This window comes from Rhinolophus ferrumequinum, chromosome 13 (assembly GCF_004115265.2).
Source record: "Rhinolophus ferrumequinum isolate MPI-CBG mRhiFer1 chromosome 13, mRhiFer1_v1.p, whole genome shotgun sequence".
NCBI classification, from domain to species: domain Eukaryota; kingdom Metazoa; phylum Chordata; class Mammalia; order Chiroptera; family Rhinolophidae; genus Rhinolophus; species Rhinolophus ferrumequinum.
In genome coordinates this window covers 20,773,627-20,917,805 of record NC_046296.1, presented here as the reverse complement: position 1 = coordinate 20,917,805, position 144,179 = coordinate 20,773,627, and the positions used below count along the sequence as shown (strand labels likewise).

The following is a 144,179-nucleotide window of genomic DNA, read 5'->3' as shown; positions in this document are numbered from 1 at the left end:
CCCAATAAAATCTTTTTTAAAAAAATAAATAAATAAATCATGGAAAGATGTTTATAACACACAACCAAATGAAAAAAGATTCTCACCACACACACACAAAAATAAGCAACTGTGTGGTGATGGATGTGTTAACCATATTGTGGTAATCACTTAACAATATATATGTATATTAAATTATCACATTGCATACCTTGAACCTATACAATGTCATTACATCAATTATATCTCAATAAATCTGAGGAAAAAGTGATAAAAGATTACAAAACAGTATTAAGGTATGATTCCATGAATATGAAATTACATGTGTATACATACTTATGCTTTAAATGGGAAAAGGGAACAACACAGAAAGATATTGATAATACCAAGCAAGGGTTCAGGCTGATGCCAGACAAGTGGTACAGGCGGCATTTGTTTGTTCTTCCCCGCCCTTACTCATCCTCCTCCCCACACCTACACTTTTGTTCCAGAAAACATTTAAGGACAGCAAATCTACATACCCCCGCCAGTTCTTTTAACTCTCCCTATTTTCCCTCACCCTTTTCCCTCCTCTTCCCAGAAGCCAGGCCAGTGATAGGATGAAAGGGTAAAGGCTTAAGATCAAGGTAAGCTGAGGGGGCATAAGAAGGATGGAGGGAAGCTCCCACAGATCTGGATGGGATTCCTCTCATTTTGGCACATGGGAAGCAGAACCTGGGAGGCACACTTCCTCCCTGTAGATCTGTAAGACATAAAGCAAGGCTATCTGATTCAGAGTCCCTATTTCATCTCCTACTTAACCCCAAATGCTTTGCAGGGCAGCCAGGAAGTGCCATTCACAGGGAGGTGACAAAGCACAGCAGGCCAGAGGTCTGCACCCAGCACAAGTGCCTGTATCTCCCTATGAACAGAAAATGACACAGAGCTGAGCCCTTTTTGTCCCTCCCTTATCCATTCCCCGAAGCTATCCTGGCTAAGTTAAACTCATGCCCAACCCCACACCCCCACTTCCTTACCACACTCCCCTAGAGATTCACACATTTCTCCACTAAGATTCTCAAAAATAGGTCCCTACCAAGAAAGCTGCCCAAAGTGACCAGATATACTAGTTTGATTGGAACATTTTTAGTCTAGGGTGAGGTTTTAAGTAACCTGGTGGACATGGCCCAGATATATTTGCTCTCAGATATGTGGAAGCAGATTACACTTCTCACCTGAGCATAAAGCCACAATCAAGGCTTTGGCAGCTTCCCAAAGGTGGAATCCATATTGCTACCCCCTACTTCTTTAGCCTGTGGGTAGGAGTGGAGGCACATGAGTAGAGGTAGGGGATCTAGAGAAAGACTTGACAGTTTGAAAATATTTCTCACATACTCTCCGTCACCTCTTGGACACCTACTATATGCCAGGTCCTGTGCTAAGTGCTTTCATATACTATCACCAAAAATGACAAATCACTTTTATCAAACATTCCTACTATATCCTACTGAATTTACGAAGCCTAAGGTCCAGCCATCCTGCTGACAGCTGAATTTAAGATGAGGCTTGAAATTGGGAAGAGGGTAGAAATCAGAGCTTCTCCTCGGGGCTGCACACAGAAGTCTCGGTACACACCATCAAGGCCCCAGCTTCTACTCTCTTTCCTGGGCTGTCAGCAGAGAACATCACACACACACATCCTCCAACATACTTAGTCTGCAAGTGGGAGAAATTCTTCACTAGTGGAGAGTATAAGATGAGTCAGAGAAAACCAAAAGCAATCATCTCTTCAGCAGAGGAACCTCTTTCTCTCCACCTTTCTCTTGTCTTCCTTGAATATGTATTTTTTAAGGAACTTCTATTACGCTCATCACTACAGGATATAATCATAACACGTCTCCTGCCTTCAAGAATTTACTCCATTTGTGAAGACAAAATCAACACATAGGAAATATGTTATAAAAAAGGGGACCCCCAGATTTCTTGCATGAAACAGGAAGAACAGAGATGCTAGTAGGACAAACAGAGGGATAGGTGAAGTAAGACAAATGGTGGAGTGTCCTGACATACACAAATATCTTCAATTTCAAACATAATCTCCCTTTTTTTTGTTCCATTCTTAGTAAGAGATGTGTTTCCCTTCAAAAGAAAATCTTAAATACAAAAATCCAAGACATAAAGTTGGGGATCATTTACTAGACAAAAGGGATCTTTCTTTTTGCAATAAAGTTTATGGAGATACAATTTAATAATCCTCCAACCTCTGTCCCTATTGCCACACCACACACACACACACACACACACGCGCACACACAATGTTCAAATTCAACTTTTTGAGATCACATTTATAGGGTGAAGCAAAATAATTTTTAAAAGTTAATAAAAGGCAATATATTGACAGATAAATAGATAAGATGTGGTATGTACCTAAAATGGAACATTCTTCAGCCTTAAAAAGGAAGAAAATCCTGTGACACGGTACAACATGGATGAACTAAGTGAAATAAGCTAGTCACAAGAAGGCAAATACTGTATGATTCCACTTTTATGAGGTATCTAAAGTAGTCAAATTCATAAAAGTAGAATGGTAGTTACCAGGAGCTAGACAGACGGGAAAATGAACAATTGTTTAGTGGGTATAAGAGGTCCAGTTTTGCAAGATGACAAAGTTCTGGCAATCTGTTGCATAACAATGTAAATATACTGAACAATACTGAACTGTACACTTAAAAATGGTTAAGATAGTAACTTTTGTTAGTTTTTTACTACAATTTAAAAAAAGGCAATGCACACATGAATAAAAAAATAAAAAATTTCAACAACACAAAAAAATATTAATAAAACAAACTTCCAGAGGTAGTATGGATTTAACAAGTATATAGAGTTCTCCCCTTTTTTCATACAAATACTAGAACTAGCATGCCACAAACACCATTCTGCACCTGGCTTTAGTTTTCTTTTAATTACAGATCTTGGAGATTGGTCCATATTAGAGTGTGTGTGTGTGTGTTTCTGTTTCACCCTTTTTAATAGCTGCATAGTATGATAATATCTACCATAATTTACTCAATTAGTATCTTATTTATATATAGTAAGATATATATTTTAAGCAAAATGTGTTAAAAGCTTTGTACACAAATTTTGCATATTTTTTTGCTCAACAAAATAGTTCAGATTTCACTCTTTATCCTCCAAGCAACTATAAATGATGAATATTTGCTTTGGTTTGAATTTAATAATGTTTCACCTTGGCTCATTTCTACTAGGTTATATGTTGACTCTGTCACTGTCACAAACAGTCCCCAAAAGATATGCTCAAAGAAACACATGAAACATGCATCATCCTCTGAATATTATGGTCACCCTTTACTCCATCATCCTTATAAATGGGTCATCAATAGTATACCTTTTACTGTGTTTAACTCTGAGGAAATTTTAAAAATGTATTTATATATACTTTTATTACCTAAGTAATTTTTTTAAAAGCACCTCTTTCACTTCAGTGTCTCTGAGTGTGCTGTTTGGATTCTCTCAGAGAGAACATGCTGAGGTAGATGAGTTGAGGACTCTACAGACATATCGTGGTTCACATCTCAGTTCTGCTATTTCCAAGTTAATCCATGTTTCACAGCCTCTGGCTTGCCATGTGGTAAACCCAGGGCAATACCATCTCTCTCTTACCCTGGGGAATCACCATGCAGGGTGAAAGTCCTTCGGAGAGGACCAAAGTGTTGCCTCTGTGGAACTACCACTGCCTCTGAAAGTCAAGGAATTGCTTAGAGAAGTGGTAAAGGACAAGAAGGACCCTGACCGTTGGTGAGAGGAAGGGAGATTCCGGCAGAGGCAAGATCCCATCAAAGGGTGAGAGTTGTGCAGAGCCCCCAAAGCACCAACTAAGGTACCAACAAGAGCATGAAAGACAATTTAGTCAACAGGTACTTGAGTGCCCGTTGCGTTAGGCACTAAAGATACAACCATAAGCAAGAAGGTCCCTGCCCTCATGGAGCTTATAATCTCGTAGGAGGGAAAGACAAAACAGTAAAAAGTGATAAAATGACCTAGTGGAAGCAAACAGGGTGCTAAAGTAACATGTGTGTAACATGGACTTGCTTTGTATGGAGTGGCCAGAAAGGAGTACATAATGCTTAAGTGAAATTTAAAGGCAAGGAATAGGCAATGAGGTGAAGAGCAGGGTAAGGGTGTTCTAGGCAGAGACTACAGCAGAGCAAAGGCCCTGAGGCCAGGGAACAAAAGAAGAGGTCAAGGAGCTGCGAGCAGGGGCGGGGCGCCTGCAGGAGAGGAGGAGGAGAGGCCTTGGGATAAGACCTGAGAAACAGGCAGGGGCCAGTTCCTGCTGGGCCGTGTAGGCCACAGTTTAGGCCAAATTGTGCAAGACTGTTTATTCCAACCTGATACATTTGGACTTGATTGTGTAGGTAATATGAATGCAACAGAGGATTTGAAAAGGAGACCGTTTGGGTTGTTTTATAGGAGAGAAATGGCCTCGATGAGAGTGAGGAGAGCTCGGAGACCAAATGAAGATGGCCTACACCAGGGCAGTCCATGTGCACAGGAAAAAGAGGCACCTCAGAAACAAAGCTGAGGTGCAATTAGCAGCCGTCAAGGTCTATATTCTCCCCTGCCTTCTAAGTCCAAAGTCAAAGCCCCCTGTAAATCCCAGAGGTACTGACCTGCTATGGGGGAGTCATTAAGGCCCTCGACTTCATCGGGGCTCTGCGCCTACGATGGTAATGAGGAGATGAGGCACCAGCACAGAGACAGCTATCCATTCTCCCCACTGGCTGACCAGTGACAGATTAAGTTTCCTAGGACTTTAGGATCCAAGTAAAGGTTCAAATCCCTTTTTCCCCTTTAGGAATGGGGAGGTCAGCAGAGTCCTTTCAAAGTCAGAGTTTCTCTGAATATGGTCTGAACATGACGACTGGTGTAAGAGTCACCAGAAAGCCATTCAAAATGCAGATTCCCCATTCCTACTGAATCAGAATAGCTAGGACTAGAGACCAAGAATCTGCATTTTAGACAAGTCTCAATCCCTCCTGCCCTTGCCCCCCTGGGTAATTCTGATATATTAAAGCTTCAAAATCATAACTCTAGGAAGAGGGCTAATGGAGGAAGACCCTCACTTGAAGCTGGCTGGCAATGTCAAAATTAGGGGACTACGTAGAGCCAAGAGTCAAGCTGGGTAGGGAGTAATCTAGACAGAGGAGTCAGAATAGATTATGAAATTTGAAGGCTACAAAGCAGAAAACAGAAGGCAGGACATCAGAGCATGGCGCCTAGAGAGCAGAGGAGTAAGTCGGGGAGCACTCTTGGAGCAATCACTAACAACAGCCATGACCTTCAGCTCTCTCAGGTTGGTTTTCCCAGCGAAGCCCTATGGAGGGAGTGCAGACGCCTTGCCTCACACAGGCCAGGTAACTGGGCCTTAGACTGCCCAGTATATGCACACAATTACTCCATCCAACTTTCAAAATAGAACACACCCTTCCTTAGTAAGCACTGTTTCTATCCCCATGATTCCCCCTCTGTACCTACCATTCTGCCAGCTACCAGGCAATCTGCAGAAGAGTTCCAGGCCACATAGAATACATACAGGATACCTCTAAGGGCTAATGACTGGCACTACTCACCAAGATTCTCTACTTGACACATCAGAACCTCCTAACGCTGCCACAAACTCCAGGACCATTCCAGGTCAAAAACTTTGAAGTCCATTGCATACACAACCCAAATCCTACTATTTATCATACCCAGCCAGTCTTTCACTACGCTTTACTATGCCTCACCGATAAGAGTCCCACCTATATTCTACACTGCCATGTCCCTCCCCAAAATTCAGAGAGAAATTCCACAGATTCGGGCTGGGCAGAGCATCCTGAACTCCTAAGGCTGCCGAGGTAACTCCTATGCCTGGTTTGGTGAGATGAGGGGGCCAGCAGGAGTGCTCCCCTGACCTGAAGTGAGCACCAGGATGGCTGCAGTCTTCTGTACAGGAAACTTTTTGCAAAGACGAGCTAGTTGAACCTACTACCGTGTTTCCCCAAAAATAAGACCGGGTCTTATATTAATTTTTGCTCCAAAAGACACATTAGGGCTTATGTTCAGGGGATGTCATCCTGAAAAATCATGCTAGGGCTTATTTTCCGGTTAGGTCTTATTTTCGGGGAAACGCAGTATATTTAAAAGGAGTGAAGGCAGCAGAAACTAAAGTATGTGTGTGTGGGGGGGTAAGGTAGGATTTCTGAGGATTTGACTTTAAATAGCACATAAACACAAAAAAGCAACAGGCAATCTAGTTCAAACCCTGATGTGTCCTATAATCCAAAAGCTGGTTCCACACTAAAGAGGTAAGAATGCTAAAAGATGATTTAAGTACTCCCCAAGATTACTTATGGCCCTCATCCTGACTGCTTACTCCACGCCTTCTCACACTCCACCCACTATCCTGATTCTCTGCGTTTCTGACCTAATGATTCAACTTCCTGTTTCATCTTTGCCTCTCCTTTTCCCTAAGGCCTTTTTGCTTCCTTCCTTGCTTAGGATTCTACTCCACTCCCAGTTATTCTGCCATCAGCCATTCAGAGTAAATAATCAACCCACCCAGATCCTCAGCCTTTATCCTCAGCACTCATGCCCCCTTCATGGACAAGTCGCCTGCCAAGCTTACCCTGATTTTATGAATATGTCTCAGAGAGACACAAATATATTCAGCCAGGCAAACACTGGCATCACTAAAGATGATGGAATAAGGAGAACGACAATAAGTCAGGGCCGAATGCCTAGACCTCACCCTTACATTCTAAGACACACTTCGTTAGCACTCAAGTGATACCCCTGGTACTCCATCCCTCTTACCCACCAGCCCCACCTCAAGGGACCCTTTCAGTCCACGGCAGTTAGAACTAAGAATACATGGTGGGCAAGACATAGGCCTTTGTCCGACAGAACTTACAGTCTAGTGAGGGAGACAGACAACTGAATAATTACAATGTATATAATTAAAGGCAATACACACAGAACCAGCCTGTAAAATTAAGAAGGCTAGTAAGGTGAAGTTATACCTAAGCTGAAACTTCAAGGATAAATAGGAGATATCCAGGCAGTAGCAGGGCATTTGAAGAAGGGTGTTCTAGGGAGAGGGAACAGCATATGCAAAGTTTCTGCAGCAAGAAAGCACACCTGAACAGATGGGAAGAGCTGGAAAGTGGGTGAGCCAAGGCAGAGAGTATACTAAAAGGCAGATGATGCTGGAGAGACCAAGAAGGGCCTCATAACACATGTGAAGCTGTTTTATTCACTTAACAAGTATTCATTCAGTGCCAACAATGTGCCAGTAATACAACATGAATACAACAAACAATATCCCTATTTTCAGAGAATTTACATTCTAAAAGGAGGAGACTATAAACAAATAGGTATATAAATCAGAAAAATAGCACATATTGGTAAGTGCTATACACAGTAGGTGATGTGATAAAAAGCATATGGGTGGCTACTTCAGACCTAGTGATTCGGGGGAAGGCCTGAGAAGAAGATATTTAAAAGCAGGTACCTCAATAAAAAGGAACTAGCCATTCAAAGATCAAGGGAAAAAGCATTCTAGGTGGAGGTAATAGTACATGCACAAGCCCAACAAAAAGATCACTGAAGTTTTTTTAAGCAGGAAAGTAAGACCATGATCCTTCTTACATTTTATAAAGATCACTCTGGCTGCAGTGTAGAGAATGGAATGGAAGTAGGAGAGGATAAAATCAAGACTGGAGGCAAAGACTGGGGAAGGAGGATGAGGAGGAGAAGACAACAATAATGGCAACACCTAACATTCACATAGCACTTACTGGGTGCCAATCCATTGTTCTAAGCATTTTATACATATTATTTCATTTAATCTTCACAAATACTCTATAAATTAGGAAATGAAGGTACAGGGTTGTGGCTATGAAGAAGTAAAATGTCCGAAGAAGTATTTCTTCGGATCCAAAAAATACTGGGGAGGACAACTCCTAGTGACAGGCTGGTTGTTGGCTGTAGAAAGGGAAGGGAGGACTTACAATGGCTAGTAGGCTTTGGGGACTAGCAACTGCATGGGGCAGTGATGCTATTTATCACATGACAGGACACTGGATGAGGAGCAAGTGGGGAAGAGCAGGAAGCTGCATTTTCCTGAGTCTGCAAAACATCCCAGTAGAGTTGTCCATATGAGCAGTTGGATATTCTGGTCTAGAGAGAGAGTTGGGCATCATCCATGTGGAGATGGTAACTGAAGCCATCACAGAGGTAGAGATCACCTAGGGAGAGTGTAAGGAAAAGGAAAAAAAAGCCTAGGAACAGAAAGTTGACATTTAAAACAACAAGAATCATTCGTAACAACAAAAAACTGGAAATACCTGAATGTCCTTCAATAGGAAAATAGCTAAATAAAATACAGTATATCTTGTCTATGAATTATACAGTAGCCCAAAAGAATGAGAAATATCTTTACGTACCGATATGGAATACTGTCAAGGCACATTACTGAATCAAAGAAAGAAATACCAGAACAATACCTAAAATGTAACCCCATTTGTGTAAATAAACAAACAAAAATAACACTTCGAATTTTTTCTGGGCTCATACATACGTATGCAAACATACAGAAAAAAAGAAGTCTAGAAGGTATTTTCCAAACCACTAAGAGGTTACCTCTGGGGAATACAGAAATAATTGAAATGGGGGAGGGGGCAACAGGAGTATTCAAAATATCTACAATGTTTTGATTTTTTGATTTTTTACTATATTCTCTGTAAAATTAAAAACCGATTTTTCAAAAACTAATGGCAATCTGTACCTTCTCAACTTTGCTGTGAACCAAAAGTGTTCTGAAAAAAAAAAAAAACTCTTAGTTAAAAAAACAAAAATGGGCAGAAGAGGGAGCCTTATAAAGGATATCCTTTGCTTCAGATACTAACTTTTCTCTGTCCCTTCCACCCGACCATCTGCCCACATCTGTGATGCTAATACCAAGCCCCCTAATTTCATGCTGGATCCTGAATCCTTGGCGCCAGGCCAAGCCTGGCCACCAATCCCCAAGCCTGGCCAGAACCCCAGGAGGGGAGGTCAGACAGCAAAGTCCTAAGCAAACATGGGAAAATGAGTATAGATGCCAGCTTTGAGAACAGAGATCAGGTGGCCTTGCTGGCCAGCAGAAGTCTCAAAGGAGAAAAGGTATTTGAAGGTCTGGAAGCAGCTCTGCAGGGCTGGGATGGGGCTAGGAGACACTCAGGCACAATCAGGGGGAAGTGCTATGGGATGCTTTGAAGAAAGAGCCAATTACACTTATAAAAATCCCAAGTGAAATGCTGTAATATGGTAGAAACCAGGTTTACAGCAAAGGGAAGAGGGGAAGCTGCATTCTGTGAAAAGATCAGGAGTAGGGTATGGAGTAGGGTGTGTAGGCGTATCTAGAGGAGTCACCTCATATCAAAGCAGCAGTTCCAAGAGGCACAGTATAAAAGTTTAGAAGCATAATATACATGTAGTCACAGGATGAGGAGTACAGCATAGGGAATAGTCAGTGGAATTGTAACAGCTATATATGATGTCAGAGGGGTAGTACCTTGGGGGAGGGAGGTTATCACTTTGTGAGGGCTGTACACGTCTAACTATTACATTGTTTTGTACACCTGAAACTAATAAAAAAAATTTTTTTTAAATGTTTAGAAGCTGGAGCAGCAGAAAGCTGCCAGGGACATGGGTCTTTCTTGAAAAGAAAAGAGGTTCTACAAATGAGGAGAAAACACACTAAAATAAAGCCTTTCCTTCTTCAGTAAACCAAAAGGTGGAGAGAACATGGCCGGTCTCTAGTGATTGTGCTCTTTCAACTTTCTGGGGATGAAGGACAACATATTTGGTTTACATGTTTTCCTGGTTACCCAAAGAAATGATACTGCCTAGGCCTTACCCAACAGCTGATTCACCATCAATTAGTCCATATCACAGCCTACTGAGCCTTATATCTCATGCAGTCACATGCCAGATGGCTCTAAAAGAAAACAACCTGGTGTGAGCTGTCAAAGTACTGTCGAGTACCTGACCTCACCCTCTGGGGTAGGTTTCATTTCAAAACTGAAAGGGACTCAAGGGCTGGGGAAATCCAAAGAGCAACAGAGCCAAGAATGAGTGATTCCCAGCAGAATAGGATCCCAAGCTGAAACTCAAAACAGAAACCAGACCACTGATAAGGCAGTTTATGATGTCTGTCTCCAACCATCTCCAGATGCCATTTATGTTTTCCAATATTTGCAACAGGGCATGACCTTGCTTATCCAACTCCTGACAACTAAATATCTAATTCTCCAAGTGTTCAATCAACTTCCTGGCTTTAACTTTTAAAGCTTTGGGGTACTCCAATAACTGGGATACTCAGGGACTGGTGAATTTTACAGTCCTTCAAATGGGCCACATTTTAATCATAATGAATTTAATCATCTCTTCTTCCTTCATCTCCCCATAAACTCTTGGCAAAATTCCAGTCTCACTAAAAAATTTCCATGTTGTTCATGATGGCCCTCTCATTAGAGCAACAGTCAATAAATACAATGACAGTCTAGCTCCTAAAAGGAGTCAAATCATTTGCTAAAGATCATTTTTAACTAGCTGAGTGACCTTGGGCAAGTCACTTAACATTTCTGGCTCAATTTCCTCATCTATAAAGTAAGGAGGTTGGAAACACGTGGAAGGAAAGCAATAAAATTTCCTCGAACTAAAAAAAGACTTAAGTTTTTAAGTCTAAAAGGTTCAAGTGGCAAGCAGAGGTATTTCAAAAAGAAACACACCTAAGTATATCATGATGAAACACTAAGCATGAAGAAAGAATTTACAAACTTCAGAAAGAGAGAATAGGTTACTCACAAAGAACAAAGAATCCTGTTGGCATTGGACTTTCCATCTGTATCACTAGAAACTGAACACAGTAGAAAGCTGCATACAGTCTTTGTAGAGACTAAGATTACTATTCAAGAATCCTAAATCCAAACAAGATATCATTTATACATGAAGGTTAAAGAAAAAAAAAATTGGACATACAATAACCTTGAAAGTACCAACCATGCTTCTTTTTTAAGAAAATTACTCAAAGAAGCATCCTAGTCAAATTAATATTTAAAACAGAACAAAGCTGGGAAAGGCAAAGTAAGTGTACACAGATGTGTTCCCCCTCCCTACAGAAAACTTTTAGAGGTTGTACCAGATGACTTCTGATGGCCTTTCCGGGTACAAGTAGAAACCGTCACGTACACAACTGGCCCTGGCAGTTCGGGTTTGAGAGTCGTTCATCACCTAGTGGTCTGATGAAGTAAATGCAGTTTCGTCAAGTGCCCGGATAAACTTCCAGCCATTTTGTGAGTTCTGTGTATAGGGCAGCTCCTTACAAGAATAGAAAACTACCTCCAGACTAATATATAATTGTATAGATTCAGCTCACTATCCATTCATTCTCCAAAAATGTGAGAAGGGCCCACATGTTGTGCCTAACTAATCACAAAAAGTGAAGCATAGATCTGTTGCAAGGCTGTACTTACCAAGTAGTAAGAGACAGAGATTGCTTATAAACCAATCTGAATTAAATACAAGTTTAGATGCCACAAGAAAACTGCAAATATGCGTCATAAGTAGGAAGATTATCTTCAAACATTCACAAGATTGGCATGTATAAGATGGATTATATTTCTCCTGTATGGTTCCAGGGGAACCATATGGGACAGGTCTAGATTAGATTACAATTTAATACAAGAAATATTTCCTACCAACGAGAGCTATTCAACAATATAATGGGAGCCTCAAGAAGTGATGAGCTCCCCAGCAATGGAAGTATTCAAAAGGAACTTGAATGATCATCTGTCAGGGGGATGACAGAAAGCATTCCTGTAACTAATTGGATGGCAGACTGGAGACAAGGAGACAGACTGTATAACCTCAAAGGCCCTTTCCAAGTCCAAGGGTCTATCATTCTAAATAAAACAAAACAAATAAACAAAAACTACTAATAAATAACTAAAGGGTCCTCTCTCTACTTTTTAAATGTTTTTAAAGATTTTATTGGGGAAGGGGAACAGGACTTTATTGGGGAACAGTGTGTTTCCAGGATTTTTTTTTGGGGGGGGGAACAGTAGTGTGTTTTTCCCAGGACTCATCAGCTCCATCCAAGTCAAGTTGTTGTCCTTTCAGTCTTAGTTGTGGAGGACACAGCTCAGCTCCAGGTCCAGTTGCCGTTGCTAGTTGCAGGGGGCACAGCCCACCATCCCTTACCGGAGTCCAACTGGCAACCTTGTGGTTGAGAGGACGTGTTCCAACCAACTGAGCCATCTGGGAGCTCAGCAGTAGCTCAGCTCAAGGTGCCATGTTCAATCTTAGTTGCAGGGGACACAGCCCACCATCCCTTGCAGGAGTTGAACCGGCAACCTTGTGGTTGAGAGCACGCGCCCCAATCAACTGAGCCATCTCGCCATCTGGGAGCTCAGCGGCAGCTCACTGACTTCATTCTAGTTGCGGAGGGCGCAGCTCAATGGCCTATGTGGGAATCGAACCGGCAGCCCCATTGCCCAGAACTCGCGCTCTAACCAACTGAGCCACCTGTCTGCCCCCTCCTTCTACATTTTAAGCTCCCTTTTTTTAAGCTCCAACCAGGCATTATAACTTAGTGGATTTTATACCACTTTCTACTTAAGTAAATGTGGACAAAGTATTTAACTTTATTTGCCTCACTTTCATTATCTGCAAATGTAGAACAAGTACCTATCTCATAAGATTACTATGAAGATTAAATAATACTTTGTAAAGTATTTAAAACAGTGCCTAACATATAGAAAGTATATAAAATTAACAGCTTGAAAAGGAAAAGTAACTGTGGGGGGAGGGAGGCGGGGGCAGTTTGGAAAGTGAAACCTAACTGTGCTGCTTGTTTTAGTTATCTGTACCCCTCTCAACCAAAGCATTCCTGACTGTTGCTGGCCAGAGGCTAGGTTCCCTTGGCAACCAACCTCAAAAAAAGAGCCCAGACCTACCTTCTTCAGGAAGGCGGCTCATTCTCAGCCCTGAAATCTGGCGTTTTCCCTGCACAAAACAGGCTCCCTAAAACCTCACAAATACCACTGCTTCAAAATCAAGAAGCTGAGCTGGTGTTATTCTCCTCACTTCACATGATCAATCACAGAGCATCAGAGTTAGAAGGCATCTCAGAAACATCTACAGCAACACATTTGCTTAATGACTGAGGACAATAGGCTGAGAAAAGTGAAGTCCTGGGAATGGCAAGTTAGTGACAGGGTCACAAGATCACAGGCCTCCTTTTTCTTAGCCCAGTAGTCAAAATCTTCCCATTTTTTCCTATGAAAATACAGGAGTGGCCCTACTAAACCACCTGGCACATACTCTGTACTTTACACAGGTAAGACAAGAATAGAAGCAGTATAGAAGTTATGTGCATGGGTTCTGGAGCCAGATTGCTTATTCAAATCCCAGCTGTAACACTTACTGAGTGACTTTAGTCAAGTCTCTTACCCTTTCTTTGATTCTATAAAATAGAGATAAAAGCAACTACTTCACAGTGTTATTTTAAGGATTAGATGAGATAATCCATGTAAAACGCATGGAACAAAGAAAGTGCTCAATGTATACACTGCCCTGCTTCTCATCATTACCAGTTGTATTAAGAAGAGAAACAATCATAATAACAAGAGAGACCAGACAAGCTTCTACTGCTTGTCCAAAGAGCACTGGCAAGGACACAGGTGTTTATTTAGCTCCATTTCTTGGCCCCAGCCAGGGAACACCCAATCCCTCAGGAGGAAAAGACCATAACTAACCCATCACTCATTCATTTCTTTGGATCTAGGGAAGAATTAACTAAGAGAATAACCAAGCACATGCTATGGTGATTAGATGCTTAAGACCACAAATAAAGGTTAGGTAGGTCCAAACCCAAACCTGACCTTTATATCTATGTTCATCTCAAGTTAGACAAAATTCAGTGCTTATCCAGTCTCTTCCCCTCAACCCACGAAGGTGGCATAGTGTAATGGTTAAGAGCTCTGGAGTCTGACTGCCTGGGTGCAAATTCCTGTTCCATCATTTATTTGCTGTGTCACTTAGGCAAATAACCTTACCTCTCTCTAAGCTTTTGTTTCTCCATCTGCTAAATGTGGATAACAACTATTTTAATTATAATAACAGCTGACATTTGGTGAGTACTTTCTATGTGCCAAGTACTCTGGTAAGCATCATACATGGCTTACATCATTTAATCGTCACAACAACCTTATGAGGCAGGTACTATTATTACCCTCATTTTACAGATACAGATGTGGAAAATGAGGCACAGTTGTCTTATTCAAGCCCACATGGCTAGTTACTGGCAAAGTTGAGATGCCAGTGCAGGAGGTCTGACCTCAGAATCTATGCTCCTTACTTTTAACACTGCTCTGCTTTTCACAGCACCAACCTCATATGGTTATGATGTTGTTAAAATAAGACAATCCAGGGGCCATCCCAGTGGCTTAAGTGGTTGGAGCATCGTGCTCCTAACGTCCCCGGTTCGATTCCCACATGGGCCAGTGAGCTGCGCCCTCTACAGCTAAGATTGTGAACAACAGCTCTCCCTAGAGCAGGGCTACTATGTAAATAATCCATGTAAAACGCATGGAACAAAGAAAGTGGGGTGGGGGGAGGTCATGGTGGGGGAGACCATTGGGGGGGAGGCAGAAGAAAACGGGGAAAAAGACAATCCACAAAAAGTGCTTAGCACACTGCCTGGTGCATCAAGTTATCATCATCATTGACTTCTTTGAGCCTCTCTCAAATGCTATTACCTCCTGAGTTCCAATTTCACCTAAAGGGAAATGGTTGTTTTCCTACCCAGATACCAGCTCACTGGGCAGCCTGGGGTGGGCTTATCTAGCATTTCATTTCCCTCATGCAATATAAGGGGAGATATGTGGACAATATAGGGGTAAGTATGTGGGTGGAGAGACAAGAAAATATTTTCTATAAACCTGCTACTCTATAAAAAGCAATCTATTAAAGTTTTGTTTGTTTTTAAAACTTTTTTTTTAAGTTTTATTGGGGAATATTGGGGAACAGTGTGTTTCTCCAGGGCCCATCAGCTCTAAGTCACTGTCCTTAAATCTAGTTGTGGAAGGTGCAGCTCAGCTCCAAGTCCAGTTCCCATTTTCAACCTTTAGTTGCAGGGGCGCAGCCCACCATCCCATGCGGGGAATTTAACCAGCAACCTAGTTGTTGAGAGCTCGCGCTCTAACCAACTGAGCCATCCGGCCGCCCCGCGATATATTAGTTTTCGTTTTCAAAAATAAAAGCTTCATTGCTCTCATTAGAAAAGAAACATATGCTTATTAAATTTTTTTCAAAGTAAAGCAGAAATATACAGTATCTGCTATTAAAAAAAAAAAGGAATTCTGTCCTCTACTCTTCCCCTTTCCATTCTCCTGTTCTCAAAACCATTATATTACTTAGTCATTTAATCCACATAAGAAGATTGGTGTCATTTATCATATCTCCATTTGACAGGTGCAGAAACTGAGGTTCAAGACCAAATAGCTAGTAAGTGGATGGCCAGGGATTCTGGAAAACAATTTTCAGATATAGAGGAGGTAAAAATATTAAACTCTTTCACTTATCCTGAGAGGAAGTGGCTATGCTAGGACGTTCCTAGGAGGTACCTGATAATGGGACTGATAATGGGATTTTTAACAAACTCTTGCTGTTAACAAGGCAAGAGCAAACTGGAACTGTAACCCAAAAGCCAGTAATGCAGTTTGCTATCATCAATCCTGCCCTCCCAAAGACAGCACAAAGTATTGATAAGCCTGACAAAGTAGTGTTTTGTCTCTGAAGATATTCATACCCTTGCACACCAGTCCTACCTCCCCAATTTACCCTGCTAGAGATCACGGCATGGTTCAGGTCAATATAAGCATTTTTTTAGACTAAGACACTTGAGGGCAGGAACAACGTCTTTCCCTCATTTTCTGGCACACATATATTCAATATGTTTTTGTTTAACATTTGAATATATTTATTCATTCAACTCCTATGTGCTAGGCATTGTTCTAGGAGGGACACAGCAATGAGCAAAACAAAGTCCTAGCCATCATACAATTTACATTCCAGTGCTGGGTGACAAATAATAAACAAACTATAGTAGAGATAGTCCCTAGAACTGGCACATAGTAGGCAGCACTCTATAAATATCTGAAGAATGAATGAATGAATAAATGAATAGTATGTCAAATAGCAATAAGTTCTGTGGAGAAAATGCAGGATAGGCAGAGGACAGAAGATGGCTTTTACTTTCAATAAAATGGTTAAGGTAAGCTTCACAGATTAGGTGACAGCTGAGCAGAAACCTGAAGGAGATAAGGGAGACCATCTTGATATCTGGAAGAAGTGCTCCAGGCAGAGAAAACAATTACAAAGGTCCCAAAGTTGTTTGGCATATTGGAGCAACTACAAAGAGACCAAGTGAGCACAGGGGGAAAGTGGTAGAAAATGAGGTCAGAGCTACTGAGGAGGGCAGTGCTGAAGATTCTATGCGCTCTTGAAGAACACTGAGAGGACTTTAGTTTTTAATCTGAGAAGGACCCAGTGGACAATTTTCAGCAGAGGCGTGGCATGATTTTATAAATACTTAACAGGATTACTCTGGTCATTGTTTAGACCCAGGCGACTGAGAGCAAAAGGAGGAAGACCATTTAAAAGCTATTCTAATAGCAGAGGAAGTGGTGAGAAGTGTTCAAATTCTGAGTGTATTTTAAGGTACAGCTGAGAGAACCTGCTGGTGGATTGGATGAGGAAAGTAAGAGAAAGAAGCGAGCCTAGGGAGAGTCCTCCGTATATTCAATACAACTGAAACTGAGATGGGGAAGAATTGTCAGAGATGAGGGTTTGAGAGAAATTCCAGAGTTAATTTTTTAAAATATATTATGTTCAAGAAGTTAATAGATACCCAAGTGGAAGTATCCAGTAGGCAGTTGGCTATAAGAGTCTTGAGTTCAGGGGAAGACATTCGAGCTAGTAATACACACTTGAGAACTGTCACGGTATAGATGGAATTTAAAGTCTTGAAAGAGAGCACTGAGAAAAAAGTGTAGACAGAGAAGGGATCCAAGTACTGATCTGAGTACTCCATCATTGGAGGTTGAGGAGAGGAGGAATCAGCCCCAAAAAAAGTGGGGGGAGGGGGAAAGGGGTTGAGAAGAAGGGGCTGGTAAGGTACAAGGAGACCCAAGGGAGTGGCATCCTGGAAACCGAGTAAAACTAGTTCGTAAAGAGGGAGTGTCAAGTGCTACTGAAAGGTCAAGAAAGAAGAAAACTGAGAACTGACCACTGAATCTATGTGTTATTTTCTAAGCATGTTCTTCCCTACACCACACATACCACTTTTTATCTTTTAATCCCCAGGTAAAAATCCCAGTATTGGCCAATGAATACACGTAAGGTTTCTGTTTAATGTAGCTATATCCATGTCTCAAAGGAAACAAACAAACAAAAAAACACAAAAAAAGTCAATGCTACTAATCTAGACACAACAGATTTTATACAGTGAATAATGATAAACACACACTTTGTCTGGTTGAAGTAAGTGTCTCTCTGAAACAAAATCCCCAACTACATCTTGCCTGTGCTCAGGAAGTGGGATCAGAGAAATGAGCTATTTAAATAAATTTCTTTTGTTATGCCATAAAAGAAACAATTATTCTTTCACTCCTCCCTAACTGACACATCCTAACCAAAGACCTCAAATTTCCACACACACACACACACCCCTTTAAAAACAAAGCAGAACATAATCAAATCCAAAAGAATGAGAAAGATATGCCATGTATTGCACCTTCTTTCTTTTACTGCACAAAGGGTTAACAATCATTTACTAATTCAAAGGCTGTGCTTTATTTATATTTTGTCCTTAGACTCTCTAAGACAGGAAGCACAATTTCTGGTGTCTTCATCTTAGAAGAGAATTACTGCTACGAAATAAAGATTTTAACTTTCTGTGCTCTAGCAAGAATAGTAAAGTCTCAATAATCTAAACTTCTGAAGCAGAACAATAATCACCAAAAACTGTATCATGCGAACATATTTCATTCCTTCCTGAAATGGCTTATAACTTCTGTATGAACTGTGCTCTCTCTGCCTTTGCGCCTTTGTTTCCTATGCCTGGAATACCCTTCCCTGCCCTCCACCTTACAATCTGCCAACCTGGGACTCAGCCTGAATGTCAAATTCTCTAGGCAGCATTCCTAGGTCCCCTTCAAGACTGAATCAAGGGCCTTCCTTTGAGCCCACAGTACCCTCTGCTGACTCATACCCTAGTATTTTAACACACTATACTATAAACTGTTTGTCTCTCTCTCCAGACCATAAACACCTTGAGGGCAAAGACAGGATCTTAATTCATTTTTATAGCCTCAGTGTCTGGGACATATAAAGCAATCAGTATTTGTTGAATGATTAAGATGAAATTTGACCTAGAATACTTTATAACTTTTATAGCACATTTTCTTTGATAAACCATTTGAACTGAGGCTGATATTAAAATTATTTGGGATCTGGGCCGGCCCAGTGGCTCAGGTGGTTGGAGCACCTCTCCTAACGCGGAGGTCGCCAACTGGATTCCCACATGGGCCAGTGAGCTGCGCCCTCTACAGCTAAGAGTGTGAACGGCTCTCCCTGGAGCTGGGCAGCAGTGCACTGCCATGGGCTGCTGTGCTGCCAGGAGCGGCCGGCAGCCAGCGTGAGCGGCCGGCAGCCGGCAAGAGCTGCTGTGAGCTACTGTGAGCAGCCAACCGACAACCAGCGACCAACTGCCTCAGCCGGGGGGGAGCGCAAGGCTCATAACACCAGCATGGGCCAGGGAGCTGTGTCCTAGATAACTAGACTGAGAAAAAACAGCTTGAACCGAATTGGGGGTGGGGGAAGAGGCAGAAGAGGAGGAAAAAAAAATTATTTGGGATCTAATCACATTCCCAACTGATAGCAGAAACAAAAAAATTTCCCCTACCTGATATTGGAAATACAGGATTAAAAAAAAAGAGACCTGCAGCTCAGGATCAGCTCGGGAGGAGTTATCACACCAGCTGCTCTTCCTGGGTACAAGACAGCAGCCTATGCTTCCCACACCACAGGAGGGGCTTGTGGACTCTGTACTGCTCTCTCCACCTTCTTTCCACTAATCCTGTATTCTCCTCTTCTCTGCCCTACACTTTCCTCTCTGTCCTTTTCTTATCTTTTTTTCCTTTCTCACTTTGGATACTTTGCACTTGCATTCCGTTCTCATTTTCCCCTTAGCTTTTCTCTGCACTCCCTTCTTGAGCCTTATTTCAGAGTGACCATGGGGAATCCATGGGCAGTGCTTTGCCCAGTTGGGAGAACTTAGGCCAAGGATGTTGCTGTATCTCCCCCTCACTTCTGTAAGGCACACCAACACATTTCTTCTGTTTCGAAGGAAACCTTGTAGTGACCCCACAACAGCAGTGTAGGGTTACCAACACATGAGGTCAAATTGTTACTATTCACAAAGTGGCAAAGACATGTTTCTAGGCTGCACTATGTAGTATCCTGGAAAGTAATGGAGGAAAGGCCCTTTTAATTTACTATAATTTTAAATAAAAAAGAATGGGAAGTTAAATGTGAAGGGGGAAGAGAAAAATAAACCATGTTTTTCTAAAAAAATGTTGCTTGTTGGTAGGGCAAATTTTAAAAACTATGGTATACTTGCTGGGCCAGGAAGGTTAGGAAAAAAAAAATGTGATCCCTGCCCGATGGGAAGTCAAGAATCTTACTCAGGAATCATGCCCAACACTTCACAGATACATAAACATTAAAGAATAAGAGGGAAGAGATTCTCTTAAACCAGAAGAGTCAGAACCTAACAAGTGGATTGGATGTTCTGAAACAGCAAAATGAAGACTGGGTAGAAAGCTTTTTGAGTTTAAGATAAAGCTATTCCATGTGTCCAAGTCAGTGCCACAAGCAGCAGAAGCAAGGAAAGGAACATGCACAACTAAAAGTCAAAAGGTTCAGATCCTAGGGGGCAGACAGTTGGTTCAGTTGGTTAGAGAGTGGTGCTCTTAACGAAGTTGCTGGTTCAATCCCCACGTGGGCCACTGTGAGCTGCGCCCTCCACAACTAGATAGAAACAACTACTTGACTTGGAGTTGATGGGTCCTAGAAAAACACATTTAAAATAAATAAAAAGTTTAAAGAAAACAGAAAGAGGCTCAGATCCTAATAAGCTGTGTAAACCTGAGCAAGTCACTTCGCTACTCTGATCCAAAAATGGCTCTTCCATAAAATGGGCAGAATAAATACCTTCCTGGCCACACTGTTTGTGATGATTAAATAAATAATGTGAAATCACTTTGAAAGGTTTTATATAACAAGCCAATGTGAGGTAAGAGGAAGCAAAAAAATCCTTCTTCTGAATGGAGTGTAAATCCTGTGGTTCAGTTTTCTAAGTCTAAGCCTGACTCACCTTCCCAACCTCATTAAACCCCTTAACCAACCTGTAGTCACTGGAGTGGGAGGAGAAGAGTCATGTGTAAGGCTCCAGGGGTGGGGCGGTAACTATTTAGTCAGTTGCTCCATATCTCAGTGGCTTCATCTGTAAAATGGGTGGTGTGGAATTCAGTCACGTACCCACATGATAGTGCAGGTCTGAGGAAGGGAGTGAAGAATTTACCATAAGTGAGTAAAATATGTATTTTCACAACCCTCCCTTCCAGGGATAAATAACCAACATTAGCAAGTATCATCACGTCCTGGACAGAATTAGAAGGGGCCTTAGAGACCATTTAATCTCTTTTTTTACAGATGGAAACCCTGAGGTCCAGATAAATGAACTAGGTTATGGACGTCTCAAAGCTAATGAGTGGTAGAGCTGGAGCCCAATGGATAAAATCTTCTTCAGGGAAAATAAACAGGTGGCAGATTTAGAGGACCAGAACTCTTTGCATCAGCATAATTCTTCATTATACGTAATTCAGTCCTTTTGCTGCCTCCTTAGTTTTTAACATTTACTAATATTTTTAATTCCCTAATCAACTCTGTCTCCCTGTAAGGGCCTCTGCAGAGACAACATCTAGCTTAATGGTTAAGTATATAGGCTCTGGACTCAGATCGCCTAGATTAAAATCCTTGCTTTACCACTTATTAGCGATGTGACCTTAGACAAAATCCTCTACCTTTCTGTAAATAACATCACCCCCATCTCAGGTTTGATGAGAATTAAATGTGAACATTAAGCATATTGGTCACAACCTACTAATGGATTTTTCATCGCTTTAGTTTTCATGTGGCCCTTTTTTTAATGTGAAGAAGAGAATAAAAATTACCAGAGTACATAATACGTAGTAAGAGTAAAAGAGCAAAAATTGTTTGTTATACACATGGTATACACACACACACACACACACACACACGTTATTATGTAAAATTTATTTCTTAAAAGTGGTTTGCTTCTAAAAATGTGAGAACTGAATTAACACATAGAACTCCGAACAGTGCTCGGCACACAGTAAGCACTTAGTGCTATTATCGTCATTGTTGCTGTTATGCTCCTACCCATTCAAGTTGTTTGTAGGACTAAATAAGGTAATGTGAAAGAACTTCGGAAAGTCTGGTATGTGAGATTAATGGAAGTTAAAGGAAGCAAAAAGCCCTTCTTCTCCATCTCTAACACCCACACAAGCAGAGCCCTGTTTAGGCACATATTTGTTGCTTGGCCCACGTTATTTGTTACAGTGAAGTGAAGAGTCCACAGACTACGATTTATCTAGTACTCTGTCATGCTCTGTCAATATTTGCAGAGAAATGGACACTTGGTGCCAGGGTAAAATTATTTCTTTTTACCTGGTTGGGGTGGGGAAGGCGGAAGTCAAGTCCATGGGTAGATGAAGGAAGCCAGTGAGTCATACAGAGAAATTGCTTGCTCCACAGAGCCAGGTGGACTCAAGAGTGCCACAGACAGGGCTGGACTGACAATATACTCAGCCTTTAGACAGGGTTGAATCACTACCCCCTCCCTATCCTCACCCTGACACCTCATTCAAAAAAAAACAGCATTTGAGGCCAGTACAGGTATAGCTCACACTAGGAAAAACTGGGAATCCCCAAACAGATACAAATAGAGGGTAACCACCCACCAAAAGGTTACCTGAGGGATTCCCTTAAATGACAAGCTCACCTAAACATTAAAATAGCACTTAAATTCTAAAATCCTGATTTACAGAAAAATTTGGAAATGCGCTCACCAATAAGGAAATAAGGTCTGGTTCCATCCTTGACACTGTGTGACCTTGAATGAATCATTCCATCTCCCTGGGACTAAGTGAATTCATCTGTTAAAAAAAAGAGAGAGAGCAACAATACCACCTACCTCAGAGAATCGTTGTAAAAATTAAAGATAGTATGCAGTAAAATGCCTAGCACGGGATCTGGCACTGTTAAATCCACAATAAATGTCCCTTCTAAACTGAAAAGGAATACCAAATGTGTTCAATAGCGTTCGCTGTCCAGCTGGCCTGTGAAAAAAACAGGCATCCTGTTGTTTCATGGAAATCGTCTTTTTTAAAGAAGATTTGTAAGATTATTTCTTGGTCTTTCTAGCACAACAAGCTGTGCTAGAAGTCTAGGAAAGTCATTTCCCATCTCATGCCTTAAGGAAGTGATTCCTAAACGCTTTGGTACTTGGTGCCCAAGTTACCCATGGGTATCTACCCCCACTATGCATTAAATTTAAAATGAGCAAGAGACTCGGTATTATGCCTACATTTTATTCACATTCCCATTTCAAATTAATGGGAGAAATGCATTAAAATTAACCCCACGAGGTTTGGACCACCCTGTGGATGGTTTTATCAAAGTGGTTAAAGGACTCGCTAGGCGGGAAGGCCCCCAACCACGGCACGAGGGTTGCGGGTAACGGCTGGGCGCATTCTAGAGCTTTCGTGCTGACCCCAATTTCTCTGCGACAAATACAGGCCACGTGTCGCCATTTTGTGTTCAGAAAACATGGCGGCCACCCCCGTGGGGAAGGAAGAGGGGGCGGAGTGCCACGTTAGCCGCTTTCCCTGAGGGAACAGGAAGCACGTTGCGCACACGGCCTTTTCTGTGGGGCTTAGACAAAGGGGAAGGGGCAGAAATAACAACTGGTAACACCAGCTTTCCCAGCGACCTTTCTTTAGCGAGAATATGTGGTAGCGGCACTGACAGGAAAAGGCCTTCCAAGATGGCGGGTCGGGGACCGCCCTCGGAGTGCGGGGCGCAGCGACTGCACCAAGCAAGGAAAGGGCCGCTAGGCCGCAGCGGGAGGGGAAACTGCGCGGGGCAAACTGCAGGCGCTCCCCAGAGCAGTTGTTGGAACAGGAACCCCAAGAAGCACACCATTGTCTTAAATGTCTGAGGAGACTGCGGAGGCTAAAACGACACCAGGGCAGGAGGCGGAGTTTCTACGGGTTTAACGAAAGAAACTTGCAAAGTGCAAACAAAGCATTATGTAAATGGACGCCATTCTTTTTTAAGGCCACGTTTCTAGCACTTCCCAGAAACCACGAGCGGACCCGCAGCTCTTGCGGCGGCGGGAAGTGGGCTTCGGTATTTTTCCTCACCAGCCACCACCGCCACGGGGCCGAAACCGTGGGGGTGGCTAGCGCGGGCCTCCCGAATGCCGAAGACCAAAAGGCCCCACGTGCCCGCCCGCGCGCGCGCCCGCTCAGCAAGCCTCGCCGCCCCTCCCCCCCGGAAGACTGCGGCTACCCCTCCCGTCCACCCACACCCTCGCGCATGCGCTCTGGCCGCCTCACGCGCACGTTTTAAACCCGCGGCGTCCCAGCTGCCGCCTGCAGTTACTGCCAGGGTTGTCCGTGTTCTTTCGTGACCAAACCGGTTTTGCAGGACCCGAAAATAATGTGTCGTCCCCATTCACAACACTTAACATTTCCAACCATCTGCCAGTGCCTCTAGGGTTAATAAAATACATGTTCGTTTTAAAACTTTGCCGGACTCACAGCTTCTGCCCATCGGGGCTCTACTTTCAATACTAGACTGTTAAGAGGTTTTGTTTTTTTTAAGTACCATGTGGAGGTTGGCGCAATCTTGTGACCTAAAAAAGACGGGTCCTCATTTTTTTTTCAAGGGGTCCTGCGCAGCAAGCACTTCCGGGTCAGAGGGTACGCGGGGTTGAAAGCGGGCTTCCCGCCCCGCCCAGACCGCCGAGGCTGCCGCCGGAGTCGCTACCGCCGCGCCCTCGCCCACCCGCCCGCCCGCCGCTCCCGGCCCCGCTCGCCCCCTCCGCCGCCGCCGTCCGCCCCTGCGACGACGCTGCGGCCTCCCACCCGCGCCCGCTCGCTCCCGCGGCCCTCGCTCGCCTCGCGCCGGCAGTTTTGGGCCTACACCTCCCCTCCCCCCGCCAGCCACCAAAGACTTGACCACGTAACGAGCCCAACTCCCCCGAACGCCGCCCGCCGCTCGCCATGGATGCCGGTGTGACTGAAAGTGGACTAAATGTGACTCTCACCATTCGGCTGCTTATGCACGGAAAGGAAGTAGGAAGCATCATTGGGAAGAAAGGGGAGTCGGTTAAGAGGATCCGCGAGGAGAGTGGCGCGCGGATCAACATCTCGGAGGGGAATTGTCCGGAGAGAATCATCACTCTGACCGGGCCCACCAATGCCATCTTTAAGGCCTTCGCTATGATCATCGACAAGCTGGAAGAAGATATCAACAGCTCCATGACCAACAGCACGGCGGCCAGCAGGCCCCCGGTCACCCTGAGGCTGGTGGTGCCGGCCACCCAGTGCGGCTCCCTGATTGGGAAAGGCGGGTGTAAGATCAAAGAGATCCGCGAGAGTACGGGGGCCCAGGTCCAGGTGGCGGGGGATATGCTGCCCAACTCCACCGAGCGGGCCATCACCATTGCTGGCGTGCCGCAGTCTGTCACCGAGTGTGTCAAGCAGATCTGCCTGGTCATGCTGGAGACGCTCTCCCAGTCTCCGCAAGGGAGAGTCATGACCATTCCGTACCAGCCCATGCCGGCCAGCTCTCCAGTTATCTGCGCGGGCGGCCAAGATCGGTGCAGCGACGCTGCGGGCTACCCCCACGCCACCCATGACCTGGAGGGACCACCTCTAGATGCCTACTCGATCCAAGGACAACACACCATTTCTCCGCTCGATCTGGCCAAGCTGAACCAGGTGGCAAGACAACAGTCTCACTTTGCCATGATGCACGGCGGGACCGGATTCGCCGGAATTGACTCCAGCTCTCCAGAGGTGAAAGGCTATTGGGCAAGTTTGGATGCATCTACTCAAACCACCCATGAACTCACCATTCCAAATAACTTAATTGGCTGTATAATCGGGCGCCAAGGCGCCAACATTAATGAGATCCGCCAGATGTCCGGGGCCCAGATCAAAATTGCCAATCCAGTGGAAGGCTCCTCTGGTAGGCAGGTTACTATCACTGGTTCTGCTGCCAGTATTAGTCTGGCCCAATATCTAATCAATGCCAGGCTTTCCTCTGAGAAGGGCATGGGGTGCAGCTAGAACAGTGTAGGTCCACTCGTAACCCCTTTCTGCTATTTTCCCATGATCCAACTGTGTAATTTCTGGTCAGTGATTCCAGGTTTTAAATAATTTGTAAGGGTTCAGTTTCTACACGACTTTCATCCGCTAAGAATTTAAAAATCACATTCTGTGTTCAGCTGTTAATGCTGGGATCCATATTTAGTTTTATAAGCTTTTCCCTGTTTTTAGTTTTGTTTTCGGTTTTTGGCTCATGAATTTTATTTCTGTTTGTCAATAAGAAATGTAAGAGTGGAATGTTATTAAATTTCAGTTTAGTTCTGTAATGTCAAGAATTTAAAAATTAAAAAGTGGATTGGTTAAAAAATGCTTCATATTTGAAAAAGCTGGGAACTACTATCTTAAACTCTTTGTTGGTGGTTTTTTTTTCCTTCCCTTTTAGTGCTAGGCGGGTCCTTGGTATTCTCTCAAGCCGTTTTCACCTTATTGGTAAGATTCCATTTCCTCTCTGTCCCAACAAAGGAACTCAGCAGGCTGAGCCTGCTTTGGGATGTTTGTACACTGAGGGTCTCGCTGGTGGAATAACATCCCTCCACCCAAATTGCGGAGAGAGGCCTTTGCCCATCTTGGGTAGAAAACGTGTTTTCTCAGATGGGAAAAGTACACCCATTCGGTCGGACCTGAGTGGCAGTGTATCCTCCGGTCTAACCAGCCCACCACCACCCCCAGTCACACTTGAAAACTCTTAGCCAGAAACAACAAAAAAAATGTTCTCGGGTGGGAGGAGCCTGGGGGACCCAGAAAAGGGGGAGAGAATGGCTCGCCGGGAGGGGGGAGGGGTCCGGGGTTGGGGGAAGGGAAATGCTAGGGTGGGTTTGAGGGCTTGGAAGAGGGGCGACTGCTACAGCGTGGTAGGGATAGGGGTCTGGGTTGGGCTGAAGGACCTAATGGGGGATGGTACCAGCGGGGTGCACGTGTCAAACATGCACCTGTGGCAAGCAGCCTGTCAGGATGTTATTAACACCTGCCAAGTGGCCTATGCAGAAACAAAAGAGGCCCAGCTTCTAATTCTTCAGCTGTGTGCAATATTTAGAGAAATCATTATACCAGGAAATAATCCTGCCTAAATGGGGCAGTCCTCACAAGCAAGAATGTAGACTGAACCATTGGCTGTGGCCTAAGAAAGACCTGTTAAAAAGGCAGATTTTGGGGTCCAACCCCAAATTTAATCAGAAGATTCTATTTTTAACACTCCAAAAGGGTCTTAGATTTTGAGTGCCTTTGAGTCTCTTCGCCAGTGGACTAGGAAGTTCCTGCAGTGAAGGAAGACCTAACAAGCCTCATGTCCACATCTGCCAGTGGAACTAGGCTGGACCTGAGAGAAGAAAAATTCTCTACCATTAGGCAACGATACACCAGAAACAACAGTACAAGACAATAGGTGATTAGGTGCCAAAGTGTTCAAACCACAGGCACTGTGGGAGATCACTAACAGCAAAGAAAAATTTCAGTGGGAGAATATTATCTGCGATAAATACATGTTGAGACTTACTCTCTACAGGGCATCTGCTTTTTTCAGAGGTATAGACCTACTTCTGAGAGTCCCCGGAGGTAAGATTGGGGTCTGTTACGCACTTTACACCACCCAATGTGGGGTCAGGCATGCAGTCACTGAAAGGAGCCCAGATTCTGGAGTTAAACCTGAGTTCAAATTTGAGTTCTTCCACTTGTAGCCTTGGGCAAATGGCTGTGCCTCAGTATAAAATGGTGGTAAAAGTACACATCATCTGGGCTTATTAAAAAAAAAAAAAAACGTAAAGCAGAACAGTGCTTACAACACAATAAACTTTAATTTAGATTGCAAAAGGCCAAAGGCCCATTGCTGTCCACAATATTTTGGGGCACTGAAGATAGATATTAAAAGATGGGGAACAAGGCAATGTGCACTAAATAAACTGAGAGAAGACAATTGGACTGAGGGGCCAGGACAGGTGAGACTAGTGAAGACTGAAATGGTTCACTGTCTCCTGGAAATTAGCACAAATCAAGTTTGTGTCTGGTAAGGAAAGAATGGATCATTAGATTGGCCCCTCACACGCCAAGCCAAATGGTTTGTAAGGAGGAATCCCTGAAACGCTGGGTGATGTGGTTCAAATGCTCTATAAAACATAGGCCTCAAATTCTCAAACTTCCCTTAGGAGACAAAGCTGGCAATAATTTGTAATCATTTAGGCAGCAAGGCATAGGATGAATGGCAACTTAATATAATGGCATACACGGATAGAGCAGGGGCTCAGTAAGTATTTGTGGAGTGAAGATAGAAGCAGCAGCCAATGAGGAAGGAATGGTCAAAGCAGCAGGGGCAAAAAACAGGATAGTGCCCTTGAGAAGAGTCAAGGAGGAAAGTTTCAAGGCTGATGGAATGACAATAATGCTACAGAGAGGTTTAACAGATTTGATTGAACATCTACGTGCAAAATACTTTGAACTAAAACTTGATGTTCTGGTACTATTAGAATGTGTAGTAGCTCCAACTATGTTAGAGCATTGTGTGTGGTAAAGGGAAGTGGAGGAAGCCACAAAATCATTTGAGGCTAAAATGTAAACAGCCTTGAATGCCATAATAAAGGGTTTAAGCTTGATCTTAAAAAACCAGTGATCTCCAAACATTTTCTTAATGTGTACCCCTTCAGTAAAAAGTCTTTGTCATATACCCTTTTCACATGTTTATTTATAAATTACATACATGTACACTATGCTTATTTATAAACCATATACAAGCATAATCTAAATATACTAGAAAACAAAAACTTAAATGTTAACAGTTAAGATTAAAAACATTGAAATCTAATTTCTAACAGATTTTTTTTACACCCCTTCTCCCAGTCATTTTAGAGACCAAGGGGATACTGGGGGTGACAATTTCAATGTCATAGGAATCTTTGGGAAGCAGAATTTTAGAAGAGTGATGGGGAGAAGGCAAATTGCACCAGGAGAGGAGGGCCTGGGGGTGAGGGGGTGAGGAAGTGGAGACAGGCGTGCAGATGGCTCAAACACTTGATGGTGCAAAGGAGAAAAAGAAATAGGACAATAACTTGGGGGGAAAGTTTTTGTTGTTTTTGAAAAGCACCTCGCCAAAGGCAGATAATAAGGAATCGATAGAAGGCTGAAAATAAAAGCTACAGGTTAGAAGGGACTGTGGCTAGAAGAGGGTCTTAGAACAGTGAATATCAAGTGCCAGGCCAGCTTGACAATTAGAATTTAATTCACTAGTCCCCACTCCTATGGGGACTTGCATTTCAGGACTTCTCTCCTTTCTCTTTGGGGCAGTTTGAGTATGTCCTGTCCTCGTTAGGCCTGAGGACTGGAGATGGATGAGTCGCCTCTACCATTGCTGTGTTTCTTGTCATAGCCCATTTTCTACCACCAGTATTAGGCCACAGCTACTGCCACAGTCAGGAGTGTATAATGATTTATCTAACCACTGACAAGCACGTGTTGTGTCGTAGCCATAGGAGTTGTGCCACGTGTTTAGAAGGCTATTCTCCCCCAATCCCCAGGCTCCTTCCTTGCCCTACTCAACATGCGCACGTGGTCACTAACACCACATGCCCCACCCCAGCCAGCAATTTGGGCAATGAAACGCTAAGGTTCACCCCTAGAATAGCTACTTACTCTCTGTCAGCTGGAGAGTAAGGAGTGTTTGCCAAGAGCTTGAGGTTTGTGCGTTGAACCCAACTCAACCCCTGCTACTCTTGGCTACACCGAGTAGAGAGCCACATACTGTTCAGCATCTTTGGGCCTGTCACCCCCTGCCAATGAGACAGCACCCAGCCGACATATAAATAGGCAGTCATCACCAGAGAAGTCTTCCACTGCCAAGTCTTCTGGCCACCTTGCCTGCCTGGCCACCTGAAGGCGCCTTCCTAGAATTCTGATCTGGCCACATCAGTCCCCTACATAAAGGCCATCACGTCCTACCTCCACCCATGGCATACAGAAGAAAATTCAAACACCCCAGGACAGCTTCCACACCCTTCAGGATCTGCTCCCACCAGCCTCAGCAGTGCAAGCCTGCCGGTGTCTTCTCTGCCTTCAGCTTCCCATACAGAATGACTTACATACAGTTCCCCAAAGTCATTCTGTTAGGCATCCTTGGGAAATAGCTGTTTCTTCGTCATTCTGACCCTGGCTCTTAATGCTTTATTACCTGCCTGGGGTTCTGGGGTTCCTGTTCTTGAGCATCAACATTCGGGAAGGAAAATTACACTCCGCTGAGGATCAGGAGACCTGAGTCTAGTCCTACCTCTGGCATCAACTCCCTGGGTGATCGTGGACAAGCTGCTCCCTCTTTCTGGGTCTTAATTCTCCTTCTGAGAAGAGGGCATAATACCCACAATTCTCTGGCTGCCTGGGGAAATAATACTGCCTTTGTGGGCACCCATCTCTGCTTCTGCCTCCTGCCACAGGGCTGACTTCTGACATATAGGCCTTCCATAAGCACTCTAAGAAAGAAAAGCGGAAGTTAACAAAAAACCAGCAGCTACAAGCCCCAGCTTGGCATTTTGGGTAACTATTCACTTGATTGAGAGGAAGCAGAAAGAAAGGAAGTGCCGGAGAAATTTGCTCTGAACATTTTTGAAGGTGCTGTCACCTTTAGACTTTATGGGGGAGAGGAGGGAGCAGTAGAGGGGAAGGCAGAGGGGGCATGCCAGAGAAGGTTACACGGAGGTGGAGTTAGTCCCCTAGCAGAACTGAGCCCCCTACCTCTTCTTCCCCTGCTCTCTTGCCCTAATGGTCAGGGCTCTATGAGAGGCCTCTGAGTCCCCTGAATGGCCTCTGGCCCCGTGTCCACTAAAGTAGGGAGAGGGTGACTATAGCTGCCCCCTTTCTCCTCCCAGGACTCCAGACATCTGCCACCAGGCCAAGGACACCTTGGTAGGGAGCTAAAGCAACTGTACTTCAGTGACAGCAAACACTACTCAGTTCATCACTGGAGTGATGGAAAACACAAACTTAGTTATTCCCTGAGCAGTTCACCCACCGTGAGGAGTAACAGATGCGCTTTCATATACCTGCCTCCATGTGAATGAAAACCTGTGCTTTCATTTGTTGGTGCACCTCTGCTCCAGAAAACATTTTCTGGGCTTGCTCAAGTGGGCCCTTAAGAGAACCTTCTCCCACTGGCTCCTGACAGGACCTTAGGTCAAATGTGGTCATTTCCCAGCCTGGAACCTATGCGGCTCCAAACAACATCTCCAGGACTGCCAAGGATTTATCAAATTCTTGCTACTGTATGTGCAAACCCTGTTCCAAACACTTTAAAATGAATTAACTCACTGAATCCGTAGAGCCCTATGAAGCAGGTATTATTTTGATGCCTTTACAGGTGAGAAAACTGGGCACACAGCAACAATGAGTGACTTGTCCAAGATTACAGAGCGAGTCGGCAACAGAGCCAGTATTTGAACCCCAGTGAGGTGGCCCCCACACTGCTCTCTTAACCACGATTCTGGACCGTCCCTCTAGGCCAGAAAAACTGTCTTGGGGAGATTCTAAATGGACAGATAGTCTGCACTTTGTTTTAGTTTGTCTTTAATAGCTTTTATTGCCCGATTTTTCAAGTAAGACAGCGATACATATTTTTATAAAACATATGTGAATATGTAATACCATGTTTCCTTGAATGTAAGACCTAATCAGACAATCAGCTCTAATGTGTCCTTGTGAGCAAAAATTAATATAAGACCAGGTCTAATATAATATAAGACCGGGTATAATATAGTATAATATAATACCCGGTCTTATATTAATTTTTGCTCCCAAGGACGCATTAGAGCTGATTGTGCCGCTAGGTCTTATTTTCGGGGAAACAGGGTACATAGAAACATCCATATTGCTACTGTTAATATCTTCTATTCTTTGATTTATATATTACTCTTTTAAAGTAACATATACTATTCTTTAAAAAATGAGATCATACTCTACACACTAATTTGTATGCTATTTTCCTTTTTATTAAATTCAGATATATACCATAAAATTCATTTTAAAGTGTACAATTTAGTGGGTTTTAGCATATTCCCAACATTGTGCAATCATCACCACTATCTTATGCCAGACATTTTCATCATCTCAAAAAGAAACCCATACCCATTACCAGTCATTCCTCAGTGCTCACCCACCCCCTTTACCCCAGTTTCTGACAATCAATAATCTACTTTCTGAATCTACAGGTTTACTTATTCTGGATGTTTCAAATAAATAGAATTATACAAGATGTGACCTTTTGTGTCTCGCTTCTTTCACTAAGTAAGTATGTTTTCAAGGTTCCTCCATGTTGCAGCATATATCAATACTTCATTCCTTTTTATGGCTGAATATATTCCATTGTGTTTATCCATTCACCAGTTGATGGACATTTGGGTTGTTTCCCCTTTTTGGCTATTATAAATAATGCTGTTATGAATATTCGTGTATAAGTTTTTGTGTGGACATGTTTTCATTTCTCTTGGGTATATACCTAGGAGTGGAATTGCTGGGTCATATGGTAACTCTATGCAGAATTTTTTGAGGAACTGCCAAATTGTTTTCCACAGCGGCAGCATCCCTTTACATTCCCACCAGCAGTATATAAGGTTTCCAATTTTCCCACCTTCCTGCCAATGCTTGTTAATTTCTTTTTCTTTATTTTATTTTATTTTTTTTGCAGTCACCCTACTGGGCATGAAGCGGTAGGTACCTCATTGTGATTTTGATGTGCATTTCCCTAAGGGTTCCCATTGCCTTCACTGAGCTTCTTTTCTTGTGTTTATCAGTCATTTCAATATTTTCTTTGGAGAAATGTCTATTCCAATACTTTGCCCATTTTAAAAATTGAGTTATTTGTCTTTTTATTGTTGAGTGTAAGAGTTCTTTATATATTCTGTATACTAGAATCTTATCTGATAAATGATTGCAAACATATTCTCCCATTTTGTGGGTGTCTCTCAACTTTCTTTTTTTTGTTGTTTTTTTGAGACGTAGAGGAGCAAAGATTTTTATTAAAGCGAAAGTACAGCTCTCTTACGAGAGGGGATACCCGAAAGGGGGGTGCCCTGTCTCTTAACTTTCTTCTTAGTGTGCTTTGAAGCACAGGTTTTTAATTTTGATGAAGTCAAGTTTACCTATTTTTTTTCTTTGATTGTTGTGCTTTTGGTATTATACCTAATCCAATTCTAATGTTTTCTTTTAGAGTTTTATAATTCTACCTCTTACACTATAAAACTCTTAAAAGAAAACATAAGTATAAATTTTCATGACCTTGGATTTAGGTCTTTCATCCATTTTGAGGTAATTCTTTTTTTTTTTTTAAGGAGGGCACAGCTCACAGTGGCCCATGAAGGGACTGAACTGGCAACCTTGGTGTTATTAGCACCACACTCTAACCAACTGAGCTAATTAGCCACCCCTTGAGTTAATTCTTATATATATGGTCTGAGCATGGGTCCAAATTTATTCTTTTACATGTAGCTATCCAGTTGTCCCATCACCATCTGTTGAAAAAAATCTATTCTTTCATTATATCCTGTTTCTGAACTTAATAAATTGTGAACATTTTCACCATAATAAATATTTTGTAGTATTTTTTATTAGCCGTATGTACTCCATTACACTGATGTAATTTACTTAATCGATCTCCTATTTACAGACATTTAAGTTTTCACGTTTGTAAGTATATTCACCACTGTGGTGAATATACTTACAAAAATATCTTGGGATACATCCCTGATTATTTTCTTAGGACAGATTATTCAAAAAAGGAAAGTCTGGATTAAAGGGTAGCTCCATTTTCAAGGCTTTAGATGCATATTAGCACTTATCTTGAAAGCCAGCAGTTTTCAAACAGTTCCCTTTACACTCTTAAAAATTATTGAGGTTTTATAGGGCTTTTGTTTGTGTGGGTAATTTCTATCAATATTAACTGTCTTAGAATTAAAGTGTAGAAAAATGTTAAACATTTATATATTAATTCATTTAAAAAATAACCATAATGAAACCATTAAATGCTAATATAAGTGATATAGTTTTATTAAAAATAACAATGTTCCAAAACAAAAAATATTTAGTGAGAAAATTGGCAGTTTTCTTTTTGTGTTAAAGACGTTTTATCTTTAATGGCTTAATAGTATATGCTCTGGCTTAATAGTATATGCTCTGAGTCTCATGTCTGTTTTTTCATCAATCTGCTGTGATATTCCACATCATGCAGCCTCTGGAACACTGTGCTCTATGCCAGTGAGAGAATGAGAATGAAAGGGGCAAATAACGTCTTGGTATTATCATGAAAATAGTTTTAACCTCTCAGACTCCTGAAAGGGTCTCAAGGAGCCATAGGGGTCCCTGACCACTCTTTTGAGAAATGCTGCTCTGTAGAAAGATTTTTACCATAGAGCTCTCCTTCACTGTGCCCCTTTCCCTGCACCTACACTAGCCCTGGGCATGATCCTTTTTTTTTTTTTATGTTTGCTAATTTGTTAGGCAAAAAGCAGGCTTTGTGATTTTAATTTGCATTCTGTATTTCTAATAATACGGAATCTTTTTTCATGAGTTTTCTAATTTCTATTTTTCTTTTATAAATTGCCTTTTTGTATCATTTTCACTTTTTTTTGCTGGGATGGGCATCTTTTATCTTAATGATTGTAAGAGCACTCTTTTATTCAGGGTATTAGCCCAGAGTTGAAAAAATTGTCCTTTAATTTAATTTCCTACCAGCAGTGTGTGAAGGTGCTTGTTTGGCCTTAGGAAGGCATCAGGAGGGAACTGATTAGCACTTTCATCATATTTATAAAATCTTCCCAGTTTTGTTCTATTGATTATTTGGGTATATAACACAATAAAAATGAAATCACATCTGAGCCGCAATGAAGATGATCTTTGATGTCACCATCTCAGGACACCTGCCAACTAAATATTCTTGGGGAGAAAACTCCTCCTCACCCAAAACAGGGTGATAAATGTGGAGTTGATTGTTTGTGTGGCAGGTCTCAACCGGCTCAGAAGGCTGGAGACTTGTAAGTCTCCTGTTCCTCACAGGGCAGGAGATGACCCACCTGGGTGGGCCTCCTGGCCTCATGCCAACACTGTGGTGCCCAGCAGGGGGCTGTCTCATCGTACCCTGAGGTGGGGCCAGTTTATACCCAAAATTTTAGCAAGGGATTTGGGTTATCCAAGAAGTTAAAGCTTTATTAGGGGACGATAGCCTAAGCACTCATGACCCATTTCTTTGGAAGACACATTTTAAAATAAGAAAAGGAAACTAGAATTTAACAGTCTGACAGGATATTCTAGCTAACCACAAATTTACAGAATTATAGCTTAGCTACAGAGATCTCCTTTCACAACTTTTTGCAGATCTCGCCAGTAAATGCTAACTTCTATAGTTTGACTGCTCTCTGAAAAAGGTAACCAGAAACCATTACAAAGTGGATTTTGTGTCCAAGGTGACTAGGCCCCACTAGCTGGGATTTTCTCAATATTGTTTCCCACATTCTTAACCACACTAGAGATCTTTCTTTGACAGTCTGGCAGATGAAAAAAACGGCATAGGATTGTGTCAATTTTTATTCTTTAGATTACTGATGAGGAGAAAAAACTATGTTTCTCAGCTGTTTACATTTCTCCTTTGGAGAATTACCTATTAACATCTTTTTCACTTTTTTCCATTGCCGTGTTTTTATTTTTTCTTATTGATTGAGGAGCTCATTATATAGCAAAATATTAACGCTTCAGTATATATATACTGCATTTTTTCCCTTAGTTTATCAGTTTTCTATTAACTTCTGCTCTGTAGACATTTCTAATGATTAAGTAGCTAAATCTATCAATCTTTAACTCTGGTTTCTGTCTTAAGTGACATGCTTGTGAAGTTCTTCCCTCACCACAACAATTACACACACACACACACACACACACACACGCAAAAATCCTCTTTTTTCTTCTAGTATTTTATGTTTTCATTTTTCATATTTAAATCTAATCCACCTGAAATTTATTTTGGTATCTATGATGGGAAAAGCTACTTTCCCCCCCAGAATTGCTGTCTAGTTGTCCCAATGATATTTATTGAATAATCCAGGAATGACAAATATGTGGCCTGAGTGTAGTCTTCCAGTCCCGGGCCCCTAGAAGACATTTCTAATCAAATGCAGAACTCCTGGCTAAGACTATATTAGGCCTCACAGCCCTCCCAGAACTTCAGGCAGCCACCGCCTACCTGTGAGTTTTGGCATGAAGATGAAACTTTTTGTCATTCCCTAGACTAATCCATCCTTTTCCCCATCGTCGTGAGAGGCCTTTATTAGAAAATACATTCTTTTTTATTCTAGACTTTTTGTTTTATTGATAAGCCTGTCTTCTCTTATGCCAGCTCCACCCTGTTCGGTTATTGCGTCTATGTACTAAGTGGTAATAACTGATAGCACCCTTTTCTACCCTTTCTTGAATATTTTCTCTCATTTAAATTTCTAACTAAATTTACTGCATCGAAGTACCTTCAAAATAAATTAATTAAAATTTAAAATTCATATTAGATTTTCCAGTTTAGGTATATAGTATTTCTTTCCATTTTTAAAGATCCCCTTTACGCCTCTGAATAGTTTTGTTCTAAGTCATATACATTAGTGGTTAAGTTTATTCCGAGATATTTTATATTTGTGGTGGCTATTATAAGTGGAATCTTTTTTTTTTAAATATAGTATTAACTTATAGAATGTAAGCTTCATGAGAGCAGAGATCATATATCTTTTGTTCAGAACTGTAGCCCTACAGCTTAAGAAACAATGCCTCCATATTGTAGGCTCTCAATAAAAGTTTTTAAATGAGTGAAGGAATAAAGGTATAAAGCAATGCTATTGTTTTAATAGCATTAAATTCATAATGCTATTAATGCCTGTCATTAATTCATAACAGGCAACCTTGCTAAATTATTTGAGTAGCTTTGTTTTTCAAGTGATTCTCTGGAATTTTCCACATCTGTAAATATTGATGATTACCTCCTTTCCAACATGTATTGTTCTTATTTATTTTTCTTATAAGACTTACTGAATTGAATAGATCTTTGTATTCAGATTTCTATTGTCCTTTCAGCACAATTCTAATAGTGATGGCAGCAGACACATTTTCTTGTTCCTAACTTTTATAGTAATACTTCTAGTGTTTCACCATTAAGTATGATGACTACAGGAAGAGCAAATTTGATGGGAAAAATAAAATGGATTCCATTTTGGACATGTTCAGAGGGGTATTCATGTGGAGATATCCAGTAGACAGCTGGATATACAAGATATCTGGGTTAGACAACGATTTGGGAGTTAACATCATATAAGTAGTAACTGAAACCTTGGGGTAGATAAACTCACATGGAAAGATGTCCAAGGATAGCACTGGGGAGGACCACACCCAGGCTGAGTACAGGAAAAGGAAACTATCAAAGAGATGAGTGGAAATCAGTAAAGAGAGGAGTCACAGGATGAGTTTCAAGGGAAAGGAAGTGATCAACACAGCCCATGAGCGAAGAGAGAAAGATGGAAAATAGACGAAGGATTTAGTACCTAGGAGATCACCAGCGACCTTAGTGAGTGTCAGCGGCAGTGGTGCTGTGATGGGGCTGAAGTTACTTACAGTGGTTTGAGGAGAGCTGAGAAAGTGCAGACTACCTAAGGACTCCTGCAAGAAGGGGTCCTTCTCTTAGCAGGGAAGGGAAGCCAAGAGATAAATTGCTAAACTGAAAGGGAGACAGAATTGAGGAAGGATTTTTCAGGTGGTACAGTGGTTTCCCCTTTATCCACAGGGCATATGTTCCAAGACCCCCAGTGGATGCCTGAAACCGCAGATAGTACCAAACCCTATATATAGTACCAAATATATATATTATGTTTTTTCCTATAGATACCTACCTATGATAAAGTTTAATTTGTAAGTTATGCACAGTAAGAGATTAATAATAATAAAGAATTATAACAACATACTGTAATAAAAGTTATGTGAATGCGGTGTCTCTTGCTCTCAAAATATCTTATCGTACTGTCCTCACCTTTTCACTTATAGCTTCTCTTTGGCAAATCTGAATTGACGGCGTCACTACGGTTGGGGCCATTATTAAGTAAAACGAGGGTGACTTGAACAGAAATGCTGCCGATGCTGAGATAGTCAATCTGATAACTGCGACACTAAATGACTAATGGGAGGGTAGCATATATGCTGGAAAAAAGGGATGATTCACATCCCGGGCGGGATGGAGCGGGATGGCGTGAGATTGAGATTTCACCACGCTACTCAGGACAGCACACAATTTAAAACTTATCAATTATTTATTTATTTCTAGAATTTTCCATTTAATATTTTCAAACTGAGGTTGACAGCAAGTAACTGAAACCATGGAAAGAAAAACTGCTTGGGGGGGTACTATAGTGATATAATGATGTTCATAAACTGAAAGGGAAAAGACAGTGAAACAGACTAAAAGTTTGAATAAGAGACAGAAAATATAACCCAGCGAAGCACAGAGAGTGTGGAAGAGATGGGCTCCCTTGCTGGGGACGCTTTTAGCCTCAATCTCTGCTTTCCCTGAAGCGCAGGAAGGAAGTATGTAAGATGAGTGTCTCGGGAAAAAATAATTTCCCACCTCAGCCCTTTCTCGACCAGACTGGCAGAGGAAGGAGAGAGCAGCGGAGGTGTGGAACCACTGCTGACTCAGGAGGGATGTGAAGTGCTGCTGGGCAGAGGGTGGGGTTCTGGCTGAAACTGGAAATCAGAAATCCACCTGGTCACAGAGTAAAGGCCTCAACGGATTCGATTTAATGGGTCTGGTTTTTGGCCTGGACATCAGGAATTTTAAAACCTGCCCAGGTGTCTCTAATGTGCAACCACGGTTGAGAATTGCAGGGGTCAAAAAGTAAATTTGGGCAGATGGAGTCTGAATCTCCAACCCCAGGGGGGAGGACAAGGAGAGGCTCTGCTGCCCTGGCTGGAGCAGGGGGTGAGATGGGGTCTCTGGCCATCCCCCAAGTCACAGGAGGACGACTTCCTGCCTTGTCGTGCCCTTCCATCAGGATCTGAATTCCTCTACCACCTCCTACCTTAAGTTCAACCACAGAGAGCTTCCCTGACAGAGAGTCCCAGCGACTCCTAGGATGGCGGTGAAGGGCCCGTTTGGGGAATATGATAGTAGTTATGACAAACAATATGCTTCCCTGCTTAAGAACCAAGCCCTCAGCCTAGTTCTCAGTGTGTGTGTTGTGTATGTGTGTTTCCAGCTGCCAATTCAACTGAAAAACAAAAGGGGCTCTGAGACTGGAGCGAGGTTTAACAAGTGGCTGGGATGACTCATGCTGCTTGGCTGTGAAGGCCACCGGGGGCCACCCACAGTTGGGCGGGGCCTGGCTGGGAGGAGTTGCAGGTACAGTGGCTCCTGTGAACTTCCCACCCTGCCTATGGGCAGGCTGCCTTTTGGGTCAACCAAATATTTTTGTAAAAATTAAACCAGAAAATGTAACTTTCCTCTTATGGGCACAAATTTCCTGGCATAAGCAGGCAAGCTGAAGCAAGAAGGAGGCTGATGGATCTTGCAAAGGCCTGGAATGTTCACACAAGGATCGGCGTCTACAATACTGAGGCAATCGTTGGCCTTTTTCCCAAAAGGCTCAGGTTGGAACAAGAGAAGGCCTGGGCAGAGCATGGATGCCCCTGTGAGGAGGGGACAGGAGACAGGACCAGCCCAGACGAGCACATTTCATGGAAACTTACAATGTGCAGGTTTGGGGACATGCGGGAAACATTAAACCTGTGCTGCCCAACATGCAGTCACTGGCCACAGGTGGCTATTAAGCATGTGAATGGCTGGTCTGAATTAAGATTTAAAATATACACCAGAGTTCAAAGATAGTACAGGAAAAAAATATGTAAAATAGCTCATTAATAATTTATGAACACTTTTTTATACCGACTACATGTTGAAATGATATTTGGATATATTGAGTTAAGTGACTTGTGTTATTAAAATTAATTTCACCTGTTTCACCTTACTTTTTAAAATATGACTACCAGAAAGTCTGTAAGGACATCCGTGGCATCCATATTTCTGTTGGACAGAACAGCCTGTGCCCATCAACCCATGAACCTCTACTGAATATCTGCTTTGCCCAAGGAAACATGAAGGGACAAAGTCAAAAATAATAATAGTAATACTACTACACTAACAGCTCCAGTTTTTACAAGGTTGACTACTTGCATGCACTTTGCACTGATTTAGTAACTTGTCCTAGGTAAGAAAGTGAGTTGGATTCCAGAACCCCCATTATTAACCAGTTGGCCTAACTGCCTCCCTGGCGCAGACCTCGATGTCTAGTTGGGGTGCATCACAGATACATGTCCTGACACAACAAAGATGGTGACACACGGCAGAGAATACCCAAGTTAAAAACCTACCCTCAGAAACACATACACTTTCAATGTTTTTTAATGTGATTGAAACACACGGCAAGCTATCTGCATTCTCTTTCCCAACTTCTTTTTCAAAGATTGAACAATTTTTTGACATGCTGGTCAGAATAAGAGGTGCAGGACATGACCTTGGGAAAAAGCAGCAGTTTTCCCACCGTGGCGCCCAATGTCGTCACCTGGGGAGTTTCAAAAATCCCTGCTGCCACCCCCAGAGAGTCTAATGTAATCAGTTGGGTTTGGGGCCTGGTCTTCGGGAGTTTTAAAAGCTGTCCAGATGATTCTGATGTTCAGCCATAAATGAGAATCACTGGAGTAAAAAGGTAACTGGTTCATATGGAGACAGGAGCCCCCAAACTCCAGCTCCCTCTTAAAGGCAGAGCATTTTAACTTTGGCTCTTTCTGAATTAGTGCATATAAAAAAATATAGCTACTTTAGGGCAATGTGTGTTCATTTTTATTTATCTCACAAGTTTTATTTATTATAAACCTATACCCACATACACATATATTAGTGGATGAAAGCAGTAGGACATTGTGAAAAGTACACTGGATATAAAGCCACGAGTACTTGCAACAAATAGTAAATAAGCCCTAGAAATTGATTAATTGATTGTATTTATTTTTTTAGCCCTAGAGATTTAGTGCACAGTATAGTAAATATAGACAATATTGTATTATAATCATCAAACATATTAAGAGACTAGAACTTAATGATTCCAACCACTGAAAAGACATGACAATTTTGTATGGTGATAGAGGTGCTCATTATTAATATTACTACAATGGCAATCATATTACAATATATAAATGTATCAAATTAACATGCTGTATACCTTAAATTTACATGTTATATGTCAAATATATTTCCATTAAAAAAAAAAAAAAACACGCCAAGAACAGGTGTCTTCAGTCTGGTAGGACACTTCTAAGATAGTAACTTCCCCATCTATAAAATAGGTGGGTTGGCCCAGATAGGCCTAAAGCCTCCGGCCTGTGTAGCTTCCGGCCTACACATTTCAGGATTCTAGATTGAGGTCAGCCTCTAATCCCATAGGCAGAGAATAGGGCTAGTGATCCCTTGCTAGTGATCCAAGGCTTTGAAACAGAAATTTCCATCTGCATCGTATCATGCCTCTCCCATCCTCCCCACCTCCACCCCTCCTCATGTAAACCAGCCTGGGGAATCAGATCTTGGAGAAACTTTGATCTCTTTATCTGAAAGCACAAAGATAGCATTGCAAAACCTGCTGCTGGTGTGGAGGTGGCATAGTTAGGAATGCTTCACATTTTTCTAGCAGGTTTCATTCCTACGATTTTCTCAGAGGAGGGACCTTCCTCCAGCACGGCTGTGGGGAAACTGGCAATGGAATGAGGAAAAAGAAGGCAGACTGGGTGGGAGGGAGGCTTCTGTGAAAGGAAACATCAGCACATTTTGAAACGCAAAGTTTTGAAAAATCCTTCATATCACAGTCACTTCGAAAGAAACTGGGGCTGGGCTATGGACTTGGCTTTCTCACTGTGTGATTTTACAAAGACATTTCATGTTTCCAAGCTACTGAGTACAACAGGCCTCTCTCCCTGCATCTCCTCCCCCCACCCCCGTCCTCCTTTGTGCCTCTCCAGCCCACCATCTGTCTGCATTGGCTGCCAGTGATGGCTCTGAAATGCACATCTGACCGTGTTACTCCCTCATTTAAGATTGAACTTCAGCTCCACTCCCACCCCACGGCCTCCATTACCTATAGAAAAATAAAATCTACACGCTTCTCAGTGTCATCTGTAGCCCTTCAAAATCGGTTCCTAGGCTACATATTTTGATCTCATCTCCTACAGATCTGTACCTTTCTCCTCTCCAGCCCACAGAAACCATTGCCCCTGCCTTTGGACAGCCATGAGCTCCTCCAGGGAGGACGGTGGCTTGACCACTCTGGCTGCATCCATCCTCCAGCACCCATCCCAGTCCCTGGGACACAGGCTCAGTAAAGGTTTGATGCCTGAATGACCAACTAAATGGACAACCATGCAAGTGAAGGCGCTTGTATTAGACAATTCCTAAATCCCCTTCTAGCACTAACTTCTAAGAACTGTTTCTGGGGACAGAGCTCAAAACTGCTTAGAACTTGACCCAGTTCATACTGATAGTCACAGCCGTTCCCAATCCAGAAAAATAGACACAAGTTGTCTGACAAAGGGTTTAAATATTAAATTACAACACGATTAAATATTTTAAATCACATTAAAAACAAGACCATCCTATGTTTGCACAATGTGAATGTACCTAATGCCACTAAACTGTACACTTAAAAATGGTTATGATGGTAATTTTTGTTATGTGTATTTCACCACAATTTTTTTTTTTTTTAAAGAACCATTCTGAAAAAGCAGTTGCTACCACCATGCTCCTAGCCCTTTGGTCCAGTGAGATTTCAAGGTGATCAAACAAAAACCTCTTCGAGTAGGAAAAGTATCGAAACTCTTTATTTTTTATTTATTTTTTATTTATTTATTTATTTATTTATTTATTTATTTATTTAAGGAGGGTGCAGGTCACAGTGGCCCATGTGGGGATTGAACCGGCAACCCTGGTGTTATTAGCACCATGCTCTAACCAACTGAGCTAACCACCCATCCCCAAACTCCTTATTCTTAAAGAAGATGGAGAAAGAGAGTGTTCCTGGTGTAATAAAATGCTCAAATGTAGTGATACTTAAAATACCTTAATAGCACTAATTCCCAGAAGCTTCAGCTATCTGTCACGCAGCTCAGGACTAAGAAATAAGCAAAAATAGCCTCTGAGTGACCAAAATAAATGTTAGTTGATTAATTAAAGAACCGATTTTATGACATAGTTGATCTCCACTTCATAGTCAAGAAAATTAAGGCTCAAAAAGGGTAACTTGCCTAAATCTATACAGCTGGCCAAAGAACCAAGATTCAAAACCACCCTAGGTGTGGCAAGAGTTAAAAAAACAAATACTAAAACCAAAGTCCATGCTCTTTCTACTTCACCATGCCTCCACTTCTTAGATGCTATAATATTTATAATGGTTTCGTTGTTTGGCTTGGTTGGGTTTGGTTTTGGGTTTTTTTGAGTCCTTCCAAAGCAACTTTGATGACCGGATCCAAATGGGACTTTACTGGAAGGAGACTGCAGGGTGCAGAGAGCAGAAAGAAGAGCAAACAAACAGGCCAGACTGGCAGGAACCAGACAACTGGGGACCTTCTCTCTAGAATGTAGTGGTTCATGTGACCAGGCCCCAAGCTTGCCAGGCTCCGAGACTGTCCGTTCAGGTTTCAAATTCCCAGGAGAGAATCTGGTTTGCCTGCTTGGATTAGGTGTCTACAGCCCTGTCAGTCAGCTCTGCCCGGGGAAATGGTGTCCTGGGCCCCAGACATGGCCACTGCGCCTTAAGCTGGGTGTCAGCTCTTATGAGAGAAAGAGCTGTGAGCCAGGCAGACCCCCAGGTGTGTCCCAGCAGGAAATTTTCTAAGGGAGGGAAGAAGGGAACAGGATTGTCCTGTCACCCCGAGAAGCCCCTGTAATGTTCTGAACTATAAATTCAGCCTAAGCTTTGCATATTGTTCCATTCATACTTTCATCATAATCCAGGGTTGCGAACTTTGGCAGCACATCTGCAATTTTAAACTCAGTGGACCCCGGACAGTGTTAAAACTCATCTTAAATGCACTAAAGTGACTGATCTGGAGCTTGTCTTCCAAAGGCAACCCTTGCGGGTTAAAGGTCAGAAGGATGTTCAGGGCAAGGAGAAAGGAAGACATACAATCTAGACAGCTCAGAGTTGGCAGGCTGTGCTCACTCTCCGTGGACCCAAACACTCTCTTTAAAAAAAAAAAAGTATGCCATGCATTTGACTCCATTTAGCTGTGTGTTTGGGCTCAGTGCATAGAAACCTATCTATGCACAGCCAATCCTAACAAGCAATAACCAGAGGTGCCTGGCCTAAATTCCAAAACTCATTTAAGGCTATTAGAACCATTAGCGCTAACTGGAGTTCAGCTATAGACAACAAATCACTAACCAAATTAAATGGACGGTAGTTCAGCCAGCCTTTCAAAGTCAGGAGGCCTGGATGTGCATCCACAGCAACCGTAACTACCATTGCATAGCACCTGACTGCTATGGTAACTGCATTTCTCTAGAATCCTGAGAAAGCTGCTATTTTTATAACCATTTATGGATGAGGAAAATGAGGTACAGGGGAGTTTTGACTTGGCCTAGAACAGAATATTAGGAAATCCAAGAGAGAATGAGGACTTGAATTCAGGTCTTCTGACCCTGAATCCTAGGCTGTTGTTTGTTATGAGGACTTTCTAATGGATTCATGACTTTTTTTCCTTTGTCATCAGCCTTCTTTCAGAGTATGTTACCTAACGACCCTCAACTTTTACACAGAGGGGCTGGCTTCTCCATGCCAGTGTAAATGTATGTTTAAAGAATGCATCAGATTAGTTTCTCTGCCCAAGAAAATAGTGCCACCCTTTTCTTGGTCTCTAATTGCAAGAACAGCTGAGCTGGAGCAGATACTGTTGACCATTTGTTGCCAAATCCCGGATTACATAGTAGACAAATGGAGTTTTCTAGGACTACATTAAAGTGAATATAGTTAGGGTGAGGATTTCGGGACCACAGAACTATAAAAAACCTTATTCTAAACCTCAGGGTTAAAATCCAAAACCAGAGTTTTTGCTTTTGCCTGTTAGATGTCAATCAAAGCTTAGTTCGGCCTCAATGCCTGTACACTGGTCTTAAGTAATCTCTACGGATTGATGATAGTCTGGACTCTCCATCACCCCCTCGGAGTGGGAAATGAATGGAAGTGGGTAAGATTTGGAGAGAGAAAATCAGCCTCTTCATGGTTCTGATTTGTGTTTTTCAAACTCTGGGTCAGGCTCCATTGATGGGTTAATTTACTAGGACAAGACTGACACTTTTTTTTTTTTTAATGAAAGAGAATAGAATTAGTCAAACAGGAAATATAAGACTATATTACATGTAGTTAGGATAAGGAATTTTTCATGAAATATTTAAAAATATTTTTTGATAAATATTTTTGTGGGTAGTGGTTTGCATTGTAAAACGTATTTTTTACTTCATGTCACAGTAATAAAAAAGACTGAAAGCCACTGGGTAGGTGGATTGAAAGCTGGAAAGTTCTGTTTATAATCCTCTCCATTCAATACTAGGTCTCAGCTGTTAGGGAATACCGTGGGCACTATTTAAAACTTGTCACCTAGATGTATGAAACCAAGACCAAAAGCTGCTAAGAAAAAGATTTAGAAGCTTGATTTCCTAAATATTTCTAACTTTTCTATGTTAGAAAGTGTAAAACATATTTGAAAGGTAAAAACAAACTGAAAAAACTTTCATACGTTTCACAGAGTAAATATTCTTCATATAAAAGAGAAAAAAAAGTCTAATATCCCAATAGAAGAAAAAAGGGCTGAAGCAAATCACTGAAAAAAAGAGAGATGAGAAGATGTCCAACTTCACCAATAATGTTAATTAAAACAAGATCTTTTTTCACCTCCCAGTGTTTTTTAAATACCCAGTTTTGTCAAGGATGTAAGACTATAAAAGGCTTCTCATACAGCTGTTGGGACTATAATTAGATAAACTAAAGAGAAAATTGGCAATGCACACAAGAAGCCTTGAAAATTGAGCCCTTTGGCTCAAATAATTTATCTAAAGGAAGCAATCATGGGTGTGTGCAAGGTTGCCTACAATAGTAAAAACTTGGAAAACACCCTAACTGTCCAACAATAGAAATGTTATGATCTACTTTGAGTAAAAAGTTAAAAAAATAAAAAGAATAAATAAATAAGCACATGCGTAGCAGAGTTCCCTATCAAAGCCTGGCCTGGGCCTAGCATTGAGGCCATTTGTGGGGCTGGAAGCCAGGTGACTCCTCTAGAAGTTCATTTTCCTGACAGGTGAAGGCAGGAGGAGGGAGGAATTTGGGGAATGTAGGCTTGGGGGCTGGGAAAGGCAGACAATGGGACTGTTGATTATCAAAGGAGAGAGAGGTTTGAGACAGAAGTAGAAAAGCTGTTTTCATGAGAAACTTTGCGAGATTTGAAGTCTGGGACCTGGAATTAACAAAAAAAGATATAGATGTTGTGGTGAAAAGTGTCCTGGTGAAACGTAAAGCAGCTTAGAGGGTACAGGGAGCATGGGAGATGGGGGGACTTTACAGGTTCATTGAAAGTGGTCAGGGAATACGCCTCTGCTGGGTTGACATTTGTCAGAGACCAAAAGGAAAGCTGAGAACTACCAAAGGAATCTAGGCAGAGGGAATAGCCAGTGCAAAGGCCTTGAGGCAGCAAAATTCTTGCTGTGTTTGAGGAACAAAGAGGCAGTATGACGAGTACAGGGACCACAGAGGAGAGTGGGAGAAAACAAGGTCAGTGAAGTAGCCAGGTCAGGTCATATAAGACGTTGCAACCATTTTAAAGATTTACCTTTTACTCTGAGTGAGATGGGGTATCATGGGGAGATTCTGAGTAGAGAAGGGACATGACCTGACTTATGCTGTTAAAGGATCACTCTGTGGAGTGCAATGTAGAGAACAGACTTGCGGGGCCAAACAGTGTGGGGGCTAATGAGAACCTGAAGACTAATGAAGAGGCTACAGCAATAATCCAGGCAGAATGCAGTGGCTTGGAATAGGGTGATAGCACAGGACGTGGTAAGAAGTACTCTAATCCTGTGTATATTTTGAAGGTAGCCTGGCAGGATTTGCTAATGGATGGGGCAAGACTTGTGGATTTATGTGTGTGTCTATATGTGTAGACATTGGGACTCTCTACCTCATCCCAAGTGAATCAGACCCTCTGCAGATAGTTCACAGCATTTCTTAAAGTTCCCCAGGAGATTCTAATGTGCAACCAGGGTTTAGAATCACTGTTCTAGGTTGGTAAAGTTATGAGACTTATTCTTTTCATTATCCTTATTTTCCACATTTTCTACAGTCAAAATTGTAATAAGGGAGAAAGGATACTTTAAACAAAACACCTCCCCTCGTGAACACTGGGTACAAAATGACCACACAGTCTTATTTTAATGGTCATATCTCCACTTGCTAAATTCCTACCATCCTTCCATGGCCAGCATAAATGCCACCTTCTCTCTGGAGTCCATTGAGCTTCCCCAGTCATTTGCGACATCTCATTTTTGTCCATTCCTGTGGCCTATGGACGCTCTTTTTGGAGCTCAGTTCTGCAGTGTTTGTACTTGGAGTCTGCTTTTTGGCTAGAGGGGGCCTTTCCTGTAACCCCCCTCTGGAAAACTGTCAAAGCAGGCCCTGAGAAGTTGTATTTGTCTGAAGTCCACAGTCCAGAGAGAAACAGTGCAGAGAGGACCCTGGGACACAGAGGCAGGTCAAAGGCTGTCCCTGGATCTGGGGCAGGCTGTGGCCTCCCCTGAGGCACTAGGTTCCTGGTTCATCTGTCCTGAATCCCTGACTCCTGGGAGGCAAGGAGTGAGCTATTTGTGTTAAGACTAGGGCCCTGGAATGTGTTCCAACCTCTCTGGCAGTAGGTGCCCCACTTGGAGGCCTCATAGAAAGTTATGATGAGTGCTGGGAAAAGCCTCTTCCCCTTTTACACCTCCTCTCCACATACTCTATTTAGTATCTTGCTTTTTTAACTTTTATGTTATGACTACCTTCCTATGTCATTAAATATTTTTCAAAAATACAATTTTTGGGGGCGGTCGGATGGCTCAGTTGGTTAGAGCACGAGCTCTGAATGACAGGGTTGCCGTTTCAGTTCCCACATGGGCTAGTGAGTTACACCCTCCACAACTAGATTGAAGACAATGAGCTACCGCTGAGCCTCTGGAAGAGCAGCCGGATGGCTCAGTTGGTTAGAGCGCGAGCTCTCAACAAGGTTGCCAGTGATGGTGGGCTGCGCCTCCTGCAACTAAAGATTGAAAACGGCGACTGGACTTGGAACTGAGCTGCACCCTCCACAACTAGACTGAAGGACAACGACTTGGAGCTGATGGACCCTGGAGAAACAGTTCCCCAATAAAAAATTTAAAAAAATATATATATATATATAATTTTAATGACCACACATTACTCCTATTAACTATAATTTAATCATTTCACATTGTTCAAAATTCAATTATTTCAAGCTTTTACTCTTATATTTAATACCACCTGATAACTGACCAAACAAGAATAATTAGAATGCAGTCCCCAAATTTTGAGACTGCACCCAAGAGGAAAAATTCCTTCATTTTCCAGTTTTCCCCATCTTCCTTTTAAATTCTGCTTTGGAAAGGCAATCACTCTTGCCAGCAATAAATGAGTAATATTTAAATGAGTAATATTTAAATGTATAAATGAGTATTATTTATCTTTACTGTTATTATCTACATAAGTATATAGCTTTACAGTTCACAAAGCACTTTCTCATATACACGTATTATCTAATCGACACAACAGCAATATGAAATAGGTTTTTTTCCATTTTCCATTGGGGGACATTGAGGATCTAAAACGCGTGACATATTCACATGTTTAGTGTCAGAGGGGGCCCGGATCTTGGGACTCCCAAAACCGCATCGTCTAGTATGTACAAAGTTCTATGCTCGGGATCATAGGGCAGAGGTGGATGGTGTCGCAGCACAGGTAGGGAAGGACTCTACAAGGCAGAGTGGTCGGGGCCATTCGTGAGATAAAACTGTACGGACTGTGCCTTGCCAGGACAAAGCAGTTCCTTTCATTGGGGACACTGCAGAAGGCTTTTCGAGAAAAACCATGACTAAAAGGTCTTCAAGAATGGGTCGATTCTGAATAAGGAGGGCTTCCCAGAGGCACCATGAGAGGAAATGGAAAGTGCGGCTGACTGGGGAAAGGGCCAGCACAGGGGCTGGAGACGGGGGAGGAGTGGAGCTGTAACTGTAGCCTCACAGAGGCGTGGGCCAAAAAGCCTTGGAGATCATCTGGTGAGGAAACTAGAGATGTGGAGCGATTTGTGGAAGGTGGTACTGGGCAAGGAAAGGGCAGGTCTGGATTCTACCCTGACCTCTGGTTACCCATGCTCCTTCCATTCAATAAACTTAATCAGTCTGCTAAAACTAAGGGGCATTTGCTGTGGACTACTGGATCAATAAGCAGTGGCAAGATGAGGGATCAACACCAGATCTTGCGAGGAGACAGCCTGGAGGCTACTGCAGTGGCTTGGCAAAGTGACAAATGAAGCCCGAAGAAGGTGGGGGTCACAGGAACAAAGAGGAAGGATTGGAGAAATAAATATTGCAAAGGCTGCAATGCCAGGAAACAGCATCTGATCAGATATGGGAGACAACCTAGACTATGGGACTCCATATGACTTTTCAGCCGCTTAGAGAAGGCAGCTTCAGTGTGTGAGAAGAGCAGAGGGGAGAATGGTAAGGAGCCAGAGAGCTCCTCAGCTCCTCTTCAGGTAGACAGCCAAGAAATTATGCAGCATTGCAGAGCAGTCTGTGCCTTATGCTTCTGTTTGTGAAATATACAGTGCTATAATTCTTCTGGAAAAATATACAGGAAAGTGGTATCACTTTGGGGGATAGGAATGAGTGGTTAGCAAAAAGGGTGTGCTGTCTTTCCGTTTTATATTATACCTTTGGATTGATTATGAGCCACGGCATATCGTCTAACAGCAACATAATCTAACACTGTTTTTCAAGTTGTGTAGTAAATGGAAGGAAAGCAGTAGGGCAATAACAGAAGGGAGTAGGAGGTTCTTTTTCCCTTAGGATGGGGAGATTTGAGCACCTTTGGAAGATGAAATTGAAAATGTGAGGGGGAGGGGTTTGGTGAAAGAAGGCCAGGGAGTGGGAGGAGAGAGGGCTGAGGCCCAGGAAGTTAGTGCTGCAAAGGAGAGAAGACCTTCTGTAGGAAAATGGAGATTGCATCGTGGTGGATTCCACCAGGGCGGAAAGCAGGCGCTGATCTTGTGATATTTACACCCGTCGGCCCGGCAAAATGCTCGTGGGCCTGAGGAGACTAGTTCTCAGACCTTACTGGTGAAAACAGGAATTGTTCCGGGTTTGGGGGCTGAATACATTCATGGCAGCTCCGTTTATGGTGCTAAAACTCAACAAAGGAAAGGCATAAACGACAGAACTATTAAATGAACTGAGACGTCTTTATGCCATAGATTAATATTCAGCCATTAATAGGGTGGATTCCAGCTGGGCTTTGGCGTTTCCACGATGTACTTAAAAAACAAGATGCAGGGTGGCGTATATTACGTGATGCCATTTTGGAAAACAAAAGAAAATTCGTGTGTGTGTGTGTGTGTGTGTGTGTGTGTGTGTGTCAGAGAGAGAGAGAGAGAGAGAGAGAGAGAGAGAGAGAGAGAGAGAGAGAGAGAGAGAGAGAGAGAGAGAGAGAGAGAGAGAGAGAGAGAGAGGTTTTTCATGGGCAAGGGGAAAATTGCGGAAGTATGTACTTATGCTGGTTAAAATTGGGATAGTGGAAGATGAGGAAGGGGGAAAATCCTTAATACTTACAGAGTAAAAGGAGCAAGTGCAAAAACAAAACCCCAAAACACCAAGGACCCCAGGCTCGGTGATAAAGACCCTGAAGAAGCAAGGAGGATCCCGGGCGCTGGCCGAGTAGCATCAAGCCAGGCAGCCAAGCCGCCGCGAGTTATTTCCAATCCGTGGGCGTCAGCAGCGCGCGGTGTGGGGTTTCTCTAAGCTCTTTGTTAAAGGATGGCGAGAAGGGGGAGGGCGCAATGCGCTGCCAGCGCTGGAAAGGGCAGGCGCAGGGGGCAAGGAGCTGAGGCGGGATCCGACCAGGTTCCTGGGACCTGCCCCTCAGACCCCCCATCCTGCTGGCCCAGCTGCCTGCAGTCGCGTTCCATCCTGCGGCCTGCACTACCCTGGAAGCTTGCCAGGCTGTTGCTGCAGCCGCTCAGACAAAGACCCCTGCGCAAGGGCCCAGTAACGCGTCTCCTGCGGGCCCTCTGCCCCCATCTGTCCCTGATGCCAAGGCGCCCACCCCCCAGGTCTCTCCTCTAAAAGCAGCCATTACTCCCCGCCCTTCCCCCCTTTTTTTGTTAACCTCTACCCTCAGCCCTGGTAACTTCTGATCTACTTTCTATCTCTGAGAATTTAACCCATTCTAGTTATATAAGAGGAATCATACAATATTTGTCCTTTTGTGTCTGGCTTATTTGGCTTGGCATAACGTTTTCAAGGTTCATCCATATTGTACTATGGATGAAAACTTCACTCCTTCTATTAAAAAAAATTGATAAAATACATAAAATTTACCATTTTAACGAATTTTAAGTGTACTGTTAAGTGGCATTCAGTATATTCACATGGCTGTGCAACCATGGCCACTATCCATCTCTAGAACTTTTCCATCATCCCAAACTGAAACTTTGTACTCATTAAATAGTAACTCCCCCGTCCAACTCCTGGCAACCACCATTCTACTTGATTTCTCAATGAATTTCTGGACATCACCTTTCTGGGTTATCTGCAATGGGAATGTTCCACTTTGGGGAGTTGAGGGGGACAAAGCATACACTAGAGAATATCCAGATGTGGATGACACGGATGGCAAAACCTGGTCATGACGTATGGTAAATGATGTGAGAGAGTGGAGGGGACTGAATGTTCAAGAAAAGTGAGGTCCTGGGATGATTGTAATTCATGTAAAAAAAAACAACAACAACAAACCTGGAGGTTTTAGTTTAACAAATTTAAAAGAAGCCAACAGTGTGATGTAATTAGAAAAGACTTAAGGGACTATGAAGCCTGTCTTCACCCAAGTGAAGGATGGCAGTATCTGAAAGTGGTTAGAACTCTCCTGTCAATAGAAATATAACGTGCTTCATATTTTAAATTTCCTAGTAGGCCACATTTAAAAAATAAAAACAAATATTTTACTTAGCCCAATGTAGTCAAAGTATTATTTTAACATGTAATGAATTTTGAAATGATAATGAGACTGTTCTTTCTTTCATACTTAGTTTTCAAAATTCGGCTGGCCACATTTCAAGTGCTCAATAGCTACTGTATTGGACAGCTTAGAGTGAGAAACGGGGACTCGGGTGTCAGACAAGTCTGAGATAAAGACCCATATTCCATCCCTTCCTAGGCTGGGTGACTGGGCAAATTACTTACTCTCTCATAACTTATCTGTTTTCTTCATGGGTAAAATGGAACTAACCACAGTACCCACTCTATACGGTCATTGTGAGGATTAATGACACATGAAGCACTTGGTACATGCTCAGTAAATGTTGATGATTAATAGTGGTAAATTACGTGATTACTAATTTGAATTTCCATCAGATGATGTGGCTTGGAGACATTCCAGAAAGAGTTAAAAGACAATGGACAAACTGGTAAAACCTGTTTGCAACACATATGACAATGTTATTTTTCATATGTAGGAAGTGCTTCCAAATAAGAAAATGAGGAATATGAATGGGAAATTCAAAAAAGGAGACAAACATCAGAAGTGATTTTTTTTTTTTAAGGAAGACCCATTTGAAGTAGATTCAACTCTCCTAGGAACTGAAAATAATCATAAACCACTGTTGAGTAACAAATTGGCAACAACCAGAATTTGGTGGCACCTATTATTGAAGATGTGAGGAGATCAATTGTTTTTTCAAATCACAATTTTCGGTAGTTTTAGTGCCTGCCTGGTGGCTCAGGTGGTTGGAGCATCGTGCTCCTAACACCGAGGTTGCCAGTTCGATTCCCACATGGGCCAGTGAGCTGCGCCCTCTACAGCTACGATTGTGAACAACGGCTCTCCCTGGAGCTGGGCTGCCTGTGCTGCCTGAGCAGTGGGCAGCCCAGCACTGAGTGGAGGACCAACTGCCTCAGCCCTGGGGGCCGGGGGAGGGAGCGCAAGGCTCATCATACCAGCATGGGCCAGGGAGCTGTGTCCTACACAACTAGGCTGAGAACGGAAGAAGAGGGAAAAAAAAAGATTTTCTGAAATTTTGATAGATCCGATCCCAGATTATCAGGATAAACAAGCTGAGTTCTTGCTTCATGGGGAAACTAGCCAGATAGCCTTTTCCACCCACCTTTTTCCTCTTCCAAACAAAGCTAAACAGCCAACAGACACCTTCTAACAAGTTTGATTTTTTTCCTTATCACATGTATGGTCATTTCACATTTGCTTTGTTAATAGTCTTTTACCACTAGGGTTGACATTTCATAGGGCTTGAAATAACCCAAAATTGTTCCAGATTTAGGCAGGGACACTTACATTCTTACTTCAGTCACAATACCCCCCCAGAATATTCTTAGACTTCTGGCTAACTCCTTCTGGAATGCTCTATCTGCCAGTAGGGTTAGCTATATAATTTGTGGGGCCCAGTGTGAAATGAAAATGTGGGGCCCCTTTTTCATAAAAGAAGGAGAAAAAGCTATTTTCTTTCTTCTGCAGTCGCTCTCTCAACCTGTCATGGTGGTTTTTTATTTGCTATTTATTGTTATACTTTCTGGCATGGAGATATTCTAGGGACAAGTGCAGACCCTCACAAGTGCTCAGGGCCCTGCCCTGAGACAGGAGGCATTTCCCGTCTGGAAAACTAGATCTAGTGGTGGGGAAGAGACAACTCAGACTGATCCACAGCAGTGCCTTGAGGCAAAAGATGCCTCATGGTGCCGCCGTCTCAAGGGGAGGGAGGGTTACAGGTAACAGGAAACAGAAAAAATCACATTGGTTAAGAGATCAAAATATTATCCTTGCACGTACATCAGTGTCTGGGAGCAGGGTTAATGAGTCAGCCCCAGAGAGCTGATCCACTCTTTGAGTGTTAATAAATCAGGTCTTGAGCCAGGCAAGGCTGAGGGCCAGTCAGGCTAAGCTCTGAGGTGAGTTGACACCATGGGGATCTCTATATGTGGCCAGCCTATCTTGCATGCAGGGAGAATGTGACCCCATTCTCCCTGCATGCACTTCTAGAAGGTCATGTACCCCTAAACTGTTCAGGGACCTGGATGGGAGAAATGATGTAGTTAGTTGGGGACCAGAGATAGGAGTCTCACCTTTTGCCCCTCCCTTCTTTCAATCCCTGTTTTATTACATCACAAAATGCCTCTCTTTAGGGGCATTCCTAGTCAGAAAATGATACTTATGTATGAAACCTGTATTGAGGATGCCTTCAGTTCAAGTTCAAGACCAACCAGCCCTACTTCACGTAAGGCCAGATTTTACACATGAATGTTCCCTGCTTTCCCCACTCACTGGAAGTCCAGCATTAAAACAAATGAACACAGGCCCCTCACTTTAGTCAGAATGAGAAATGATTCCTTCCTGGCGGGGAGGAGGAGCCCAGTACCCACACACTGTGCCCACATACATGAGCCACAAGAGGAGGGCTGGAAAGAGTAGGGCCAGAAAGCACCAGGCTGGCCCATTTGGTGTCCTCTCCAACAGCAGCTGCAGGTATCTGTAGGACCCACCTCTCCCCTGGGAGAGTTTCCTCCTGTTTGGTGATTGTGGTCACCCTCTGCCCTACCTGCACCATGTTCCTATGACCTCTTGAGCTTTGTGGAAAAGAAGATTTAAGAAAGTGAAGGGCCCCTTATTTTTCGACATTGCCCTTTTCCTGTCAGCAGCATTTACACGTATATTATTAACCACCTTCTTCTGAAAATCCTCTTTTCCTTTTTTTTTGGCTATATTTTCTCTTTTCTGGTTCATTCATTCTTTTGTTCACTCCATCAGCAAACATACATTGAGTGCCTTTTGTGTGCCAGGCATAGTGATGGATGCAGGGGACACACGGGTAAGACACCCGGTCTCTGGCTCCAGGTTCGTCACTCACAAAGGATCCCTTTCCCTGGCGACTCCTCCACCTCCTCACTCCTCTTCTTCCTCTCAGTTGTCAAAGGTGGTGTCTCCCAGGCATTTTCCTTTGGTCCTCTTCTTTTCTCCTGCATTTCTTCACCCCTGTAACTCCAGTACCCCCACAATGTAAAAGTCCCTTACATCCTACGCCCAACCCAAAACTCTCCTGACATGCAGAACTGATTTCCCAACAACTGACGTTCCACTAGCAACTCAATTCATAAGGTCCAAAAAAAAAACAGTCCAACTTCCCATCACCCCCACTCCATCCTTGCTCACTCCTCCCGGTAACCATCTTATATTTCTGACTTCAGTGCTCCTGTCAACGAAACACTCTTTTCCCAAGTACCCAGGATTCAAAGTTGGGTTTGACTCCTTACCCATGCCTCTGCCCTTCCATAGCCAATCATTGGTCAACTTCTATATAGTCTATAGCCATGCCGTGTCCTACAGATGTCTCTTCATTTCTACCCCTAGTACCACCCTGGTTGAGTCTCTTCTGATCTGCTAAATAGTTTCCTATCTGATTTCCATGGTTCTGACTTTTCCTGTTTCTAATGCAGAGCTCCCAGCATGCCTTTTTCTTGCCTGAAAAGTCTTCAGAGGTTCACCACTGTCACCAGAATAAAATGCAGAATCCCAACCTGACATCTAAACAGCCCTCTCCTTTCCCATATTTTCTATTTTTCCTGAACGTAGGCCCTGAGCTTCAGCCGAACTCAACCACCATTTTCTCCTTCTTTGCTCATGCTGTTTGCTCCGCTTAACATGCTTGTCTAACTCCTATTTGTCCTGGTCCAAATCGAAGCCCAACCCAAATCTTGCCTACTCCATGAAGTCTTTCTCTTCTCCCCACTAGTTGGAATTTTTTACTTCTCTAAAAAACTACAGCCCTTGATGTGTACCTCTCTGAGAACCATATACCTTGTTTTGTCTTACCTCTCCTAGTGAATTGTAAACTTGAGGGCAAAGAGAGTTGATTTCTCATGGCTGCATCTTCCAGAATCCAGCACAGAGCCTTATATAGAGTAGCAACAAAATGAAGCAGAAAGAGTAAGATCTTAGAATGAGAAGCCCTGGTTACTAGAGGCCTGAATATAGTAGATGTGATGAGAGGGACTGGGCTGGCACTGAATACCAGGCCCTGAATGACAAGCTCTTTAAATAACTGATTATTTTATGTGTTTGTGATATGTGGGGTCATCTAAAGTATAGCTTCCAGAGCAGGGGACGCTCTTGCTTGTGTCTAAGTCTTAAAAGTACCAATCTGGTGGGCAGGGCAAATAAAAGCAGGGAAGACTTTGTTGCACTCTTTTTTTTTTTTTTTTTTTGCTTGCACTGATCTAACTAATATCAAATCTAGAAGCAAAGGCAATTGATAGAAAACCTGTTTTTATGATTATAAAATCATAGAATCTTCTTGTTGTAAAAGTTTGTAAACCAACAGCCTGATTATACTTAATGTAGTAACTCTAGCGTTCCTTTAAAGTTAAGTCAAAAGAAGGAATGTTTTAGAAATTCTAGCCACTACAGTTAGACAAGAAAAAGAAATAAGAGCTCTAGATATTTGAAACAAGACAAAAGTATCATATTTGCAGATGATATTCTACTTGACCTAAAAACACTAGAATAGGCAAATTCATAATTAGGTATATCTCAATTACAAAATAAATATACACAAAATGATAGATATTCTATATGCCAATAACATACAGTTAGAAGATATGATGACAAAAAACCCCTTATGTGAGAAACATGTAGAGCCTTTGTGAAGAAAATTACCAAACTTTACTGAAAGACCTAAAAGAATGACTAGAGAAACATTCTGATTTACCTGGAAAAACAGTATTATTCCAGTGTGTGTGTGTGTGTGTGTGTGTGTGTGTGTGTGTGTGTTTTCAACACCACCAAGCAATTCTCTAATTCTCAGCAGACACTGACTGGGTTTCCTACAATTTAACTCAATTCTGACACTGTCTACCACAGTTTAAGGGCTCAGTCCTACAAAACAGCTCCCACTTCAGATGCCAATCACAAGTCCAGGTTGTTACCTGTGCTTCTGACCAACTGGTTATAAATTGGAGGTTTCCATGAACCCTGCCTTGGGTTAAATTAATTTATATCAAAATTATAAAGATGTCAATTTTTCCCTGTGGTAAGTTGAAAATTGATCCCCCTAAAAGATATCCATGTCCTAATCTCTGGAACCTGTAAATGTTATTACCTTATTATGAAAAAGTGTCTTTGCAGATGTGATTAAATTAAGGATTTTGAGATGAGACGATTGTCCTGGATTATCCGAATGGGCCCCAAATGCCATCACAGGTGCCCTTATAATGGAGAGGCAGAAGGAGATTTGACACAAAGAAAAGAGGGGATAACGTGACCACGAAGATTGAAGTGATGCAGCCACAAGTCAAGGAATGCCAGCAGCCACCAAAAACTGGAAGGGGCAATGAATGAATTCTCCCCTAGAGCCCCCAGATAGAGCACGGCATAGCCAACACCTTGATTTCAGCCCACTGAGATTGATTTCAAACTTCTGGCCTCCAGAACTGCGAGAGAATAAATTTCTGTTGCTCTAAGCCATCAAATTTGTGTAATTTGTTACAACAGCCATAGGAAACTATCACATCCCCTAATGGATGTTAAATTAAATACAATTCAATATTTCATTCCAATTTTATTTTTCTAGAACTTGGCAAAATTATTCTAAAATTCTGAAAGAATAAGTGCATAAGAATGGCCAAGACATGGGATATAACCACCACAGTGACATTTCCCAATCTATCACCTATATCCCAATAAAAACAAATTCAAAAGAAAAAAAAGAAATGGCCAAGACTTACTTTTGGAAAAAAAAGAACTATAATGAAAAAGGACTATACCACCAAATATTTAACTGTATTTCAATGAAATTGTGATTACTATATAAAAATAGAGAAGGCAGTCCGCAGAACTTGGATTTTTAGTCCAAAATCTAAAAAATCAAATCTATCTATCCATATAGAAGGATTTAGAATATGATAAATATAACATTTCAAATTGGTGGGGTTAGGATGGTTTATTCAATCAAAGATGTTGGGCAAACTGCTAACTAACAATTTGTAAAAAAATTAATTTAGATTACTTACCTCATACTATGTATCAAAATTAATTCCAAAGAGATAAAATATTTATGTATAAAAATGTCTACACACAGAGAATTGTTGATAAATTATTGTATATCCATAAGACAAAATACTATGAAGTCATTTAAAACGAGAAAAATATTTTATGACATGAAGAGATGATTGCAATACGCTGTTAGCTGAAGAAGGCAGGTTACAAAATAGCATGTACAGTATCATTCCATTCAGAATTTTAGGTAATATGCACATTTAGTTAGGGAAATAACTAGAAAGTCACAGATCGAAAGTTAGTAGTAATTTTTTTGAGTGATAAGGTTATAGGCAATTTATACTTTCTTCTTTTTGTTTATCTGGATTTTTAAAAATATTAAACATGTCAAATATATGGTGATGGAAGGAGAACTGACTCCGGGTGGTGAACACACAATGGTATTTATAGATGATGTAATACAGAATTGTACACCTGAAATCTATGTAATTTTACTAACAATCGTCACCCCAATTAATTAAAAAAAAATTAAATATGTATTGCTTCTAAAAAAATAAAATATATTTAAATTTATATAACTGCTCTATTTCAGTAGGAGCAAAGTATCTTCTTTTTCAGGAATAAATTCATTCCTCCTCTTTTTTTTTTTTTTAAGATTTTATTGGGGAAGAGGAACAGCACTTTATTGGGAAACAGTGTGTACTTCCAGGACTTTTTTCCAAGTCAAGTTGTTGTCCTTTCAATCTTAGTTGTGGAGGGTGCCATTCAGCTTCAAGTTGTTGTCCTTTCAGTCTTAGTTGTGGAGGGCACAGCTCAGCTCCAGGTCCAGTTGCTGTTGCTAGTTGCAGGGGGCGCTGCCCACCATCCCGTGCGGGAGTCAAACCGGCAACCTTGTGGTTGAGAGGACGCGCTCCAACCAACTGAGCCATCCGGGAGCTCAGTGGCAGCTCAGCTCAAGGTGCCGTGTTCAATCTTAGTTGCAGGGGGCAGAGCCCACCATCCCTTGTGGGACTCGAGGAATTGAACTGGCAACCTTGTGGTTGAGAGCCCACTGGCCATGTGGGAATTGAACTGGCAGCCTTCAGAGTTAGGAGCACGGAGTTCTAACCGCCTGAGTCACTGAGCCGGCCCAGGAATAAATTCTAATATGCCCAGTTGCAAGGTATACTGTTCTATACTGAGCACATACTATCTCTCAAGTACTTCGTATTACATTGTATTATTTAATCTTTCAAGCACTGTTATGGGACAGGTAACAAAACCATGAAAGAATCCCGGTTTTACTGATGAGGCAATGAAGGCCCCAAATCAATCATCTAGTAAGCATCAGAACTGGATTTTGAAGCCACATCTGTCTTTAAAGTCCATGCCCTAATTTGTAATGCCAAAGACTGGAAATAACCTAAATATCCCTCAGTGGGGACTAGTTAAATTACAGTACATACAGACTGTAAAACTCTGCACCTTAAAAATAAAATGAGAATGCTCTTTATAGCTGATAAGGAAATGTTTTCAAGATACAGGGTTAAGTAGGGGGGGGAAATACAACAAGTTGCATAAGGTGTGTACACTATGGCATCATTTATGTTCAAAGCGGAGTAAAGAATAGTATATATTAAAATTGGTTTTAGCTTGTATTAATATATGCATAAAAACATTAGGAGGATAAACCAAAACCTAATAACAGGGTTATCTATTTGGGGTGCGGGGAATGGGCAGATGGGGCACAGGAATGAGAGAAACTTTTCACCATATACCTTTTTATATTTTTTTTTATTTTTGAGCAATGTAAATGAATTACCTATTCAAAAAAGTAAATACACGTAAACATTTTAAAAACAAAATCAAGTAAAATAAAACAAAACTCCTGTCCTTTCCACTCTTCCATACTCCTGAGACATCCTTGGAAGGCCGTCTGCGTCCCCTTTCCAACGAGTCGCATGGGGCACAGGCCTCTGGACTCCTTAGGTAGTGGCTCTAACAATGTTGTCAGCCCACAGACCGGGGAAGACGGCTCCGCCAGCATGCAGTTGCCAGGCTAAGCACACCCTCTTCCCTTATCCTTGACTTAGAAAAACAAAACCAATAGGCAAATCCACTCGTCAGCATTTCTGAAGCCAGCTGTTAACCAATCCTCTTCCTGCCCTTTAGTCTCTTTTTCATCCTTTTTCCAGAAAAACCTGGAAAGTTCTGCAAAACTTTGCAAAATGTCTTACTAGCTCTGGCTGCTTTTTTTCCCCCTCCTTTGGCTTGTGTCACCCTCTCAGGCAAGGGCAGCAGTCTGACTTCTTGCCAGCTTGTCTGCTGGGCTCATCTATGTCTTTAAAAAAAATCTGCGTTTTCCTAAACCTACAAACCTCAAGTTCGAGGTCATATTGTCCAACTCCCCACCCAAAGTAGAACATCCTAATTGCAAGTTTAGCAGAGTAAATGCATTTGGTTTTAAAACACAATCCCTTGGTTTCACTTTGTCCATCCAATCAACTCGGAGTGACAGCTCTCATAAAATATCTGCTGTTGCTAAGAATCCCACAGGGCAGGTCTATTTGTGAGTGGAGTCTAGCAGCATAGAGAGCCCCAGTAAATTTCCATTTAGTAATTCAGTGACTTAATCGACACCTAATATGTCTCCATGGCCATCTGAGGTTGTGCAGGGTACAAACACAAACATGAGACCCAGCTCCTGCCCCCAATCTCTAACAACCCTGTTAGGATACCTTCAGCTCATAGATGTCTCTGGACTTATTCGTTTTGCTCTTCAAATCCATTTGCAAGGCATCAATTATATCACTGAGTTGTGGACATTTTCATGGTTAGCTGTGTATCAGAAATATGATTTATAGGAATGGCTTTCTCCCTCCTATCCGTCTTTAAGATTTTGGGGAAATAGCTTTTGTATTGCAAAGATCATAGCCAGGGTTCAAAGTCTAGGTAATGTAATCAATGTTAAGATTCACTAACCTTTCATGGTGTTAATTTAGTCGTGACAGTGTCCTCATTTTCAGCTTTTAGCTTTCATTAGCTAGAATTCCTTGGCAAATGTGCAGGAAATTTGAGAGGTATGCCAGGTTTGTTCAATGAAAGGTTTGCTCAAATCAAATGTGAGTCTAAAAGCAAGTCATTCTCAGTGATGATGAGCTTAGCGAGGATTCAGGAGTCTAGCACCGTACCATGTACCTCCCCAGAGGATGCTGGGCCAGAACACAGCCATTAAGTGTTGTTAAATTCTCTGGGAATACGGAGCAGAAGGCCCGTGGAGACTGCATGCCCATTCTCTATTGCACATGTGCAGCGTCACCAGGAATGATATTGTGAGATTCATTCTGTAGTGGCTTATTCTCGGAGGAAAACCCCAACCAGGCTGAGGATAATGAACACCACAGACTGTAAGAAGCAGCAAGAAGCTATTGCACCATTATGGCTTCCCCATATCCACACACAAAACACCAGCAGGAAGAAGGTGTTATGTTACTCAGGTTTCCTGTCAGGACATCCTGGCTTGAAACACAGTTCTGTCACGAAAAAATACAAGATAAATGACAGATGGGAAACTGCCAGATCATGTTCTTAAAATTGCAGAAATCTGTCAGCTTACAAAGGAGAGCTCAAAAGCTGGTATGAAATCACCCATTCCCAATTAGTGACAGGTAGTTTTTCTTCCAGGTGAAGAAGAATGGAACATGGGGGCCTGGGGAAGGCTCCATGTACAGATTCTGAGCAGACAGGGCTTTGTCTTAAACAAACAGCCTTGGGCCAAATTTGTCATAAGTACGTGACAAACCTGGGGATGCATTACTGCATGAAGTGGAAGGTTCCATTTTGCTTGTGAAGCAAAGATTGCCTGTGAGTTTCCCAACGTCCATGGGCTTTGCCATCTGGCACTGAACAGCATTAACAGTTCATTCAGCAAAACAGTATAAGGCTGTACATTGAACAATATAAGCCGTCTCCCTGGCGGAACCACAGGATAAAAGAGGATCCTTTAATAGAAGGGTGTAGACCGGGGCCCTGTTCTCCAGGCTTGTCTTGCCAAGCTCAGGAGAAGGCAGAGCACTCATCCATTCATTAACTTATTCATTTACTCAGTCAACAAGCATTTGTAGAGCACCTCTGAGGTTTTAAGCACTATGAGAGGTGCTGGGAATGCAAAGGTTCCCTGTCTTGGGGAAGTTCGCAGTCTAATGGGGGAGCGCCAAGAAAACCAACAGTTATAATACGGCGCTATGATGATGAGTGTTTGCACACGCAGAGTACGACTGCTTTTATTGTTGTATGCCCTGCCGTGTTTCAAGTATGATGGCACATAGAAAGTTAGGGAAGAGTAACCGGAGACTGTGAAGTCCGAGTTGAAAGCCTGAAGAGTAAGGAGGAATTAGTCAGGAGAAGTCGGGAAGGACGGAATGTTCAGGCAGTGGGACCAACATGTGCAAAGGTACAGAGAAGAGAAAGAGAATATAGTTCAGTCAGGGATTCCCGTGGTGCAGTGTGAATGGAAAATAAAGGGTGAGAGAGGACGGGGTGGAAGAGATAAGGATGGGGAAACTAGAACCAGGCGACCAAGCTTCTTCTTGTCATGCTAAGGTTGGGGCAGGGTCTTATGTCTGTTTTGTCCTCAATGAGACTCAGACAGTGATGGATACATCTTATTATAGTTGCCAATAAACATCTGAAGACAATGAAGAGCCACTGAAGCGTTTTAAGGAGGGGAGCGATGTGAGCAGGTGTGCATACTGGAGACAGGCATACTGAGGGAAGACTTGAAGAGGATGAGAATGGAGGCAGGAAGACTAGGCAGGCACCTGCAGTGATCCAGGTGACAGATGAACATAGGCTGAACGGAGATAGTGCCAGTGTGGGTGGAAAGAAGTGGGTGGATGTAGGATCAGCACATTGTATAAGAGGGGTGCTGCCATTTTTAGGTCAAAGAGTATGGATACTTTTATGGTTTCTCATGGGCACTGCTGACCAGATGCAAACAGTATAACCTGCAGATTCTTCGAAACTACAGACTCAAGACTATAAAACTGGGCAAGATGCCACTTCGCAGGTCCCCACAGAACTTTTCTTGTGCTTATTCCCATGGCCTCTTCTGTGCAGAGGAAGCAACAAAGGGAAAACATTATTTAGGAAAGGATGACAGCTAACTACCTGTAAGTGACCAACCTCCTTCCACACTAATAGGCTGGGTTGGTAAAGGGGTCCCCATCTCTCTCTCTTTACAGAATGTCTGAGGGATCAACAAAGATCAACTCAAGTTTTTCTGTGCAGAAGAGGAAGCCAGAACTCCGAAAGGTAGAGAGACTTAACCCAAGGACAGAGCTAGAGGGCAACAGAGAAAACCAAGAACACAAGTCTCCACACACATACTTCTATTAGGAAGTCCTTTAAATTCCCCCCCATCTTATTATTAACAGAGGGGGAGCAGAGGGGGGAGGTGGCAGGTGAAGCCAGGAATGTAAGTCACAAGTTAAGCTACAAGCCCCACCCCCTAACCTTACCCCCATTTCCCCAGCTTCAAAGAGAAGACAGGTGATCACGGACTCCGTCTTGCCGGGCCGTCTTGCCGGGCCGTCTTGCCGGGCCGTGCAGACGTTTAAGGAGCTGTTGTACATCTCTCAACCTTGCTCCATTAGGAACTATCTGTTAACACTAGTATTCATACTCTCACCATTGATCTTTCCCTCCTTGACCACAAACTTGTACTTCCTTCCACTATTCTGTCCTGTGATGCTCAGAAGCCATCAAAATGTCTTCAGAATGCCAATATTTTTGTGTCCCAATTTCATCTCTGGCACCAAGAAGGAATATCATACACGTTATAGTTCTAAAACTCTTGGTTCAGAAAATACCGCTGTGGAGGACAGGTGGGCAGGTTGATATTCTTCCCTCAGCTTCACTGTCTCCAGCCTCCTTATGCATCTGTGAACAGGGAACCTCCAGAGGAAACATGTGGTCTCCCGAAGATTCCACAGCCACCCCCACCGCCTCGAGGCCTGATTTCCTCCCCTCCCACCATGCTCCCACTGGGCAGGAGAAGGAGCTGAGCACGTTCTGCTTTTGCTTTTTCCTCTTCCCTGCTTAGCTCTATCCCCTCTCCTCAGGTCAACACTTATTGTCTTAGTGTTTATATTTAGGGGCCGACAGGACAATTCCATTTCCCTCTATCATCACACCTGGCTTTTAGGGAAAAAATGCTCCATTCAGAGATCCTGGCTTATTTTCCCCCAGGCAGTGAGTCATATTCACAGACAAATTTTATCTCCTGGTCACAACCTGATCAGCTTCCCCAACTCAGAAAAAAATGATCAAGCATGGTGTGTACTTTTACCTTTATATTAACTTGCACATAATTCATTTAAAATTTGGAGGAAAAACACCTCAGCATATCCTCCCACCTCCCCAACCCTCGTTTTGTCTCCAGAGCACATCTGACATACTGTATAGTCCTTCCTCCCTCCGATGTCCTTCTTTTCCTCACTCCTTCCCTCTTCTTTCCTTCCTCCTTTGCAGTCTTTCTCTCTCCCTCTCTCTCCTCACTAGAATGTACATTTTTTGAAGGTAGGGCTTTTGTTTTGTTCATGTCCAAATCCCCAGGACCAAGCTCAATGCCTGTCACATACCAGATACTCAATAAATGTTGAATAAACAAGTTGTTGACTGAACAGTTGATTTTTCCTTCTTTTTCTCTGGGGCCTACCACTCCCTCTCCTGCCACAGCGTTTTTTCTTTGGCTTCATAGCTAAGAGGTCAGATGGTTATACATTTTACATCAGCTCTACAGAGGAACTTCACTGAAGTGGCGGGGGGCATTTCTTCTCCCCCTCTGAAATCACATCTACTGAAATCACATCTATTTGGCAAGTCCTACCATCTCTCCTCTGTGGCACCATCTCTTAGCCTCCTACCGTAATCTCACAGGAAGGTCAACAATAAGACATGGCTAGTATTTCTTTGGCAAAGCTGGCTTCCTGCCTCTGCTCCCTCTCCTCCTATCCCCTGTGGACACAAAAGGGGTGTGTCATAAATAATAAATTCCTAACTGGGCAGGTCATGGTGGGTAATCACGCCCCAGGCCTACAGTTTCTTTAATGAAAGGTTTTTAAGCCAGCCCTGTCCATTGTTCACGTGCATCTAACATACCTTTCAGATGCCAGAAGAAATACCCCTCGAAGACATAATCACCCTTAATTAAGAAAGCACATAATCTTCTAATCCAATGCCCTCCTTGCTTTCTTCCACACTCGTGTAATCTTCCTTATGTTCCCTCCTTAATTTCAAATGCATTAAAAAAGCTGCAAAACTGTTATTCTCCACAGCACTTGAGATCTTGCTCCCCCCCACCCCGCCCACATATGGCATCAGGTTGGCTCAAATAAACTCTTATAAAAATTCTCTATAGTTTTGATTATTCCTCGTGTCTACACCCCTTTCCCACTCGTCCTCACTGGGCAGTGCTTAACTTCGTGAATTTAAACAAGGACCCAGATCTGGGCCTTACATTTTCAGGCTGGCTCACTGTGAGGGGACTCAGCTCTCAAACACCTATTAACCAAGTTTACACAGAGGCTGATGGGCATACAAACCAATTGCTAATGCACTGATTCACACTGGGGAATAATGGACGTCCTCCTGGACTAGAATGCTTGAACTGGCCTGACTGGCTGATTTTTCCCTCATGGGCTAAAGACTGTTTGGTAAATATGGATTTAGAACAAAAGTAACCAACCTAAAGTCATGTCTTTTATTTAGGGCAGGGCCCCTTTTCCCTGCTACAGCATCAGTCTGACTGAGGAAATCATGGAGCTCAAGTCCCCTTCATCAAGACCTACCCTTCCGTAGGCACTGCCAGGGCTTACTTCTGTACTCCATGATGGCCAAACACCTGCTCCGTTCCACAAACTGCTTTATGGACAATCTAAATTACAACCACTTTCCAGCCCTTCCTTCTTGAGATTGCTGCCAGACATCTGATCAGGGTTTGCAGTATTCTCAAACTTTTAGGCAACAAATTTGTAGACAATTTCTAAGTTTACTTTCATGGATGGCAATACCCCGTTAAATGTGGGTTTTACTGGTCTGAAGGCAAACTGATTTCCTGTCACGTAGGTGTACAGGATGTACAGAAGACACGTCTCCAATTAGACTATAAGCGCGTGAGGGCCCAACCCAGCCTTGTGGGTTTCAGTCAGTATGTTAGCATGAATCAGGACTGGAAGGACAGCTTTAGCAGCAGAGGAAGAAAAAACCCCCACTCTCCATTGAAAGTGGCCCTAGGTCAACAGGGCTCATCTGCTCTCCGGATCTGAAACACAAATGCTACTTGCCTTGTTCAAAACCAAGGAGTATTTCCCTGTAAAGCCCTGAGTTTTGAGCAACTACTCCAAAATACCTGGGCCTTGTCCTGGGAATTTTTCTATTATATCTTTTGCTCTAGCCAAGTTCAAGATTAAAAAATAAATAAATGAAAATGGAGAGGGGACTTTTGCTTTTGTTGCTTTTTCCTTGTCTCCTGCAGTGCCACATACAACTGAGTAGTGGGTATGGGCTGCCATTCTCCTGACAATACAGAGAACGCAGCTGCCCCTGAGGTACATTGAATCCAAATTACAGACACCACATCTCTGCCTTCAGCACTGCTAATGGCAAATAAGCAATGGTTTGTAGAAGCAGCAGGTGCTGAGAGGTGGCCTCTGCCAGATGGTGCTAAAAAAAGGCCCAAATCTAACACACAGGAGTCCTTCCATTAACCCAACCATGATCAAGGCATATTCCGGGGGAGGTTGCCCCTTCTCTGTTGTTTGGGGTTTCTCAAACCTCAAAGGCTGTCTTGGATGTATCACTTAACCTGGTTTTGTCTTGATAAAAATGTCAGGGGTGGCCAAAAGAGTGGGGCTGTGGAGGGGAAGCCCAGTGTAATACTGTGTTTCCCAGAAAATAAGACCTAGCCAGACCATCAGCTCCAATGCATCTTTCGGAGCAAAAATTAATATAAGACCTGATATTATATTATATATTATACTAGGTCTTATATTAAAATAAGACCAGGTCTTATATTAATTTTTGCTCTAAAAGACGCATTAGAGCTGATGGTCCAGCTAGGTCTTATTTTCGGGGAAACACTGTATGCCTTCATTCATACCTTCTAGGTATGAACTGAGGGCATCTCATACCCTAGAGAAGGGCTTCTTCTTCCCAGAGCCCTGAAACCAGACCTCACTACGGCTTCCAAGAGCACTGGCTCTACCACATCCTTGCTGTAAAGGTGAGGCCCAGTTATTTAACCCGCTGAACCAGTTTCCTGCTCTATATAAAGAGACGATAATTCCAGCTAGCTCACAGGACTGGTTGGGGGAATCAAGTGAGATAACTTGAGTGAAAAGCTTAATACTGTCCCTGACACATGCTAAATAAGTACTTCACGATACATTAGTTTTCTTCCTTCCAGGAGAGAGCCTTGCATTGCTTAGTCTGTTAGACCAACTTCATACAAGCTACTAGAGACAGCTTGTCCCCTGGGCTCAGGCCACCCTAGGAAAGATGACTTGGTCATAGTAATTTAGCACGATGTGAAAGATTCTGGGAAGGGGCAGCAAAAAAAACAACTGAAGGGTGCTCCTAGTCAGCCCCTGCCTGACTAGACAGGGCTCCCAGCAGGACATTTTATGGTCTCTCGGTTGTTTCCCAGGTGTTAGACCCCAGAGAAAAGTACAATAACCACCCTTCCCTAAATTCGGAACAGGCCCCAGGTTCAACTCATCACGTCATGGATGAGCCCTTTGCCACCTTTTTTCCCCAAAGCCACTGTAAAGGTTATGGAGCTCATACTAACAAAAGGGAAACTTCCATTAAAAACCAGTACGTGGAACCACAAAAAAAGCCTTTTGTTTTAAGGCATTAATGCTCCTGCAAACTGGCTCTAAGGACCCGGTGGAAAAAAGTGGAAAAGTCATTTTTCTGTTTTGACGGACGGGCTACCATGTACTAAGCAGACCAGTAAGTCCATGAAGTGGATGGTACTATTTGTATTTAAAGGAGAAAACCGAAACTCAGAAATACTTAATGACTCACTCAAGACAAACAGTAAGTGGTGGGCCAAGAGTCAAACGCAGGTCTCCTTTCAGAGCCCACGTTCTTTGTTTCCTCACCAGGCAGGAACAGCCTGGCTGCGGGTTGGCCAATACTCGGGCGGGCGGCGGGGGAGGAGGACAACGTGAGCTGCGGCGGGGAGGGGCCTCGGCGGCGGGTGCAGACGCCACGGCCGCCGCCTCGCGGTCTGGAGCTCGAGGTGGGTGGGGTGCAGTCCGGCCCACGTGCCCCAAGTCCACTCGGCTGCCCGGGAGGAGCCGCGGCTCGGATTCCAGGCTTGCTCCCTCCCGCACGAGGGCGCGGCCGCCGACGGTGCCAGAAGTCAGTGCCCGGCCTAAAAGCGGGTCTAAAGGCGACTGGGACAATTGGGGCACGCCTGGGGGCGGCCCGGCGGGCTAACAACCTCGGGCGAGCCTTGCGGACGGCAGCGGGCGCCGCTCCCCGCCGAGACCCGCCTCGTCAGCACCTTTCCCGCAGCTCGGCCACTCGGCCTGACCCGGGCTAGGCCCCACAGTGGGTCACGAGGCGGGCGCCGGCGTGGGCGCGGCCTAGTCAGCCCCGGCGGGGGCCTGCGATCGGCGCCACCCCTCCCCCTTTCCCTCTCTGTCCTTCCTCCTGTGCCCCTCCTCCTTGCGCGCGCCACGTCCCCGGCCCCGCCCCCGCAAGACGCGGGGAACCCCGGTGACGTCACCACCCAACAGCCTTCGCCTTCCCGCGCTCACCAGAAAAGACGCGAAGAAATGGTGACGTGTCGGGAGGGGGCCAGTGCGGCTGCGCAGGAGGCCTCGGCAACAGAACGTCCTACGGCGCCGCCTGGTGGAAGAAGAGCGATCATACCGGACGGAAGAGGCCGCGCGGGCGAGAACGTGACTGACGTCATCTCGCGGAGGCGAGGGGCGACAGCCGCGTGACCAGCTCCCACACGCGGCGCTGCGGCGTGTTTTTCTTTCTCCTCTGCTTTTTAATGGAGTATGGGAGTTTCATTTGTATGCACCTTCTTTTATGGTTGTAACCTTGCCTTTTCTCGAAATTATCAAAGTAATATGGTTCATTATAGAAAACTTGGAAAAAATACCAGCACCCGTCCCTTTTATGTTTGCTTAGCCTTTTTTTGTTACATTAAAACTGGTTTTGCTGCACAACAGTGGTATAAGGTACAAAAATTCTCAAGAAGGGACAAAGCACCATTAAAGGCTAAGTTAGACACAGAAGAAGAGAGAAGTACGAACAACAGGCGAAAGAGTAATGGCTAGTATTTAATGACCGTTTTCAGTGTTTTATTTGCTATGCACATCATCCAGGTGAGGAATCCGGGGCTCAGGGTTAAGTAACTTGCCCTACTTCGCACCATTAATAAGTGGGTGGCAGAGGGGGGGTTTGATCCCAGGGCTTAAAATCTGAGCCTTAAGATGGTGGGTGTGGGGAGAAAAAATGCAGGGAATGTATATGGTTACAGACCCACGTTCTACTTTTGGAACTGTTGAGTTGGAACTAGATCTGAGGAGCAAGGCTAGTACCTCCATCAGTTGGTGAAACTTGGTGGGAGCATGCTAGTTACCTATATGCTAGCTAGTGCCCGAGCTACGTGGAAGGGACACTGGATGCTGAATGTCATTGACCCCCCTTAATGCCTTTCCTCATCAGAGGCAGGGAAAGGTAGGAGTCATAATACTAGGTCAAGCATTAGGTCTGACTACTCAGCCTGTAGTCTAACAGCACCTTTGCAGTTCAGTGCTTTCTGAATCCAGCTTGATGATACAAATGGAGAATCTTGGACCCACCCTAGAACTTCTGAATCAGAATATGCATTCTAACTAGATCCCTGGGTGATTCCTAAGCACATTAAGGCACGGTTGTAAAACAACAAAACAAGTTACCCTGCTCCCTTGGTGAGGCAGGTGGGATGGTATAAAGATGTGAAGGGAGCTTGTAGATCTGGATGACCGGAGGGCAGGCACACCGGGAGCAAGGTCTGTAAGGAGGTTTAACGAGAGTATCAAATAAGTAGTGTCAGAAGATACAACCAGGTGCAAAGGAAGAAAATTAGGAAATCAGAATCTGGGATTTAAGAAAAGAGAAATAGGTTAAGGGGATAAGCAAATCCATGTTAGGAAAATTCACACAAAAAAATAAACACAAAGTCTAATGTTTTCTGTGGTGGACTTTTTTGTGTTGTCTGTGACTTATGCTTGAGAGAGTCCTCAAGGGCTAGAGGAGGGCAGCCCCTGCCCATTCCCTCATTTTCAGCAGCTAGAGTTGGGTTTCCTTGGATTCTAGTGGAGGGCAAGTTCTGGGTTCTTTCTGACATGGGAGAACTAGGCACTGACAGAACAGTGTCTCTTGGATGACATATACAGGTTGCACTCTGTAAGTGGCTGGGGCTGGCGGCTGGAATGTGTGTGGTGTGTGTACATGTATGTATGCACATGTGGGCTGGAGGGAAGGGCAGGTTATTGGTAGACCACACATAACAGGAATCAGTGAAAGATGGGGTGGACTTACGTGACTGGGAATTGTTGGGCCTAGAAAGCCACAGGGCTGATGACATCTGGTACTTTGGGAGAACCAGGTGGCAGGTCTAATGACCTTTGCTTAGGTGGGTGGTTCTTGGAGTCAGATTTTCTGGATGTCTCCACGTGGCCTATCACTCCTCTAAATACTAGCAAGCTGTTGACATGACAGCAGTTCTGGTAGAGGCAGGGACATGATAGGTTAGAACCAAAATGTTGTGGGTGGAGGAGTAGCAAGTTGTTCTCATGATGCCCAAATGTTAGGGGCCCAGCCATGTTGCCTGGAGGAGGCATTACGGCAGCATCCTTCTCAGACCCATTAATACAGTCTGAAGATGACTGGTCTGTGCAGTAGACAGGCGGCTGTGCAGATACGGAGGGTCTTGAGCTGCTCACTCCAGAATACAAATGGTGGCTGCTGCGTGGAAAGGCAGCAGCAGGGCAGGCCGTAGAAATGGGAGATTCCAGTGACTCATGGAGGTGTATAAATGGATGGTACAAAAGGGAGTGTGTATGGGTGGGAGGCAGGTGGGTGCAGGGTTTGAAGAGTGCTGTTCTGTTGGAAGTATCTAGCACCTCTCTGGTAGTGTGGGGTGAGTCTGAAATGAGGTCAACCCTGATGGTGTCCCAGAGGTGTCTGGACACCGGGGGTGGGTGCAGAGATCCTACTGGTACTCCTGGTAGAGAAGGTGTCAAGTTAGGAAAAAACAGTCAATGTGATTCTGAACCCCGTTCCAGATTTTGATGGGCTGAGGTAGTCCTGGTTTAAGACCTCAGCACTTGAGTGGGGGCCTCTTTGGGTGGGTCATTTGCCTCAGCCACATGTTTTAGGGCTCCCACGGTTTTCCTGGGTCAATCAAGTACTGCTAGATCCAGGCATTTGCCTGTTACACATAGATTTGTCTTGGTCAAAAAGCTGTGACCGATGTCCTCGAAGTTATCAGGTTGAAAGATTTCTCAGAATGGGCAATCCACCACCGTGTTTCTTTGAGTGTTACTGCTTTTCATGCAGGCTCTCGCCTCACCTAGTTGTAATTTCTCCTCTTCCACATATCCAAACCTTTCCTCTCTTTAAAGCCCAGTGCTAGTTCTAAGTTCTCTGTGGACCTCCCTGGATTCTCCTCAAGGATTTCCCCTGCTGTTTGAAGCACTTGGGAGCGCTCCACATAAGCTGGTCCTCAATCATCCAGGCTGGACAACATTTAATCTGCCTACCTATCCCCCTTTTTTAGGGGTACAGCTCACCCTTTATGGAAAATGCTCCCTCCCCACACAAACACACGAGTTAGGCCAACTCCCTTTCTTGGGAGTGTTTGCCCTTTGGATCAGGGAGAGCAGAGCAGTTGATCCTGATCTAGTGTGGAAGCCATACTTACAGGCATGTCAGGAGCCAGAATCCTAACAAAAGCCCCAAAAGAGGCAGAGATGGGTCAGATGGAGCCTGGCTCCAGGGGTTCTGAGGCCTAACGATACCCCACCTCTACCCTAGTTGGTTGTCCAGCCCTATTTTAGTGTCTATGAACCGTTCATTCCCATTTTTGCCTAAGTTGGTGACAGTTGGGTTTTTGTTACTTGCAATCAAAAGAAAACCAAGAGACTACTTCATATGGATTTTTCTTGTCTTCCCAAGGTCAATGAATTATAAGGAATTTATATCAAAGCAACATGATAAAGTGGAAAGAACATGTACTTTGTAAAACGAAACATTATTTGTAATGCTGTTTCCAGCAAGATACTTAACCTGAGATGCTCTTTCTTTAACTTTATAAAAGAAAGGGTAATGCCTACACTCAACGAATAATAAGGACTAAGTGAGAAAAATGGTAAGTAGAAATGTAAATAAAAGTACATGGTACATAGTAGACATATAGGAAATGTTCATTCCCTTCTTTCCTCCTTGAAAACAAGCTTCCACTTCTGTGTCTTTCAGTATCTCCATTCTCTGGTAAATGAACTCAGAAGTAGGAATTGAATTTTACCAGATGTTAAACTTTTTGGAGAATAAGGAAGGAAATAAATATCCAATGAATAATCAATTACAAGCATTAGGTTGACTTGTCAATATTCCCTTGACACCTGGACCTCTTTTTCCTATTTCATTATCACCTAAATCCCGCCCCCCCAAAAAAAACATTTATAATTTTATAATCAGGCCAACATGAGATATAATTTGGAAAAATTAGTGACACTGTGCTTTATTTGATAACAGAATAAAATGGCATGACTGGAACTCTGCCAGGATAGTCTTTTAACATTTTTCCCTAACCTGGGTGTTGTTAATTTTCCAACATTGTTACTGTAAGGCAGGGTACTACTAACTAGAGAATTAGAAAAAGGTTGAAAGAAATTCTAAAGGTGAGTCCTTTAAGAAGGAAAATGAGCTGGTTTTCTTTTTGTTCCTTTAAAAACTCTAACCAGAAATACCACCCCATTTATAATGAAGACTACACAGCAGCACCAAAAAGGCCATTTACAAGAAGAGTTTTTCTTCAACAGAATCCACTTGAATGCGTTGAGAAATTGCATCTTAGCTAAAAGCAGTTCAGTAAGGAACAGGGCCATCTAAGTACCTAACCAGTATTTAAAGTTGTCAAGGGGTGAGGATGTGCAAATTTAGCAACAAAAGGCTTTTGTTTTGCCTTAAGGGAAAGTGATGGTGGTTAAAGGGGCCAGTTCCAAGGACTGGTCCAAGGGGGGCCGCTGGTCTTGGTACTCTGCCACATGCCCATTCCGGTGGTGACCGTACTCAAACTTGATCCGCAGCTCACCAATCTTGGACTGGGGAAGGATATCTGGGATCCACTCAATGATGAAAGGTGTTGGCTCCTTTTGATCTGGTGAAGTGTTGCCTGAAGACCAAAAAAAAAAAAAACAGTAACACTGATTAGTACAATTCAAAAATTTGAGTCTGGGGCTGGCCAGGTGGCTCAGCTGGTTGGAGTGCCACGCGGCTGGTGGCCAGTGTGAGTGGCTCGCAGCCATCGTGAGCTGCCATGGGCTGCCGTAGGCTGCTGTGTGCTGCCGTGAGCTGCAGTGGGCTGCTGTGTGCTGCTGTGGGCTACCGTGTGCTGCCATGAGCGGCCGGTGGCCAGCGTGAGTGGCCGGCGGCCAGTGTGAGTGGCCGGCAGCCGGCAAGAGCTGCCATGAGCTGCTGTGAGCGGCCGACCGGCGACTGACTGCCTCTGCTGGGTGGAGTGCAAGGCACAGAATACCAGTAGGGGCCAGGGAGCTGTGTCCTACACAACTAGACTGAGAAACAGCAGCTTGAACCGGAGTGGGGTGGGGGGAGAGATGGAAGAATGGGGAAAAAATATTTGAGTCTGGACAGATCTTACTCTGTTCAGGAATAAAAAAGGTAAAGAAAAAGAAGTTAAAAAAACAACAACAAAACTATATGTGAGCAAAAAGGCAGGGAAAAACAATGAGAAGACCAAGGGAATGGAAAAATGATTACTGCTGTATCTATCCAAAAGAAAATTTGAGGGAACTGTCTGGCATCCCCAAATAAAATAAGACCCAGACTTTATGACAATTGGGCCAAAAGAATAATAAGGAGAGCCCAGACTGAGAGGAAAGGACAGTTGTATCAGATTAAAAGGGTGATTTGCAAGAGAAGGTCAAGCAAGTTTCAAGGAAACCATGAAGAAACAGGATTAAAATCTACGTGGTTCTAAAACATATTACAAATCCTTAATAATCAAAAGTGTGGTACTGGCATATGTCTAGACAGATTAAAAGAACAAAACAGAAAGATCCAAACAGAATAAAAATTTAGCATAAGTTAAAGGCAGTATTTTCAATTAGTAAAAAAAATACAAGTAAGTGTTTCTGGGCAAGGAGGAATCTTTTCTTCCTCCTGCTGAGATCATAAAGTAGTACTACTTCCTGTCAGAGATGCAAAGTACATCTCTTTCTGTTGGGGTCAGTAGTGTACACTAAGTGACACGTGCCTGAGAGTTCTCTCTCTAGCCTCCCAAATCCATTTAAAATGAAATTTATTAATTTCCACAACATAATTTAAATTTTGGATGTAAATAGATGAATTCCGGGAAAAATATAAATTATCAAAACTGACAAATGAAAAGATACAAACCATGAGTTCAAATGAAAATCAGAAGACACTGAACAGATTTTAGAGAATTACCTGCAAGAAAGGGTTAGGTCCAGAGAATACATTCTTTCAAACTTTCATGGAATGGACATTTTCCTAAGCTACTTAATTTGATCCAAAGCTTTCCAAAGTCATTTTCTATATAACTAATACCAAAACCCAAAAAAGACAGCCTCAAAAAAAACCAAAGTAGACAGCTATCATTATAAATAATCAAAAACCTTAAATAAAACATTGGCAAATACAACCTATATATATAAAAAGAAAAAAGATCAAGTAGGATTTATTCCAGAAATAAAAGACTATTTTTTATACGATTATTTTGAACACAATTTGTTTTATAAGATTATTTTTAATATAATTCGTTGCACGCGGGTCAAAAGACAAACCTCAAAGGATGATAAAAAGGCATTTCATAAAATTTAATTTTAGTTCCTAAGTAAATGCTTAATAAACTTTTAATAAACTAAGAATATATGTTGTTACAATCATAAAAAAAAATTATCTGAAAACAATCACCAATAGCCTACTATTTCATAGTGAAACATAGAGCAGCTTTTCCCATAAAAATATTCTATGAGATGATAATGGTATTCCCCTGAAAAGTTTTCACTGGTCAAGTAAGTTTGGGAAAACTTAGAATAAATAAAGTTCAACAGGTATTTTTATTTCAGGATCTTTTTAATATGCAAATTTATAGAATGAATTTCTAAGAGAGATAAGTTATATTCTAAGACACTACTCCCTACTGTCTCCCTACTCCAATTCTTAACATTTTCTGAGATCTGAGTGTATCTTAAAACCAGGGCAGTTTTCATATGGCAGTTTCTTTTCCCACCAAAAAACTAAATTGACTGAGCATCTTAAAATCGAGGGTCTTAGAATCAAAGAAATATGATATGTAGCATTTCTCAAATGCTACACTTATTTGACCATGGAATGCTTTGTTCACAGAATACTTACCACCATCTCTTCTTCTTCCAGACAAACGTAGAAAATGCTACATTGGAGGAGTTTGGGTATAGTCTAAAATGATAATCATGGCTGCTAGCTTTACTATTATTTATTGTTGCTCTTGAAATACTAGCTAATTTAACAAGAATAAAAAACAATATATAAACGTTTGATAGGAAACAAAATAATGATTATTTTTCAGGTGATATAACTGATTTCCCAGAAAACACAGGGAAACACCTATTATCACTAGTAGAAGTTCACTAAGGGGGCCAACTTGATAGTAAGTATACTACATCAAGAGCTTTCCATACATGGGCAATAAGAAGTTAGAAACATGATAAATATCCTAGTCAACAAGAGCAGGAAAAAATATACGTAGAAATATAGTCACAAGAATTCCACAAAATAATTATACATTCTAAATTTCTCCAAAAAGAGGAAGTACACAACTAGAGAAATGAAAGAGGCCTGCTAGATAGATCACAACGCTAAGGTACTTAAAATTACGGCTGGCATTTATTCATTCTTCATTCAACAAGTCTTTATTGAGTGCCTATGATGGACCAGGCACTGTGCTATCTCGGGGTACAGTGATGAACAAGAGGGACATAGTTCACTGCCCTGGAAGAGAGCTTATGGTCTAGTCAGTGAAAAGAGAGGTGCATGTTAGATGGCTAGGAGTGTAGGCTCTGGAGTTCACAACTGCCTGAGGTTGAAGTCCAGCCCCACCACTTACTAGCTGTGTAACTGAGCAAGTAGACTGCACCCATCTTCACCTCAGTTTATTCATCTGTAAATAGGGTTCACAGAATCTACTGTTGATGAATTAATACATTGTAAATCACTTAATACCTGGCACAGAGTAGGTGCTCACTGAGTGCTAATAGTTACAGCTGTCATTATTATGATTAAATTATTGTACAAATACTTCAGTATTTGTATAATATAAAAATAATATATTTTTATTTAATATAATATTGTAAAAACAAAATATTATTTTATTAAAAAATAACAAAGAAAAAGCAATTCATCAAATATAAAAGACATACGAAAAGTTCACTCTCATAATATTGAAGATAATGCAAATTAAAAGAGTGACATAATGTTTTTTGCCTATCAAATTAACAAAGATTAAAACCAAAAAACTTTTCTCATACGTGGCTAGCAGAGTAAATTACATAAATATTACAATCTTTCTGGAGAGCAGTGTGACAAAAACAATCAAAGCCCTAAAAATATATACAACCTTTGTCCCTCCAATTTTACGTTTAGGAATTTATCCCAAAGAATATCCTAAATAAGTTAGGAAATAATTAAGGACATAATAGTTTTATCTAAAAGGAAGTTAATTCTAAAAGGAAGCACTGTTTATGAAAGCAAAAAGTTTGAAACAACCTAGAGGATTGACTAGAGTGAGGTACTTTAATGAATGAATTTTATGCAGCTGTTAAAAATGTTGTATTCACAATAGCCAAAAGGTAGAAGCAACCCAAGTGTCCATCGACAGATGAATGGATAAACAAAATGTGGTGTATACATATAATGGAATATTATTCAGCCTTAAAAAGAAAGAGATTTTCACACATGCTACAACATGGATATTGAAGACATTATGCTACGTGAAATAACTAAAAGGACAAATATTGTATGATTCTACTTACATGAGGTACCCAGAGTAGCAAATTAAAAGAGACATTGAGTAGAATGGTAGTTGACAGGGGCTACCTAGGAGGAAGTGGAATGTTTAATGGGTATTGTCAAGTTTCAGTTGAGAAAGATGAAAAAGTTCTAGATATGGATGGTGGTGATGGCTGCACAACAGTGTGGATGCACTTAATGCCAGAGAACTTGAAAATGGTTAAAATGGTCAATTTTATATTACGTATATTTTATAAGAATAAAAACATTTAAAAATAAAGTTGAAGCTAGACATGGAAAGCTGTTCATGATATATTTTTAAGCGAAAGAAAGCTGAGGGAGGATCCCATGTTTTAGAAACTTCATGCACAGAAGAGCCTGAAAGGGTATACACCGAAATCTTAATGGTGATGTTGTCTGTGGTGGGCGGGATTACAGGTGGTTTTAATTTTTCATCTTTATGAACTCTATGATTTCTCTATAATAAACATGCATTACTTCTAGAAGGTTATTTTTAAAGCACTGGCTCAAATGAAACAAACTTTATGAAACTTTGTTTCATAATTACCTTTATAAGATAACAAACGTGCCTTCTTTGTTTAAGGTCAAGATCCAAAGTCTAGGACAATGTATTGCACATGGGTGACCCTCACAGGAAGATGCACTACTGAAACCACCAATCACTTACCAACTTTGAGAAAAGTTTTTAGTTCCAAGGGTCGCAGCACTGGTTGCTTTTCTATACGACCGTAGGTTTCTGCTATGCTCTCTACTTCCACTTTAGGGCATTTAAACAGCTCGTAAGTCCCATCCCGGTTCTGGATAAAACTACGGGTAATTTCCAAGGGCATCTAGACATGGAGACAATACCAAGAAAGGTGAGAAAGGAAAAACTTTAAAAGTAGACAAACACTTGTATGAGAATAGATCTTTCACACATGCATTCTTCCTTATTAAACACATTCAAATTAATTAAAACTTCCCCTTTTATTTCCAAGTAAATTCTGTTAACAAATTTGCTTTTTCTCCCTTACATCATTCATAGATTTCCTTTTTTTCTCTGTAACTTTAATTTGAACCCCGGCCAAACCATACTGAACTGAACCCCTAACATCTTCATGGCTATACGACTGCTACTGGCATAGACCTGCTCTAAAATTGGTTTTATTCCTTCCCCTACTGCTCTGCTAGAAGCATTCTTCTACTAAAAACACCTACAGCTGACCTCACATCCTGTGTGCTTCACACCATCCTTGGGACTGTGCCAGAGAGAACTTGAACTGAGTTTTGTCTTTGCCACTAAACATCAAGGTGAGCTTCTCATAGCCTGTCTCTCCTCTGCAAATTCAGTAATACCAATGCGTGAATGAGGTAATACAGGTAAATAATGCCCAAGAGACAGAAGCTCCATGGTTATTAGCTCTCTTCCCTCACGTGACTTTGCTCTGGGTTGCTCATTGCCTTTCTAAATACCACTTGTTCCAAGCTAGAAGCTGCCGGTGTGATATTCTGCATTTAAAGAAGTTCCTCAAAGTCTTTAGTGCTAATATAGGCTTTTTCTAAGGCTCACATGTAAGTTCTATAGCTATTATAGAATTTATTCTTTTGCTGGACATACTACCAATGCCTTGAAGTTAAGTTAATCTTAATACATCAAATTATACATGCTAAATTTTCTACCATGTTCCATTATTGTAAGAAGGGAAAATCCTCAAATTTTCAGGATCTACTTAAAGAATGTTTAAAAATATCTAATATTTCTCCTATGAAAAAGAACACAAATTAACTAAGGGTCATTACTCTAATGAGAACTAAATTGCAGTTTGGGGAGGAGCGTTTAATTGTACTGGACCCACTGACTTCACAAACAGTATATCATCTCAAATTATTTAAATATGAAGTGTGATCACAAAATATGGTGAATGTTTAAATAAAAACAATTTAGTACAGTAAAAGACACGTTGCCATTAATCCCCCTCAGAATACTCCCACTCACTTTGAATACACTTATCCCATCATTCTTGCCACTTTCTGAAGCAGTTCTGGAAGTCCTCTTTCATGAGTGTCTTTGGTTGCGATGTTGTGGCTGCTTTGATGTCCTGAATCGATTCAACATGTTTTCCTTTCATGGTCATTCTGACTTTGGGGAAGAGCCAGAAGTTGCATGGTGCCAGATCCGGTGAATAAAGTGGATGAGGACACACCGTAATGTTTTTGTTTGACAGAAATTGCCGTACCAGAAGCGAAGTGTGACACAGAGCTGTCATGATGGAGGATAAAGTAAAGACACTCATAAAAGAGGACTTCCAGAACTGCTCCAGAAAGTGGAAAGAACGATGGGACAAGTGTGTTCGAAGTGAGGCGAAGTATTTAGAGGGGGATTAATGGCAATGTGTCTTTTACTGAGATAAATTTTTAAAAATTTAAACGTTCACCATAGTTTTTGATCACACCTCATACTTACTAGCTGCCTGCCAGTTAATCTAGGGCTCACCATAGGTAATAGGGGATCATTATTTAATTTACAAGAAAAATCATTCCTGCTTTCTGATCCCAAAGACAAAGAAAAAGGATACTCTAATTTAAGATACTTTTTCAAGCTATAGGGAATACCCACTATAATCAGAGTCAGCAGTATAAAGCCATGAATATTTCTGAATAATCTCAGTATGGAAAAAAAGGAATTCTCTTTGGTATCTATAATTCAAGGAACTGGTGCAAACATACTTCCCACACTTGTTTTCCTCTCTTCCCACTATTATAGAAATGAACTCTTACCTCAGGGGTATCTAAGATTTGTTTAACTTGCAGGATATTAGTGATATGCCAGGTATACTTGGAAAAAGTTCCCAGTGGCAAGGCATCTTTTCGAACAAAAGCTTCAATGTAAAAAAGAAGACAAAATTAGCCTATCAAAAAATAACATTCTTTCACTATTTGTTACCCAGTTTCTAGAGAGTTCAGTGCAGTGCTTATTCTTTCCTTATAGAATCTCAGCACATTTAAAAAAGAAATTCTAGAGTCAAAAATCTAATAGGGTTTGGCAGAAATGTGACAAATCAAATGATAAGAATTTACGCTATATAGTCTCTGATACTTCTTTGACATGCTACTTATTTTTCGTACCTTACAAATTTGTTTCTTTGTTTGGTAAAGCTACACACACAGGACTCCATTATAAAACAGCTTCTCACAACCTCTTACAACTTTAGATATATCAGAGGTGAAATCATAGTCCTTAAAATAATTACATGTGGTTTAAGTCTGCTAACATGGTTGCCAATCCATTGCCCTACCTGCAGGATTATAAAGTGGTTCCACTGAAAGCCTGCAAAACTAGTTAAGAGATGGGTTAAAATTAATGCAGTAGGCCTGAAGTTTAAACGGGAATAAAGAATCAACACTGCCTCAGAAGCCAGATAAATAAACTGTGAAGACAAAGATTTTCATAGCCCTAAACATAGTGATTCACAGCTTGCACTATTCAAAAATAGAATTAAACCTCAAACAGTCCCATTGTGCTATTGTATCGTCAAATAACAACTTACTGAAGAAACAGCATTGATTTCTAGCTGTAGTTACTCTTGTGCTATTTGGTACTGAGCAATCCTTTTTTCCTCCTTTTTCTCCCTTATTTCCTTATACTACCTAATAAGTATTTTGAGATCTCTAGTAGAAATATGTTATATAACATCCAAGAAATAAGTATCAAAATAATGTAACGATAGAGTGTTGCAAGCCTAAGAATTACTCTAAAAATAAAATCTTCATCAAAAATTGGGAATTATGAAAAATAAGTTTTAGTTTTTGATACATACTGTAATAGGCTTCCAAGAAGCCAGCCTAAGTAACAACTGGAGCCTGCAATGCTTTTGTTGAAATTGGTGCATAGCTAGACAATATCAAACTTCTTGGTGGACATCTTCATTGCACTTCATTGTTGTTCTTACAAGTCTGCACTTTCTGAATTGTTCCATTAACTTACCCTGGCGTAAGTATGGGGCCTTTGAAGAGTGTGATCACTATTCCAAAGCTGATTGGCTCAGGCTTCATGCTCTCAGCATGTGACTAGAAGTCCTACTCCTGAAAATTCCACACAAAATTTCCAAGCCTAATTCTCTAAGATCAAGACATCTGTTGCTATTCCTGATGAGAAAAATCCCGTACCTGTGGTGGAGTTGGGAAGCCGTTTTTTTGTACTTCCTATAGATATTCTCTGTTGCAGGGCATCAAAAAAGGACTGAGGAATGTGGAACACCAGAGGCTCTGGTTTGCCTTTAGGAAATAAGAAGAAACTCTTTTAAAGAAACTCAGTGGACTTTCTGATGTGTCGGGACAGGTGGAAGAAATGGAACTGAGGGACAGTGGAGACTAAAATTACCACTGAGATGGCTTTCATACAGAGGCAAAAGGGACGCTTTGATTGACCTTTAAGAGTCAAGCACTGTCATCAGCCCTGCTCTTTTTTTTAAGCCCTACTCTTGATCCCTTGAGATCATAAAAAGTATAGCAGATCCTTGTCATTCACCAAGGATAACTTTTCAAATCCTCAATTTTGTAAACAACAACAAAACACAGACTTTTCCCTTGAAAGGTTATATGAAATGACATGAGAACAATGAGGCTGAGTTGAGATGGCAAACTTGATTCATTCCCTCTTACTACCCCCAGGCACTTGCTGTCTGCATTTGGGTCTAAGTGAAGTAACTGCACGCTCTTCTCTCAGATGGTCAGGACCCTGAATGCCAGAGACCTGCAAAATTTGGACACTATTTATCCAATAAACATCAGTCTTTCTTTCTGAATGTGATCTCAAGGCAGGCAAAATGTTTGAAAATACTTAACAAACCTCTTAAAGTAACTTATAAGACACTAGGTGAACAAAAAGTTAATAGAAAGTGTTCAAGGGAGGGGTGGAAAGAGTTCTGAGTTTTCCTTAAAAACTCTGCAGAAGGGGCTACCTAGCCCCAGCAGAGGGAAAACATCCAGAATCACATGGATAAACATACAACTTAAAGAATGTCTCTTAAAGACTTTTAAAGACAGTTCAGATACTTTTTTGAAACAAAGTGGAAGCCAAGAAAAATTAAAATGGAAGGTTTTCTAGAATTCCACAGAGAGACATTACCTTCTTTCAATTGACTTTACCTTACTTTATTGAATGTAGAATGTCAATAACAAAACTGTCACTGTTTTTGAGGCGCTAAAATATTAATATTGGGGTGGTTTACAGAAGTCACTATGCAAAGGAATTCTAAAAATCTTTCATCTTGAAACTAGATTATGGGATATATACAGAGACCATTATAGCTCTGAAAGAAGCACTAACTCACCAGAACTCAGCTGATGGGATGCCAGAGCTTAGGTTACAAATTCATCTTGAAAAGCCCTCATCAAAGAGACTCACAGTCCAGCAGAGAGCTGACGGTGACAGGACAAAGGTGCCGGTAATGGTGATGGGGACGGGGGGTGTAGGAACAGGATGGACAAGGGCCACAGGGCGAAGCAAACCTTATTGTCAAGGTTCTATTTTCTGTTTTGGGAGGTGGGTTAGTAGGTATTCATTATATTATTTCAAACAATAAATACAAAATTTTTAAAGAAAAGAAAAACATAGATTCTCTCTTTAATCTTCCTTAGCTTATTTTATTTTTCTAAAACGTAAGTTTTGAAGTTTTATTTATTCTGAATTAATACAAATAAAACTAAGCATCCATTTTAAGGCCTCCATTCCTGTCCCTTTTCTCACCATGAAGTTGTAACTGTTCTAATCCTTCAAAACTTCTTTTTACTGAATGTCGTCATCAAGCTACTATTCAGTGTGGGGTACTGTATTTTTTAAGTGATATTCATAAATTGCACCATATTCAGCAAAGAATATCAAAATGATATGAGGTCTATAAATATGCCATGAGGAGTGTTTGAAGACCTAAGATGTATCACTTGAAAAAGGGGAGACCTGTCCCCCCGGCAGGGCAATGGATGTGTGTGCAGTGGCAGGGACTGTTACTTGGAAACAGGAACCGCCCTATTCCATGTGGCTAGAGTGCAGAACTAGAACCAACAGGAAGAACTCGAAGCAAACATGTCCACTTAGCATAAGGAAGACCTTCCTCACGGCCATCACTGTCCAACGATGTTATGATCTACCTCAAAAAGCAGTGAGCTCCTCATCACTGGACAAAGCCTGGAAAACCATCCATCAAGGATGCTTTTCAGGCGATGGGCAAGGACTGGCTGAACGGTCCACTTCTGAAATTGCTGAGGTTCCATGAGGCTATCACAATCACACCAACAGCCAGCCTGTGTTCTCCAATCTTCCTTAGCATGTCTATGTAATATTATAACTATTTCAGTCTCAGATGTTTACATGTTCTCTAAACATTCTCCCTCCTTGCTTCGATTTTAAGTTTGATAGAATGATTTTCTAAGGCTTTGGTATCTCCCTCCACACAGACACACAGACACACACACACACCCCCCCAAGACCAAAGCTATCTACCTTTATTTATTATTTGCTGCGTTTTTCCTCTTCCATCTCTAAATTCATTTTGCTGATCCTGCATTTAAATTATGTAATTATTCCTTTCTTTCACTTAGATTTCTATTTTTTTTGTGGCCCAAGACACTCTGTGGAGTCAAGCCTAGTTACTTGTTCTATCAAAACTGAACTACAGCACAATTACTTTAATTTCTCCTATTATCAGCAACAGCCCTGTTGGGTGACCAATACTTACCATCAAACTGATAGTGCATGGTTTGATGGATGCGTTCTGTGACACTGGCCAGCCAGTCTTGGAAGGATAAGGTTACTTGTGCCTCATCTAACAGCTGACCACAGGCTGACAAAAAGAACAACTCTTTAATAACTTTTACCTGTTCTTACAGAATAAATAGTTAGTTGAAGTTTGAAAAAGCTAAGGAGTTTGTACAGATAAAAAAAGAGCAAGAAGCTAAAATTCAAAGAAATTAACTGAAATGGGAGATTGTAGGTTGTGTTTTTTTTTAAGAATCTATTTAGGAAAAAAGAAATTAAAAGCTCTGAGATACTAAAAAGCTCGAGATTAGTAACTACAGAAAGTTTGCAGCCTTTCAACACTAATGTATAATGGCTACTACAATGTGTAAGGAGTGTTAAAAAAAGGTTGATCCCCAAATGTCCAAGCTTAACTTTTCTCAGTAGAAAAGTGATATATGTTATGTTCAAATTAAGTCATTCTGTTTCATAAATTCAGCCTGATAGTCATGCTATTGCTTTTAGGTATGTTTTCAAACTTCACAGACTTTGGAGAACAGACTATATGAAGTATGATCAAATAACACGGTGAATGTTTAAATGAAAAAAAATGTATTACAGTAAACACATTGCCATTAATCCCCCTCAAAATAACTCCCTCTCACTTCAAACACACTTATCCCATTGTTTTTGCCACTTTCTGAAGCAGTTCTGGAAGTCCTCTTTCGTGAGGGTCTTTAGTTGCTCTGTCGTGGCTGCCTCGATGTCCTGAATCATTTTGACTTCGGGGAAGAGCCAGAAGTTGCACGGTGCCATATCTGGTGAATAAGGTGGATGGGGACACACCATAATTTTTTTATTTGATAGAAAATGCCATACCAGAAGCGATGTATGACACAGAGCCTTTCTGTTGTGATCACAAACTATGGTGAATGCTGCTGCCTTTCTATTCAATGGAAAGGCCGGGATCTTCAATACAGCAAGCAGCACGTCAAACCTTAGTAACAGTGTGTGACAAATTTCAACTTGTTCAGTATAGTCAGTTGGGTGTGAGCTACGGTTGAGAGGTCAATGCTCTGTGTCACAAATTGCTTATGGCATATGGCAATTTCTGTCAAATAAAAACATTATGGTGTGTCCTCATCCACCTATTCACCGGATCTGCCACCGTGTGACTTCTGGTTCTTCCCCAAAGTCAAAATGATTCAGGACATCGAGGCAGCCATGACAGAGCAACTAAAGACACTCAGGAAGAGGACTTCCAGAACTGCCTCAGAAAGTGGCAAGAACGATGGGATAAGTATGTTTGAAGTGAGGGGGAGTATTCTAAGGGAGATTAATGGCAATGTGTCTTTTACTGTAATTTTAAAATTTAAACATTTACCATAGTTTTGGATCATACCCCATATTTGTCTTTCTCAACAAATATTTATCACTGAATAATTATAAAACATGTTCCTTCTTCAACTTTAAATCTCCTTACTAACCGCAGGTGGGTAATAAGAGGAAAAAACCGTACAAAATACCTGCTGCCAAAACATGTAATTTTTGTTGCATTTGTTATTTAAAAGACACAGTTTGGTTTTGAGCATGATTTAACACCAGTGGGACAGGACAGATGTCAACCTGAGAGCCTACTAGTGTTTATCTTAGCACTCCCTGGGGAACAATATGCAACGTTTCTTTGGATTTATCGCTTTTAGCTTCTTTCGGATGATTTTTCACCTCTTTAACCTATTCGGGGGCAGGGAAACTTACCCTGCCTTTTTAATGAAGAAGCAACCACAGGCTTTTTCAGGCCACTTTTCCTTAGATTACTGCTCACTGCATCTTGAGGCAACAGTGAACTATTCGTCTGTGCACCTAAACCACAAATCATTAGTTTTTAATAACATGTCTATAGAATATAAAACGATTTGTATTAATTTCTGAAGAGTCTAAAACATATAAAAAGTCTTTGCTCCAGTTTCTAGAAGGAATTAGCATTAGCCTTCATACATAACATTTTAAGTTTCTGAAGCTCTCTATAGGATATTGCGGGAGAACCAGAATTAAAAGGAAAAAATTCACCCACTGCTCCCACCTCTCAAACAATCACTATTAATTTTCTGGTGAACTATCTTCCATTTTTTCTATGAATAGATTGTTTTTGCTGGTTTTGTGATTTTTAAGTAGCTGTGATTTACAAGGACTGCCAGATTTAGCCAAAGTTTTTTAAAAATTTCAAACAAATGAATACTTTTTTAGCATAAGTATGTTCCAAATATTGCATGGAAGATACTTATACTAAATAAATATTCATTGTTTATCTGAAAGTCAAGTTTGAGCATTCTGTAGTTCATCTGGCTACCTGAGTGTTCTAAACATTTCTCCAAGTCGTTTCTAATTTTTCAATATTATAAGTGACCATAAAATGAGCACCTCTGGACAAAATGCTTTTCCTGTACCAAGGATTATTTCCTTAAAAAAGATTATTTAGAAGTGGACTATTGTGTCAAAGGGTAGGAACTTTGTTTTTTGAATTTCAAGTTTTCCTGGAAAAGACTAATACATAAACATTTAAAAACACCCTATTTTGCATTGCTGCCAGAATCACCTCTTCAAAACACAAAAATGACCACGTCACTTTGTTTCTTTGTTTCAATTTCCTAACTCCAAAGCTCCTGTGTATGACCACCTGATTCACCCCCAGCAACACTCCCTATGGGTAGGAACATTTTGAAGGCTCTTAACAGATACTGCAAACTATTTTTACAAATGATTATGGCAATTTATACTACACCAGCCATGTTGGAGAGCACACATTTCACCTTTGCCTGTGGTCTCATCATTTAAAAAAATCTTTGCTAATTTGGTAGCAAAAAGCATCTTATTTTAATTTTGTATTTCTAAAACGTTTACATTTCTCTGTTCACTAGTGAGTTTGGCCCACATCTGTGGACCAGGTATTATTTTCTTTTTGTTGAGAGTCTAGGTCTTTTGACACTTATCTACTAGGGTACTTCAGCATTTTCATATTGATTTAGATGAGTCCTTAACTGACACTGCTATTATTTGAATAAAATTTGTGTGTATGTATGTGTGTTTGTGTGTGTGTGTGTGTATGTGTGTATATATATATATATATATATATATATATATATATATAATTTACACACATATATGTGGTACCATATGCCGAAAATGCAAGTAACAATCTATATTCCTAAATTAGTGTAGAAAATATAATTAACCATTGTCCCAAGTTCTTTAAAACACTCTATGGATGAAAACCTCATAACACTGTCCAATAGCAGGTTAAGGTGTACCCTGTTTCCCCGAAAATAAGACCTAGCCGGACAATCAGCTCTAATGCATATTTTGGAGCAAAAAAAATATAAGACCCAGTATTACATTATATATTAATTATATGTTATGTTATGTTATGTTAAAGAGCAGATCTTATATTATAGTAAAATAAGACTGGGTCTTATATTAATTTTTGCTCCAAAAGACGCATTAGAGCTGATTGTCCGGCAAGGTCTTAATTTCGGGGAAACACAATAAGACTAGTCTGAATGTTTAAGGGATGAACAAATATATTCAGTAATAAGAGTGGAATTTGGTTGGATCTTGTATTTGGCCAGTAAAACCAACTCTTAGCTTGACTGGACAAAGAATCATCAGTAGAGTGTAAAACTTTGTCAGGGAAAAGAAAACACCATAACAACTATTTCTTATAACTGATGAGATTCAGTGAAACACATAAAACACAGTAAAAGAATCTCTAAAAATAACGTGAACCAAACATCTTCTCACCAGATATTTCATCCTTTTTCCTCTTCTTTGCCTTAGAGGCAGTAGACTCACAAGTTGATACTGTTGATTCTGAATGGCAACCCAACTGAGGCACAATAATCTCTTTAAGACCTAAAATATAACAGATTTCTGAATTATTAATACTATCTATGCATGGGCCTCTATGTAGAGAAAAATTAATTTATAAAAATCCAAATGCTCAAACAACAGAGTAATTACCTACATTAAAATAAGTTCCTTTGAAATGCAAATCAAAACCACAATGAGATACCTCACACCTGTTAGGTCTATTATCAATAAGAAATAACAAGTGTTGGAGAGGATGTGAAGAAAAAGGAATCTTCATACACTGCTGGTGGGAATGTAAACTGGCAAAGCCAGTATGGAAAACAATATGTAGGTGCCTCAAAAAATTAAGACTAGAGCTACTATATGACCCAGCAATCCCTTTTCTGGGTATCTACCGGAAAAATTTGAAAACATTTATTCATAAAGATATATGTACCCCTATGTTCATTACAGCATTACTCATGGTAGCAAAGACATATAAACAACGTAAGAGTCCTTTAATGAATGATTGCATAAAGAAAATGTGGTACATATATTCAATGGAATACTACTCAGTCATAAGAAAAATTGAAATACTGCCACTTGCGAGAACATGGATGGATTTTGAGAGCATCATGCTAAGCGAAATAAGTCAGACGTAAAAGGACAAGAGCCATATGATTTCACACATACTGTGTTTCCCCGAAACTAAGACCTAGCCGGACCATCAGCTCTAAAGCGTCTGGTGGAGCAAAAATTAATATAAGACCCGGTCTTAATTATAGTAAAATAAGACCGGGTCTTATATTAATTTTTGCTCCACCAGACGCTTTAGAGCTGATGGTCCGGCTAGGTCTTAGTTTCGGGGAAACACAGTATGTGGAATATAAAATAGAAAGCAACAAACGAACAAATAAAATAAACTCAGACACAGACAACAGTTTGAAGGTTACCAGAAAGGAAGGGGGGTGGTGGGAAGATGAAGAGGGTAAAGGGGAATCAAATATATGGTGACAGAGGGAGACCAGACTACGGGTAGTGAGCACACAATGCAATATACACGATGTATTATAGAATTGTACACTTGAAACTTATATGTTATTAACAAGTGTCACCCCAATAAATTTAATTTAAAAAGAGAGACTGTGGACCTGTTAAAAAAAGTTTCTTTAAAGAACAGCCCAAAACATGTTTTTATTCACAGAACATTAACTTGATAGGAGGTGCTACAGAGAAATGTAAAACTAAAAAGTTGGGAGCTGCTGCCAACTAAAGTTACTACGAGATGAAAATAAAAAGCGTCTACAAGATAAAAACATGTTAACAACAACAAAAGACTTGATGTAGAAACTTTTAAAGGTCTTCTTTTGAGCAAGGTGTGTGTTTTCCCCATCTTCAGAGATAAGAAACAAGCAAACAAGCCAAAATAAAAGAGAATTTTTTTGTTCTTTGTTTTTATTAACATAGGGCATCTGTGGAAGAGTAAAATAAAAAATCAAAGCAAAGCTAGCTATGCCAGATTCACTGTCTCAATGAAAATGTCTGAGTCTCTTGATCATTAATTTCAACCAACCAACCAATCAACCAACCAATCAACCAACCAACCAACCAACCAACCAACCAACCAACCAACCAACCAACCAACCTTTATGTAAGTGCTGACTGGGATTAAAAGAAGGAATGCCTTTCATTTGAATTATCTAGCAACTGCTTCTGAAGGTTGCTAGTATAATCTCCAAATGCCATCAGTGGAATTCTTTCATTGCCATTTTAGAAAAACAGAGTGTGTCAACCATACCACCTACCGCTGGAATCAAAATTTAGGAAGTCTGAGAATTCCTGAGCCAATGTCTCGTCACTGGCAAAAGCACAGATACAAGCAAAGAAATGAATGCATCTCTGGGCTGCCTCATCCTTGGAGGCATTCGACTTGTGCGATTTCAGAGTCTGGCAGGAGCAGAAGAAACGGCGCTCAGGCAAGCTTTTGGCACTGATTTTCTGCACAAAGGACGTATGCAAATACCCCAAACTATGCTTCTGGCTTGCCTTGCATTTCACCACCAAAATGTTTTTAGTAATTCTCTGTACAAGGGGACCTGTGGGTTCTGTGGCCAACTGCCAGATGGTTTGCTTGGTTTCTGGGGAGGCCTGCATTGCATTCAGAACCGAGCTCTTCAAAGTCAGAGGGGTGGCCTCGGCCTGGCAGTTCACTGCCAGCTTGATGTGCTGGCACTGGTTTTCCACAACGCCCTGGGTGGCAGCTTTCAGGCATGAGGGGACATAACACCGTCCAGAGCTCAGCTGAGTGAAGATCGTCCCATCTGCTGTGTGGATGGTCGTCTCTGAAACACCTAGCTCCACAAAGCATCGGTAATCGGGGCCCCGGTCTCTTTGCCGTACTGAGTAGACCTGCAGATCGGAGCCTGTTATGATTTTGACAGCTTCAACACTAGGCTGTTTCCGTGCACCATAACGGAATATGGTTCCACATGTCTTGTTCTTACAGCTCAATCCCCGTGTTCCATTGTATGTGCCGCATCGGGGACATTTTCTGATTCCCCTCAATGTGGCCTTTCCCAAATCAGATAAGAAGGCTGGGACTTTAGTCCTTAGAGAGTTTGGTTCCATTTTCACAGGCCCCTGGAAAAGGCAATAAGCCCATCAGCATGAGTACATACACACACACACACACATACACACACACACACACACACAGTTAAAATCACTTTTGATTTTTAGTAGAGTGAAATGTAAAGAAGCTATCCACTATTTTCAAACTGTACCTTCAAACAGACCATCAATTTAAATCCTCAAACAAAATAAAAGTGAAGGAAACATTGCCTTTCATATCTCTATATATTTTAAAATATCCTAATGGAACAACTAAAGCATTTCTCTAGGTTCAATCCTGTTCTACACAACCCTAAATCAGTTAACCTAATCTTTACATACACAGTGTTCAACTTGAGCAAGGACTGGAGAATGGGAAAGGTGAGTTCTTTCCCTTCCACCATTCCTCACAGAACCCACCCCAGTCCTACCTGTATCAGCTACCAGAGCATCCGGGAAACAGTGTAACCTAAATTCGTAAGACCTAAAAGGTATTTCATTAGTTTGTGATGATCACAGAGGACAGGCGAAGACATAATCATTTACAGAGTGATTGTTACTGCTTAACCCAAAGTCTTCTGAATTTTGAACTCCATGATATAATAATGCAGACATTCTGCATCCTCCTTCTTGGCCAGCCAATGGCAAAGCTTCTGCCCAGTGTTTCACAGACAAAGAAGATTCCCAACGCTCTAAGTGGAGATGTTGGCAGTCTATAAGTAAAACAAGAAAACATATTAAAGTTATACAATGACAGAATGATTCTTTCCTCTCAGAATAGGAATGTAAGTCTTTCACAAATATTTGAGAAATATTTCACAGAAACTAGCATAGAAGGGTTGCTTTGTTCACACAGGGAGTTGTCAAGAACACCTAGAGCCATGGTATATAATTGGTCAAACACTCCTCCTTCCTAATAGTAATGAATAATATTTTTAGAGAGCTTTATGCTTTTCCAAGTGCTTTCTCATTATTATTTCATTTGAACCTCACAATATTATAATAGTATCTTTTTTTTTAAATTATGAGTACCGTTGTTTTTTTAAACTTTTATTTCTTTTTAAGTGTGTTTTTCCAGGACCCATCAGCTCCAAGTCAAGTAGTTGTTTCAATCTAGTTGTGGAGGGCGCAACTCACAGTGGCCCATGTGGAGATCGAACTGGCAACCTTGTTGTTAAGAGCACCGCGCTCTAACCAATCGAGCTAACCGGCTGCCCCTATAATAATATCTTATTTGAGCCTAACAGCCATCGTTTTTCAGATGAAAATTAAAAAGTAATTTGCCTGAGGTAACCCAGCAAATTTAGCAATGTGGTTTCCACTAACCCAGTGTTTGCTAAAAAGAGTGTGAACCTCTGCTTTTGATTTCCCACCAGTATTATGAAAAATTTCAAACATAAATAGAATCATACAGTAAACCTCCATATACTCACCCACTCTTCTACAATTAACATTTTACTGTATTTGCTTTAATACATATCTATGTATCCTTCTCCAGCCATCAATCCCTTTTATACTTTGATGCATATCAAAGTTGCAGACAGTTGCATGCATATTATTAACATACAAAGTTCAATATTTTTAAAGCTTTTTAAAAAAGTAATCTGCTTGTGATTTTGAAATAGGTTGCTGGCATTACTTTCTCCCCTTGACTCCAAGGGAGGGTCTTGATAAAATATTTTCCCTCCACACCTTCTATAGTCCAGTGATTAAAAAACAGAAAAGTACAAAAGAAGAGTCTAAGAATACCCACCTTTACATTGGTGCTATGAACTAATCCTCCAACTGTAATATTTGCTGAGTATCTACTGAGTAAATAAATCTTTGTGAAATATGATCTATAGCAGGGTTTCTCTATCTTGGCACTATTGATATTTAGGGCTGTGTAATTCATGGTTGTATTTTAGAATAGAGTCTGACCATTATTTCTAGTTTTCTTAAAAATTTATTTGGGTACAGGATAAGATTTTATTGGGAGAAAAAGGTACTACTTCTAAAAATGTTTGAAAAATACATCAGTGATTTTAAACGTGAACAAGGGGAGGGGATCCAAATAATTTTAATTGATACACTAATTTACTAATTTTTAAATTATACAATGTAAAAGGAAAGTTAAGGGCAAAAATGGTCATTAAAAATATCTTATTCATCCTGTCTCATTTTCTATACTCAAATAAATTCCAGGCAGATAAGTACAAAAGGTGGAACTGTTAAGAGAGTAGAATTAAAAAGCGGAGAGGGGAGCAGCCCGATGGCTCAGTTGGTTAGAGCACAAGCTCTTAACAACAAGGTTGCCAGTTCAATTCCCGCATGGGATGGTGGGCTGCGCCCCCTGCAACTAAGATTGAAAAAACAGAGCCTGGACTTGGAGCTGAGCTGCGCCCTCCACAACTAGATTGAAGGACAATGACTTGGAGCGGATGGGCCCTGGAAAAACACACTTCCCCAATATTCCCCAATTAAAAAAAAAAAAGGGTTGGGGAATTTAAGAACATATTTTTTCAGGATATCAGAATGAGGATGGCCTAAATGACACAAAACCCAGAATTCATAAAATACTGATTAATTTTTTTCCTGACTGTACCAGTGTTCAATAAAAATATCTCTTTATTGAGGTATATTTTTACATACCATAAAACTCACCCGTTTTAAGTGTACAATTCAATGATATTTATTAAATGTACAGAGTTAGACACCCATCACTACAATTCAGTTTTAGAATACTTCCATCACCCCCCAAAAGAGCTCTCTTGATGTTTGCAGTCAATCACCATCCTACCCTCAGGCAATCACTAATCTGCTGTTTATCTCTGTAGATTTACCTTTTCTGGACATTTCATTTAGATGAAATCATACTATAGCTGGTCCTTTGTGTCTGGCTTCTTTCACTCAACATAATGTTTTCAAGGTTCAACTACATTGTAGCATGTATCTGTACTTCATTCCTTTATATTGCTGACTAGTATTCCATCCTATGGATGTATCATTTTGTTTATCCATTCACCAGCTGACAGATGTTTGGATTGTTTCCAAGTTTGGGCTAGTATGAACACTGCTGCTAACATTAACATGCAGGTCTTTGTGTAGACAACTGTCTTCCTTTCTCATGGGCAGATACCTAGAAGTGGAATCACTGGGTCATATGGCAAGTTTCTGTTTAATTCTTTAAAAAACTGCCAAACTGGCTGTACCATCTTACATTCACACCAGCAGCATAAAAGTGTTTCTGTCTCTCCACTTCCTGGTTAACACGTTATTGTCTTCTTGATTATAGCCATTTGATTAGAGTGGGTGTGAAGTGATATCTTATTATGGTTTTAACTCGCATTTCTCTAATGAATAATAATGTTGAACAATATTTCACATGCTTACTTAGTCATGTGTTTATCTCTTTGGGGAAATAGCTATTCAAATATTTTATCCATTTTAAAATTAAAATTGATGATATTTATTATATAAAAACGAAAATTTTCTGCACGGAAGGGCCAGGCCAGTGGCTCAGGCAGTTGGAGCTCCGTGCTCCTAATGCCGAAGGCTGCCGGTTCGATTCCCACATGGGCCAGTGGGCTCTCAACCACAAGGTTGCCGCTTTGATTCCTCGACTCCCGCAAGGGATGGTGGGCAGCGCCCCCTGCAACTAACAACGGCAACTGGACCTGGAGCTGGGCTGCGCCCTCCACCACTAAGATTGAAAAAACAACTTGACTTGGAAAAAGTCCTGGAAGTACACAGTGTTCCCCAATAAAGTCCTGTTCTCCTTCCCCAATAAAATCTTTAAAAAATATATTTTTTTTCTGCATGGAAATAAGTACCATAGCTAAGTCCAAAGATGAAAACAAACTGAGCAACACAAGCACTTCGAGACTTATACATGAAAACTACAAAACATCATTGAAAGAAATTAAAGACCTAAAAAATGAAAGATATCTCATGTTCACAGATCAGAAGACTTAATATTGTTAAGATGGCACTACTCTCCAAATTGATCTACAGATAAAATGTAATCCCTATCAAAATCCCAGGGGCCTTTAAAAAAAAAAAAAGAAAGAAACTAACAAGATGATCCTAAAATTCATATGGAAATGCAAAGGACCTGGAAAAGCCAGAACAATCTTGAGAAAGATGAACAAAGTAGGACTCACACTTTCTGATTTCAAAACTTACTATAAAGCAAATTAGGACAATGTGGACAGAGAAGGATAAATACTGTATGATATCACTTCTGTGTAGAATCGAAAAAAGCTGAACTCACAGAAACAGAGAATGGCATGGTGCTTGCCAACGGCTGAGGGTGGGTGGTTGGTGGTGGGAGAAATGGGGAGATGTTAGTAAAAAACTTCCAGTTATAAGATGAGTAAGTTCTAGGCATCTAATGTACAGCATGGTGATTATAGTTAATAATACTGTATTACATACTTGAAAGTTGCTGAGAGTAGATCTTAAATATTCTCATCACACAAAAAGAAATGGCAATTATGTGACATGATGGAGGTGTTAGCTAAGGCTATGGTAGTAATCATTTAGCAACATATAAGTGTATCAAATCAACACAATTTTCACCGTAAACTTATACAGTGTTATACATCAATTATATCTCAATAAAGCTGAGGAAAAAAGATAATGTGGTACTGGCATAAAGATAGACATACAGATCAATGGAACAGAACTGAGAGTTCAGAAATAACCCCTCATATTTATGATCACTTGATTTTCCATAGTGATGCCAAGATCATTTAATGGGGAAAGAATTGTCCTATTAACAAATGGTGCTGGGACAGTTGGGTATACACTGCAAAAGAATGAAGTTGGACCTTTACCTCACACTGTATACAAAAATTAACTCAAATGGATCATAGACATAAATGTTAAGAGATAAAATTATAAAACTCTTAGAAGAAAACAGGAGTAAATCTCATGACCTTAGATTAGGCAATGGTCTCTTAGATATGACACCAAAAGCACATGTGAGAAAGAAAAAAATAGAAAAATTGGACTTCATAAAAATTAAAAAAGCATTTGTGTTCAAAGCACACCATTAAGAAAGTGAAAAGACAATCCACAGAATGGGAGAAAATATTTGCAAGTCATGTATATGAGAAGGGACTTGTATCCAGAATATATAAAGAACTCTTACAATCAAGTCAACAATAAAAAGACAAATAACCCAATTTAAAAATGGGCAAAGGAAAAAAAACAAAAAACAAACAAATGAATAAATAAAAATGGGCAAAGGATCTGAATGGATATTTCTCCAAAGATATACAAATAGCTGATAAGCACATGAAAAGATGTTCAATATCATGTCATTAGGGAAACGCAAATCAAACCCACAATGAGATGCCACTTCACAAGCACTAAGATGACTAAAAAAGACAGATAATAACAAGTGTTGACATGAATACAGAAAAATTAGGATGCTCATCTGTTGTTGATGGTATTGTTAACATGGCACAGGCACTTTGGAAAACTGGTGGTTCCTCAAAATGTTAAAGAGAGTTACCATACAATTTCCAAGAGAACATATGCCCAAGGGAATTGAAACATACAAAAATTTGTACATGAATGTTCATAGTATTATTCATAATAGTCAGAAAGTAGAATTGATCCAAATGTCTATGAACTGATGAATGGATAAACAAAATATGGTATATCCATACAATGGAATATTATTTGGCCATAAAAGAGAATAAAGTTCTGATACATGGTACAACATGGATAAATGAACCTTGAAATATTATGCTAAGTAAGAGAAGCCAGACACAAAAAGCTACACATTGTATGATTCCATTTAAATGTAATATCCAGAATAGGCAAATGCAGAAAGTAGATCAGTGGTTGTCAGGGGCTGGAGGTAAAGGGGGGGTTGGAGTGACTGCTAATGGGTATGAGGTTACTTTTTGGGGTGATGAAAGGTTATCCTACTCTGAATATACTAAAATCGCTGAATTATAACACTTTAAAGGGGAGAATTTTATGTGATGTGAATTACATTTCAATAAAGCTGTCATTAAAAATAGAAGAGGGACGGCCAGATAGCTCAGTCAGTTAAGAGTGTGAGCTCTGAAAACAGGGTTGCTGGTTGGAGTCCCACATGGGCCAGTGAGGCGCCCTCCACAACTAGACTGAAGACCGCAAGCTGCCGCTGAGCCTCTGGAAGGACGGCCGGATGGCTCAGTTGGTTAGAGCGCGAGCTCTCAACAACAAGGTTGCCATCAATTCCTGCATGGGATGGTGGGCTGCGCCCCCTGCAACTAAAGATTGAAAAAACAGAGCCTGGACTTGGAGCTGAGCTGCGCCCTCCACAACCAGACTGAAGGACAACGACTTGGAGCTGATGGACCCTGGAAAAACACACTGTTCCCCAAGAAAAAAAATAAATAAATCAAAAAAATTAGAAAAGGGCCGGCACGGTGGCTCAGGCGGTTGGAGCTCCGTGCTCCTAACATGGAAGGCTGCGGGTTCAATTCCCACATGGGCCAGTGGGCTCTCAACCACAAGGTTGCCGGTTCGACTCCTCGACTCCCACAAGGGATGGTGGGCGCGGCCCCTTGCAACTAAGATTGAACACGGCACCTTGACCTGAGCTGCCGCTGAGCTCCCGGATGGCTCAGTTGGTTGGATCATGGGCTCTCAACCACAAGGTTGACGGTTTGACTCCCGCAATGGATGGTGGGCTGTGCCTTCTGCGACTAACAACAGGTACTGGACCTGGAAATGAGTTGTGCCCTACACAACTAAGATTGAAAGGACAACTTGACTTGGAAATCCCAATAAAGTCCTGTTCCCCTTCCCCAATAAAAATCTTTTTAAAAAATTTTAAAAAATGCAAATGACAAAGAGCTGGTTTCCTAAGAGTTTTTATAAATCAGTAATAATAATAAAAAAGCCCACTAGAAAAAATATGCAAAGGGCATGCAAAGACAGCTTATGAAAAAGAAAAAATTATTTTAAACATCCAAAATTCAACCTTACAATAAGAGGTAAATTAAAACACGACAATACTTATGTGGAGAAATAGGCACTGTACATTGTAGGTGGGCATGTAAAGTGCAACATCCCTCTTTAAAGGCATGTAAATAAATGTAAAAAACATATTTTGATTTAGCAATTCCACTTTTAAGATTTCATGGGTTATGTTCTCACATGTACACAAATTATGTACAGGGATACTCCACCTAGGGTTACCCATACTTGCACAGGAATAGAAGCAGTCTAAGAGCTGACTAAATTATGGTGTAACCATACAATATGCCAATACAAAACTACTAAAAAGAATCAGACAGGTCTATATGTATTGATAAGGAACAAGTATCAAGATACCCTGTGGAGTGAAAAAAGATGAAGTACTTCATGTAGGATACTCTTAATTTAAAAAAAGACGGGGAGATACATGCACACACATACACACAGAATAATCTCTATTGTCTCAGAAGAAGTGATTTGGGAAATAGAAAGTGGGAGACTTACATTTTATTGTTCTGTAATATTTGAATTTTAAACATGTACTAGTCACTAGATTCTATATTGAATGCATATGCAAACAAGTAACACAACTTGTACAGAACCTGTATTTGAATCCTGCCTGTAAAAGGGAGTCCTGAGCACAACGGTGTAAAGGGACAGGTGCTGGAAGAGCTAACCTATGTATGAATGCTCCCTGGACGTAGTGGGTTTTCATGGAGCTACTACTTGGCTGAAGAGCTATAACGTTTGGCGATGCTGTTTAATGTGAACAAGTGAAGCAGTCAGCAGAGAACATAATGTACTAACGTTTACTGAGTACAAGTATTTACTCATGCATTGCTCACCGTGATCAGACAGAGGTACTATTTTATTTTACGCATCTTTAGGGATGAAGAAATGGCCTTAGTGAGAGTAATGATTTGGTGAATGTCTCACAGCCAGCTCCCGATAACCTAACGTGAGTTTGGAATCTGCAGGATTCCTTGTCAAACCACAAGTAAGGAAGGGGGAGGCCTAGAAGCCAGAACGCTCGAATCCTGGTCCAGGGTGCGTCCATTAGCTCTACGCGGTCGCACCCCGCAGAGTCCACAGGGGCAAAGCGGAAATACGTGTGGGGACCGGGACTGCGGAACGCGCATCTCCGGCCTGGCTTCCGGGACCCCGCCCGCCCCCAGACACATCACACGGGACCTGCTTCCCGGCATCCTCCCCGCGCGACGGCTCACTTCCGGTCCTAAGTAGGCCCAAGCAGAAGCATCACCTGGCAGACAGCCTGCTCCACGGATACGCTCTCCGTCGGGATTCCCGGCTCTACACCCTTGTCCCACCACCAACCCCGCCTTCTGTCAACACGTCCTCCTTACCTGCCCTGCGCCCCCCCGCCCCGCGGCCCCAGGGCCCCAAGCTGATGACCGCCCTCACCTCCTCTCTCTTCGCCTGCTGCAGTCTTTTACAAACGCGGCCAAACTATTCGCTGTAACGACAGTCGTTATTGGTCAGGGCCGCCCACGCGCGGCGAGTGCCCGCCCACCTCAGCTCGCGTTGTCTGATGGGAGTTGTAGTTTCGTACTTCCAGAGGCTGCTGAGAATTGCAGCGGAATCTGGTTGTAGAAATCTGCGGTTACCTGGTAGCTGTAACGCTCAGGTTCTTCACTGAGGCTGAAGTGCTTCTGGCCAACCCTGCTGATATGGAGGGCACTGACACAGCTTTAGGGCTGGTCATGACTGTTTCAAGCCCAAAAGCCCTATTTTTGAGTAGAGTTCCGTTGGTAATTGATGCAAAAATCGCCTTATATTTTCTACACTATTAACAAATATTGGCTGCGACTTAGCGTTTTGTCAAAGGAGGTCTTCTCCACCAAAGTATGCGCTGTTTCTATCACTTCTGTGTTTGTATCAAATTATCTTTTTCTTCCTTAACTACACTCTGCATATTGTTTTAATGTTTTCCCTTATAATGAATTGAAATCGGCTTCCTGTATGTGCTAGTTCTGGTCCTTGGAATTACACAGAATAAATCTAAATGTTCATTGTTCATGACTGAAGATAACGCCTGCATGCAATGTGTTAAAGGTGAAGCCTGTGTGTGTTGGAGATTTCCTGCACCTTTGGCCCTGGTCATGCTACTTACTAGTGGTGGTGCTGTAGGTAGGTTGCTTGGGAAAAGGTTTATATTGTTTCTTAACCTTAAGGTAGGAGGAAAAGGGCACACTTCTTCCAGATTTTTCAAATTTTGTCTTTACATTTCAATTACAAGTTTTTAAAATGATCATCAGCGTATCCTGGATCATCCGGGTGATGACACAGTACACCTTCTTTTCCTATTCTCTGAACATCATTATTTCAACCTTGAGGTAGATTTTTGTTGTGATGCCTGGATCAAGCTATTAATTCACAGTGAGCCTCCTGGCATCAAGATGTTTTGTAATAGTATGACTATTATCTACTTCAAGGAAATGTAAATGTTAGAGGAGTAATGTTTTAAAAGTTTCAACTACGTGGCAAACCAGGATATGAAAAATAACATCAGTGACTACTTATCAAGCACGCAGCGATATTGCATGCTGTGTGCTGAATGAAGGTTTTCCAACTTTATCCATTTTAGCCTCATAACAACCAGCATTTCTATGAACCCCCCAAAAAAAGATAGTATATATTTTCTGACTATAAAGAAATTAAGTTAAAAAAAATTAAGTTAGAAATCAATAACAAAAAAGTGGGAAGTCCAAAACACATACAAGTAATTTATGGTATGCTAATTTTCAGTATGTTAATATTTTTTACCCAGCCACTTTTCTGAATTCTCTCATTGTTTTTATAGTTTTTTTCTACTTGTCATAGGTTCAGAATATTAATTAATATTTGTAATAGTGGAAATCTTGTCTTCCTGACGTGAAGGAGAATGTTTCTGGGATTTTCCCATTTGCACAAGGCTTGCTTTTATGCTAATTATATTGAGAAGAAAGATGTCTATATTCAAAAAGATTGTTTTCAACCACCTTTTATCACTTTCAAAGATAAATGCTAATTTTTTTCTGCAACTTGCTTTTTTCACTTAATATACCGTGTGCATATATTTTTTTTCATTTTTCCGTGCTCATATTTCTAAGTCAGTACACGTTGTACCTCATTCTGGTCAATGACTGCAAAGTACTCCATTGCACAGTTCTATTAATATAGGCTAGACGCCATTAGTGACAACCCTCAAATCTATGTGGCTTAAAACGACATGCCTCGTTGTTTAGTCAACAACTTAAATCAGCTGGACTGTGTCCTTCATTATCTTCCTCACTCCAGCACCCAGAATGCTCACTACCTGGAAACACTCTTGGCAACCAGGGCAAAGGTATACCGGCTCTTAGAGCTTCTGTCCAGAAATATCCCAAATCACTTTCACTCATTTTTTTAAACAAATCAAATCATGTGGTCATGCCTAAGTTTAACAGTCTGGAGAAATAAAATCTTCCCACAATGGATAGTGTAACTTAATGGATAGATAACCTGTCCCAATTGTATGAGACACTCAGATTTCTATGAATCAGACTCCCAACAGATGCCATTATGTCATCATTAGTGAAGTTAGTTGGCTTGTGATTCTTCCACACTCTTCCTTTTTTTGTGTTTTGGTTTCAATGCTTATGGTCCTTATAAAATAACTTTAATATTATTTTCTTCTGTTCTCAGGAAAGTTTGTCTGGTTTTACTGATAGAGTGATAAACCTCCCTTCTAAAGCTATTTGTGCCCGTTTTTTGGGGAGTGTGGGTGGTGCTTTTTTTTTGGTGTGCAGATTTTTAACTACTGCTTCAAATTCTTTGATGGTTATGAGACTGTTGAGGTCTTCTATTTCTTCTTGAGATAGATTTTTTAGTTATCCTTCCTCCTGCCAAAATCATTTGTTTTCAAGTATAAGCATATTGTTCTTGGTATTCTTATCTTTTTTAAAATTAATGAATTTTATTTTTTAGAACAGTTGTAGGTTCACATCACAATTGAGCAGAAAGTACAATGACCATATACGTCCTGTTCCACATAAAACCTTTCCCATTAATGACATCCTGCATGGCTATGGTACATTTGTTGTGATCGATGCACCTGCATTGACACAACATCACCTAAAATCTGTAGTTTACATAAGGGTTCCTTCTTGGTGTTGTACATTCAATGGGTTTTGACAAATGTATAATGTCATGTATCCACCATTTCAGTATCATACAGAATCGTTTTACTGCCCTAAAAATCTTCAGTTCTCCACCTACTCATTCCTGTCTCCCTTCTAACTCCGCTGAAACCACTGATCCTTTTACTGTGTCCGTAGTTTTACCTTTTCCAGGTTATTTTGTTGGAGTCCTTTTAGTACAGAAGGTGCCAAAAAAATGTATACACATTTTGAGAAAGGAAAAAACTGTATTAAAATTGTAATACTCTATATTGATAACAAAAGATGAATATGTCACATTTGACTTCTGCAATTACAAGAAGTGCTCAAAGTGGTTACCATCAGCGTAATTTTTATACTGTTTCTTCCTTTCTTAAAATGTGTATACATTTTTTTGGCACCCTCTGTATATAGCCTTTTCAGACTGGCTTCTTTCATTTAGTAATATGCATTTTTCTCCTTATTATCTTTTTAAATCTTGGCTGAATCTATAGTGGAAGCTCTCTTTTTGCTCCTAATTTTATTTGTGCTTTCTTTTTCCAGATCTGTTTCACCAATGTTTTTCATTTTATTAATCTTTTTTTTTTTTTTTTTTTTTAAAGATTTTATCGGGGAAGGGGAACAGGACTTTATTGGGGAACAGTGTGTACTTCCAGGCCTTTTTTTTTTCCAAGTCAAGTTGCTGTCCTTTCAGCCTTAGTTGTGGAGGGCGCAACTCAGCTCCAGGTCCAGTTGCCGTTGCTAGTTGCAGGGGGCGCAGCCCACCATCCCTGGTGGGACTCGAGGAATCGAACTGGCAACCTTGTGGTTGAGAGCCCACGCTCCAATCAACTGAGTCATCCTGGAGGCAGCTTAGCTCAAGGTGCCGTGTTCAATCTTGCAGGGGGCATAGCCCACCATCCCTTGCGGGACTTGAGGAGTTGAACCGGCAAACTTGTGGTTGAGAGCCCACTGGCCCATGTGGGAATCGAACCGGCAGCCTTCAGAGTTAGCAGCATGGAGCTCCAACCGCCTGAGCCACCGAGCCGGCCCATTTTATTAATCTTTTCAAGAGAACAAACTTTTTGGCTTGTTTGAGCTTATATATTTGTTTTCAGTTGTATTAATTTTTGTTCCTATTTCATTATTTCCTTTATTCTTTTTCTAATTTCTTAAGCAGGAAACACAGCTCATTAATTTTTACATTAAGGTTATATTAATACATTATTTTCTAAGTACCATTTTACCTGTATTCCACAAATTTTGATATGTAGTATTTTCATTTATTAAAAATTTTAAATATTTTAAAAATTTCAGTTATCTTTTGACTCATAAGTTACTTTACACGTTTTTGAATTTCTACAAATTTTTATTTCTAATTTAACTTCTTCATCGTCAGAAAACATAAGCTTCTTTTTTAATCTCATAGAAACTCTGCTTTATATGTCAATAGACAATAGCTCCTGAAGGCATTTTCAGTAAGAAGAATTTATGTGCTATTTGCATTTTAGAGCAAATATTCACAGGTCTTTGATTTTTGCCCATTGGCAATAATTATACTTCAACTTCCCTCACCCTTCTAGCCTCTATGATATTTTTAAACCAATATTTTCTCAAGTATTCCACATGTACTAGAGGTGTGTATTTTGTTTTTCTACTATTAATTTGGCTACATCAGGATTAGGGTTTCCTGTTACGTATTTTTATTTACTTTTGTTTGACATGTTATTTAGAACACATCTAGATTTTTAATATCCACAGTCGTTTTTTTTTTTTTTTTTTTTAAGTGTGTTTTTCCAGGACCCGTCAGCTCCAAGTCAAGTAGTTGTTTCACACAATGTGTTTTAACTTACCATGTTTCTTCGAAAATAAGACTTAGCTAAGACAGTCAGCTCAATGTGTCTTTTGGAGCAAAAATTAATATAAGACCCAGTCTTATAAGACCCGATATTATATTATATATTTTATTGTATCATATTATATTATACCCAGTCTTATAGTAAAATAAGACCGGGTCTTATATTAATTTTTGTTCCAAAAGATGCATTAGAGCTGATTGTCTGGCTAGGTCTTATTTTCAGGGAAACATTGGTATTAGCTTAGTTCATTTACATTTATTGTGCTTATCTATTTGGAATTATTTCTACCATCTAATTTTGTTGTTTGTCTGGCTTCCTGTTTCTTTTTTCTGCCTTCTTTTGGATTTATTAGCTCCTCTTCTCTTTTTGGAAGTTATATGCTCAATTTCCATTCTTTTAGTAACAATCCTTTACATTTTAACTCAAGACTAAAGCTATTCAATATCTCTGCCATTCTCCTGAGAAATAGTGATCTTAGAACATTTTAATCACTCCTCCTGTCATATTATTATCTAGTGGCTTAGTTCTCTTAGAAAAAGGCACTATTTTTTTTTATACAATCAGTATTTATTTCAATTACGTATGTACAAATTTCTATGCTTGTTTCTTTTTGTTGCTCCGATGTTTGTGCTGGGATTTTGTTTCTTCTTAAAATATGTACTTTAAAACTTCATGTAGTATGCGAATTAATTGTCGCTAAATTCTCGTCTTTTCTTTTTCTATTTCATCCTCATTCTTCTCTGATTGTTTTAGGTTGGTTGTTTCAGCACATTGAAGATATTAACCCTGACTTCTGGCCTATCAGCTTGCTGTTGACACATTTGATGTCAATCTAATTGTTATATCACTGTAGTAGTCTTTTTCTCCCTCTGCTGCTTTTAAGATCTGTCGTGATAATCTGCAGTTTGACTGTGTTATGTAAGTATGGACTTCATTTTATTTATCCTTCTTGGAATTCATTGTGGTTCTTAAATCTGAGGATCCCTACTTTCAATAATTCTGGGAAATTCTCAAGCCATTATCTCTTGGAATATTGCCCACCCCAAATTGTTTTCTCTCTTTATGGAACTCCAGTTTAAATGCATTTTATTCTCCATACTCTCTTCATATTTTCTACCCTTTGTCTCTGTCTTATAGATTAAGAAAACTTACAGATTTCTTCAGCTGTGTCTAATTTGGTTTAGTCAATCCATTGAATTTTAATTTTAGCTATTATATTTTTAATTTCTAAAGGTTCTGTCAGTTTCTTTTGAGATACTGCCTAATCATTCCTTGCTCATATTTTTATTGCATCTTTTATTTTTAAAGACATGAAATTTAGTTATTACATAATCAATATATGATTATTATGTCTAAAGTCCTTGGAGGTCAAATTCTGCTGTTCTTTTTTTCTGCTGACTCCCTTGTAGGGTCTTGTTTCCTCATGCGTTTGGTAGTTTTTGATTGTGAGCTCCCAGTTGATGATTTCAATCTGACGTCACCCTGAGGGGCCTAGGTGAAGCATACATTCTTCTAGAGAGGATTTGTGAGTATCCAAACTACACAGGGATTCCTACTGATGGGAAAAAAAAAAATCAAACAATTTAATCAAGAAATGGACAGAGGATATGCACAAACAATTCACAGAAAAGAAATACAAACAGCCAATTATGGAAAAAAATGAATAACTTTACTTGCAATCAGGGAAATACAATTAAAGAGATAATTTTACACGCATCAGATTGGCAAAAATAAAAGCTTAATGACAATCAGCATTGGTAAAGGTAGGGAAAATGAGTGTTCTGACATTAGGGGTTGGTGTGTAAATGGTACAGTTTTTTAAGAGGGTAATTTGACAACATGTCTTACAATTTTGACAATTCACATTTCTTCAACCCATTGTTTAGTTTCTAAGTATCCTAGAGAAACAGTATACACATGCATTCTTTAACTGTAGTTCCGTTTTTTTTTGTTTTTTTTTTTATATATAAGGTGAAATGCTTTTTGTATTTCAGAATGGTTGAATTGTGGGGTTGTTTTTTGGGTGATCATTTACTTTGGTGATTTATTAATAGTTTGTTGTGTTGAGACATAAAAAAATTGCTTTCTTAAACTCATCTTTTTTCTCTTCTTGTCTCTTTACAGCAAAATGAACTGGGAAGGCAGTCCTCACTAGTTAACTGTCTTCACCGCCCACTCCTTAACCTATTGCAGTTCACATTCTGCTCCCACTTCACTGAAAATGCTCACTTTAAAGCCACCAGTTACTTCTTTATTGCTCAATCCAGTGGACTTTTTTCTCCAGAACTTCTTGTAGTTTTTCCTCTCTGCAGTATTTGACACTCTTGACTACGTTTTGTTGCATTTTTTCCTCCTTGATTTCTGAAACAGCACAGACCCTCTGTATTTCTCCTGTCAAGCAGCTCTTATTCTCCTTTGCACGCTTGTCTCTGCCCCCTTAAAACACTGGTGCACCCACTCTTCTCACTCTACCCTCTCTCTGAGTGATTTCCACTCCATGGATTAACTATCACCTAAATGCTGATGAGTCCCATCTCTATATCCAGCCTGGATCTTCCTTCTAAATTCCCAATCATTACCTACTGGATATTTCTATCTGACCGTCACACATGTCCAAGCTCCACATTTTGAATGATGGAACTTACTATCAGTTCTCATCTCCTGCCCTCTGAACAGCTTCTATCCTTATTCATCCTTATAAACTGCTCCTCTTCCTTTTCCCACCCCAGTAACTAACCCCCCCCCCCCCCCGCTCCCCAATCCATCCAATTGCTCAAACCAGGAACCCGGGAGACACCTTGGCTAAACACAAATTAGATCAATGGCTCCCTAGGACCTTTAGGATAAAAAAAGTTCAAGTTACGTGGCATGGTATAAAGAATTGGGCCTGTCCTGATTTGGTCCTTTAGTTTTAGCTCTTCACCACATCCAGTACTCTAGCCAGTAGTACGGTACTATCAGCACATGGTAGAAATCCATTTGGTCAAAACCACATTGTTTGAGGTAACGATTCAACAGACATAAATTGAGCACCTATTATTTGCCACGTACTGGATATATACAGCATTGAAGAAAATAGTCACCAGCCTTTAGTTTAGTGGGGAACACAGGTTTTAAAGATATCACACATTAAGACAAATGCTATAAAGGAAAAGTTTAAGATAGTTTGAGAGGCTACTGATTTAGATCGTCGGTAAAGAAAGGAAGGCCTTTTAGAGGAAATGACATTTAAGCAGAGCGTTGAAGACAAAGAGCAGGCAAAAGGCGTTTATGTGGCAAGGCCCGGCGACAGTAGTCCCCAATCCACCTTCCTTTGCCAGTTGACTCAATGGTAGGCATTGTCAATAGAGGGCACTCGGGGGAACAATGCAAGGTGATGGTGACGGGGAGGCACTGCCCTTATGGATTCTGATGCTTTTCTTCAATGCAGGAGCTAGTGCATCAGTGTATGGAAGGCCCAGGGGTGCTCCCCTCAGTGGTCCTCAGGACCGGCCCTCTCTGCCCCATAAGGCCCCTCTCCCCACCTGCAGCTGCTTCCATGGCAGCTTTGGCTACATCAGCCTGCAACTCTCTCTAGGACATGACAGATAAAATACAGGACACCCAGTTAAATTGGAATTTCAGTTTAAAAAATGAGTAATTTAGTGTTCCATGCAGTATTTGGGATTGTTTTTAGTGCTCTACCTGGGAACCGTTTCCCCAGCTGTTGGACCTTTCCGAGACCAGCTCTGGCCCATGCCCTCTGGCATGCTTCTTCACCAGGCTGCACATTCCTGTGCTAATCAAGCCCTCTTAGAGGTCACAATCTCAGTCAGGCCCCCGCTAAACCCACTCTAAATACTAGCTGCTTTTTGTGTACCTGCAACTTCTGGATCCCTTTGAGTCCTTGTTTTACCCCTTTTAGTAGTTACTATTTAAGAATTTACATTAAAATTTCCTTTTTCAAATTTTAGTGTTGGTCTCTATCTCCTGACTGGACCCTGACATAAAGTGTTTCCTTATTCAGGAAACTGAAAGATGAGTGTGGAGTAGAAGGCTTATTGGGAGAGTGGAGAATTGCTTGCTGTGAAGTTGGTGAAGTACAGATTACACTTTAAAAGATTTTAGATTACCTCCTAAATCCAACTTGAAGCAAACAAAAACTTTCAAGCAGGGGTGTCATGATCAGATTTACATGTTTAAAAGATTCCGTTGTGCTTCTGATTCTGGTAGGAAATTGTTAGCACCTTGGTTCTGGATCTTTCCTTCTGTAAACCAGAGACCCCCATAAACAGTATCTTACATGAAACTAGGGAGGCAGAGAAAAACTTACAAATTCCACACTGAGGAGAACTGTGGTACTGAGGCCAATAGAGGGCGGTGGGTTAAGAACGGGTAGTGAGGAGGGGCTGGTGGTGGCAGATTTCAGAAATCACCAGTAAATATTCACTCTGAGAGCCAAACTTCGAATGGGTTCTACTGTGAGGACTGAACAAGTGTGAAAGATGGGAAAGGAAGGGAAGTGTATGAAGTGCCTGGGGGTGTGTGAGTCCTCCAGATGCGTACAGAAAGCAAGTTTGGGGATCCCCTTGAAAGGTAGGAGTTAGATCCCTTAATGTAGCAGATGAAGGAACCAGGGGAGCTCAGAGCTGGCACAGGACCCTTCTACCTAAGATCACATCCCAAGACAGGACCCATGGCTACACTTTCAGAGATAGTTTGTTGTAGCCACAGGACAGAGATGAAAAACCTAGACAGGGTCATTTCACTCTACTGCTGGTACTTGGTCTGGGAAAGTTCAACTGTTTCAAATACGAATAGAAAGGAATAGCACAGCATTTATACAGAGATATTCTAATTAAAAGTAGGAAAGAGTAACAAAACTTACCTAGTTTCTCAGAAGAAAAATCGCAAGAAAAATGTTCCCACAAAGCAGCTGAAAATAATATATCAACATTCCGATGTGAATTTAAAAAAATCTAATGAAGCACATGCAGCTAAAAAACACAAGAATTCAGGGAAGAGATGTCTGTCAAGTAAAATAGAAATTGGTAGCACTTAGGAAACAAAAAGACAAAAGCATTTCAGAAATGAAGACTAAATTAAAAGGAACATAAACGAGTCTGGATACCAGAAGAAGCACATTCAGGAACAGAGATTAGAAATGAGAAAAGCAAAAAAGATAAAAAGAATTAAGAACAAATGGTAGACAAGATCCAACATACAACTGGAGTTGCCAAAGAAAGCCTAAGCAGTGGAATAGTACAAATATTTACAATTCAGGAAAACTTCTGAAATATTATCTTAATACATGTACTGGCTCAGGAAGGGAAGGTTTCCTTTGTGTTTTTCCTGACAATTTTTTCTTTTGCTGGATGTTCTTCCAGTATTTAAGTTTTCTCACATCCTCCATACTATACAATTTATCTGCATAGCCCAACTTGTCAGATAAGAGTCTAGCCTTCTGAACATCAGTCTGGACTGGGTACCAAGTCACTTCACAGGTGTTATCCTGGGACTTCCTTTTATTTTACTCGTGTTGGATCCTGTTTCTAGAAACTACATAATATTTTTTCTTGATGTTCATTCTTGTTTTGATGGAGTGGATCCAGTAGATGAGAATCAGTGAACGGGAAGAAAATCTTTTCAGAACTTGTATGTCTAAAAATCCTATTTTTGTTGTCGCCATGACAGTGTAATTGGAGAGAGAATTCATGCAAACTTTTGAACACAGTACTCCATTGATCCCTGGTTTCCAATGTTTTTGTTGAGTATTATCCTCAACCCTTTGGCTACCTGGTAAATTTTACAATATTCTCTTTATGTCTGGTGTCCTAAAATTGCATGGTGATATGCCTTCGTATGGGTCTTTTATAGTTATTATGCTAATAATAGCCTTTTTTCAATCATAAGAACCATTTTATTAGGGAAAATTTATTACCTAATAAGTCCCACCCACTCCCTTATTTTCTCAGTTCTTATCCTGGAACTCCTATTGGTTAGACATTAAACCTCCCAAACTGACCCATATTTATTTTCCCCCCCTTTACTTCTGATTTCTGTTCTAGAACATTTGTCTTTTAATATTTTCATTGAATTTATTCCTATTTTAGGACTAAAACTTTAGTTGTATCCAGTTCTAATTTCTTGAATACAGTGTTTTATCTCAGTTCTTAGAAGTTTTCTAATTCTTGGGAATTGCTTTTTGTTTAGATCTACCTTTCACAATCAAAATTTTTCTCAATTTCTGGTGATCTTTGGCTCTTTATTTAAAAGTGAAGCACTAAAAACCTGTTTGGAAGATTTGTGTACATGGGAAGGGTGGCCAGTTGGCTTTTTGTTGGAGATCCTCAAATGTCAACACCTGCCTTTTCTCCAAAGAGTTTAGTTTTTCACAGAAGGATCCTCCATGTCCTGCCTGGTGTGTTTAACTGTGCTATTTGTATTGTGGAGCTGAACAAGGAGCTGGCAACTTCATCTATCCAGTATGTAAAATTGTGCTTAATCTCTATTTTCTGTACAGCATTTCACTCGAGGCCTAGTAACCTGAGTCAGACATTTACTTTTTCCTTTTTTAGTTGAACTACTATCAGAATAATTTCAGCCTTCAACTTTAGAGGCAAAATCTTTTAAGGTAAAATCCTATTCAATTGAGACATTCACATACACTCTATTAAGGCTCTTAAATTAACATTTGTTGTTTTGGAGGTATATTCTTCAAGTTTTAAACACAGCAATAAAATGCAGTGACTGGAGAAAATGTAATAACCCCCCCACAAAAAAATGATTTTGTTCTTAGAAACCATCACTCTTTCACTGAAAGGAAGGGCTTCCTTTTGATTTCCTATAAACACATTTTATTTTTCCCATTCAACTGTGTCCTCAAGAGCACCGTATGGCACTTAGTAAACCTCTTTGTATATGCAATCCAGTCCTATCAACTACCTTCTTAAATGTAACAGAACTCTCACACACATCCATAAAGGAAGATGAGCAAGCACAGGGACAAAACAGAAGAATAAAAACAATGATGTGAATCTTATTTTCAATAGGAAGATAATACCAACAAGGAAAATGAGATCCTGGTTTCATAATGAGTTAAATCTAAAGAATTCTAATTCTTTGTGGTATCAAACAGTAACCCAATGCAAATCATGGTTTCTGGAATAAGATTTTTAAAAATCTAACAAATATCTGAATCAATAGAACAAAATGGCTAGACTGAAAAAAAAAAAACAAACAAAAAAATCTCTCACACAATAATCACTGCAAGAAGATCCCACAGGTTATAGAAAAGATAAAGGAACTTTAATATCCAAACAGTCAGGGCAAAGAATACTGGATTAATGACCCAGTAAGTGTGAATCACTTCAGGTTCTTTACAGTACCAGATGTATTTTAAAATAAAATCTGAATGCATATTGCAGATAATGAAACCATTTCAAAAACTTTTAATTTCCTTACCTGATACCAATGCCAGTATGTTTAGACTGAAAAATCTTTAAATGATCTGTTTTAACACTAAGAGTAAGATTTAAATCAAAGTTAGCAATGTTCCTGAAATATGAATTTGTTCAGTAGTAACCTTTTCATCATGAATAATAAATACCACTTTCTTTTCAAAAAGTAGTCAATGTACATTTTCAGATTTGTGCAAGAAAATATACTGGCTAATAAAAAGTGTTATTATTTGAGATAGTCAAAATGAAAGAAAAACTATACTTTTGTTTAAATTATTTATGCCCAAATAATTTACCCTGCAATCCACAGATGTATAGTAAATAAAATATTTCTGAATCAGAGAAAAATGAGGGTCCTAAAATAGAAACATAAGCTACTAGAATCTAAACATAGCTTCCTGGTATTTTATTCTTTTTTTGAGTATTTCATTGAAACTGCTTTTGGTTGCATGCCCTGATCTGTAGAGGTTAACAAGGAAATAAAATTTCCAAGTAGTTAAAAAATTTACTCATCTTCCATAAAACAACTTTTAATGTAGCAACATTTAAAAATACACAGTGACTTAATGAAACATCAGTACAACTGCATAGAATAGAGCTCCAGAGAATTGTTTACTTATGTGTTGTCTTTCCTGGGCTCTGGTTTACAAGAGTATTGGCTTAGAGACCAGTTTAGAGTCATTTGCTCCTACTTGGAAGATACAGGCCAGGAAACGCTAAGATTTCACAGGCCTTTTCTCTTTCTAAATAAAATGGTAGGAGTTCTCTGAAGGTCTTAAAAACAACCAACCATCCAAATGTGTATACTGGGGACCCTTCCCGTTTGTGAGTCAAGGAAGAAGGGAGTTTGTGACTTTCACTGAAAACAAAACAAAATCTCCCATAACTCTTCTAAGAGACACTGAAATGTACTAGAAATTTCAAAACTAGAACAATGCCATCAAAGGTTAAGCCTCTTAATGCTTGGAGCCATCCCAAAATAATAAAATTGGGAACTCCAGGGAAATAGGTACCAAAAAAAAACAAACCAAAAACGAAAAAAAAAACCCAAAATAATGATTGCACTGAGGATTCTCCTCTTTGAAGGCTGTTTAAGGAGGTAGGATTTTAAGGATTTTTGTGTATTTATCTTTTGGCCTCTGAATATTTAAAAAATGCTTTGCCCGGCTGGTCCTTCAGGCTAATTTTGGAGTTCACGATGAACCCCAAGCCTGACATAAGGATATTCTACAGTTTCACAGCTATCCTTTGTACATATTAAAATTTAGTTGATTTACTCTTTTTGAGTAAATAAACTAGAAAATGGCAAATTAATATATTCCTTTACATACAACTTTGTCTCAAAATTCTTGAAAAACAAGAGCAGATGACTTTGTGTTTAAAGACTACCAAAGTATGTATTGGATATTCACATGCAAACTTAAAACCTTCTAAATCTTCTGTCAACTCTGCATGATACCTTTAAGAAGGAAATGACATACAAAGTTTGCTAACTGTGCAAAATATTAAATTGCTAAAACATTTTACATATGAAATAATACATGTAAATGTAGAAGTTGACACATGAAATTAGCACGGGTTCATAAGAACTTATCACATTTCTGAGATTTTCTTTAGTAACAAGTTTTTGTTTTTGTATTTCCTGGCACACCGCAAAATTTATCACAGAAGATAAAAATCCTTTTAAACAAAGTCAACAGAGAATTCTTGAGGCACCTTCTCATATAAAACACAAGATGAATGCAATTATCAATCCATCTGAGAAAAGTTTTCAATCTAAGTGAGCATCATTTTTTCCCAGTTAAGTATATTTTACAGAACTTTAATAAGGCAAGACAAATTTGTGAAAAAATGTAGATACAAAAATGATGTAAACTAATAATTTATATTTAAAAACCCCCAAAGGGAAAACAGTGAAGATGGGATAGTTCAAACAATACCTTTAAAAAAACCCCTAAAACAATTGTGCACAAGCTGAAGATTACAAAGAACTTCTAGACTCTGCACAGTTTTGGTTTTTTGTTTTTGTTACACCTTTGTATTACATGTTTGAAATCATATTAGGAATGCAAACTAGCACTGCACACTACTTTAGTGGAAAAAAGTTCAACATTGTGCAATTTTCTGCCTCTTAATTTTAAAAAAGTGGCAGCAATCCCTGCATTTGTATTTGAAACAAGGATCTGAGAAACTTTATCAAAAAAGGTAATGAAGGCAAAAATTGGCAGACATCCAGCATCTTGTTTCTTTTTAAAACAACGTGGATAAGTAATTTCATGATTAAAAAATGAATCTTTTAAATAAATACATTGTATCTGACATTTGCACTGACTGATTTGATAAATCTTTAAGTAAACAACGGCTTTACTATACTCCCTGTAGCCTCAAGCCACTGGCTTTAGATTCTGGAGTCCTTTTTCACTGGGTTTCATACCCTGCCACTCGATACCCTGCAGGCTGATTAGGCAACATGCTGCCATTCTGTCCTGGAGGAGGCTGCACTCCATAATTTGGTCCCATCCACGGTGCAGAAGATTGTGTCTGACTGGTAGAAAATGTGAAAGAAGCAGAGGAGAGGGGAATTCCACTGATTAAAATAAAATGTACTGCCAAGAACAAATAACATGTACAGGAGAAATATACTTTTCATTAAGCCCAAATATAAGAATAATTGCTATACTAAGGAAAGGACAAACTTATTTCTCTTAAAAAACAAGCATCCTCATAGGTTTAATTTGTGCAGTTTAATTTTGTTAGTTTAATTATAGCTAAGAAAATACCCTTAACCTATAAACATTTATCCTCTTTGACCTCAGGGAAAAAACTCATCTTTCATCTCAGGAAAGAACACTGCCCATCTGTGTTGGACATATATATGTTGAATAAGCCACTGGAAATAAACTTGACCATTTGGTATGATGAAGACTAGCATTTATATTACTCAATGAAACAATTATTTTAAAAACAATTATTAGCATATGTAAGCTCAAATTTTTTCAACATTATAAATACAAGAATTTTTTAAAGATTCTTTTAAAATAAAAACTGCAAAGTATTTTAATTTCCAGTTTGTTTTTCAAAAATTTAAGTAAAACTGCATAATTCAGAATATATAAAAAAAACTTCCACGTAACAATGTATGAATAAACCTTTTTGCACAGAAAAAAAGCAGAATGAATATAACACTAGCAACAAAATAACTGTATTCAAGAATGCCAAGTGACAATTAGTCATATAAAAAGCTTGACAACTATCAAGCTCTTATTTTCTTAAATATTAGTTGCTTCATTACCAAAATTATATAATGCTGGTTATACCTCAAGGCAATATGTTTCTAGGCAAATTTTTGAAGAGATACACTTAAAATTATAAATTTAAAACTAAGTGTTTTTTTTTAAACTAAGTCTTTCAAAGTCTACAGCTATGCTTTAGAAAGAGGGCCACATTACCTACTAATTACTTAAAATTTCTTCCTAAGTTCTTGACATTTTCAAAGGCTAATAATAAAGGAAAAGAGCAAATATGCTTACTTAAATCCCTGCTGGTTCCATGCCTGGCCATACATTCCATATGCAGGTACTTGCCAACCGTTAGGCATATACTGGCCAATTTGTTGTGCGTTTCCATACCACTGGCCCCACTGGCCATAAGCTTGTGGATATCCAATTTGATTCTGCTATTAAGTAAAATTATAACAGGTAATTACTATTTGAAGTTATATGTCTTAATATACCACAAATACCTAATATACCACAAATACATAGCCATAACACATAGGGTATCATTACAATTAAAAAGGATAAATAAGAATTTAGAAAGTGACTGCTAAAAAAATACTAGGGTTATATTGCTGTAACTCTATGTGATGTTCTGAATGGCATATTCTTTGTAAGGCAGTAGGTAATGCCCTAGTATAAATACTACACTCAGCATAATAAGTGTTTTGTACACTATCCACATGACTGTTTCCTTTAGATAAGGAAGATATAAAGATTATTCCTATATTCAGTTTACTTATGAAACTTACTACAGTTTAGGATTTTCTTACTCCTATCTTGGTGCTCTATTTACAAGTTCCTCATAGAAATTTTTGTGGGATCAAGTTAACCACTAAAGCTGCCTGGAAAAACAAAAGCAGCAAAATCTGGAAGAAAATCCCAAGGCCCTAAACATAAATATAGTTTTATTTTTGTTTCAATTGAGTCAACCATACTTGTGAGTTCTCCAAATACTATGTGAATAAATCTACCAAGTATTAAGAAAAAATTTAGTAAGGTTTGTGAGAGCATTTTAAAATCCACTGTGTGTCAGTCAGCTGAGGCGGTCACATTCACCATGCCACCACTGAAATCCATGACCCAAGCTGGAACTATAATACATGTAGGAAGAGCCCTGCTATACTATCGCTTTAGTAGAAACTAGAAAGTTATTAACAAGGATTATAAGCAATTTCATTTAAAAATAACCTTATTATTAGTATTAGCCTAGCAATTACTTCGCAAAGTCAAGAAGCCTCTCACCTGTTGCACGGGATTTATCATATCAAGAGTTTCTTTGCCCCAATAGCATTTCACAACATGACCTTCAATGGTAGTTCCATTAACAGAAACAATCGCATGTGCTGCACTTTCGTGGGAATTGAACCTATCGAAAACAATATTCAGAACACCAATATAAATTGTTTGAAATACTTATGAATAAAACCTATTTATAAAACAGGCAGTTCATATAAAATAATTAATAAAACGGAATATTTTCTTTTTTTGTTAGATCTTAGAATTCTGGAGAAACTTCTTTTAATAGAAGATATTTTATTGGCTTTGTGTTGGAAGGAGGGAGCTATTCAAAAAACAGCAGCAAATTAAAAAAAATGATCCCTACCGAACAAATGAATATCCTTTATCTGGAAAGACTCGAATTTCCATTATTTGTCCAAATGGCGAAAAAGTCTGACGCATTAGCTGTTCTGTTAGAAAAGAATAAAAACAAACCCCAGTAAGTCATATTAAAATTCTACAAATATCAAGCTTTTCAGTTTAAAAAAATTACTCTCCAGATGCCACCCAGGTAAAGCTGCCATACCTGTTAGCCCAGAAGTGACGCCTCCACAGTAGACAGTACAGTTACTTGGACTAGACTGATTTACAACTTCATCATAGGATAGCTGTTTGGTGTTTGCTGGGGATGGAAAGTTTTATAATTTTAATTCATTAAATAAAATGTTCAGAAACAGAAATGCAGCATTAACTACACTACTGTAGCGGTAACATTGACCAAAATGCTTATATAACACACATTACATTTGACTTAAGATTAAACCTCCCCCAAGAATGTCTAAAAAATTACTTGGTATTTTCTATTTAATAGGAGACTTGACATTAGAGATAGTACCATTTATTATTTATAATTACAAAAATGAAAACTAAGTACATTTTTGAACAGTAGTCTTGATTTGCTTCTCATCTATTTCTGCAACAAGTCTCCGGGAACAGCTCTAACATTTAAAATCTAGTGTATTTTCCTCCAAAATTCCACATTTCCTTTTCTTCTCCAATACACCTACACTCATATGTACTCTTTGGAGCTGGAGGCTTTCGGGTTGCCCAGTTAGTTCTGATTTGTCTTCCACCAAGCCACTGGCCACCCATCTGTTGAATGGCGTTTTCTGCATCCTGTTCCGTACAACAGTAGAAATGACAAAGAAGCCATTATTAGTTGATGTTTAAACAACTGTTAGCAGTAGAGAAAACTCATCATTGGTTTTCACAAATATTTTTTGAATGAACATGCTTAAAATTCAATGGTGCTTTTAAATTATCTTTTATTTGGGTAATTGTCTGAGAGTCCAGAGCCCAAAAGCCCTTCTGAAGCAGCCAAAGTTCATGCAACAACTCAAGACTACTATGGATGAAAATCTCACTTTATACAATCCAACAAGCTTGTTAATGACAGTATTTTGTTTCTCACTTCATCCAACAAGTAAATGTTGAATAGCTATCACGTTCTAGGCAGCAGGTTAAGCGCTAGGCATATGTTGGTGAATGAGGCAGACATGGTCTCTGCTGCCAGAACTTACATTCTTTTGGGGGGACAAATAATTACAAATTATGGTACATGCCCTGAGAGAAATAAAACGCTGAGATAGAAATAGAAATTATGGAAGTGGGGATTTACTTTAGATAGCATGATTAGGGAAGGTCTTGCTGAAATGACATTTAAGCTGAAATTGAGAGGAATAGAAACTAGCTAGCCAAGTCAAAACACAGGGAAGAAAGCCCCAGGAGAATGAAAAGCATTGTAAAGTGTGTTAAGGTAGCAAAGAGATTAATCTGCATCTGAAAGAAGAATGTGAAAGACAACTAAGTTTCAGTGGAATCTAGTGAGCAAAAAGGAAGGGTGCGAGAAGAACCTGAAAGATTTTAAGTAAGAAATCATCATGATCAGATTTTTGTTTTAAGAAGGCCATTCTTAGTGCTGGGAGGAGAACGGTTTAGGGAAATGGGTAGTAAAAAGAAAACGATATTTTATGAGACTAATAGATTAATAATATCCAGATTTAAAAACTGTTAGTGGTCAGGACTAGTACAGTAGAAGTGAATGGAATCTAAAGGAAGTTAACAGAATTAGGGGTGGGGAGTGCTTAGTAAGCAAAAGGAGAGGAATCAAAGATAACTCCTAGATTCCTGCTCTGGCAGCCGGGAGGATAGTACTAGCATTGACTGAAATAAGAAGCCTGGGAGGGAGGGGCAGAACAAGTTTGAGGAAGAAACAAAGAACTCCATTTAAGGTATTAAGTTTGAGATTCTATAAGACATCTATCTAAATGAAGACCATTTATTTATAAGTGTGGAGCACAAAGAAGTAAACTGTACTAGAAATATAAAATTAGAGTTATGAAGAAAGATTAGAGAGTGAAAAGAAAAACATCCTGGGACAGAGCCCTGAAAAAAAGGCAAAATCTGAAAACTGGGTAAAGGAAAGGGTGCCAGGTAAGGTAACTAAGAAGGAGTAGCCAGTGACGAAGGAAGGAACCCACAAAAGCGAAGGAAGAAACCCACAAAAGCGTACTGTCACAGAGCCAAGGAAGGAAAAGTCAAGAGGTGAACTTGAAAAGAGTAGTGTTGGTAGACAGTGGTAAAGAGTTGGTAGAGCATAAAAGCAAACTTGGAATGAAATGAAAAGTAAATGGGGTGCTGGTTTGGTTTGCGTGTGTCATATGTGGGCTTAACCTAGCACAAAGGAACAGGCAAATTCAAGGCTAAATAAAAGCCATTCTTGAGACATATACAAAGGAAATGCATACAGCAGTTCCCCTTTATCCATGAGGAGTATGTTCCAGGACCTCCAATTGATGCCTGAAAACACAGCTAGTACTAAACACTATATATACTATGTTTTTTCCTATACATACCTGTGATCAAGTTTAATTTATAAAGTAGAAACAGGGATTATCAATAACTTATGAAATAGAACAATTGTAACAATATACCATAATAAAAGTCATGTGAATGTGGTCTCACTCTCAAAATATCTTACTGTACTGTACTTAACCTTTTCACTTAAAGAAAGCACTTTATGGCTTTTCTTTGGCATATCCGAGTTGCCAGCATCACCGCTCTTGTGCTTTGGGGCCATTAAGTAAAATAAGGGTGACTTGAATACAAGCATTGCGGTACCACTACAGTTGATCTGACAACTGAGACAGCTACTACCGTGTTTCCCCGAAAATAAGACCTAGCCGGACAATCAGCTCTAATGGGTCTTTTGGAGCAAAAATTAATATAAGACCCCATATTGTATTGTATTATATTATACCCATTCTTATATTATACAAGACTGGGTCTTATATTAATTTTTGCTCCAAAAGACCCATTAGAGCTGATTGTCTGGCTAGGTCTTATTTTTGGGGAAATGGGGTAAGTGACTAACGGGCAGGTAGTGTACACAGTGTGGATACACAGGACAAAGGGATGATTCACCTCCTAGGTGGGACAGAGTGAGATTTCATCGCAGTACTAAGAATGGTGTGCAGTTTAAAATTTATGAATTGTTTATTTCTGGAATTTTCCATTTAATATTTTTGGACCACTGTTGACCATGGGTAACTGAAACCAAGGAAAGTGAAGCCATAGATAAGGGAGGGCTACTATATTGTTTAAAAGAAACAAACATTGTTTGCCACACTAACCAGTTTGAACTCCATGAGAAGTTTAACTACTGTTGTGGGTTGAACTGTATCCCTTAAATTGATATAAAGTTCCAACTAACCCCCCACTCATATAACTGTGAATGTGACCTTACTTGGAAATAGGATCTTTGCAGATGTATTACTTAAGATGAGGTCTTACTGGATTAGGGTGGGCCTCTTCTTAAAAGAAGAGGAGAAGCCGACGTGGATACACACAGAGGGAAGAGGACCATGTGAAGACAAAGGCAAGATACTGGAGTGATGCAGCCTTTTAAAAGGCAGTAATACCAAGAATTGTTGGCAACCTAAGAAGAGGGAAGGAGTAAGTCTTCCACACAGCCTTCAGAGGGAGCATGGCCATGATAACACCTTGATTTTGGAGTTCTATCTTCAAGAACTTTGAGAGAATAAATTTTGTTGCTTTAAGCCAGGGGTGTCCAAACTGCAGCCCGCGGGCCAACTGCGGCCCATGATCCACTGTTAATTGGCCCGCAGCAAATTCCAAAAATATATTTAGTTTACTTAAATAAACCAGGTGAGGCAATACGTACTTCACCTCGAGTGGCCCAGCTGTTTGTATATTTTACCGCATATGGCCCTTGGTGAAAACCGTTGAAAAAAGTTTGGACACCCCTGCTTTAAGCCATTCAATTTATGGTATTCTGATATAGCAGCCTTAGGAAACAAATGCAACTACCGTATTTTGCAGTGTATAATGTGCACTTTTTTTGCCCAAATTTGTCAGGGAAAAATAGGATGTGAATTATACATGGGCAGTACTAATTCTCTATCTAAATAAAAGTTTTTAATTCTTTTATTTATGCTTATGAGTTGAAGGTGCAACTCTAGAAATCAATAACGATATCCGTATGCAAAATAATACCCTGGAATACAATAATCGGTTTTGTTGAACTTGTGACAAAGGAACTTTGCAACGAGGAAGAGTTCTTGGCCTTCTGTGATGCATAAATATCGTAAATTTGTTACCGGTACATAAAATTTCTTGTGTTTTGTATATGTTCTTGTTTTTGTAATTATTTGTTACATAAAATTTCTTCTACCATAGTATGTTAAAAAATAAATGCTAAAATTCCTTTATAATACAAAAATCAAGTATCTAAATGTAAACAAATAAAAATTTGAATAAAAAAATTAAAACGAAAGATTTTTTTTCCCCTGAAAGTTTGGGCCAAAAACGAGGGTGCACATTATACACGACAAAATACAGTATTCGTTCACAACGAAGGAAAAAACTTTTTATGCTGTGTGTGTGTGTGTGTGTGTGTGTGTGTGTACGGTTGTGAATGGGAGATGAAGTTGAAACATGCGCAAACAACGCTTTTGAGAAGCTTGATTCTGAATTACAGCAGAGAAATGGGGATATAGGTAGGAAAGGGATATGGGTAGGAAAGTGTGATTTTGATTAAGAGATATGAGAATATACTTTTTTAGTTGATAGGAATGATCCAGTGGAGAGGGAAAGATTGGTAACACGACAAAAGAACAAGTATAGCACATATTATACAAGTCCATTCATAGAAAAATGTTTGGAACAGGGAAACCTATATAGACAAAAGTAGATTAATAGTTGCTCAGGCCTGGGAGGGGAGAAGGTGTAGAAGGAAAGGATAGTAAGTGCTAAGGAGCACATGGCTTCCTTTTGAGGTGATGAAAATGTATGAAGATTGTGGTATGTGACAGTTAAATAAGTTTGTGAATATTCTTTAAAAAAACCCCAGTATACACCTAAAGTGACTGGATTTTATGGTATATGAGCTATATCTCAATAAAGTTGTAATAGGAAAAAAAAACAAGCACAAGGTCAAAGTCCTTGAAAAGGCAAGCGAGGTGGGATCCCAACTATAAGTGATTTGGCCTTTCACAGAATCTTTCCTCCACTATAACAGGACGAAGGGGAAGGTAGATGAATTTTATGTAGGTTTGGTGGTTGAGCTGAGGGAATTCCTGTGTAAGTTTTCTCAGTGAAGCATAAGGTTGACAGCTCAGGTGAGGATGGAAAAAAGAGTGAGACTATTTGAGGAGATAGGAGGGGGCATGAAATAGTTATCAAAGAATGAGAAATCAGACTTCCTAGAGAAACATAGGTTTGCAAAAATAACCACCATGTACTCATCTAACATGTGTTAAATTTGAAGTGAAACCAGCTGACTCAGTTTTTCTCTAACAACATTCAGTTACTTCGGAGTAGATAAAAAAGCTATATTCTACCAGTGTTGGGGTTTGCCTAGCACGCACAACACAGGTAGATAGGCAAACGGAGTGGGCGTAATTGCAATCAGGGCTGTGGCACTTAACAACAACCAGAGTGCCTACCAATCACATATCGCAAATTTTATAGAAGCTGAAATGTAAACTTGGGAAGATTAAATCACTCAAAGTCAGACCTATCAGCATTCGATGGTTGTCAGGATTCAAATTTATCTCCAGCTAACTCCAGAGGCCACAGACATCCTCTGTGATCTGACTCTATTCCATACTAAATAAATATGGATTTGATAGTGATTTTTATACAGCAGGGGCCTATAGTCCATAATCTCAAATGGAAAAAATAAATTCCTAGCCCACCCAAAGCCCCAACCTATTTTCCCAAATAGCATGAAACACTGTGTTTCCCCTAAAATAAGACCTAGCCGAACAATCAGCTCTAATGCGTCTTTTGGAGCAAAAATTAATATAAGACCCGATCTTGCATTACAGTAAAATAAGACCGGGTCTTATATTATTTTTTGTTCCAAAAGACGCATTAGAGCTGATTGTCCGGCTAGGTCTTATATTCGAGGAAACACAGTATACATCAACCCTCCAAGAAACTCACAATAGTTGTGGCTATCAGCCCATTGTATAAGGTAATTTCCTACCTTTCCTAAATATTATACTGTGGATAACAGTAAAGCTTTCATAACCAACTATACTCTCACAGTTTTTTTCTCACCTCACAGAAAAAAATGTAATTGGTAGATGGGACACATAAGTGGCGGAGCTTTTATCTTTTCATCTCTCAATATTCTTTACTATTTCTAACTTTTCTTCTAATATGTAGGTTTTTCCTGACATCTTAGGTTTACCCCCTTTCTTCACAGGTTTTTCTATTTTCTTGGAAGACATTTTCACTTCTTGAGAGGAAGATGATGGCTATACTGCACAACATTTAAATAACCTGATCACAGGTTACAATGTTACTGTACAAACAGCTGAGATACAATTACATTTTACATTCTTTTGCCTGAACTTGTAAACCATGTAAATACTTTTAGGACAGACTTTTTTTATTTGGAAAGTCAATTTTGGGCGAAATGGTTACCAAGTTGTTATGGCACATATCTGGATAGTAAGAGTTCATGGTGAAGAATAACCAGACATTATTTCCAATGTAGATACAGGAATTAGAAAAAACAAGACAGTTTGACACTCCTCGGCCTAACTGCAAACAGATGTATTTTTTAAAAACCCAGAAGAAACTGGCACAGTAACTGATGTTCATGCATTTGACCTGAAGCCATCAAGAAATAATATCTATTTCAAATATTCCACTTATTAAATTATGAAAAGCCTTTCTAAAATACATTTCATACTATCAAATATTTTTAATGGCTCATTCTAAGGCACTCTTATACAAAAAGTACAATATTTCCATACTTATCATTGGCAAACCATAGTCATGACATAGAGGCAATACAATAAAATCCAAGGTTAATGAAATCTTAGTGTATACTCCAAGATTAGTGAAGGTAAATTCTCCCACCGCTCACCCTTATATTTTTGGAAATGTGGTATCTCTGTATTTAACTGTTTTGAACCTTGAGTTATGACACTAAAAAAGCTAATTTTTGACTTTGTAATATATTTACTAGGTTCAAACTTCAAATAATACAGTGAGAAGCTTCCCACTCTATCTTCCATCAGCTTAACTCTCATTACCTACCCCCAAACAGGAAACCCTGCAACAAGTTTCTTTTTTATAAGCAAAAGAAAACATACACACACGTGCACGCATATGTCACCCAAATATATGCTCCCTTCCCTTTCACACAAATGAACTTTTTCATCTAACAATATACCATGGAAATCTTTCCATAAACCGCACTCTGCACTTACAGAACTTCCTCATTCTCTTTTTAAAAACAACGGCACAGTATTACACAGTATGGGGGACACGTCAAAGATTTTATCCACCTGTCACATGAAATATGAGCCTTTTCCTTCTTTATATACCCTACTCTCACCTCTCTTTTGACAAACTGCACTGTCGTTCCTTTTCTCGGCAAAACCCAGAAATCTCAAGTCCATGCAAATTGGTGTTCAAAAAATATTTGTTGAATGAAAGAAATGATGAGACATTTTCAAATACATTAATAGACAATTTTTTAAAAAAGTCCCCGCCCATTGGAGCACTTTATTAGCTACTTTAAATTATCATGGGAGTATAAAACAGGGAGATAATGAATTAAATATATAAATGAGATTTTCAATATCCATCTTTGGCTGATAATTTAAACATCTCTACTTTCCCTAGTCTGAAAACATTTTAACAGTACTTTGCATGCAGAGGTGCTAAATAAAAGTTGAATAAATAACCGAACAGGAGAAAGAACATATCCTTTAGCCAGAGTGTTAATTACCAGTGAAATGAACAAGTGGCAGATGAAAGAAAAGATTAACAAAACAAAATGAGTATTTTTATTCTTTATTCTTGAAGCACTGCACATGCACTATGTATTGAGCTCACCCATTTGTTGAAAAAGGAGACAAAGCCATATCCCTTAGACTTTCCTGTTGCCATGTCTTTTACCACTCGGGCATCTCTGAAATCAGAAACAATCAGAAGTTTAGGTTTGCAAACTCTCCTCTGGATATCAAGTGAGAATTTTATACACAACTCATTTTCATGTTTCATCTTCATTAAAATAAACCTTTAATGCAAATTCACCTTTTATTCTATAAAATTTATCATGTATTAGCAAATGAGGCTTAATTTTATAAACATGCAAATCAGTAACTTCTTAAATATGTATATATTGTACAGAAATTGCCTCCAAGTCCAAAAAGTTTTAAGCTTTTAAATATTAAGCATGGTGAAGGCAGCTATTCACATGAATTACTTAACCACTTATAGGGTTCACAGGCACATTAGATGAATGGCTTTCTTTAACCATGCGATTCATAATTTGCTATTTGATACTATATACTACCTAATCATTAAAAAATTAAAGTAGAAAACTGGAAACTAAGAGAATAAAAAACTTGTATATTTCCTATTAAATTATTTTATTTTCTCAGATCAATTCATACCCCCCTTTTGGACTATGGGTAAATTTTGAAAACTTGACATTTTCAGAAATGCTAAATCACTGAAGAAAAATACTAAACACACACTTTAGTTTTAAACTATATACGAAAGGATTTTATATTGAATTTTAAAATAGCAATCATCTAAGATTGATTGGAAACTACAAGATATAAAAGCAAAATTTTAAAAAGTCAGAAAATAAAAAAGCACGCCAACATTTATCCACTGTGAACCGTAGCTTGTAGTTAGCCAGGGCAATTCTGTCCATTCTTCAGAGATACTCTGCAAAATAACCAGAGCCCTATTATTTGAGATTGAGTAAAAAACCCAGCCATGATAGCTAAAACTCCATACCTCAAAAAATTGGACTCAAATTGTGCTTCACAGGCAATCTGCTTTTAAGTTAGCCAGGTATGTCACAATGCTTGTTCTCTCAGGACACATGAACAAAACAGGCACTTTCACAACAAAAACCCAAGTCAGAAAGCCATGCAATATAATTTTATATTAAAGTATACAAAAGCATATTTTGATCGATTTAGGGGTGATTTATTGTTTAGGGTCAAAATGACAAAGAAGTAGTGGTGAAAAGGGAAAACTAATGCAAGTCACTTAATATGTAAAAATATTTATCAAATTATATGTATGGTACACATGCATTTAATTTGGTAGCTGATTCACTTCTATACCAAAATTTGTTAAGACTAAACTCAAGGAACAGGAAGAGTTTACTGTATTTAATTAGGGAAAGTACTATTTTTTTAACACTAAATATTTTAGTATATGTGCTGCCGAAGCTAAATATTTTAATAGGTCACTAAATATTTTAATAGGTGACTATTTACTGCACATCTTCTATAAATCAAACATTGTTGTAGGATCTCTACTGAGAATATCTGACTATCATAAGAACATTTCTATATATAGTTAGGTATCATCTCCTTTAACCAAAAAATCAGCAAATGATGCTAATCTACTGAAAATGGTTCTTTCAAATTTAGGAGCACTAACTCATCGGGTAGCCTAAAACTTAGACGTTATTACCTCAGCTGAAAATCATAAAACTTAAGGCCTTACCTAAGAAAAACATATACATCAATAATCATGGTTGACCGTAATAAAATCTACAGACTATAATTATGATACCAACATATTTTACAAAAAAAGAAATTAATCCATGATTAAAGTCCTGAAATTGCTAAAATCTAAATGTCATTTAACTTAAATTCACCAATTATTAAATAATTTTTATCTAATCCTAAACTCAAATTCCCATGTTTTCAGAACAGTTACCTCAATCAAAATAAAAACATTTAATAAAATAGCTACTTAATCTGCTGAAGTGCTAGAAAATTTCTTTCTAAAGTTAAGTTTCAGGAAATACTAGCCTTGAAATATATTTCTAACTTATTTCTGAAAGGATTCTCTAAGATAGAAGCCACAAATATCTAGATCAGGGTACTTTAATTCTTTTATCGTCCTGCAACTACTCTGAAAATAGGATCAACTTATAAAGATACTCCACATCAAAAGGAAAACAAACACAAAATTTTGTATATTTTATAGAGGACAAAGGTTAAGACCTCCCAGTCTAGATATCTGAAAGCAAGCTAACCATTATCAAAAACCTAAGACAAATTAAAAGGTATTATCAAAAAATTAGAACTTTACTGATTTTCTTAATCAGTTCTCACAAAGAAAAATGCCACCTAACGTAGGAGTCTATTTACAAAGCCTAATCTCCCAACTGCCTTTAAAGTTGGCCCCTTACTATGCATTTCGTCCTCCTACCAACGAATCACAACCCTTCAAATGAAAACTCTCCCAAAACTCATCACCAATATTACCATTGGCATTTACTTTCCAGTCTCCTCACCTCATCTCTGCTGCTGGTCTGTTCATCAAAGCAAATTAAAGCTAATGTTTACTTTTTACTACTCTTCTAGCTGAAATAATAAAACAACTGAAACCCTAAAGAAATCGTTTTCTAAATTCAACAATACCTTTTAAGAAAAAACTATAATCAAATTATTAGTCTTACTCTATTATGGCATATTTTTCAAAATATTAAAATTCTTTTATGATGAATCCTACCTTGAGTGAGCTATTTACAAACGGCCTAACCTGTATGATTAATAACAAATGCAAGCACAACAGAGCTCCGCAGAATATTAAAAGGCATTATTATTGTTGTTGTTAGCATAATAAAAGGCTAGATACCTTGGAATTAACATTTAATAACTGCTTTTTAGGTTAAAGTGTTAAGGTTTCTTTTTGTTAAAATATCTCAACACAAAATGCATGGTATCATAGAAGTGCCCAAAAGGTCTAAATTCCTTAGTCACAGCACAAGTTTACTAAAGATTATAACCAAGCTAGCAAGATACTTATATAAGAAACTATGCACTATAACAGTAAATTTGTTGTAAATTAAAGCTAATGCTAATTGAAAAAGGATGTTGATATAATTGAAGACCAAAGATGTATTTATTAATGGGAAAACAATCTGGTTCTTAGCTGCTTGAATAGTCTCTAAACAATGTAATACATTATATTTAAGTGTTAAAATTAATGTCCAAAATTCACAACAGCTTTCCAAAGTACTTCTAAATAAGATTGTTTCTAATTAATAGCATTTTACATTTATCTTCTGTTACTTACGATATTCTTCCAAATGGTGCAAAAGCAGCTTTTATATCTTCAGTTGTAATTTCTGGACTGAGATCACCAACAAAGACATGGAAATGATCTTATAAGAGGAAGGAAGGGGAAGTGAAAAGAAAAATAAAATTTTAGAATTTAAAAAATACTAAAATCTATTCAATAAAGTATTCTTAAAATAATTTATGGATTATAGTAACAAGCAAAACACTATTCTACATCTATACAAATCCTATCAATTTTAAACACAATGAATCAAGGTGACAATACAGGAAAGATTTTCCTAAAGACTGTGATGTATCTAACTGGAAACTGACAGTTATATTTCTACTTATAGCCAATTATTATACTGGTCTAAGAAAATAAACTAATAAAATGTTTAAGTTTTGCAAAGAAATTAATGACTTAATTACCATTCTAACAGTAATTATGTACATTTACTTAGTCTACCACTTTATTAAAGCTTTACAAATTAAAATAAAATAGTGGTACTGTGAGTTATATAGACTAAATTTGCCTTAGTTAAGACATGATATACTTGGTTTAACCATATTTTGTGAAGAACAATCAAAGAAATACCTTGCATTGCAACAGTTTGATGTTAAAGTATTTGACAGTTTTCTCAAAAGCCAACAGTTTTGGTTGCCCAGACATTACACCATTCAGTTTATGTGAATCCATGTGCAAGTGAACTAAGACTGAAGGCAACAGAATGAAAACAGTAATCCCTTCACTTTATATTAGAGCCATAAAAAAGCAATGGAGAAAAATAACGACCCCATATGAGAAGATTTTTTTTTTTTTAAAAAAGACAATGCTCAAGAAAAGAAACACTTAAAAATACAAAATAGTTGGATCAACACTTTAAAATAGACATATATTTCAATTCTGACAAAGTAGATTTGGAAAGAAAAGTTACCCCTACTTGGCAGGCCTTAAGCAACACATTGGGTTGCCATTTGGGAAACACAGTTTCAGGAGCAACTCAAGCAATCAGAAGATCTGGATGTGAAGCACAGATCGTGACCTCAAGGAAGCAGGCTATCTTGCCCTTTAGTTGGTGAAAGTATTTCTAAGGCATCAGCTGCTACCAAGAGGGTCAGAGAGCTTGAAATAGCACCAAAGTGGTGGACAAGCCACACTTGGTCAACACTGGGAAGAAGGGGAAAAATATTGCCAGAAACAAATAGAAATATGACCTCCTCCCTCCCCACTCCCCCCAATATCAAACAAAAAAACTTCAGGTGGTTAGTGAATACCCTTTCAAGAGATTTCATTTTATGTTTAAGAAGATACAATTACCTTGTGAACGCTGTGTGCTGACAACGGTACTACCTGATGACAAAGATTAGATTTGTTCTTAAATTTATTAACACAAACACATTAAATCATATCTTAGGATAACGATCAAAACATTACTGCAAACACGTATGATGCTTATATGCTTTACAATAAAACTACTGTGTACAATAACAACAAATGTTCAAAGAGTATAAAATATACTTACTGCTTGTATCTTTCTTTTGACTGCTGGGGGTTGTTGCCCAATTCACTTTGACTTCCTAAAAAAATTTTTCTACATTTATACTCCATAAAAATAAAGCTCAAAATCAGATATTACAAGATTTGCATCTATAGACACATAGGAAGGTACATGTTTGGGATGAAACATTCAAGGGGGTATCAGTTCAGGTCAAAATTTTAGTACTTATCTTTTAACCTATACTTATGCAAAAATGTTGACAGGTCCTAATCTTATATAAGTTTCTCTTAACATTCAACAACCTGTCTTATCTAAACTACCAAGGAATGTTTTTCCTTTTATTCTCCCCCATTAGTATCCAATGTTCCTAGATATTCATCCAAGCTTGAGTAAGTCAATAAATATTTTAGTATTTCTCATGTGCAAGGCATCATGTAAGATACTAACATAAACATGCCCCCTAAAAGCTTTATCCCACCTTTTTAATATTAAACGTGATTTTTTTGCTGTAAAGTGAATATGCTTCTAAAAAGGAAATATAACTATGCAACTTAAAATTTTCCAGTGCAAGTCACCTTCTTTAATGATGACAGCTTACCTTACCCATTATCTTCCGCCCATTCATAGCAGCTAGTGCTGCAGCGGCATGACGATGCTCATAAAATTCCACAAAACAATATGGATCATTTCCAGCTGTCTGTTGAAGGAAAAACACAACAGTCAATTTTAAATTTTATGCTCCCATTACCTTAAAGTTATTAACATCTCAGTTACCAGGCCATGGACAATAGAGGGTCCATTCTATAAGTAAATCTTTAGATATGGAAGTAAACACTTAAAAATGAATTATTTTTTTCGTAACAGCTGTATATGATGTCAGAGGGGTAGTCAATTTGGGGTGGTGGTGGTGTTTATCACTTTGTGAGGGGCATAAATGTCTAACTGTTACATTGTTTTGTACACCTGAAACTAATAAAATAAATGAACTCTTTTTATAGAAATCTATCTTCTTCAACAAGTCATGCTATACTACTACATACCTATATAATCTAATCTTTTATTAATGACTGAGCATTCTAATTATGGCTCAATGGATATATAGCTATATGCTCCCCATCATCATATAATCTTTTCTTTAAGTTACAGAGGTTAAGTTTGACTAGAGTCCTATGATCTCAAGTCTCGGTGTTGGCTTTTAATTTTTCTGTCCCTTCTCTGTGATGTTACTTTTTATTATTATAGTGTGTATATATATATATGTATATATATATGTGTATATATATATGTGTGTGTGTATATATATATATATATATATATATATATATATATATATCCTTGTTGTTTCTAACTTGCTGACTAGCAGAAAATATCAGCCTTCTTAAACCTGTTTCTAAAATATAAATAGGCTCTGAAAACTGAAGAGGTTCTCTAATAAGTAAAGTTTTAGAATAGGGTTTTGGAATTTGGACGTTCTAACATCAATTTTCTAGCTGTTTACCAGTCTTAAAAATTCTCTCCTCTTTTCTGGTCTTCCAAGTAGTTGAGGTTTCAGGATAAGTGAAGGATGGATATTTTATTGCAAATTAAAGCAGAAGAAACACCCAATATTTTACACCTATCAGTGCAAAATACCAAATGACTTCATAGTCCATTTTTAAATTCTTTCCATAATCTCCTAAGCAGCACTGTTAAAATAAGACACTAAAAGACTAGAATGATACTAAAATAAAGAAATATACCATTTTGTTTCAAGAATAATAGTTTAAAAAAGTCACTGGCAATGATGTTTTAGAATTTTATAGCAAAGAGACAACCACAAATTGACAATATTGAGACTATCCATATTTAAAAATCAGCAAATATAAAAATGTTTTAAAATTGTATAATTCAAACTAACACTACACTTAACAATTCTACTACAAAGATCAATGGTGACAGGCATCAGAAGGTGGTTAGAAAAAGTAGCTTATATTTAAGAGTAGTGCAATCAAATGAAAAAGAATGTTCATTCTAGTTAATTTGTACCCAGAAAAAAACTGTACTCTTTAGATAAAAAGAATCTAAGCATACACAGTATCAGCCTTTATATGACAGGAAGTGTAAAATTCATAAATATAGACACATCAGTCCAACAGTCTGAATAGACTGGAATTTAGACTTTAATAATGTTTATTTAAGCCTTTGAGTGATCAATACCCAAAATTTATACAAAGTGGCAAAGGCTAACCTAGCTAGTCTTTTCTGTGGGTCAGGCAGTCATTAACATTTTGCCTAATGATCTTTACCAGGCAAAAATCTCGAATGACCCAGACAGGAGGAGAATGGCAGCCTACAAACCAATGGAAAGGACTTACATTCAGATAGTTCAATGTGGGTTTACATCTTTGCTTTGTCTAATTTCTGCATATAATGAATGGAAATAACATGTGCTTTACGATGTTTCTGTTGAACATTTGTGAAAAGGCATCAGAACTAAAATAACCAGTGAGCATTCCATAAATTTTATTTCTGGGATAAGGATGGAGACTCTCACAAAGAAAAGGTTGGTTTCAAATTCTCCACCATTTTCTCATCTCTCTTCTTTTTCTCTAAGGGTACAGGATCTTTTCTTCTTTATTTAAAGGCACACAGATATTAAATGTGATAAGAAAACACTAAAGAAGAATATAAAGGACAAAAGATTTGTTGAATCCATTTATATTTATATGATGATGACCCTGCCACATTAGAGGAAAGGTTTGTTTGATATTTTAAAATCTAAGACAAGTTGGGGCGGCCGGTTAGCTCAGTTGGTGATGCTCTTAACAATAAGGTTGTTGTTTGGATCCCCACATGGGCCGTTGTGAGCTGCGCCCTCCACAACTAGATTGAACCAACTAATTGACTTGGAACTGATGGGTCCTGGAAAAACACACTTAAAGTAAATAAAAGTTAAAAAATAAAATCCTCAAGGAACCAATTGGCTACACAATCACTTTTTTTTAACAATTACTTTTTAAATACCAAGTAAAAAAATTAAATTGGAATACAATAGAAAAGAAAACCAAGAGTTTAGAGGAGAGATCCTAGGAAAAAGGATTGTTCTTTAGCACTCGTTCCCATCAAAAAATGTTTCAAATGTCTTTTTATATTTGTACATGTTGTTCAGGGTTAACACCAATCAGATGAATGAACTCAATGTTTTTTTCTAAAGGTCTGATAGTTGGGAATTGCCACAACGCAAGAAAAACCTGAATCATGACCTTTAAAAATAAATTTAAAAACATTTTCACAGTATCAAATGTCTATTTCTTAAGATTTTATTGAGGAAGGGGAATAGGACTTCATTGGGGAACAGTGTGTACTTCCAGGACTTTTTTCCAAGTCAAGTTGTTGTCCTTTCAGTCTTAGTTGTGGAGGGCGCAGCTCAGCTCCAGGTCCAGTTGCCGTTGCTAGTTGCAGGGGGCACAGCCCACCATCCCTTGAAGGACTCGAGGAATTGAACCGGCAACCTTGTGGTTGAGAGCCCACTGGCCCACGTGGGAATCGAACTGGCAGCCTTCGGAATTAGGAGCATGGAGCTCTAACCGTCTGAGCCAAAGGGCGGCCGTCTATTTTTTTTTTTAACTTTTATTTAAGTGTTTTTTTCCAGGACCAAGTCAAGTAGTTGTTTCAATCTAGTTGTGGAGGGTGCAGCTCAGTGGTCCACGTGGGGATCCAAGCGGCAACCTTGTTGTTAGGAGCACCGCGCTCTACCCAACTGAGCTAACCAGCTGTCCTCTAAAATGTCTATTTTTTTAACCCAATCTAATTGTAATAATTGAACTTCTAGATTAGCCAATTAACTGATACCACATATAAAATGAACAATTCTGATGCCTTAAAGCACCTTAAAACAAGAGCCTATATATAGTTATCTGCTCTAGAAATGATTCATTGTATTCACTTCTTCCTTTATTTAGTAAAACAAATTAAACTCGGTGGCCAAAACTGATTTGCTACAAATTCACTAAAATCCCTATAAATTCAGACTGTATAAACTAACTTGAAAGTTCCTGGAAGTAATGGGTTTGAATAATACATATAAAATAGAAAGTTAACTTAAGTAAAATACCCTTACATCCATAATCATTTTGCAGTTTTTACAAGGTCCAATCTGGCTAAAGAGCTGGAGAATTAGAGCTTCTGTCACATCTCTGGAAAGGTTACCAACATATCTGAAACACAAAGAAAAACAATTTACCATTTTAAATGAGCTTTTTTTGCATACGTTTCTAAAGTTGCTTACTGAGAAATGAATTTTGGGAACAGGTAGATCTTTGCCTTAGACTACACTATTTGGGAATAGCTTATAAAAGTTTGCCAAAACTTCAAAATCTCTTTCAAAACAGATGTAAGATATGTAACTTGCAAATTATTAAACACTGCTGGTAGAGGGGAAGCGTGTGTGTGTGTGTGTGTGTGTGTGTTTAGTCAAGGTGTTGCAAATTAAACTTGTTGTTTATTGTTAAGTTCCTAGGCTTACCTTAGGAAGATATGCTTAAAAATGTCTCAAACAAATCATTAGATACATTGAACATTTTATACAATCAATCCTGGGATGCTTTGCAATTATTTCTTCTTCTGCAGTATTACTGAGAACATTAAAATTTCCTCAATTTTTAACTCATGATTCCCCTAACACTGTCCAATTAGGGTATACTTTGTTTTACACAATAAGTATATTTTTGAAAAATCACGGGTAAATCAGGTGTTGCACATGCTCACAAAGGGAGCTCACAAAGGGATGGAAAACCTTTCAATGAATATCAATGATGAGAACGTGGAGAGGGAGTAGAAAAGATTCCATTTAACAGATAATATGACTTGGTGACTAATAAACTTAATTAGTGTAGTGTATTATAAAACCACATGATTGGGATCATCTTTATTTAAAGGGTTTATACATAAATTTTCAAAGCAGGATTTTAAAACAAGATTATTTTTAGACATGTTAGAGGTTTATCACTTCTGCAATCAGAGAATATAGCCTCTTAACACCTATACTCATAGTTTCTCATTCTTCTGCCAAGAATCCTTCAAAAAAATGAGAGGTATGCCCTCTTTCCCCCCAAAATAAACACCTATACATGCCAGAAAGCGTGGATTCAATTTCTTCCTTCCATTCATCCGTTCAACAAACATACATGGAGTGATTACTATGAAGGCACTGCAATAGGTTAAAACGGCAAAGGGAGAAGTGCTGAGTCTTAAGGAACAACGAACATTTAAAGATCAGGTAGAATAATGACACTAAAAAAAGCAACAGCAACATCTATCCAGTAGCAATTTTTCCAATATTGGAGGTTATTACACCAAGTCCTTATTCTGAAAACTGGCAATTAAAGGGAAAGAATTAAGCATTTATTTTTGCCTTTTGACTAGAAACTCCAGTATAGTATAATCTAATAGCTATTGTTGATGAGGGAAAAGCGCACCTTTGCAGAAAAATGCTAGTCAATAAATGTAGACAGACTGTATTAAATTCACTATATGTAAGCTCTCTGAGTATTATACTTGTGGGTGTGTGCCAAAGTTATCACACAGATCACTTAACAACTACAAAGGGAAAACCCTATCTTAAAAATGAGAGCTTTGGCTGTTTTACTAGTTTGACCCAGTGATCAAACTTTAAATCATATTTATAGATGGACAACGACATACTGTGTGTACAATATGAATTACACAACATCACCTATGTAACAGTCAAATCAAAAAGGTCTAACTTGAATCTAGTCAAGCTTAGATAGATAGAAGTTTACAGAATATTGGACACATAAAACAATTACACAAGACTAGATGTGGGATACTGTATAAGGCAACCTGTTTGATCTCTTCAAAATATTACTGTACTAAAAAAAAAGTGAAAAAAGGGAGGACTGTTCTTGATTAAAAGGGACTTAAAAGACACTAACAATCAAATACATTAAATAATAAATAATCCTTGAGTGGATCCTGGATGGGGGGATAACTTTTTCTTGCAGAACTCTAATTAATAAATGTAGAAAGAATGAGGGAAATCACCATTAAAATACCACAGTAATAACTGCTACTGGCAACATCCACCCATCGATATTTTATAGTTGGTGAAATGTTAAGGAGAAATAGGATATGTATAGAGACTCAAAGTATCTCCTATAAAATTTTTATTAATTATTGGTTTTAACCAACACATTGATTGTTTTACCATATGTCCACAAATTCTTCTATTAAGTGGAGCTTAATTTCTCTCTCCTTGAGTGTGGGTTAGTCTTAGTGACTCAATTCTAATTAATAGAGTACGCTGGGAAAAAAGTAGTCATTGTACAGTGGAGAAACAGTACCCTTCAACAGTGCCATGGTCATGAAAGACAGCTCCTCATGTTAAAGAGGCATGACTAAATACAGTGGTATCTTGGGATAGAATTTGGAAAAGAAAAAGGACATTAGTGGGAAAACTGGGGAAACTGGAATAAAGCTTGTAGTAATAGTATTGTACCAGGCTAAATTCTTAGTTTTGATAAGTATACCACGGTTATGTAAGATGTTGACACTAAGGGAAGCTGGGTGAAGGTTATGTGAGAACTCTGTACTATTTCTATAACTCTTCTGTGTCTATTCTCACCTGACTCGTGTACCTATAAGAAATTCTCAAGATTGCAATGTCTAAATGAAAAAAGTAGCTGTTCTGAAAATTTAGTTCTAACATCTACATACTTTGCTAAAGCTAGACAACCTAGTGACAAGAGGACAGTATTTAGAGAACCTGAATTCTATCATTTACTGTTTGCAAAATTGTCTAGGATTTTCTGAGAAATATTTTCTGACTGATACTATCTAATTTGAAGACAGGTAATTAAAAAAAATAAATAAGCCATTTAAAAATGTACTATGGTTTGTGTTGCCTTTACATTTGTTTACTTGATGTGGTCTGTTGTACACCGCAAGCTCCAGGGGCCTCTATTAATTAGCCACACACAGCAGTTTAGAGAAATGCTCTTCAGTGATGTTATACAAACAACTTGCTCTCAGCCTCAGATACCAGTACAAGTAACACACGTAACATTTTCAGATCAAAAGAAATCAAAGGACAAAAAATCTCTTCTTCCTTGTGCAAATAAAAATAACCTATTAGACATTAGTCTTTTCTGTTTATCAATAAATCACGAAAACCTACCTCAAATTTTTAGAAACAACTTAATGTTATTACTTTCCAAATCTGTTTGCTAAATAAACACTAATTTGAGATAAAAAGCCCAGATTTGAAATCTACAGACCCTTTTTATACTCAAGATACTTTCAATGGAAAAAGAAGTTTGTAGAAGGCTTTATATTTACAAAGTTAATTCTCATTTATATATATACATATATCTTTAGTTGTTTCATACTTTGTCACATATTATTCTGTTTCTGAAGCCAAAGGATTTCCCATTAGTACTGATGTAGAGGATTATTTTTTTTCTTTTTGGCTGCCAAACACCTTTCCTCCTATTTTTAGAGAAATCTGCATCATAAGGCACAGCCTGACTCCTCTACAGAAGCTGAAAAGCCTAGATATGGTTTTGTAGTCTACCTTGCAGATGATCTAGGTCAAGTCAATTAGATACCAGTCCTGAACACAGAAGACAAAATAAGGGCTAAAAGCAGCAGAGACTGAAGAGAACCCATTTTGGTGGCAAATAGCAATGGAGACTCATGCCCAGTGAAAGTGGAAGCTTGTTGTATTTGGTCCTCAGTGGATGTGGTAGTAGTAGCCTTTCTGAGATCAACTGAGTCTTGATTAGGACTGTGTGTGGCCTGACAGTCTTCTCTTTGCTAAACATTTTCTAAGCCAGGTTCCACAACCTTCCTGCAAATTCCGGGAGTGTCCAGTATCTTTTAAATAAATTCCTTTTATGGTTAAATTTTTTTTGCCGTTTGTATTTAAGGATATCCTGACTGATACACGGAGCAGTTGCAAGTCAAGGTTCCCTGTCATGATGTCTATTGGACTACTAAAAAAAAAAATGTTATTTTCTTACATTTTTATAGCTTTTATTTTTCAAAATGACTTTTTTGGGAAATAACACTAAACTATCCCTTTTTAGCTGTCCCATGGACTTCTTTTAACAGCATGGATTGAAGTATCCCATGTTATATCACCTCTGAGGTCAGGTACCAACCTTGTGCAGAACAGAAAGTAAAGAGAAAAGTAGAAGACCGTCAAGTGTTAAGGCAAACGGATATCAATGAACTAAAAAATGTCTTCCTGGTGCAACTGGATAAGTGAATATGAACTGTATATTAGTTAAAAATATTGTATCAATATAGTCTCCTTAATATGAACATTGTATCATGGTAATGTAAGAGAATGCCCTTGTTCTCAGGAAATAGATGGTAAAGTAGTTAGGCCTGAAGTGTCACGATGTCTCTTCAAATGGTTCAGAAAACAAACAGAATATACATAAATAAGGCAAATCTGACAAATTATTAGCAACTGGTAAATCCATGTGAAAGTTACCTAACTCTTCAATGTAATATTTTTGTTACTTTTCTGTAGGTTTTTAATTTTTCAAAATAAAAAGCTACCTGAGAAGATTCATGGAAAAAGCCACCAATATCACTAATGAAAACTTGACAGTTCTGCCACGGATAGGATTTTATGTCAATTTAATACATATTTTTGAAGCTGACAACTAAGTTCAAGTAGTTATAAAAATGGAATCCAAAACATTTAAAATATTCATTTATATTAGTACAACTCAAGAAAATTTAGCCTAAAGAAAAAACTTACAAAGCAGAATGTTGTAATGGCTTGTTTTGAGCCATAATCATTGTATAAAAAATGAAGAATTTGATGAGACCTTGGAAATTTGAATGAAAAATATGAATATGTTTTTATCTAATGATGAATTCAATAAGAGATTTTTATTTTTATTCATACTTTATCTCTAACGTCTAGAACTCTGCCTGGAACACTGTAAGTGCTATAAATTATTTGTTAAAGAGATAACTGTATTCTTACAGAATTACTTTTGAATATCAGCAATTTGCTAGGAAATTATCCCATTTTGCCCGAGTTACTCTAGTTCAGGGGGAAAAGGTACGTATCTTTTGCTAATTATGAAATTATGTAGAACAGTAAATGCATAAACACACTATACACCAGCATCATATCCTTACTATTAAAACTGTCTACTCTTCACAAAGGATAGTCTGTGCATGGTGGTCGAAACCCTGTTGTTATTAGCTAGCAGCACCTTCACTCGGAGATCAGACCACATACATAAACTAGCCTGAACAAATCTGCCTGAAGACATCCGACACATTCATGTTCTCAAGATTGTTTTCTACTTACATTTTGCGATAAACACATTTTAAATGATACTACATACTGTAAATAAACCTATTTGTTGTTAACTTCATTCTCACATCCCATGTCCAATCCACTGGTAATTGCCATTGCTCTATTTTCAAAACACCTCCAGAATCAAACCACTTCTCACACGGTTTCTCCAAAGTACTGCTGACAAGAAATTGAATATTGGCAATCTCTAACTTAAGGCAATGCTGAACACACTCATTTGTTGCCCATGAAGGCATTTTCTCTGAGCCACTTAGGTTCACAGGTGATAACTGAGATTCAGACTATTCTAACTCTCAAGAAAAAGTAAAATCTTGATTCACTGCTTGGAACTGTCCCATTTTTTAAAACAAAGTTATTGATCACTTACCACAAACCAGACACTGTGTAAGAACATGTTAAAAGCCCCTGACTTCCAGGGTCATTTACACAAACATTTTATATTAAAAGTAAAAACACTCCTGGGAAAACTTAGGGATTAGCACCTACCTACTCAATATTTAACCAAGATTGATCTGACTGGAAGAATGGGAGTTTTGGTTGAAGGAGGTGGAGGCAAAGGAGGAGATAATAAGACATGTTAGAGCTTGGACTACTTTGGGAAAAAGATTCTTGAATGGGGTATTCTAATGAAAGACACAAGACAAAATTAGTTGCAAGTATAAGAGCTAAGAGCTGAGGACAGTACAGTTGCAGGAAGATGAACAAAAAGGTGTATGACCTTGAGTGAATTATTTAAGCTTAGCTTTTCCTCAGCTGCAAAATGGACCCATTTACCAGAGTTCTGATGAGGATTAAACAAGCATGTAAAGCACTTAACAGAACCTGGCAAATCATAAGCACGCAGTAAGTATTTGTTGAACAAAACCTCCTTCATTATTTCTTCTGCAATGGTTGGCCTCCAGTTCTCACGCTAGTATTATTTAACTATCAACTTTTGTAGACTGGCCTGAGAAAGCTGAAGTTGTCTTCATTATTTGATATTCCCAAATCAATGTACTAAAACAGGTTAAGTTCTCAGGTATTTCTGGCAGTTTCTGAAATTAAAAATTTTGAAATAATGAAAGAATCTTAAATTTAAAGACATCATAAAAAATAAGCAGTGTTTAACCCAATATGCTGTTGGTTATCATACTTCTAGCAAAGAGACAAGGGGAAAACAAGGTTCCCACAAACTTTATGAGGCCGTTTTTTTAGGGAGTATTCACCTACAGATATAATCTTCCAAAAAAACAAAGGTCACGCACTAATTGCTGCTTTCTATTAAAAAGACATACTTATGGTAACTATTAGATAAACTAGCATAAAGTTTACTGATCTATAAGAAAACAAACGTTGACTATTTCTCATATAGATTACAAAATGGAAACTTTTTGGATGGTTAAAAATTGATTACATTGTACTTCCTAAAAACTGTTAAGATCTCCAGAGTTGCAAAAAGAAACCTGAAACTGTATTCTTAACAGGTAGACTTCTCAAACTGCAAGTATTTTAAGAGTGAAAACCAAAAGATATGTCAAGAACTCGTCCCGTTTTTTCTTTTTTTCCAGAAAAGCAACAAAGTCAGGATCACCTGATCCCATGATACTTTTAAAAACAAAGGGAGGATGCTGTGGGGGAAGCTGTGGGACAAAGAAAGTATCCCAAGCTGAGATCATTTAACACTACCTAAAAATTCTCTGCAGTGACTATGTTACGGTATGTATCAACTGTTGCTTCATAAAAACTGCCCGCTCCTTCAGCAACATGTCAATCACAAAAGTAACAAGCGATTATAAAAATGCATTGTATCCACTTCCCTTCAGTTGATATATATATATCCGGGTGAGATTTCCATTTTTCAAAAGCACTTTCAAAATCCTTAGGATGTCCGGTTTTAGGCTTTTTTGGTCGGGGCTCAGGGGAAGGGGTGTTACAGAAGGAAAGCCAAAGAGAGGTTAAAGAAAAATATTTGGCTCTTTTCCAGTTGGCAACTGCGAGAATAAAGTTTACCTCACTGAAAACGAATACAAGCAGCCTTAAGAAAGAAATTCCTATTAACGACAAGAAAACGAAAGGAAGAGTTTCAGGAGGAAATCAAAGTAAAATTAAAGGGAGTCGGGTGTAAAGATCAAAAGAGGTTAATCAAGAAGGGGAGGGCGGGAAAAAAAGAGAAGGAAAGCATGCGACAAAAAGAAGGTTCGCCGAGTTCTAAAAAGAGGTTTGAATGAAAAAGTCTTCTCCAGGCATGGGACTGCAGAGGGGCCACGGCGAGGCAAAGGCCACGCTGTGGTGTAGTTAAGGTGAAGACGTTACTTTAGAAGGTGGAGGCCCCTCTCCCCAATCTCGTCTTCTCACAGCCCGGGTGTCTGTCCCTAAGCACCCAGATGTACGCTAAGGACAGGACCTGTGATATAACGGCGTCCAGGGAGTACAATAAGCTGGGGAGCGGCGCAGGGCCGAGGCCTCCCTCCTGGACGACCACCATACCGCCCCCCTCTCATCGTTGCCCCAGACTCACAGAGTCTTGGGCATCTCATCCTCCATGGCTGCTGCTGTCGCGGCGGCGCCTCTGGGTCCAGCTCCCTACCCTTTACTGCCTCCCAAATCGTCTGAGCGGCTATGGCTGCGGAATAATGGGGTTTCTCGGCTGACCGGAGGTTACTTCGCCTCTTTCTTCGGCAGCAACTACACTAACCCGCCCGGCCCAGCGCGAACAATGAAGCCCCAATACAAGATGGCGGCGAGCCTGGAGCCTAGGAGCATCCAGCGAAGTGACCTGATCGCGCAGGCGCAGAATAATCTTGCACTTTCAACCTCCGGGCCGCCAGGCTACACCCCGATTCATAGGTTCACTTGTTGCGCAGCCGCTCTTCCATCCGACGCTAGGGATGTCTCTGATTGCGCAGGCGTAGGGGATAAGTGTTTAAGGACTTGCTTTGTCTTTGAAAACTTTTGTCTAATCCTCTCCAGATTCATATGTCTCAACAATGAAATATGAAATAGAAATCTTTATGGAAATTAAAAATTCTGAGTGTATCCTGAGGAAGAGTAATTTATTAAACTCTTTAAATTACTTCATGTTAAATGTGGCGGGAGTAAAAGTGCTTGCGCCGCCCGGGAATCGAACCCGGGTCGCAAGAATGGGAATCTTGCATGATACCACTACACCAGCGGCGCTCTTGGTGTTTGGGGTTGCCGAAACATTTTGAATGATCTGCAAACAAACATTCGTTTTCGTGTAAGGATGCTTTGTTTATTCATTTAAAAATAAAAGTTTGAGTCTATATAATCTGCAATTTTTTACTGATATGAGAAACTTTCTTCTCTTCATCCAAATTTAATTGAATGAATATTCCTACTTTTTCTGTACAGAAAAATCTCAATTTTTTTTTTTTTACTTAGAAAAGTAAGAGCTTCAAGAAAAATTTGTCTTGTTAACCGAATTTTTGAGAGCCAAAAAAATATTTCCAGATCTTTGCCGAATTTTCCCTTATATTTGCAATTTTTGGTATACTCAATGTACATTGAAAAATATTTTTAAAATAGTTATTTAATGCAAATCAGTCACAAGAATCCTAAAACCCAATAATGAGTCAGAAGATACATAAATTTCAGTCCTCTTTGTGGGGTGCAGTATCTTTAGGGCTCTGAATTGTGGTTTACTGTACTCATTATTCATTTTGTACTGCATTTTATAAATTATGTGAAATATTTTTTAAACAGGAGAATTTACACGTTCAAAAATGTGATGTCCTCTTGGAAGTAGTTTCTTTAGAGTATGATACTTTTGGATTTCCATTTTTGGAATTGTCTTTAGGATCTGTGGCACATTCTTTGGATTTTATTTGAAGATATAAATTATTAGTCTTTTGAGGATGAATAAGACAAAGGTTTAGTCTTTTGAGGATGAATAAGACAAAGGTTAATAGTGATAGTATTTTTTAACAGGATTTTGAGATATAATTTGCATAACTTTAACAATTCACCCATTTGAAGTGTAGAGTTCAGTGGTTTTTAGTATATTCAAAGGGATATACAACCATCACTATAATCAATTTTAAAAAGTTTCATCACTCCAAAAAGGAAACTCTTACCAATTAGCAGTCACTTCCCATTCCCCATCCAACCCCATTCTCCAGCCCACTAATCTCCTGTCTCTATAGATTTGCCTGTTTTAGACGTTTCACATAAATGGAATCATACAATTATGTATGTGGTCACTTGTTACTGGCTTCTTTCACTTAGCATTATGCTTTTATGGTTCACCCATGAAGTAGCATGTATCAGTACTTCATTCCTTTTTTTAGCTGAATAAAATTACATTGATGTATGTAGTACAAGTATATTTTAGGCTTTAAAAACTTTATTAAATATTATTTTTATTTGTTACATATTATATTTATTAATAAAGTTTTGTTTAAAACTTTATTAAAGTTACAAAAGTAATACATGCTCACTGTGACAAGTGAAATAATATAGTTAAATAAGGAAAAGATTAATAATTCCTTCATTCTCATCTTGAGGTAATTAATGTTAACAGATTAGTCTGTAAGCTTTCACATGTTACTTTAAATGCATACAGATGCACATGTATATAAGTACCTGGGATTTTTTGTTATTTTGAAAAATGTGGTTATGCCACGGTATTATTTTGCAAGTTTCTTTTCTACTTAAACTTACATCATGGACATTCTCCGGTTCAACTAATACAGATCTAATTATTTTTTTTAATAGTTGCAAAATAGTCCATAGAATGAATATGCCACAGTTTATTCAGGATAAATTGAATAAATGATCATAAATGGTATTGATGGATATTCAGGTTACTCCTTTTTTTCTTTCCTGCTACAAACAATATTGTGTATATCCTTATAAGTGATTCTTTTATTTCTGTAGAATAGATTCCCAAACATAGAATTTCTGAATTAAATAGTGTATCTATATATCTTAATAGATAATTGTTTTTAAAAGGTTGTAGTCATTCATATCCCCACAAACAATATTTGAAAGTGATTTTCCAAGATCTCTAACCACTTTACCCCATTTTCTCCTGCATTAACATGTTATTAGTCTTATTAATTTTTGCCAATATAATAGATGAAAAATAGTATCTCTTTGTTTTAATTTGCATTTGTCTAAACTACTACTGGAAGTTGAGCATCTCTTTATGTGTATTTTTTTGACCATTGGCACTTGCTTTCTCTTTTATGAATTACCTATTCATATGCTTAGTCTGTATTTATGTTGAGATGTTTACCTCTTCTTATCAGTTTATAGACCTTTTTGTATTTTGTGATATATACCACGATCTTGTCTGTCACATTAATGGCAAATATTTTTCTCATGCATTCTTTTTTAAAACTTTTTATTTAAATTCTATCTTTAGCCATCTGAAAATGTTTGTTTTATGTAATCAAATATGTTTATCTTTTCTTATATTGCTTCTGAATTTCCTGTCTTGCCTAAGAGAATTAATATCATTTAGACTATTTAGAATAAGAAAAGAATGAGATATGAGGAATGAAGAAGCTATGAAAATGAATTTCTTCAAGGTGGTTTCAAAGGAAAAAAAAAAAGACATGGAGCAGTGGCAGAATTATAGATTGAAATGTTGTCAAAGACAAACAAAGCCAGACACTAAAGTTTTAATTTTAATCAATAATATACTATTACAATGGGGAAAAAGAGTCCAGCGTGAACTGAACTCAACTTTGATTTGTACAGAGGTGACCAGGCATTTTAAAGGGAGAATGAAGGAATAGGGAGGCAGATGAGCAGGAGCCCCGTAAAGTCAAAGAAGCGCAAATTCCAAAAATGGAAAAGGGGCCATACTGGTGCTTATCAGTTTGACTCCTACATTCCCAGAGAGACTGGGATACAAGGGCTCTATCTTCATCTGTTGGCTGGAACAGCCTTGGGAGCCTTGAGTTTTCTCAGACAGGCTCTTTAAGAGGAACTAGGATCATCCCAAAAATGCGGCTTTGAGCTGTTAGAAATTGTTAGGGTTTTGTTCATGTCTTTATAGGCCAGGTAGAGAAGAATAAGAGGAGCCCAGCTAGGGTTTGGTCAAGGAGAGAATCTTAGGCTTTTGCTTCCTAGGGAGAGTGCTGCTTTGAACATGTTTGTTATATTACCTTATTATTACTCTTCATATATGTGGTAACATTTTCCCCTCATAATTTTTAAAAAAAATCTTGAGTTTCAGTGGCAGCATTATTTTAAAAGGGCAAGAGTGCAAAATAAGACAGACTTGGATCTACTTCCCACTTTGCAAGTCTTTTACACTGTCTCTTCTCTAAGTGTCCTTTCAGTAAACTTTCCCAAGG

At 39.6% G+C, this 144,179-nt stretch overlaps 3 protein-coding genes and 1 non-coding gene across 24 annotated transcripts; 1 reads left to right on the top strand and 3 right to left on the bottom strand.

Moving 5' to 3' along the window:
- Positions 1-24,239: 24,239 nt before the first annotated feature.
- PCBP1 (poly(rC) binding protein 1) lies at positions 24,240-25,956 on the top strand. Its single transcript, XM_033124826.1, has one exon. It carries the CDS (start codon positions 24,501-24,503, stop codon positions 25,569-25,571), a length of 1,071 nt encoding a protein of 356 aa, XP_032980717.1. The 5' UTR covers positions 24,240-24,500; the 3' UTR covers positions 25,572-25,956.
- A 46,807-nt stretch (positions 25,957-72,763) lies between these two features.
- C13H2orf42 (chromosome 13 C2orf42 homolog) lies at positions 72,764-98,936 on the bottom strand. 3 transcript variants are annotated; one of them, XM_033125483.1, is made up of 11 exons: positions 98,880-98,908; positions 93,317-93,612; positions 90,926-91,207; positions 89,690-90,524; positions 87,837-87,947; positions 85,797-85,901; positions 84,040-84,144; positions 81,470-81,577; positions 80,081-80,181; positions 77,991-78,153; positions 72,769-73,445 (listed from the first exon to the last, which is right to left on the bottom strand). In XM_033125483.1, the coding sequence occupies exons 4-11, from the start codon at positions 90,510-90,512 to the stop codon at positions 73,237-73,239; spliced, it is 1,725 nt and encodes a 574-aa protein (XP_032981374.1). In that variant the 5' UTR covers positions 90,513-90,524; positions 90,926-91,207; positions 93,317-93,612; positions 98,880-98,908; the 3' UTR covers positions 72,769-73,236. The 3 variants fall into 3 exon arrangements, with proteins under 3 accessions (XP_032981375.1, XP_032981374.1, XP_032981373.1); XM_033125482.1 differs by lacking the exon at positions 93,317-93,612 and having other exon boundaries at positions 98,880-98,936; XM_033125484.1 differs by lacking the exons at positions 81,470-81,577; positions 93,317-93,612 and having other exon boundaries at positions 72,764-73,445; positions 98,880-98,936.
- Positions 98,937-106,224: 7,288 nt separating this feature from the next.
- Positions 106,225-140,759, bottom strand: TIA1 (TIA1 cytotoxic granule associated RNA binding protein). Of its 19 annotated transcripts, none has more exons than XM_033124588.1 (13): positions 140,372-140,759; positions 132,631-132,727; positions 129,130-129,228; positions 128,556-128,610; positions 128,351-128,383; positions 127,049-127,136; positions 123,827-123,902; positions 116,455-116,563; positions 115,974-116,069; positions 115,773-115,857; positions 115,412-115,535; positions 114,422-114,567; positions 106,225-113,436 (listed from the first exon to the last, which is right to left on the bottom strand). In XM_033124588.1, the coding sequence occupies exons 1-13, from the start codon at positions 140,395-140,397 to the stop codon at positions 113,310-113,312; spliced, it is 1,161 nt and encodes a 386-aa protein (XP_032980479.1). In that variant the 5' UTR covers positions 140,398-140,759; the 3' UTR covers positions 106,225-113,309. The 19 variants fall into 19 exon arrangements, 12 of the variants coding, with proteins under 12 accessions (XP_032980479.1, XP_032980480.1, XP_032980477.1 ...); XM_033124589.1 differs by having other exon boundaries at positions 114,422-114,564; XM_033124586.1 differs by having other exon boundaries at positions 132,625-132,727; positions 140,372-140,630.
- A 200-nt stretch (positions 140,760-140,959) lies between these two features.
- Positions 140,960-141,030, bottom strand: TRNAG-CCC (transfer RNA glycine (anticodon CCC)). Its single transcript has one exon. It is a non-coding gene; the product is annotated as a tRNA-Gly (tRNA).
- Between the last annotated feature and the right edge of the window lie 3,149 nt (positions 141,031-144,179).

Coding starts and splice junctions, on each gene's coding strand:
- PCBP1 (XM_033124826.1), top strand. CDS start 24,501: ATGGATGCCGGTGTGACTGAAAGTGGACTAAATGTGACTCTCACCATT.
- C13H2orf42 (XM_033125482.1), bottom strand. CDS start 90,512: ATGGAACCAAACTCTCTAAGGACTAAAGTCCCAGCCTTCTTATCTGAT. Junction 84,145..85,796: donor TTCTTCATTAAAAAGGCAGG/GTAAGTTTCCCT, acceptor TCTTTTTGTCAG/CCTGTGGTCAGCTGTTAGAT. Junction 80,182..81,469: donor GCTTCCCAACTCCACCACAG/GTACGGGATTTT, acceptor TTTACATTGAAG/CTTTTGTTCGAAAAGATGCC.
- TIA1 (XM_033124586.1), bottom strand. CDS start 140,397: ATGGAGGATGAGATGCCCAAGACTCT. Junction 129,229..132,624: donor AAATGATTATGGATGTAAGG/GTATTTTACTTA, acceptor TTCCTTCAACAG/ACAGCTGGAAATGATCCATA. Junction 113,437..114,421: donor TGGAACCAGCAGGGATTTAA/GTAAGCATATTT, acceptor ATTTTCTACCAG/TCAGACACAATCTTCTGCAC.